General features: G+C 45.3%; 1 protein-coding gene across 1 annotated transcript; it reads right to left on the bottom strand.

Annotated features, from left to right (window-relative positions):
- Nucleotides 1-28,898: 28,898 nt before the first annotated feature.
- Nucleotides 28,899-101,780, bottom strand: Ptprj (protein tyrosine phosphatase receptor type J). Its single transcript, XM_032902549.1, is given in 29 exon segments — nucleotides 28,899-29,233; nucleotides 35,355-35,474; nucleotides 38,329-38,464; nucleotides 39,094-39,254; nucleotides 42,845-42,964; nucleotides 44,454-44,588; nucleotides 44,680-44,753; nucleotides 47,524-47,564; nucleotides 47,566-47,609; nucleotides 48,859-48,946; nucleotides 49,061-49,069; nucleotides 49,904-49,945; nucleotides 51,907-51,994; nucleotides 52,973-53,097; nucleotides 53,208-53,418; nucleotides 55,069-55,200; nucleotides 57,732-58,022; nucleotides 59,099-59,374; nucleotides 60,148-60,405; nucleotides 63,054-63,311; nucleotides 64,469-64,732; nucleotides 68,089-68,301; nucleotides 69,254-69,481; nucleotides 71,619-71,867; nucleotides 75,561-75,579; nucleotides 79,641-79,674; nucleotides 79,676-79,793; nucleotides 86,173-86,239; nucleotides 101,718-101,780. Coding segments are annotated over 29 exon segments (4,116 nt in total). The 3' UTR covers nucleotides 28,899-28,981.
- Nucleotides 101,781-144,179: the final 42,399 nt, after the last annotated feature.

Below are 144,179 nucleotides of genomic sequence, written 5' to 3' on the forward strand. Positions count from 1 at the left end.
GAAGAATCTCAAGACAATGGCATAGACTCGATTTTCAATGAGATCATAGAGGAAAACTTCCCCAAACTAAGGAAAGATACATGCATTCAGATATAAGAAATGCACAGAACACTACATAAACAAGACCAGAAAAGAAAATTACCAAGGTGTATTATAGTTAAAACACTAGGTATACATAATAAAATATATTGAATGCTGCAATAAAAAAATAAACCCAAGTCACATATAAATAAAAACCCATCAGAGTGAAAGCTGAATTCCTAATGTAAACTTTGAATGTCTGAAGAGCCTCAAGCAGTCCATTCCAACTCCTAGAAGACTGACAGCAAGGAAAGAAAAAAAAAAACTTCCTGACTGGAGAGATATCTCAGTGGTTAAGGGTGCTGGCTGTTCTTCCAGAAGTCTTGAGTTTACTTCCTAGCACCCACATGGCAGCTCACAACAGTCATAACTGTAATCTCATGGAGTCTGATGCCCTCTTCTGCTACTCAGATTTATTTTCAATATATTTGCAAGAAAACAAAAAATACCACAAGAAGCATTATTTGGGACTTAAGAGATAAATGAGCACAACAGAAAGACTGTGGAAAGTTTAAAAAACTAGGTGTATATAATAAAGTGTATTGAACGCTGCAAGAAAAAAACTCAAGTCTCATATAAATAAAAACTCATCAGACCGAAAGCTGAAATATAAAACCAGCAGTCCAAATCTGTACCCAGATCTGAACTGAACCAGTCAAAGAGCTCCCTGAACCCAAATCCCAAGGAGGGGAGAATTAGACACTCAGAAGTGTGGACACTCCTGAGAAACCAGAAGAGACTACTCTCTACCCACATTCCTAACTCAAGAGGAAAACACCAAGTGCCATCTTGCACCCTACACACAGGGACCTAGGAGCAGTAGAGGAAGAACTCTTACAGTTGCTGCTCTTGCTGAGAGCTGAAAGCCAGCTGCCAGAAGTGACTACATGCCTGAAAGAAGAACACTTTGTTCCCTTAACTAACTGAAAGAAAACAGGAAAATGGGTCTACAGGAGGGCTAACATATAGGCCCACAGGAGGGTCAAGCCACCATCAGAAATGGAAGACAAGCTAACACCAGAGGCAATCTGATGGCAAGAGGCAAGCACAGGAAACCAAGCAACAGAAACCAAGACTAATTGGCAAAATCAGAGCCCAGTTCTCCCGCCAAAGCAAACACTGGATATCCAAACACACCAGAAAAACAAGACCTAGATTTGATATCACATTTCATCATGACGATGGAGGACTTTAAGAAGGTCATAAATAACTCCCTTAAGGAAAAACAGGACAACGGAAGTAAACAACTAGAAGCCCTTAAAGAGGAAACACAAGATCCCTTAAAGAAATACTGGATTGGGGTTGGGGATTTAGCTCAGTGTTAGAGCGCTTGCCTGGGAAGCGCAAGGCCCTGGGTTCGGTCCCCAGCTCTGAAAAAAAAAAAAAAAGAAATACTGGATAAAACAACCAAACAGGAGAAAGAAATGAACAAAACCAGCCAGGAGTCAAAAATGGAAATAGAAACAATAAAGAAAGCACAAAGGGAGACAACCCTGGAGATAGAAAACCTAGGGAAGAGATCAGAAGTCATAGATGTGAGCATCACCAACAGAATAGAAGAGATGGAAGAGAGAATCTCAGGAGCAGAAGATACCATAGAAAACATTGACACAACTATCAAAGATAATGGATAATGGAAAAAGCTACTAGCCTAAAACATCCAGGAAATCTAGGGCACAATGAGAAGATCAAACCACTCCCCACTTAAAGGGCCAGTAAATATCTTCAACAAAATTATGGAAGAAAACTTCTCTAACCTAAAGAAAGAGATGCTCATAAACATACAAGAAGCCTACAGAACTCCAAATAGATTGAATCAGAAAAGAAACTCTTCCTGTCACAAAATAGTCAAAACACCAAATGCACAAAGCAAAGAAAGAATATTAAAAGCAGTAAGGAAAAAGGTCAAGTGACATATAAAGGCAGACCTATCAGAATTACAGCAGACTTCTCACCAGAGACTATGAAAGTCTGGTGATGTCATACAAACCGTAAGAGAACACAAATGCCAGCCCAGGCTACTATATCCAGCAAAACTATCAATTAACATTAAGGGCAAAACCAAGGTATTTCAAGACAAAACCAAATTTATACAATATATTTCTACAAATCCAGCCGTAAAAGGATAATAAATGGAAAAGCCCAACACAAGGAGGGAAACTACACCCTAGAAAAAGCAAGAAATCTCCTTGCAACAAAACCAAAAGAAGAGAAGCACACAAACATAATCCCACCTCTAAATACAAAAATAACAGGAAGAAATAATCACTATTCCTTAATATCTCTCAACATCAATGGACTCAAATCCCCAATAAAAAGACACAGATGAACAGACCCAGTATTTTGCTGCCTGCAGGAAACACACCTCAGAGGAAAAAGACAGACCCTACCTCAGAGTAAAAGGCTGGAAAACCACTTTTCAATCAAATGATCCAAAGAAGCAAGCTGGAGTAGCCATTCTAATATGGAAAAAAAATCAACTTTCAACCAAAAGTCATCAAAAAAAGATAAGAAAAGAACCTTCATATTCATCAAAGGAAAAATCCACCCAGATGAACGCTCAATACTAAATATCTATGCTTCAAATACAAGGGCACCTACATTCATAAAAGAAACCTTACTAAAGCTCAAAGCACACATTGCACCTCACACTATAATAGTAGGAGATTTCAACACCCCACTCTCATCAATGGACAGATCATGGAAACAAAATTAAACAGAGACACAGAAAGAATAATAGAAGTTATTAACCAAATGGACTTAATGGATATTTATAGATTATTCCATCCTAAAACACAAGGATATACCTTCTTCTCACCAACTCATGGTACCTTCTCCAAAATTGACCATAAAAACAGGCCTCAATGGATACAGAAAAATAGAAATAATCCCATTCATCCTATCAAATCACCACAGACTAAGGCTGGTCTTCACTAACAACAATAAGGGAAGAACGCCTACATATACATGGAAGTTGAACAGTGCTCTCAATGATAACTCGGTCAAGGAAAAAATAAAGAAAGAAATTAAAGACTTCTTAGAATATAATGAAAATGAAGGTACAACATACCCAAACTTATGGGACACAGTGAAGGCTGTGCTAAGAGGAAAACTCATAGCTCTCAGTACCTACAGAAAAAAACTGGAGAGAGCATATATCAGCAGCTTGACAGCACACCTAAAAGCTCGAGAACAAAAAGAAGCAAATACACCCAAGAGAGGTAGAAGGCTTCATAGCAGGAATTTGGGCTAAAATGAACCAAGTAGATACAAAAAAGGACTACACAAAGAATCAACAGAACCAAAAGCTGGTTTTTTGAGAAAATCAACAAGATAGATAAACCCTTAGCCAGACTAACCAGAGGGCACAGAGAGTGTGTCCAAATTAACAAAATCAGAAATGAAAAGGGAGACATAACAACAGAATCTGAGAAAATTAAAAAGTCATCAGATCCTATTATAAAAGCCTATATTCAAAAAAACTTGAAAATCTGGAGGAATATTTCTAGATAAATACCAGGTACCAAAGTTGAATCAGAAACAGATAAACCATCTAAACAACCCCATAACTCCTAAAGAAATAGAAGCAGTCATTAAAAGGCTCCAAACCAAAAAGATCCCAGGACCAGATGGGTTCAGTGCAGAATTCTATCAGACCTTCATAGAAAACCTCATACCAATACTATCCAAACTATTCCACAAAATTGACACAGATGGAGCACTACCAAATTCCTTCTATGAAGCCACAATTACTCTTATACCTAAACCACACAAAGACTCAACAAAGAAAGAGACCTTCAGACCAATTTCCCTTATGCATATCAATGTGAAAATACTCAATAAAATTCTAGCAAACCGAATCTAAGAACACATCAAAACAATCATCCATCATGATCAAGTAGGCTTCATCCCAGGGATGCAGGGATGGTTCAATATACAGAAACCCATCAATGTAATTCACTATATAAACAACTCAGAGATAAAAACCACATGATCAATTCATTAGATGGTGAGAAAGCATTTGACAAAATTCAACATCCCCTCATGATAAAAGTCGTGGAAGGAACAGGAATTCAAGGCCCATATCTAAACATAATAAAAACCATATACAGCAAACCAGTAGCCAACATCAAACTAAATGGAGAGAAACTTGAAGCAATCCCACTAAAATCAGGGACTAGGCAAGGCTGCCCACTCTTTCCCTACTTATTCAATATAGTACTTGAAGTTCTAGAAAGAGCAATCAGACAGCAAAAGGAGGTCAAAGGAATACAAACTGGAAGGGAAGAAGTCAAAATATCACTATTTACAGATGATATGATAGTATACTTAAGTGACCCCAAAAGTTTCACCAGAGAACTACTTAACCTGATAAACAACTTCAGTGAAGTGCCGGGGTATAATATTAACTCAAGTAAATAGTAGCCTTCCTCTACTCAAATGATAAGCAGGATGAGAAAAAAAATTAGGGCAATGACACCCTTCACAGTAGTCCCAAATAATATAAAATACCTCAGTGTGATGTTAACCAAGCAAGTAAAAGATCTATATGATAAGAACTTCAAGTCTCTGAGGAAAGAAATTGAGGAAGATCTCAGACGATGGAAAGATCTCCCATGCTCATGGATTGGCAGAATTAATATAGTAAAAATGGCCATTTTACCAAAAGAAATCTACAGATTCAATGCAATCTTCATCAAAATTCCAATTCAATTCTTCATAGAGTTAGAAAGAACAATTTGCAAATTCATTCACTATAACAAAAAACCCAGGATAGTGAAAACTATCCTCAGCAATAAAAGAACTTCTGGGGGAATCACCATCCCTGACCTCAAGCAGTATTACAGATCAGTAGTGATTAAAAACTGTAAGGTATTGGTACAGAGACAGGAAGATAGACGAGTGGAATAGAATTGAAGACCCAGAAATGAACCTACACACCTATGGTCACTTGATTTTTGACAAAGGAGCCAAAACCATCCAATGAAAAACAGATAGCATTTTCAACAAATGGTGCTACTTCAACTGGATGTCAGCACGTAGAAGAATGCATATCGATCCATTCTTACTGCCCTGTACAAAGCTTAAGTCCAAGTGGATCAAGGACATCCACATCAAACCAGATACACTCGAACTAATAGAAGAAAAAAGTGGGAAAGAGTTTTGAACACATGGGCATTGGGGAAATTTTCCTGAACAGAACACCAATGGCTTATGCTCTAAGATGAAGAATCAACAAATGGGACCTCATAAAACTACAAAGCTTCTGTAAGGCAAAGGACACTGTCATTAGGACAAAATGGCAACCAACAGATTGGGAAAAGATCTTACCAATCCTACATCTGATAGAGGGCTAATACACAAAATATACAAAGAACTCAAGAAGTTAGACTCCAGAGAGCCAAATAACACTATTAGAAAAATGGGGTACAGAGCTAAACAAAGAATTCATAGCTGAGGAATATCGAATGGCTGAGAAGCACCTAAATAAATGTTCAACATCCTTAGTCATCAGGGAAATACAAATCAAAACAACCCTGAGATTTCACCTCACACCAGTCAGAATAGCTAAGATCAAAAACTCAGGCAACAGCAGATGCTGGCAAGGGTGTGGAGAAAGAGGAACACTCCTCCATTGTTGGTGGGATTACAAACCGGTAATCAGTCTAGAAATCAGTCTGGAGGTTCCTCAGAAAATTGGACATAATACTACCTGAGGACCCAGCTACATCTCTCCTGGGTATATACCCAAAAGATGTTCCAACATACAATAAAGACTCCTGTTCCACTATGTTCATAGAAGCCTTATTTATAATTACCAGAAGCTGGAAAGAGTCCAGATGCCCTTCAACAGAGGAATGGATACAGAAAATGTGATACATCTACACAATGGACTCCTACTCAGCTATCAAAAACAATGACTTCATGAAATTCTTAGGCAAATGGATGGAACTAGAAAAAAAATCATCCTGAGTGAGGCAACCCAATCACAGAAAAATACACATGGTATGCACTCATTAGTAAGTGGATATTAGCCCAAATGCTCAAATTACCCAAGATGCAATGCACAGACCACATGAAACTCAAGGAGGATGACCAAAATGGGAATGCTTCACTCCATCTTTAAAAGGGGAACAAAAATATCCATAGTAGGGCATAGGGAGGCAAAGTTTAGAGCAGACACTGAAGGAACAGCCATTCAGAGCCTGCCCCACATGTGGCCCATATATATACAGCCACCAAAACTAGATAAGATGGGTGAATCTAAGAAGTGCATGCTGACAGGAACCAGATATAGATCTCTCCTGAGAGACACAACCAGAGCAGGTCAAATACAGAGGAGAATGCTAGCAGCAAACCACTGAACTGAGAACAGGACCCCCCATTGGAGAAATAAGAGAAAGGATTGAAAGAGCTGAAGGGGCTTGCAACCCCATAAGAACAACAATGCCAACCAACCAGAGCTTCCAGGGACTAAACCACTACCCAAAGACTATACATGGACTGACCCATTGCTCCAGCTGCATTTGTAGCAGAGAATAGCCTCGTTTGGGCACCAATGGGAGGAGAAGCCCTTGGTCCTACCAAGATTGGACCCCCAGTGTAGGGGATTGTTGGGGGGGGCATAAGAGGGGGTGTATGGGGAGGGAACACCGTTATAGAAGGGGAGGGAGAGGGGTTATGGGGCTGATGGACAGGAAACCAGGAAAGGGAATAACATTTGAAATGTAAATAAGAAATACTTAACTTAATAAAAATGGAAAAAAGAAATATAAAGCCATAATTATTAAAACACAAAATGCCACTGAAACAAAAAGGAACTCCAAAAATTGTTGGGGTTCAGGAGTCAACTACAAACCACACAAACACCTATCTCAGTCAGACAGGAATGGTTTATTGAATGCACATCCTAATAATGATCAATCAGGGCAGTAGCTCAGAATTCAGGGGCTGGGCCACAACATCAAGCATCTCCCTCTGCCTAATTATAAAGGTTAAAACTGCAAAAATCAGGAGCTCAAAGCCATCTTAAACATAGCAGTTCACATTCTTGGCCTTTAATTTGATGGGTCCTACATAAAGCTTGTAGAATTTCTTAAGGTTAATAAACACAGAACATACACAATATAACAAGATATGGGATCACTATAATCATGTTCTGAGCCAAGTTATTTTTCTCTGTCAATGACTGGCAGGCATATTACAGCAACAACATGCAATAGCTGGCAGGCATGGAACAAAATGGCTACAGCTATGTTGGGGTGGGGGGGTATGGGGGAGCAGACCTCAACAAAAATCATAACACGGTAACTGCAATTACATATTTTAACAACAGCATTAAGTATCAATGGCCTCAATTCTCTAATTTGTGAAAGACAGAGGTGACTTAATGGACCAAGAAACAAAGTCTGTCTTTTCTACAAAAAAAAAAAAAAAAAAACTTAGAGTTGATAATAAGCACTGCCTCATACTAAAGGGATGAACAAAACTAATCCAATCTAATGAGACCAGGAAGCAAATAAGCATTGATATCTTAATATCTGACAAAATAGAACCCAAAGTAAAACTAATCAGAAGAGATAATGAGGGACGCTTCATCTTAATCAAGGAGACAGTTAACCAAAAAAGCATCACTACCTCGAGCATATATGCACCAAACTCTGGGGCACCTGATTATATTTTTTAAAAAAAAGTTTAATGACTTTAAAGACACAGATTACTGTGTATATAATATCAATCTATTAATAGTAGGTGATTTAAATACACCACTTTCTCTAATAGGTCATTCAGACAAAACAAACAACAAAACAAATGGAGAAGCATCAGAATTAGTAGATATCATACAGTAAGGAAACTTAACAGATAGCTACTGAATTTTCTGTCCAAACATCAGAGGATGCAGATTCTATTCAGCAGCTCATGAGAGGTTTTTCTGAAATAGACCACGTTCTGGGACACAAAACCAATCTCTACAGAGTCAAAAAGATGTAACTCACTCTTTGTATCCTATCTGACTGACCACAATGCAATTAAATTTAAAACTGACACCAAAAATAAAATAAAACAAAAAATTATATAAATTCATAGAGCTTAAACAACTCATTTCTGGATGATGAATGAAGTAAGGAAATCAAGAAAGAAGGTTTTGTTTCTGTTTTTGTTTTTTTTTTCTATTTTATTATGATGAATGACAGTTTTGATGTGTTCTTGGATTCAGTTTGCAAGAATTTTATTGAGTATTAATGCAAAAACACTCAGATTGGCCTGAACTTCTCTGTTGTTGGTAGAGTCCTTGTATAGTTTAGGTATCAGAGTTATTGTGGCTTTATGAACTGAATTAGATAGTGTTCCTTCTGTTTCTATTTTATGGGATAGTTTGAGGAATATTGGTATCAGGTCTTCTTTGAAGGTCTGGTAGAATTCTGAACTAAATCCATCTGGCCCTGGGCTTTTTTTGGTTGGGAGGTTTTTAACGACTTCTTCTATTTCATTAGGGTATATGAGCCGGTTTAGAAAGTTTGCCTGCTCTTGATTTAACTTTGGTATGTGGTGTCTGTCTAGAAAACCATCCATTTCATCTAGATTTCCCAGTTTTGTTAAATATAGGCTTTTGTAGTAGGATCTGATGATTTTGTGCATTTCCTCCGTTTCTGTTGCTTTGTCTCCCTTTTCATTTCTGAGTTTGTTAATCTGGATACTGCCTCTATGCCCTTTAGTTAGTTTGGCTAGGGGTTTATCTACCTTGTTTATTTTCTCAAAGAGCCAGCTTTTGGTTTTGCTGATTTTTTTTTGTATTGTTCTCTTTGTTTCTATTTGCTTGATTTCAGCCCTGAGTTTCACTATTTCCTGCTGTCTACTCCTCATGGGTGAGTTTGCTTCTTTTTGTTCTGGAGCTCTCCAGTGTGCTGTTAAGTTGCTGGTGTAAGATCTCTCCAGTTTCTATACCGGTGCAGTTAGTGCTATGACTTTCCCCTTTAGCACTGCTTTCATTGTGTCCCTTACGTTTGGGTATGACATGTCAACATTTTCATTAAATTCCAGGAAGTCTTTAATTTCTCTCTTTATTTCTTTCTTAACCAAGTTATCACTGAGTAGAGAGTTGTTCACTTTCCACAGAATGTCAACAAGCTGAAGGGCCCAAGTAAGGACACTTCAGTCCCACTTGGGAGGGAGAAGAAAGCAATCACAAGGGGGGAGGGAGAGAGGGACAGGGGAGGGAAAGGGGATTGGGGTGGGGTGAAAGGGGAACATGATCTGGTATTGGGTGGCAGGAAAGGACTGAAGCCCTCAGGGCCAGCAGAGAGAATGGAAACAGGAGACCCCAGGAGGAAGGAGGTTGGGAAGGTGCCCTAGAATGTACCAGAGACCTGGGAAGTGAGAGACCCTCAGGACTCAAAGGGGGCATCCTAGATGAATGCCTTACAGTGGGGAGAGAGAATTTATTGAACCCACCTCCAGCACAAAGACAGGGCATCAAGTGAGGAATGGGGTTGCTATCCCACAGTCAAAGCTCTGACCCATAATTCTTCCTATCTGAAAGAAATTCAGGGATGGAAATGGAAAGGGACCTGAGGAAAAGAAGGTCCAGCGACAGGCCCTAAGTGGGTTCCAGCTCAAGGGAGGCCCCAAGACCTGACCCCATTACTGAGGCTATGGGGCATTCACAAAAAGGGACCTATCATGACTGGCCTTCAAAAGACCCCACAAGCAGTTGAAAGACTCAGATGCAGATATGTGCACCCAACCAATGAACAGAAGCTGCTGATCTCTCTGGGAAAAGCTGGAGGAAGCTGAGGAGGGCAACTTTGTAGGAGGACCAGCAGTCTCAATTAACCTGGACCCCCAAGATCTCTCAGAAACTGGATCACCAACCAGGCAGCATACATCAGCTGAGATAAGGTCCCCAACACATATACAGCAGAGGACTTCAGGGTCTGGGTTCAGTCAGAGAAAATGCACCTAATCCTCAAGAGACTGGAGGCCCCAGGAAGTTTAGAGGTCTGGTGGGGTGGGTGGGGTGGGGACATTCTCGTGGAGATGGAGGTTGGGGTTGGGTGCAGGGATTGGGGGGAGTAGGAAGGAGGTATGGGATGTGGAACAGTTGGAGGGTGGACTGGGAGGAGAATAAAATCTGGAGTGTAAAAATAAATAATAAAAAAGAAAAAGAAAAAAATTTAAAAAGAAAGAAAAATGAAATGAAAATGCCTTCACACACATTAAAAAAAAAAGTTATATATGAGAAACCCAAAGCCAATATGGAGAAATGCTTGAAGAATTCCACTGAAGCCAGGAAGGAAACAGGAATGTTCACTACTCCACTCCTTTGCAGTATTGTATTTACAGTACTAGCTGGAGCAATAAGACACGAAAAGGACAATTAAAGGGATATAAATTGGGAAAAAAATAAGTCAAACTATCCCTATTTGAAGGCAACATGATTCTAAAGATCCATGATCCAAAAATTCTCCAGAATACTTCTAGAAACAAAAACAAATTCAGCAATGTGACAGAATAAAGAACCATCTTGCATAAATCAATAACTTTTCTATGCCTCATCAACAAACATACCGAGAAGGAGATAATGAATACACTCCCATACACAACACCCTAACGAAAATAAAATGTATAGGAATAAACATAACCAAGGAAGTAAAGGACCTAGAATGAAAACTTCGAACCTCTGAAGAAAGAGCTAGAGAAAAAGACACTAGAAAATGCAAAGATATCCCATACTTATGGATTGGTACAATTAACACTGTGAAAGTGACCATTCTTCCAAATGCTATTTACAGATTCAATATAATCCCAATCAAAATCTACCATATACAATGCAGCCATAGGCATCACAGGGACTTTTGAGGGAGGGTAATGATAGATAGAGGCACAAGACTTGGCTTTCACTTCAAGAATGGACAAGTTTTATTTTTCTCTCTGCTGTTTATACATCGTTTAACTGACTACTAGAGAACTCACTGCAAGCAGAGTTTGGTCAAACAGTATCTTTCACCCTTTTATCTGAGTTCTTCCCTTTGCCTTTTTCACCTTGTTTAGTGCCCCAGACTGCATTCTTCCTAGGCCTTTTCTCCTGTCTGCAGTTTTCCTGAAGCCATGAGACCTCAGGATTTATGCTTGAGAAAGGAACTACAGACCATCTATCTGAACACACACACACACACACACACACACACACACACACACACACACCAGGGGGAGAAAATGTATCTCATTTTTCACAGAAATAGAAAAAAATTGTCCTAAAATTCCAATGGAACCACAAAAGACCCAGGGCAGCCCCAACAGCAATGAACTAAAAGAAGAATGCTGAAGGGACGTAGTTCCAGATCTTAATGTATATTACAGAGCCATAGAAAGAAGAATATTATGGAACTGGCACAAAAACAGACAAGTAGACCAATGAAACAAAGTCAAAGGTGGTAACATGAGTACATACACCTCAGCAACTCTTTTTTTTTTTTTTTTTTTTTTTTCATTTCAAATGTCATTCCCTTTCCCAGTTTCCCATACATAAACCCATTATCCCATTCCCTCTCCCCACTTTTGCATGGAGATGTTCCCCCACCCAACCACCCATTCCCTCCCACCAACCTACCCTAACATACCCCTTCGATGGGGGGGGGTCCAGTCTTGACAGGATGAAGGGCTTCTCATCCCATTGGTAACCAACAAGGCCATTCTATGCTACATATGCAGCTGGAGACACGGGTCTGTCCGTGTGTACTCTTCAGGTAGTGGTTTAGTCCCTGTGAGCTCTGGTTGGTATGGTTGTTCTTATGGGGTTGCAAACCCCTTCAGCTCCTTCAATCATTTCTCTAGTTCTGCCAACAAAGACCCTGTTCTCAGTTCAGTAGTTTGCTGCTAGCATTTGCCTCTGTATTTGTCATGCTCTGGCTGAGACTAGCAGGAGACAGTTATATCAGGCTCCTGTCAGCATGGACTTCTTGGCTTCATCAATATTGTCTAGTTTTGGTGGCTGTATATATATGGGCTGGATCCCCAAGTGGGGCAAGATATGAATGGCCCTTCCTTCAGTCCCTACTCCAAACTTTGTCTCTATATCCCCTTCCTATGAATATTTTTTGTTCCCCCTTTTAAGAAGGACAAAAGCATCCACAATTTGATCGTACTTCATGAGCTTCATATGGTCTCTGGATTGTATCTTGGGTACATCAAGATTTTGGGTTAATATCCACTTATCAGTGAGTGCATACCATGTGTAGTTTTGTGATTGGGTTACCTCACTGAGGATAACATTTTCTAGTTCCATCCATTTGCCTATAAATTTGATGAAGTCATTATTTTTGATAGCTAAGTAGTACTCAATTGTGTACATGTACCACATTTTCTTTATCCATTCCTCTGCTGAAGGACATCTGAGTTCTTTCCAGCTCTGGCTAATATAAATAAGACTGCTATGAATATTGTGGAAAAAGTCTCCTTGTTATACATTGGAGCATCTTTTGGGTATATGCCCAGGAGAGATATAGCTGGGTCCTCAGTTAATACCACGACCAATTTTCTGAGTAGCATTCAGACTGATTTCCAGAGTGGCTGTAATCCCACCAACAATAAAGGAGTGCCCCTCTTTCTCCACATCCTCACTAGTATCTGCTGTCGCCTGAGTATTTTTATCTTAGCCATTCTGACTGGTGTGAGGTGGAATCTCAGGGTTGTTTTGATTTGCATTTCCCTGATGAATAAGGATATTGAATATTTCTTTAGGTACTTCTCAGCCATTTGATATTCCTCAGCTGAGAATTTGTTGTTTAGCTCTGTACTCCATTTTTTTTCATCTTTATTAACTTGGGTATTTCTTATTTACATTTCGAGTGTTATTCCCTTTCCCAGTTTCCTGGCCGACATTCACCCTTACCCCTCCCACTCCCCTTCTATATGGGTGTTCCCCTCCCCATCCTCCCCCATTACCACCTTCCCCAACAATCACATTCACTGGGGTTCAGTCTTGGCAGGACCAAGGGCTTCCCCTTCCACTGGTGCTCTTACTAGGCTATTCATTGCTACCTATGAGGTTGGAGCTCATACAGGGTCAGTCCATGTATAGTCTTTGGGTAGTGGCTTAGTCCCTGGAAGCTCTGGTGGTTGGCATTTTTGTTCATATGGGGTCTCAAGCCCCTTCAAGCTCTTTCAATCCTTTCTAAGATTCCTTCAGTGGGGGTCCCGTTCTCAGAACAGCAAATTCATGATGGCATTCGCCTATGTATTTGTTGTATTCTGGCTATGTCTCTCAGGAGAGATCTACATCCGGTTCCTGTCAGCCTGCACTTCTTTGCTTCATCCATCTTACCTAGTTTGGTGGCTGTATATGCATGGGCCATATGTGAGGCAGGCTCTGAATGGGTGTTCCTTCTGCCTCTGTTCTAAACTTTGCCTCCATATTCCCTGCCAAGGGTATTCTTGTTCCCCTTTTAAAGAAGGAGTGAAGCATTCAGATTTTGGTCATCCTTCTTGAGTTTCATGTGTTCTGTACATCTAGGGTAATTCAAGCATTTGGGTTAATAGCCATTTATCAATGAATGCCTACAATGTGTGTTTTTCTGTGATTGGGTTACCTCACTCAGGATGATATTTTCCAGTTCCATCCACTTGCCTATGAATTTCATAAAGTTATTGTTTTTGATAGCTGAGTAATATTCCATTGTGTAGATGTACCACATTTTCTGTATCCATTCCTCTGTTGAAGGGCATCTGGGTTCTTTCCAGCTTCTGGCTATTATAAATAAGGCTACGATGAACATAGTGGAGCACGTGTTTTTTTATATGTTGGGGCATCTTTTGGGTATATGCCCAAGAGAGGTATAGCTGGATCCTCAGGCAGTTCAATGTCCAATTTTCTGAGGAACCTCCAGACTGATTTCCAGAATGGTTGTACCAGTCTGCAACCCCACCAACAATGGAGGAGTGTTCCTCTTTCTCCACATCCTCACCAGCATTTGCTGTCACCTGAGTTTTTGATCTTAGCCATTCTCACTGGTGTAAGGTGAAATCTCAGGGTTGTTTTGACTTGCATTTCCCTTATGACTAAAGATGTTGAACATTTCTTTAGGTGTTTCTCAGCTATTTGGCATTCCTCAGCTGTGAATTCTTTGTTCAGCTCTGAATCCCATTTTTTATTATTTGATTCTCTGAAGTCTAACTTCTTGAGTCCTTTGTATATATTGGATATTAGCCTTCTAACAGATTTTGGATTGGTAAAGATCTTTTCTCAATCTGTTGGTTGCCATTTTATCCTAATGACAGTGTCCTTTGACTTACAAAAGTTTTGTAATTTTATGAGGTCCCATTTGTTGATTCTTGATCTTAGAGCATAAGTCATTGGTGTTCTTTACAGGAAATTTTCCCCAGTGCCCATGTGTTTGAGACTCTTCCCCATTTTTCCTCTATTAGTTTGAGTGTATCTGGTTTTATGTGGATGTCCTTGATCCACTTGACTTGAATTTTGTAGAGGGTGATAAGAATGGATCAATTCACATTCTTCTACATGCTGACATCCAGTTGAACCAGCACCTTTTGTTGAAAATGCTATCTTTTTTTCCACTGGACAGTTTTAGCTCCTTTGTTGAAGATCAAATGACCATAGGTGTGTGGGTTCATTTCTGGGTCTTCAATTCTATTTCATTGATCTACCTGCCTGTCTCTGTACCAATATCATACAGTTTTTATGACTATTGCTCTGTAATACTGCTTGAGGTCAGGGATGGTGATTCCCCCAGAAGCTCTTTCATTGTTGAGGATAGTTTTCAATATCCTAGGGGTTTTTTTGTTATTCTAAATGAATTTGCAAATTGTTCTTTCTAACTCTATGAAGAATTGAGTTGCAATTTTGATGGAGATTGCATTGAATCTGTAGATTGCTTTTGGCAAAATGACCATTTTTACTGTATTAATCCTGCTAATCCATGAGCATGGCAGGTCTTTCCATCTTCTGAGATCTTCAATTTCTTTCTTCAGAGACTTGAAGTTCTTGTCATACAAATCTTTCACTTGCTTTGTTAGAGTCACACCAAGGTATTTTATGTTATTTGGGACTATTGTGAAGGGTATCCTTTCCCTAATTTCTTTCTCAGCCTGTTTATCCTTTGAGTAGAGTAAGGCTACTGATTTGTTTTAGTTAATTTTACATCCAGCCTCTTGGCTGAAGTTGTTTATCAGACTTAGTAGTTCTCTGGTGGAACTTTTGGGATCACTTAAGTATACTGTCATATTATCTGTAAATTGTGATATTTTGACTTCTTCCTTTCCAATTTGTATCCCTTTGACCTCCTTTTATGGTCTGATTGTTCTGGCTAGGACTTTGAGTACTATATTGAGTAAGTAGGAAGAGAGTGGGCAGCCTTGTCTAGTCCCTGAATTTAGTGGGATTGCTTCAAGTTTCTCTCCATTTAGTTTGATATTGGCTACTGGTTTGCTGTATATTGTTTTTACTATGTTTAGGTATGGGTCTTGAATTCCTGATCTTCCCAAGACTTTTAACATGGAGGGGTATTGAATTTGATCAAATGCTCTCACAGCATCTAATGAAATGATCATGTGGTTTTTTTCTTTGAGTTTGTTCATATAGTTGATTATGTTGATGCATTTCTATATATTGAACCATCCCTGCATCCCTGGGATGAAGCCTATTTGATCATGATGGATGATCGTTTTGATGTGTTCTTGGATTCAGTTTGCTAGAATTTACTTTTGCATCGATATGCATAAGGGAAATTGGTCTGAAGTTCTCTTTCTTTTTTGGGTCTTTGTGTGGTTTAGGTATAAGCATAATTGTGACTTCATAGAAGGAATTGGGTAGTGTTCCTTCTGGGTTTTTTTTGTTTGTTTGTTTTTTGTTTTTGTGGAATAGTTTGGAGAGTAATGGTATGAGGCCTTCTATGAAGGTCTGATAAAATTCTCCACTAAACCCATCTGGTCCTGGAATTTTTTTGGTTGGGAGACTTTTAATAAATGTTTTCTTTCTTTAGGAGTTATGGGGTTATTTAGATGGTTTATGTGTTCCTGATTTAACTTTGGTACCTGGTATCTGTCTAGAAAATTGTCCATTTCCTCCAAATTTTCCAGTTCTGTTGAATATAGGATTTTTGTAGTACGATCTGATGATTTTTTTTTAATTTTCTCAGTTTTTGTTGTTATTTCTCCCTTTTCATTTCTGATTTTGTTAATTTGGATACTTTCTCTGGGCCCTCTGGTTAGTATGGCTAAGGGTTTATCGATCTTGTTGATTTTCTCAAAGAACCAGCTCCTGGTTTTGTTGATTCTTTGTGTAGTTCTTTTTGTTTCTACTTGGTTGATTTCAGTCCAGTTTGATTATTTCCTAATGTCTACTTTTCTTGGGTATATTTGCTTCTTTTTGTTCTAGAGCTTTTAGGTGTGCATGTTCCCTCCAGTTTCTTTTTGGAGGCACTCAGAGCTCTAAGTTTTCCTCTTTGTACTGCTTTTATTGTGTCCCATAAGTCTGTGTATGTTCTGCCTTCATTTTCTCTAAATTCTATAACGTCTTTAATTTCTTTCTTTATTTCTTCCTTGACCAAGTTATCATTGAGTAGAGTGTTGTTCAACTTCCACATATGTGGGCTTTCTGTCATTTTTTTAATTTTATTGAAGACCAGCCTTAGTCCATAGTGATCTGATAGGATGCATGGGATTATTTCAATCTTCTTATTTCTGTTACAGCCTGTTTTGTGACCAATTATACGGTTGATTTTGGAGACAGTACCAGGAGGTGCTGCAAAGAAGGTATATTCTTCTCTTTTAGGATGAAATGTACTATAAATATCTGTTAAATCCATTTGGTTCATAAGTTCTCTTAGTTTCACTGTGTCTCTGTTTAGTTTCTGTTTCCATGATCTGCCCATTGATGAGAGTGAGGTGTTGAAGTCTCCCCCTATTATTGCGTGAGGTGCAATGTGTGCTTTGAGCTTTAGTAAGGTTTCTTTTATGAATATAGGTGCCCTTGTATTTGGAGCATAGATATTCAGGATTGAGAGTTCATCTTGGTGGATTTTTCCTTTGATGCATATGAAGTGTCCTTCCTTATCTTTTTTGTAATTTTTGGTCGAAAGTCGATTTTACTCAATATTAGAATGGCTACTCCAGCTTCTTTCTTGGGACCATTTGCTTGGAAAAAGTGCTTTCCAGCCTTTTACTCTGAGGAAGTGTTTGTCCTTGTCACTGAGGTTTGTTTCCTGCATGCAGCAAAATGCTTTCCGCACCCCGTCTGTTAGTCTATGTCTTTTTATTGGGGACTTGAGTCCATTGATGTTAAGAGATATTAAGGAATAGTGATTGTTGCTTCCTGTTATTTTTGTTGTTAGAGATGGAATTGTGTTTGTGTAGCTCTCTTCTTTTGGGTTTGTTGCAAGATTACTTTCTTATTCTTTCTAAGGTGTAGTTTCCCTCCTGTGTTGGAGTTTTCCATCTATTATCTTTTGTAGGGCTGGATTTGTGGGAAGATATCGTATAAATTTGTTTATGTCATGGAATATCTTGCTTTCTCCATCTATGTTAATGAAGAGTTTTGATGGATATAGTAACCTGGGCTGGCATTTGTGTTCTCTTAGGGTCTGTATGACATCCGTTCAGGATCTTCTGGCTTTCATAGACTCTGGTGAGAAGTCTGATGTGATTCTGATTGGTCTGCCTTTATATGTTACTTGACCTTTTTCCTTTACTGCTTTTAATATTCTTTCTTTGTTTTATGCATTTGATGTTTTGACTATTATGTGACAGGAGGAATTTCTTTTCTGGTCCAATCTATTTGGAGTTTTGTAGGCTTCTTGTATGTTTATGGGCATCTCTTTCTTTAGGTTAGGGAAGTTTTCTTCTATGATTTTGTTGAAGATATTTACTGGCCCTTTAAGTTGGGAGTCTTCACTCTCTTCTATACCTATTATTCTTAGGTTTGACCTTCTCATTGTGTCCTGAATTTCCTGAATGTTTTGGGCTCAGAGCTCTTTCCATTTTTCATTATCTTTGACAGTTGTGTCAATGTTTTCTATGGTATCTTCTGCTCCTGAGATTCTCTCTTCTATCTCTTGTATTCTGTTCGTGATGCTTGCATCTATGACTCCTGATCTCTTTCCTAGATTTTCTATCTCCAGTGTTGTCTCCCTTTCTGGTTTCTTTATTGTTTTTATTTCCATTTTTAGATTCTGGGTGGTTTTGTTCAATTCTTTCACCTGTTTGGTTGTGTTTTCCTGTAATTCTTTAAGGGATTTTTGTGTTTCCTCCTTAAGGGCTTCTGCTTGTTTATCTGTATTGTCCTGTATTTCTTTAAGGAAGTTATTTATGTCCTTCTTAAAGTCCTCTATCATTGTTATGAGATGTGATTTTAAATACAAATCTTGCTTTTCCAATGTGTTGGCATATCCAGTATTTGCTTTTGTGGGAGAACTGGGCTATGATGATGCCAAGTAATCTTGGTTTCTGTTGCTTAGGTTCCTGTGCTTTCCTCTCAACATCTGGTTGTGTCTGATGTTAACTGGTCTTTCTGTCTCTAACAGTGGCTTGACCCTCCTTTAAGCCTGTGTGTAAGCACTCCTAGAGACTGGCTTTCTCCCAGCAGGATCTGGGTACAGAGAACTGTGGAGATGGGTCAGCTCCAGGCACAGGCAGAAACTGGAAGTGTTCTGTCCCAGACTGCTTCTGGGTCCGTGTGTCCTGAGCGCTCCAGGCTGATTCCTCAGAGCAGAAGTGGTGGTCTTACCTCTCCTCTGAGGTATGTCAGTGCTCCTGGAGACTGCCTTTCAACTCTTAGCACAGGCAGAGACCAGAAGGATCCTCTCCCTGACTGTTCCTAGGTTCCTATGTCCAGATGGCTCTCGGCAGGTTCCTCTTGGGTCAGGAATGTGAGCTGCAGTGGTGATCGCCCCGGAGCTCTCAGGATTGTCCTCACTTCTGAGAGTCCAGCTCTCTTCCCCATATGATTTGGGTACAGAGAGATGTGGGACCAGATCATCTCTGAGCACAGGTGGAAACTGGAAGGCCACACTTCAGCAACTTAATATCTGACAAATATGCCAAAAGCATAAACTACAGAAAAGGCAACATCTTACATAAATCGTGTTGGGGAAACTGATCACCTACATGCAAAAGAATTGAATTAATTCTGTATCTATCACCTTGCGCAAAAAACCAACTTCAAATGGATCAAAACCTAAACGTGAAAAGTAACACCCTAAAACTGCTAGAGAAAAAAAAAACAACATATTACTCTCCATGAAATATATATAAGAAAGGACTTTCTGAATAGACTGCACTTGCACAAGAATTAAGATCACATACATTTATGTAAGTGTGATGGTTTGAATGAGAATGGCCCTCATTGGCCCTTAGATTTGAATACTTGGTCACTGGCAAGGGCACTATTTGAAAGGATTAGGGGGACTTTGTTGGAGAAAGTATGGCGCTGGCAGTGGGGTTTGAGATTTCACAAAACCCATTCCAAGCCCAGAGTCTCTCTCTTCCTACCGCTTATGGATCAGGGTGCAGAACCCACAGCTACTTCTCTAGCACCTGTATGTCTGCTTGTATGATGGCATGCTCCATGCCACAATGCTAATGGACTAAGCCTCTGAAACTGTAAGCAAGCCCCAGTTAAATGCTTTCCTTTATAAAAGTTGTTTTGGTCAGGGTAACTCTTTATAGCAATAGAACACTAAGACAACATGTAACAACAAAATTGTTTAAAGGACACAAATTTAAAGACAAGGGGAATTTTATGGGGCAGACAGGCTTGGAAGGAAGAAAGGGAAGGAAGAAAGAATGTACTTCTATTACAATCTCAAAAATAAAAGAAAAATGTTTTAAAATGTTTAAAGTCTATATTCCATATATGAAAAAAAAACACAGTATTTATTTCTAAATCTAGCTTGTTTTTCTTAACAAGGTGATCTCAAGTTCCATTCATTTTTCTGCAAATGAGCCAAGATTGTTCTTCCTTGTGGTTGAATAAAACTCCATTGTGGGGGCTGGAAAGGTGGCTCTGCAGTTAAGACCACTCACTGACTGTTCTTGCAGAGGACTAGAGTTTGATTCCCAACATCCACATAGTGGCTTACAACTGTCTGTAACTCCAGTTCCGGGGATTTAGTGCTCTCTCTTGGCCACAATGTGTACTGCATGCAGACAAACTGATATATGTAATATAAAAATAAGCGGGCTGGAGAGATGGCTCAGCCGTTAAAGGCTAGGCTCACAACCAAAAATAAAAATAAGCAAAAGTAGAGGAACTATACAATCAGTGTATATCACTGAGAGAGAGCAGAACTGAAATGTATGTGGTGTGAGGTGGGTACATGTATCACATTTGCTGCAACCATCTATCTGTGATGAACATCTAAGCTGGCTCTATACCCTGGCTATTATGAGTCACACAGCAATGAACACAAGCATGCAATGTCCCTTTGGCATGTGACTTCGATTCCTTCAGGCACACACCCAGATGTTGTACAGCTGAATAATCTGGGAGTTCTGTTTTCAGTTTTTGGAGGAAACTCCATTAACATTCATACTGGCCAAATCAATTTATACCCTCTATCATGAAAGTATATAAGTGTATACATGTACATACTTAATGACAGGCACAAATAAAATATTCACAATTGTTAGAAATAATACATATTGTCTTGTCAGCCCTACACAAAGAACTACAGGCAACTAAAGAATGCTGAGAGTGGGAGAAATAGTCTTCTCCTGGGAAGAGCACACCAACTGGTTATCCAATTCCAAATGGTCAGCTCTGAAAACATACTTATAAATAACATTATATAGACTAAGAAGGCTATATTTAGGAGGTATGTATATACATAAATGTATGTAACAACAATTCACAAAAAAAAGAGGACAGGATTTTGAGGGAAATCAAACAGGTATATGGGAGGCTTAGAAGGGAGGAAAAAGAAATGGGAAATAATGTGACTATGTCATACTTTCAAAAATAAAAAGTAATAGGATTATTATTAAGTAAAACAAAGGTTATTTGAAAGTACACCCATATAAATAATGAATGTGTCTTTGCATATTGACATTGGGGAAAGTCCCAAAATGCATTGTTATGAAGATAAAAGCAAGTTGCAGAATTATGCATGTGATATTACTCTAGATGGAAAAAGTACTTGCTGTTCCCACCAGCCCTCCACAACCCAGACATCAGCCTCTGAACTCAGTAGAAAATGTGCCCTGCCAATGCAGTGGTTTCCAGGGAGAGGAGGGACCAATTAGTCCTCTGTTCTCTGAGGTCAGTCATCCATCTTCTGTTTCTGGTCCTGTGCCCAGGCTTTGTGAGGAAGTAGCAGGCTTCAGCAATTAATTAGACCCAAAGGAGCTGAGGTAAAGAGTCAAGAAAAGTTTTCAAAGAAGCAAATTAATGCCTTGGAGGCTCTTCCGAGCTGAAAACTTCTACTTCCTTGAGAGTCCCCGGAGCTTCAGATCTGTAACTAAGGGCACAATTAGAGAACAAAAGCACAGGCTCACAAAATGTGTAAGTCACTTCCATACATACCAGCCTGAGCTAGAATAGCAGGCATATCACAAATAAATAAATAAATAAATAAATAAATAAATAAATAAATAAATAAAAACAAACTGTAAGCTCAAAGCACTAATGAGACAGAATGTGTTGTTCCAACCTCCATCTGTAGCCATAGTGTAAACCATATGATAGTCTATCAATGCCCCCAGTAGGTCCATAACAATACATTTAGAAGATCTGGGTCACTATGCCAGCATAGGAAAACAAGCTATTTGCCTCCTCTCTACTTATCCAAGCAGGTCAAAATGGAAGGGTCAGTACTATCATTTATGGAGTCTCTGTCATGTATAAGCACTGAACTAACTTAGCCAATGGCCTGGCCAATGCAAAAGATAATGCCAACACCCACAGTTCTCTTCTTCCTGGGCATGCAGCTTAATGTTGTATGGACTGTGGATGAGAGTGATGAAATTCCTAACAGAAAACTTACTAGTCATTGTTGTCGCTCATTGCTGTATAGGTCCCATTTGATCTGGGGAACATGGCTCTACAACTGCAGAAATGCTACTGCAGGTCCAGACCACCATTTCTTCAAAATTGGTCTTCACACTTGAGCTCCAAGGTCATCGTTCTCCTGTTCACCTTAACACGTTCAGCTATGGATCCCCCAAAAACACAATGATCCAGAGTGGCTGGATCCATATTCTACACATAGCAAACCCCCCCCCATATATCTCACTCCAGGACAGGCCCCAGTGTATTTGTTGGGGGGGGGTCTTTTTTTTTTTGAAAAGAAAGAACATAAAGTTAGGTAGGTAGAGAGGCAGGAGGTCTAGTAGGAATGAAGGGAGGGGAAAGAACACAATCAAAATATACCGTGTGAATTTTTTTTTCTAATTAAAAACAATAGGAGTTGTAAACTTCTGGGATGTCGATATCTTTCCTTTTCAGCTTAGGAAGACCAGGCATTCTGTGGTTTTGTACATTACAGACTTTTGTACAGGGAAGTATTAGTAGTAAGTCCAATATGACAGTGAAATTACTGTAGCCAAGAAGTGATATTTGGAGCAGAACACATGCACAGAGAGTAAAATCATTTCAAGACATGGCACTGTTGATCACCCACACTGAATTTTTCAAAGGTAGCAAATGTATTTCCCATTCCATGCTGGCAACAACTGACCACATTTTTCTAAGGTGCATGCCATTCTTGGTTAATTTGGAAGCATTCACTTAGGATTCCTTTGATGAGTCATCTTTGTAGAGCTTTCTGCTTAGACACACAAAAGCTGTTCCAGAGAAAAAACAATGCCTTATTAAAGATGAACTTCCAAAGTATTCCAGTTTCTCTCCAGTGTTGTAGTAATTATTTAATCTCAATCAGGGGGTTCTGCCCTGCCTTTGAACATTTAGTTCCCAGAAAAAAGAACTTCTTATATTTAGGAGAAGTCTTTAAAGCACTAGATCTGGGCAGATATCTACCCTCTAAGCTATTAGTGTCTAGTTCCCTATCAATAACCCCAAGCTATAACCTGCCATGTTCCATCTGGCTGCTCTTAACTCCAATTGGCCAACCCTCATGGCCATGCTTCCATGATCCATCTACCCAGTGTGGTTTTGTATTTCATCCCACCGCTGGGATAAGGGAACAGCGCTGGGCAGACAAACTCTAGACTGTACTTACCCTACACCTGCTGTCGAGTGATGGGCTCTTGGGTAGCACTGATACACTGCTCAGGGGATAGGAGAATGCAGCCTTGGGTGTGGGAGGCCAGATGTGGAAACCTCACAGAGGAATAAGAATGGAGGGTCAGGGGTCCAAAGGCCTGCAACAGGAGCCTCGGTTGGAGGCTCCCAAACTCCTGGACATCCAGACGCTGCTGGGTCATAGGGAGTTGGGAATGGAGTTAGGTCCACAGGCCTGTGAGGAGGCTGGGGTAGGGGATTATCAAACTCCTAAACATCTGAACACCACTGAAAGTCCTGGAGGAGCCAAGAATGGAGGAGGCCGGTTCGGTCTGAAGACAAGCCCTGGGCCTTCTGTGGGAGACTTAGACTGCACAGCTCTATAGACAAGGCGTCCTCCATGCTCCCTACAACAGTACTTGGTGAAAGAGACAGTCCTTGGTTCCAAACTGCTTATTGATTGTTCATCGTGGAAAATGGGTTCATACCACCTCCTCAGAGTGGACCAGAGATTAAATACCTTTTGCAGGAAGGAATGTCTGAGAAAGGGAAGCTTCTTGGCTAACTCTTAGGGCCTCTAGCTAGATACTTCATTAGCATAGAGAACTCTGTACTGATCTACGTGACCATAGGTCATGTTCCTATATAGGGAGTGTGGTCATGTGACAGGGGCCTGGTCTGAAGTAGGTGAAGCTCCTACCATCTTTTCAGAGGTTCTGGGGCTTCCAACCTGCTCAGTCTTACCAAGTTTCCTAGCACGGTCCACTATCTCAGACCCCATGGTTTCTTCATCTCTTCCCACCTTCTTCTCCCCACCTCCATGGTTTCTTGCCTCAGATCCCAAGCCCAGGAACCAAAACTCCACCTATCTCTCTTCTGCCCAGCTACAGACAGTAGGCATCTTTATTCACTGATCAGGAATAACTTGGGGGCAAGGTTACATAACATCATTTGGGCCTATGTGAGAATCTTCTCATCCATGGGTCAACCAGGGCCAGTATTTAGCATTACAATACACAGCAACAGACAAAACCTCTCCAGCTTCTTCTCAGACTAGTTTTCTTGTCTAACTAAATGTCACTCAATTATTTGTTAGGACATTTTAAAAGAACCTTTGATCCATTGGATAGAAGGTTCATCTATGAATAAAACAGCAATACCACTCTACCTTCCTTGAAAATTTTCCTAAGGATAAAAGGAATAAAGGTAAAAGTTATAAGGACAAAGTTTAGAACAGAGGCAGAAGGAACAGCCATTCAGAGCCTGCCCCACATGTGGCCCATACATATACAGCCACCCAATTAGACAAGATGGATGAAGCAAAGAAGTGCAGACCGACAGGAGCTGGATGTAGATCGCTCCTGAGAGACACAGCCAGAATTTGGCAAATACATAAAAGAATGCCAGCAGCAAACCACTGAACTGAGAACGGGACCCCCCGTTGAAGGAATAAGAAAAGGACTGAAAGAGCTGAAGGGCTCGAGACCCCATATGAACAACAATGCCAAGCAACCAGAGCTTCCAGGGACTAAGCCACTACCTAAAGACTATACATGGACTGACCCTGGACTCTGACCTCATAGGTAGCAATGAATATCCTAGTAAGATCACCAGTGGAAGGGGAAGCCCTGGGTCCTGCTAAGACTGAACCCCCAGTGAACTAGACTGTTGGGGGGAGGCGGCAATGGGGGGAGGGTGGGGAGGGGAACACCCAGATAGAAGGGGAAGGGGAAGTGTTAGGGGGATGTTGGCCTGGAAACCAGGAAAGGGAATAACAATCGAAATGTAAATAAGAAATACCCAATTTAATAAAGATGGGAAAAAAGTTGTAAGGAATTGAACTGCTTGTGTTATAGCTACACACTGTTCATGCTGTTTTAATGACAAGCAACAGCTTTGTTGTAAGTCCTGAATGGCTTCTCTAGTTACATGATACATCTAATTGAGTTGGATTTATAGTAAAAAGGCAGGTTTATTGGGGCAACTCTCAGCAGGTTCACTGACCTCACAGAAGAGGATTAGTGAAGTGGGAAAGCTGGGCTGGGGTAGTGGGGGGGGGGGAGTGATGGTGAGGTACTGGTTATAGCCTTATTTGGTAGGTTTAGGGCCCTGTAGGTTAGGTCCAGTGGTCACCTCAGACAAGGAGCTAGCTTTGCCCAATGTTTTGTGTGGGCTTTTGCAAGCACAGGTTCCTGGTCAGAAGAGAAGGACAGGACCTCTTGGCCCAGGCCATCTTCCTTTTGTCCCCAAACCTCTGGCCTAACAGGTCCAAATTAGGAAATGGAAACCGGGATTTCATTCCGAATCACACTATTTGGCAGCTAATCTGGTTAACTTGATAATGTGACAGATTTTAACTTTATGCCTCTATACACAGTTAGTAAGAAGTTAATGGTAATAATTCCAATAATTTCAGATGACAAAGGTTCCTCTGGGCATCACCGCACATGCCTCTATCTGGCTGGTCACTAGTAAGCAGTGCCAGCTGGAGTGAGAAACTCACGTCTGTGGTTCTTAATCAGGAAGCCGCAGCCTACGTTATATACCGTGCCATGAGCATCATAACGCAACAGAAACCGTAAGAGAGCACTCCTGGTTTGTCACCGCAGACACATTTACTCATTCTACCCAAGACACGATTAATCTGAACCATGGATTGCCACCCACGTGAAATATTTTTGGGTTTTCAGGTCAAAACACTAGTTAAATGTTTCCATTTTGTTGCTAAAACTAATTCATAATTTGTCAAATCTAAAAACTGCTGTTTGTACCTTCATAAAGGCCTGACAGTATGAACACGAAGTTCCGGTTTCCTCAAAAATTCTTCAAACCCACTGTGTTTGCGACAGAGTGTGGATTCCTCAAACAAGCAATTTATATTTCCTGGGTTTTTTATTGCGTGTGTGTGTGTGTGTGTGTGTGTGTGTGTGTGTGTGTGTGTGTGTGTGTGCAGTCACCTGCATACCACAGGGTATTTAGCATGTCTGTCTCTAGATCTGTCTCTAGATTTAGATTCTGGTTACATGAGCATATGTTTTTAAAATCTCTTTAACCTACCAATCTGTAATGGTGCATTTTTCTATATTTATCTTGCTTCAGTAGAAATTTTATTCAAAATGTATAATAATCTTCAGAAGAGGTGTGACTATTCAGTTTTTCAAGGAAAAACTGAGTAGGTGACAAGGAGAGAAGGTGGAGACAGACAGAGAATGGAGGCATTAAAAGCTTTTGAATTTATTTAAATCAAATTTTTAACCACAGTGCAGTCTCCCCACCCTGGCTGGTGTTGTTTACATTATGTATCCCTTGCTTTATGAAGTGTTGTCAGTTTAACACTGGGAGATGGGCTCTGGGCGCGTTCATAGATTGTGTCAATTGAAGCAAGAAGACTCATCCAATGTGGGTGGTGCCATTCCCTACGATGAAGGAATGCAGGCTGAGCACCAGCATGCAAAACAGTAATTCATTGCTCTTTGCTTTTGACTATGGATATAGGAGTCCAGCTCCCTCAAGTTCCTACCTCTTATTACCCTGACAAAATGGACTGTACCCTAGAATTGTGAGCAAAGAAATAAAGAAACCTTCCTCCCTTGGGTTTTGTCCAGGTATTCTATCGGAACAACTGTGTAACAAATGACTCCAAACACAGCTGTGTGAGACAGCAACAGCCTTTCAGACACATCAGGAGAACCTGGGTCAGTGGTCCTCTGTGAAGGTCTTAGATGAGGCCATGGTCAAGCTGGATTCCCCTGCTTCTGGCACCCAAACTCAACAAAGAGTTAAAGAAACTACTTGTGAAAGGCTAGTCGCAGAATACCCTTGGGAGGGAATAGGGAGGCAAAGTTCAGAACAGAGGCAGAAGGAACACCCATTCAGAGCCTGCCCCACATGTGGCCCATACTTATACAGCCACCAAACTAGATAAGATGGATGAAGTAAAGAAGTGCAGGCCAACAAGAACTGGATGTAGATCTCTCCTGAGAGACACAGCCAGAACACAGCAAATACATAGGTGAATGCCATCATTAAACCACTGAACTGAGAATTGGACCCCCGTTGAAGGAATCAGAGAAAGAACTGGAAGAGCTTGAAGGGGCTTGAGACCCCATATGAACAACAATGTCAAGCAACCAGAGCTTCCAGGGACTAAGCCACTACCTAAAGACTATACATGGACTGACCCTGGACTCTGACCTCATAGGTAGCAATGAATATCCTAGTAAGAGCACCAGTGGAAGGGGAAGCCCTTGGTCCTGCTAAGACTGAACCCCCCAGTGAATGTGATTGTTGAGGGGAGAGCGGTAATGCGGGGAAGATGAGGAGGGGAACACCTATATAGAAGGGGAGGGGGAGGGGTTAGGGGAATGTTGGCCCAGAAACGGGGAAAGGGAATAACAATTGAAATGTAAATAAGAAATACCCAAGTTAATAAAGATGAAAAAAAAAGGCTAGTCGCTATGTGGCTGAGGAAAGAGACTCAAGTTCACCACCACATGGGCCTTTCCTAGGTTTGCTCAGGACACAAACAACAAATTGAGGTTGGAGGAATAGCCTGCAGGTTTTTTCTTTGGCTGGTTGGTTTTGTTTAACATAATGTTTTTCATTGATGCTCTGGGAATTTCACACCATGCGCCCCATCAAACTCACTCTGCAGTCCTTGCATGTCTACCCTCCCACCCTTGTGACCTCCCTCCAAAAATAAAAATAAGAATGAAAATTTAAAGTGAATTAGAAAAATAACAAAAAAGACCAATATGTGTTATCCATACACTCGCTGGAGCACGGTCAAACTCTCTTTGGCCTGCCCCCTAAACAGAACTGAGTCCTCCCCCTCGAGCACCCTGCTACAGACATCAGTTCTGGACAGCTACACTTCACCATTCCCATCACACTTGTTAAGAGTTCTCTTCGATGGCTTCCCGTCTCGGATGTTCCCCCGGGCGGGGGGGGGAGGGGTCGCGGTCGGGGGGGCGGGGCGGCGTCGGAGTGCATAGGAGGTAAGGGTTGTCACAGAAACCTTCCATGTCCCTCTCTCTCAACTGTGCATCTGCAGTCATCAACAGCACAGCAAATGGAACCTCCTTACTCTTCACAGTCAGCAGGAACACAGATCAAGGCCTCCACACCGTTTCTGGTGACAGGGCCCCCAGCTGCAGTAGAATCACAGACCCAGGCAAGGCTCTTAGAGGCATCCTATACCATGGACATCCACATGAGCTTTGATGGAAACACAGATCCCAGACATCAACGCAGACCCCAGCTACCGCAGGACCATATACCTAGGCTCTCTAGGCTTCAGATCCCAGACTTGAGACACCATCACCATTCAGTAGGTCACAAATAATTTTGTCACAGTGTGAGAAGGGACTCGGGGTGTGGGTGAATATTAAAGAAGTAAAATCAGTGTTGTAAGATTGTTTATTTATTTTCTCTTTTGTTTTGTTGTTGTTGTTGTTGTTGTTGCCGTGAACATATTATGTAATAAGCGGGCTTGTTGACTTGTGGGTTTCTCAGGTGTGAACAAGTTTCCTTTACTGGGTCCTCTCTCGCCTTACACAGCCCTATTGCTGCTTCATCCCAGTGCTCTGGCTCCATCTAGTGGCAACATCTAAAACTGCGGTCCTCAACTGGACAATTTATATGTAAAAGTCAGGAAATTTTCCTGGTCAACAGCTACCATGAAAGTCTAGACTTGTTTTCCAAGAGGCCTCAGAGATCTAAATTCAGTCCTAAAAAGATATGTGAGTTGAAGGGGATATGACAGCTGTCATAACTTCTGCTAGAGAAACCTAAACATCTGTCCTCCCTACTTTCATGTCCCCAGATGTCAACAAGGCCCTGGATCCTAGCACACCAGCACAGCCAGAACCAGAAACTATTTCCTTCAGTTTTCCAGCTTTGAACCCAGAATCCAAAACCATTCAGATGTGGATGAAGCAACATAGCCACACTCGAGGAACTCTGTAAAGCAAGACTAACACATTTTTTAAAATATGTTACAGTTTTCTTCTATAAATGCTGTTAACTGGATTTCTTTTTAAAAGGTGGTCTCAGGCAACCCGAACTTGCTATGTAACTCTACCATCCAGACAGAATCACCTCCCAAAAGCCCCCACTCCTAATACTTTCAATGTATGAACATGGGGACACACATACACATCATGACACTTGCTAAGGCTCCGATATTTATTCCTAAACCCTTGCTAAATCAGACCAAGACAGTCTCCCTCTGTAACTGTCCACTCAGTGACTGACACAAACATACCACCATCCACTGTGAAACTCTGATGGTTTCCACTGCTCACAGACCAACACCCCATCTCCTTGCCATGGCTAAGCCTTGCTTCCTCACCAACTAATCTACAGGAAGCTTGGTCTCCCAACTACTCCTCAAACTGCCAAATTGCCTCCTGCCTCCCACTCAGCATACACCACATCTTCTCTTCAACCCTTTCTCACCCATTGATACATCGATGCAAGGCTGACTTGTTCTACCCACAGCGTGTCAGTACATACATGCTAATTCCCTCTAATATCCTGTCTCTCCCTAAGGTCCTCCAGTTCCATGCAGACAGATGTCTGGTTTGTCCACATATGTACAACTGACTGCCAGCATAACAGACATAAAACCGAGATTGAGTAGCTGTCACTGTGTCCTATCTCAGTGTACTAACATATCAAATTTTTAATGATACTCATATGTGTCAAAGGCTTGTCATCTTCTATCTTCTTACTGAATATTGTGGCGAAATGTCTCCCATAGCTCCTGTGTTTGAACACTTGGTCCCCAGGAAATGGCGCATGTAGTTAAGTTGTAACCTTTGGGAGGAAGTGCGAAGGATGGCCTATAAACTGACCCTATTTCCTGCTCGTGTTTCCTTCCAGACAACAAGTGAGATAACCAGCGGCCTCTCCCACTGCCGAAACCCCTCGAACTCCTCCTCTGCTCGAGTTGCTTCTGGTCAGGTACTTTTACCATGACACTGAGAAAAGTAACTAATACTCCAAAACTACCCTCAGGTGACTACCAGGGACAGAGGCAGGAGAGTAGATGTAATGACCTGATGTATCAGGGGCCAAACCCACAGGGGAGGGCTCCCAATCAGGAGCCTGAGCCTAAACTTGATGGGCTTTAGCAAGATGTCAACCCATGCCTTTCTGAGCAGACCCAAGTCTTGTAACAGGCATGTACTCCGCTCTCTCTTCAAACTTCAGCTCTCTGCCACCTAATGCTGAGTGCAAGGGAAAGGTTAGAAGCGTCCTAACTGCTCCACGTCTGGACTGGTATCCCTCTCGTACCGTGCACGTCCAGTACATCCAAAGGAACATACTTTCTGCCATGACACAGAGAACAAACCTGTTGGGAGTAACTATATTATCAGCTGTCCCCAGTTTGTGCTTTCTTGCCTAATCAGAAAAGTGACAAACGAAAGTAGCCCTTGAGTCAGTCAACTAGGATATACTAGAAGAAATTACATGGAAATTTTATTTCCCACAACTCAAAACAATGTGCTGGGAATAATACGCATGTTCAGAAAGCAGAGGCAAGAGGACTAGAAGCCTGGGTTACATGAAGCACTAGCTCAACCCCCAAAACCATTCCGTATCAAGGGACACAAAGGACGAAATTAAAGTATTACCGCAGTAGTTCTCAATCTGTGAGTCACAACCCCCTTGGAGGGATCAAATAACCTTTTCACGGGGTTCGCCTAAGAAAACACAGATTCATAACAGTAGGAAAATTAAAGTTATGAAGTAGCAGCATAAATAATTTTATAGTTGGGGGATGGTCACCACAGCATGAGGAACTGTATTAAGGGATGATCGCAGCGTTAGGAAGGTTGAGAACCACCGATCTATCAAATTGTCACAGTATCCCAACAATTTTGAGATTCTCTAGAAATCTCGACAAAAGACCCTCTAAACAATTCTGGGAACTTCCTAAGGTGAGCATACCTCCCTACCAAACTGAGAACCACACCATTAGCCCTAAACACTCATGCAAGCCATGTCTTGAAGTATAAGCCTCTCGTACCTCAGAATGTGACTCTACTTGGTGAAGGGATCTCAGTAGTAATTAAGGTACAATGAGATGCTATGCATAAGGCCGTAATCAGTATCGCTAGGATCCTCAAACCTACATAAAGGAAAGGCCATATGTAGACAGGAAGAAGGCCGTTCTAGGAGGGAGTCCCTACCACCTCTTGATCTCAGATCTCCAGCTTCCAGACTATTAAAATATAATTCTTTTAGCTTAAACCACCTAGTCTATGGTATCTGAAACAGTAACCATAAAAAAGAGATAAGGAAAATTCCATGATCTTGTTAGGGATTCTCTGGTTGAATAGAGCAAGCCAGTGAAGTACACCGTAAATGGTACAGACGAAAAGTAAGGGAGGAGGGAAAGAAGGAAGAATCAAAGACACAGTGTGTTGACATATTTTATATTTGGTATTTGTAAGTCTTTAAAAAAAGTTTTTCAGGCCATTTTTTCCTTTAAAAAAAAAAAGCAACCTACATCAATACTCTGTACAAGTATAACAGACATTAGAAATGTGCATCATTCCAAAATAGTTACAAGAAAAGTACAGTTTAGAGTCCACATCAACTTCTATTCTGTGCCCCAGGGAGAAAAAGCTACAGGTGTTGAATACACAGTTGCTACACAGCAATCTGGAAAATGCAGAATTCCAACTTTGTTTTGAGGTGAATCAGCTTCAGTCTCCAGGCTTGTTTAGCTCAACAAGCCGCAATCAAGCATTGCAAAAAAACAAACAAACAAACAAACAAACAAAAAACCCAGGCTTCTCCATCCCAGAAAACAAGTATGAATGAACCAACTGCATAGTTGACCCTTCCCCACTCCTCCCCACCCCCACCCCCCAGAGCCTCCAACTTCACAAAGCACAAAGCCAGCAGGTCCATTGTGCCAAAGTCTGGCTGGAGATGGCAAAATGGCCTCAGAGAACAGACACCCAGTGGTGCCAATTGTTGCTAGATTCAGCTCTGGTGGAAAAACCTTTCTCCTTAGAAGACATCAGTCAATGGCCTAAGTCCTTCAAAGCAGTTGGCCACCAGTCTGCAGCCCTTTCACTGACCACGCCCCACGCTGGCTGCTTTTCTCGGTGCTGCCATCGGATCTGAGCCGGGAGTTCCATCATTCCGATTTCACCAGACTCCTCCAACTTCCTTCACAGTTCCACTGAGGGCTTGGGGCAAACAGTGAGAAGGACCTTCCCCCTCTCTCTGCCCAACCTTACCCTCTGTTGTCAATTTTCCCTTTCCAATGGCTTTGCTATGCAAACTCCACCACGCAGTCCTCCTCCGGATGTAGAATGGCATGGTGAGCTTCTTGTGACCTGCCCATTTGGAACTCCAGACCTGTCACTAGCCTTCCTCTTGGGACTGGGAATGGCTTGCTGGGGCTGATGCCTAATGACTTTCCAGACCCATACAGGTAGGAGTGGAGAAGGTTTCTGTGTTTTGCAATTGTATATGATGTGTTCATGATTCTGTTGCTTTGATTTTTTTTTTTTTTTTTTTGAGGGCCTCTAATCTTCTACAGGGCTGTTTTAGGGGCGGGTCCTTTCCTCGCACTTTCCATGGCAGCAGAGGCAGGGCATAGGCGCTGCGTGGGATTGGAACCCTCACCACCCACTACAACCGTTCCTGACAGACTGAGGAGGTGTATAGGCAGTGCACAAAACTACTGCCAGAACAGACCCCTCTGTATAGCGCCCCAAAGTCAGCACATCCTAGTGAGCAGACCAGACAGGGCATTTGGAAATAATGAGCCCATGTTCAGCTTCACCCCATACCTGGAGACAGCATGGCTTCCCTGATTCACAACTGCAGCGTCAAGTTCCCCAGTGAAGTTGAGTCCAGGGGGCCAACCTACCCTGGCCAGCCCATTCTCTAAAGGGCTGGACACTAAGTGAACATCAAAATGCAAAGGATTTAGCAAAAAGTGCAGTTTCCATGTGAGAAGTAAAATTCTCCCCCAGAGCATGACAGCGCCATGACCTCTTCTTTCAATCCTTTCAGTACCGCAAAGGGATAGGGGTTGCGCCCCAGCGCCGAGCCACGGCAGCAACAGTGCTACAGCAGCGCTGGGTCACAGCAAGAACCGCGCGCTACAGCGCTGAACCACAGTGAGGGCTTTCAGTACATCATGGTTCAGCCTCTCTAACCCTACAAACACTCATGATCAGGTCCAGTCAGCCATCAAAGTGCCGGTGACGCGAGGAACAGAGTGCAGAACATCAGAGGACAGGTTACCCCAGGGCTCACAGTGGCCAGGTCCTCGGAGAAGACCCCTGCCCTCATCTTCAACACAATACCCATGGTCCCAAACATACAGCAGGATGTGTTACTGTGGAAAACAGCCACAGGACTCCAGGGACCTGGTGATTCCTTCATAAGACCTTATGTATACTTCACTGCCTACTCGAAAATAAACTTGAAACTTCTTCAAATATAACCTGAGCCACAAGATAAAAATAAGAGATAAAATCTTGTCATGTTAATGCCTTGAGAGGTTTGCAGATTATGTACCAATAAAATAAAACCACATCAATTCTGAAACTCTTGGTGAATACACACCTGAAGCCAAAAACAAAACAAAAAAAAATCTACATTTTTCTTTAAAAATTCAAAGTAATTACAGCAGCAGTGTAGTGAAAGAGGTTTTAAAAATAATAATTACATCTTTGATACAAATCAAACTTTGTACACCTCAATTCATAGGAATGACTGGTGTGTAAGAGTTTAGTATTTATATATACAGTAGATACTGATGTGTGTCACTGCAGAGAGACTAAAGCCAGTGGACTTTGGGGGGAAAGGGGTTAATCTTAGTTCACACTGAAATGTTCACAGATCACCACGCTATAAAACACACAACACACACACACACACACACACACACACACACACACACACACACACACACACACACACAAACACATATAAATGACAACCTGAGTAAAACATCACTAAGAACCCAGAGCATCGTGAACCACTACGTCACATATTGCACCTTTAAAAAAATCCTTCTTACCAAAGACAGAAATGAGAGAACATAGGAGACGGGATGAAAAGGGGTGCACACACCATGGTATGTTGATTCCTCTGTTCCTCCCCACTCCCACCCACAGAGAGTCTCATGGTGATATTTTAAACTTCTATTCTCACCCAACCAATGGGATGAAAATCTCACCAACAGAAGTTCTTTGGCGAAAACTGGGAGGGGAGAAAAAAAGAAAGAAAGGAAGGAAAAGGAACGTGGAGCACAAATGTGTGTCAAGGGCGGGCCGCAGAGAAAGCCTCCTCTAATGGGATGGGACAGGAATGTTACTGAGGAGGCGAACCTCTGATACTAAGCTACTGTTTAAATATTCTGTATATTCCAATTCTGAGATTCAATATAAAAATAGAGATATCTACTGAGTTTTGCCCGTGGAAGCATAATTCAGAAAAGGCACATGTTCAAAGAGAAACCCACGCAGAAGAGGCACCGGGTGCCCCTCCCAGCCATGCTTTTCCATCGGCTAGATTCCAAGATGCAGTAGGTAAAAATAGACCTCTGATACTTAAAATATATCCAACCCAACAGAATCCTGGCTTTAGCATGTGAATCATATAAAAGTCTTAAAAAAAAAAAAACAGAAAGAGAGAGGCAGGGGAGGGAGAGAGAGAAGGGGGAGGAATAGAAAGAGAGGAGAACAAACCTGCTTGGAAAACAAAAACATAGCTCACTTTTCCTGGTTTTCCACAATTCTCAAGGAAAGAAAAACAGAAAGCGAGCCCATCCCATTGGTAATCAGGAATGCAGCTGATTTACACACCGCCTGCCCACAGCCCCTGAGAGCCCCAACTGCCTATCTGCCATGTTTTACATGCACAGCCCATGCCCTCCAAGTAGTTCTAACAGAACAGAACAAAGAATTGAGAAATGAGACACATAAAACATGTCCCCGTCAGGGCGTTCTCCTTCACTGTGGGCGTGACGGTCCGGTTAGCTTCAGGAGGGTTTGCTTTGGAACTAGGCGATGTAACCGTTCGTCTTTCCAAACATGCTCACTGGCTCGAGGTTTTCATAGATTGTCATTGCGGTTGTGTTCTGATAGATGAGGTCAACTTTTGAGTCTTTCTGGGCTCTGATAATATCCAACACACACTGATTGAGGAAAACATACTGGTCCTGGTGACAAAAGAAAGTGAGAGAGAAGAATAAGCACCAGCCCCAGGAATGAGAACACGAGACGATGTTTAGACAAATAACCACCATGTCACCCCCCAAACCCCACCAGTCCAGCAGCAACCGCGTCCAAATTAAGACACGGTGATCTAAGAACATCCTAGTGAAATCCAAAACCACGTAACACAGCCTTCATTATCTGTGATGCTTATCCGGAGGGGGCGCCCTCATTTTTCCTGATCTAGGAAACCTTGGAGAGAGTGAGACGGAGTCGCAGAGGAAATAGAGCATAGATACGGTGGGTCAGTGTGGAGTGAGAGGAAGCCAGAAAGATTCTCTAAAGATGAAAAGGGTTAAAAGATATCAGGTGAACCTGAGTGGGGACCACGCTTTAGGGAAGCTTGATAACTAATCCTTGTTGTCCCCTGGATGAAACTGAGAATCACCTAGGAGACGCTCCTCTGGGTGAGTTAGGAGGTCATTTCAGGAGAAGGTCAGCTGATGAGGGACTGCCGTCCCTCCTGAACGAGGGGCTGAGGTTTGCGGCAAGTGAGAGGGAAGGGGGTTGAGCACCAACAGTCACCTTTCTATTGCCTTACTGCAGACAAAATGTGGCCAGTGTCATCCTGCTGCCACAGTTAGAGACACTGGTACATCGTGTCGGGCTGTACCCCAAACTATGAGGCAAAATAAACTTCCGAACAGCAATTGCTTTTTTCAAAAAAGTAACTAATACAAGAGCATCAGAATCTGCAGGTCGCTGTGTAAATAGAGGAAGCACGTGCTGATGCAGAAAGAGACTAGGTGCCATAAAAGAAAACCTAATGAACAAGCATCCAATCTTTTCAAACTAGTCCACACACGTACGCGTGCGCAAACTCAAAGGGTTCTATAGCGCCACCTGCTGGGCCAGTTCCATCTCTTGCTGCTCTGACCAAACAGGACAAGAAGGAACTTAAGGGAAGAGGGGCTTCTTTTGGCTCACAGCAAAACAGACGCGGCCCACCACGGCTGAAACGGGACGGTGGCAGGAGCCTCGGGCAGCTGGTCACACTGCATCTACAGTCAGGAAGCAGAGGACAGACAGGAAGTGGAACCCGGGTATGAAACCTTAAGGCCCACCCATAGGGATCCACTTCTTCCAGCAAGGCTCTGCTCCCTGAAGGTCCACAACCTTTCAAAGAAGCGCCACTGCCTGGTGACCAAATGTTCAAACATGTTAGCCCGGGGAGGTGGGGAATCCAAACCACTACACGTACTAAAGGTAACTAAGGCCTTCCTCTAGGTCCTAGAGTCTAAGAAGTTGGGTTAGGGAAAAAATACATTCTGTGAAGTCCTATAGTAGTAATTTTTAATATATTATTTTTGAAATATGAAAAAGTGATCGGGAAAGGTGGATCTGAGGTTAAAGCATTGGCCACAGAGAAGGACTAAACTGAAGACAGAGTGACCTCAGATAAAGCCAGCTAGCTAGACTAGCCATGCTTTAAAGTTCTGTGTTTGTGAGAACCAGCATCACTGAATAAAGTCGAAAAACAATCCTCTCTCTCTGTCTGTCTATCTCTCTGCCTCTCTGTCTCCCTGTCTCTCTCTCTCTGTCTCTGTCTCTGTCTCTGTCTCTCTGTCTCTGTCTCTGTCTCTGTCTCTGTCTCTCTGTCTCTGTCTCTCTCTCTCTCTCTCTGTACGCACACACACACACACACACACACACACACACGCATGCGTGCATGCACACAGAGATGAGAGAAGAATCCACAGACAGATAATGAGACTTCTGTTCTTCTCGTTCTATAAAACTGTAGCAGAAAAATGAAAATCTAACAGGGACGCAAATCTTCATTCTTTCTCCAACAATCACGCATCTCACCCAAAAGCACACAGTGTGCCTAGCCCTCTAACATACCCTGCTAGACGCAGACACAGCATGGTCCTAAGTTTCTAACTTGGTACCGAGTAACAGCCTGAGACAAGTGAATATTCTGCTCTCATCTTGGCCTGGAATATCCACCCCTGGAAGCCACTTCCTGACGCACTCTGATAAGAATAAGCCTCAGATTCAAAGTTCACAGGGGACACGTCAGGAAGGGCAAATCCAACGGCTTTCCACACACTGCAGTAGATCCTGAGCACACATTTTCTGCCCAGTCATCCTGGTGTAGCTCTGATAACCAGTTCTTTAGCATCTGCAAGGCTGGGCGCACATAAGTTGTATTTCCGCCTCAGCGGCAATGTGCTATTTCCTACCATGAAAGCAAGTTTGATAAGTCTGTTCTGTTAGCTTAAACAGGGTCAGATCTTCTTAGAAACGAAGACTAGATTACCTATAAATTTTTAATAAACAATCAATTTATTAAACTTAAAACCTAATTTTATAAATTTAAAATCCAGAAACCAAACCAAGAGTCTTAAAAAGATTAGTCCGAGGGCTGGAGAGACAGCTCAGCCGTTTGGATCACTGCAGAGGTCTTTCAGAGGACCTGGGTGTGCTCCCCACTACCTCCGGTGCCTCACAACTACCTGTAACTCCATTACCAGGGGATTCAACGTCCTCTTCTGGCCTCTGTGGGCACCAAGTGCATGTAAAACAAAGACAGACATGCTGGCAAGACACCATATGCACGAAGTAAAGATAAATAATCTCTGCTTTAAAGAGTCTTCTAAAAAACAAACGCAGTAAGACGAAGACTCCTGACACCATCTGCATGTGTGACCGGTTCTGTTGCATCAGGTAATTTAATGACAACTGAGGTTCACAGCCAAGAGCATGAAAGATGTAGAAGGGTCCGGCACGCGCTGCCGCGTGACCCTTTACCGACAGATGGGAAGGGCGAAGCGTCCAACACAGATGTGGCCTCACCTCTGTCTGTACCATCAGAGGCCTGTGCATCCGAAGATCATAGACAATGCCGTACACATCCACGGTGTTCTCGTTCTCTATCTGATAGATCAGGCGATCAATAGCAATGAAAGTGCCCGTCCTTCCAACCCCAGCACTGGAAGACAGAGAAATGAGCACATCACCATCAGTTCCCTCTCCACGGACCTCCCAGTGCCCCACTGGTACCCACATCTTCATTATCAATCTCTGAGGCAAATGCATTCCTCCTCAACTGCAGCTTCAAGTGAGTCAGGGCAACGTCCCAGGCAAACATCTTGCTAACCTTCTCACACCCTGTGCTACTCAAAGGGTCCTGTAGCCTAGGACATGAAGTTGCATCTTTTTATGAACCCTCTGCTCTAATTAACTCTTCTGTCTTTAATGCTAAATTCTCCCTGTTCTGTTGTAGGCGTGGGCACACCCTTTCCTAAATGCGCAGATGGCAAATACCCTCTGCGGAGGCCATCAGGCCACTGCAGTGGGAAAGCAATGCAAATGAGTAAGCCGGTGGGCGTGGCTGGCTTCCAGTGGGGTTTCATATATAAAAACAAGCAGACCCTATCTGGGCTGTATAGCTTGCCACCCCCTTTCCACAGTCTCATGGCTCAGGGACTAAGGCCATAGTCCCCCCTTGAATTTCCAACTGCCTATTCCATTTCCCCTTGGGCATTGCTTTGGTGGGGGTTGTGTTCATAAATATCATTTTAAGTTGTTGCACCTGCACACGCTGCCAACCGTGCATACCTGCAATGCACCAGGATTGGTGACTCAGGGGGGATCTGCTTCATGTAATCCCGGACCAGGTACCGAAAGTTGATGAGCAGGTCGGTGGTGTCAGGAACACCATGGTCAGGCCAGGAGGTGAAATGGAACTGCCGCAGAGGATGACTCTCACTACTCTGCATCTAGAGGACAACAAAATGGGTTAAAGATCCAGAGAGTCGGGACAACTAACAATATCACAGCAGTGGGTGAAATCAAGCAGGCCTGAGAACCACACTGCACAAAAAGGAAAACAGGCAGCCAGGCAGGAGTCGCTCCCCAGAAATTACAGTCACTGAATATTTGATTCCCAACACCACATCCCCATAATGTTCCCAGGGAAGAAGGGCTTCATCTCCCCGACTAAAGATGGGCGCAGAGACTCAGAGGAAATGGGAATGAACACCCAATATCCACCCTATGTGGAGATAACACACCCAATTTTGAGTTTGGATCACTTCTGTTCTCACCTACCAGCCAGTAACAGCCCCGCACCCACACCCCTACTCCTCTTGGGACCCTCATGAGCCCCATTCTAAAACCCACCTGAAAATGGCACTTCCCTTAAAGCCAAATCATTTCCCTAAGGATGGTCAGGAGGTCTATACCTGTTGGACAAGAACCCCCTGCTAAGTCCCAGGCTCTCAAGAATGCATATGGAACTACCCAACCACACACACACACACACACACACACACACACACACACACACACACACACACACACACGCACACACACATACCACACACCACACACACACCACACACACACACCACACACAACACACACACTACACACAGCACACACACATGCACACACACACACTACACACAACACACACACACTACACAAAGCACACACACATGCACATACACGCACACGATGCACACACGATGCACACATATTCACATACAAACTCGCTCTGCTACTTTAACATCTGGCAGGCAGGAGACAGTAGACACTGTTATGACAAACTGGTCAATTACACAGTTTGTATTCTACCTTAGACCACGCATGTGCCTATAATTACCAAAACACTGTCCCCTGGAGCTAGTCCTGTCCCTTCCTACCCTTGATTTAATTACACTCATTGGTCTGTACCTGCCATCTCCATCACTGGGACAATGGTCATCTCCATCACCGAAGCTAATGTTTATCTTTATTCATTATAAAAGCAATAGATTTACACTACTCAAAGTTTGAGAAGCAGAAAAGAGGATACTAAGAAGCTGCATTGCCGATAACTAATGTCATAAATGAGGGCTTCCTGAGAAGTCAGCTGTGAGGAGTAGGGAAGAGAGGAGGAGATACAAAGGAACTGTGGAAAGTAGAACTTTTCAGAAGCAGGAGCAAGGAGGGGGGTGGGCAGGACAGAGGGCAAGGATGGGGGGAGAGGTATCAGGAGACAGGAAGCAGGGAGTTGATGGGGCAAGGGGCAGGGAGGCAGGGAGCATAGGGGCAGGGAGCAGGGAGGCAGGGAGCATAGGGGCAGGGAGCAGGGAGGCAGGGGAAGAGGGGCAGGGGGTAGGGGGGCAGGGGGCAGAAGGGCAAAGGACAGAGGGCAAGGAACAGGGGCCAGGGGGCAAGGAGGCAAGAATGGTTCTGGGGGTGGGGAATCCAAAGCAATGGAGCTCTATCTGTAATGTTCCCGTTCTATAAAAGGGAAGTGTATGCGTGTATCTCACAGAGTTATAAAGCACTATTTTAGAAAATGCCATGTGGAAGCCTATATATAAGCCTAAAATAAGAAAAGGCTTTGGTGGGAATAATGAAGTCTAGAATCTGTAGCGCTTCATTAATACAAACACAGTGAGAGCACAAGAGCGTTTTCTTTATTTCACCAGCTCTGTGCCCAAAAGGTGAGCTCCAAGCAGAAGCAAGTGGGGATAGTAGGCATGCCAGTCAAGTTAAATGGGCAAAAGCCAGCAGAAGGGGTTGGGGATTTAGCTCAGTGGTAGAGCTCTTGCCTAGGAAGGCGCAAGGCCCTGGGTTCGGGTCCCCAGCCCGAAAAAAGAAAAAAAAAAAAAAAAAGCCAGCAGAAGTAAGCCTGACAGATTTCAGATGTTCCTCACTGACCGGGACCTTACTTATGTAAGTGGTCCTGTCAGTGTGTGGTAAACATCCCCAGAGTCTTTGAGACACGATAAGAATTAGTGTTTCATATACTAAGTCTCACCTATAGCTTCCTCTTACAAACAGTCCCTGTTACAATGTAACACCACAAAGTCTATATATAAGCTTTTCTATCACTCACAGTTACATAAATGCTGAGCAATGCATGGCAACACAGACCTGTAATTCCAGCACTGAGGCAGAGGCAGGGGTTCATGACCTTTAGACCAGCCTGGACTACCTAGTAAGCCACTCTCTCAAAATGTCATCTCCTAGTATGTATTGTTGACACCACCTTTTCACACCTTCTCAGGATCCAATCGAATTGATCCCAGGAGAACCTGTACATACTCAGGATCCCAAAGTAAAACAAGCATGTGTGTATCCTGCCCACACATGCCTGTGCACAGTCATATAAGCATATGACAGTACACCCCACAGAGCCCGTGTGCAGAGTAGGCCATACCATCCAGGTTTGGATAAGTACAGTCCATGATGTTCACACACATTCCTCAGAACACAGTCAAAAACAGGTGGTTACACTTTAGATCATTTCTAAACTATTTATATTACCTAGTGCCTTTTAATAGTTGTTATACTGTAAGGCCTAGGGAATGATGAACCTAAATGTACACGTTAAATACAAATACAATTTTTATTCTGAATAGGTTCGCTCCCGGTTGGTTGAATCCACGGCTGAACAATGTAAAGGGCTGGCTCCATGTGTGGTATCTAAAAGCTGGCTGGGGACGAAGTAGGCATATAGTCAGAGTTTAGTTATCCGTTCTCCAAAAGCTACCTACACATGGTTAAACCTCCACAAACAACCCTGACAGTACGATCTAAATGTACTGTGAGCATGTATGAAAATATCAAGAACATGTAATAATAATAAAGTAGAAGGCACTGGACATATTCCCAAGAGAAATGGAAACAAATACAGAGCTTCTCATCTCTTAAAGGGGCTGTTCCTTCTAAATAAACAAGCTTGTGAAAATCAACAGGGCTGGACTGAGCTCTGTGACCCGTGAGCCCACTCCTGAACTCCATGCCATGTCTTCAGGTCAGAGACTCAAACTTGAGCTCACCAGATCAAAAGGGATGAACATTTTTAGGCCCTCAACACGAGCTAGAAAACGTTAAGCCCATTTGCACACTCAGTTGATATTGATGTTGACACAGGACACTTTCTCTACTTCCAAACACTCTTTAGCAAAGGAAAATAAACTTGGCTTCCTAGGATGTCTTGTGATTCAACTGGGTTTGGTTTTGTAACTTTGGGGGAAAGGGAGGACGGCACATGTGCCCTAGAATTCAAATCCTGGAATCAATACAAACTGTTCCTAGCAGTAAGCACCTACCCCATGCGTTTCCTCACCCAGAGGCCTCCAGGAAAGAAAAGTGACACTGACACAGCCATGTTCCTAAGACTCATTCATTCAGAAAGGCACAAAGTCCCCTCAAAGAAAGTAAAGCTAGAGGCTCCTCGGAGAACAGGTAGAGATGGGCACTTCAATTGTGAAAAAAATAAAAGAAGCAAAATTGCTTTTCTCATGCATCAAATAACTAGTTACTCTCAATATTAATATCCAATAATTTTCTTGAGTCAATCTTGACTTACATTTTTCACCACGAAATCTCTGATGGTCCATTCTGGAAGAACAACTTCTGATGTCATTGCCACAGTTATGTCCCCGTAGTCCTGAGCCTGCTTGGAAGGCCAGTACTCTTCACATTTGGTCTAGAACACAAGGTTTGGTTGTATGAAAAGACAGGGATCACACACCCACCATCGCCAAAACCTCACAAGGAAAAACAAGTCGTGAAACTGTCATGGGGGACTGCCCAGTCCCTTAGCGGGGTCTGTTTGATCCAAACACAGAGATACACACATGTACTAACATCTCAAAATAATAGTAAGTGAGTCTTTAAGAGAAATGATTCAGGTCTGTGAGGTAGTTCAGCAGTTCACTTGCTGTGCAAGCCTACAGCCCTGAGTCCAGTACTCACAGCCCGTTTCCAGAAGCATCACATGGACCGTGTGTTTGACCATGGGTTTCCTGTGGCATATACACCATATACACTCTCATACACAATATAGTAAAAACCGATTTTAAGGAATGATGTCCAACAGGTTCCAGTTACCACCTGTCACGGCAGCACTCGTGGAGAACACATACTGTCCACCAGCAGCCACACCATCAAGCTGTCGAAACCCTTCTCCATCAACAAGGAAGACCAAGACAGAAGCATCCCACAGACAACTCTGGGGGACAAGGCGGTGGGAATCACTGACTTAGGGACTAGCTCTTATGCTTCAAGAACGTTATGCCCAAGAAAGGAATCCACACTTGGAGAGGGGGAGGAGAGGGGACGAGAGAGGGAGGGAGAGGGAATGAATACCTTATTCTAGGCATGGGAGCCCATGCCAATAATCTCAGCATTTAGGAAGCTGAAGCAGGAGAATTGCTGCAAGTTTAAGCCCAACCTAGACTAAGAATGAAGCCCTGTCTCAAAAAGCAAGCAAACAAAACAAAACGACAAAATATAAACACTAATAGCTGGAGCATTGCACAACACGACAAGACATGACACAACACATTTAGCACAGACTCAGCCAAGGCCTGACGTCCAATCCCCAACACCAAATAATAGCAGTAATTAATAACTCTCCATAAATAATGTCAATTCTCATTCTTCAGGGGCACAGTTTTTAAACTGATCCTGTGTTTTTCAACCCATCTCTATTTAAGGAAATATGAGATTTTTATTCCCAGAACAGATCCTCTTATCTGTGACAGAAATGGCAGGACGGTTCCAGGCCGCACAGGAAGAGAGGGCGCTGCTGAGACCCACATGGAGAGAAGTCTGAAAATGAATTTAATGCTAAAAAACTAAGTTTGGAAATCAGAGACTTAGGAAGCGGTTGCTTAGAGACCGCATAGATAGGCTTTACAGACACAGGGTGAGGACAGCGGATCCGTGTGGTCTCTGGTACCTCACCCTAGGCCTGCAGTGTCCACTGTACTAACCCTGAGCCTACAGAGAAACATAATAAAAAAATTTTTTCAAGATTTTTTTTAAATCTGTCTAAAAGCTAAAAATACAGAACATTTTCTGAGGATCAAAGTATTAATGTTGGGGAAGAATGCTTTTTAAAAGGCAGATGGATTTCATGATAACCTCTACCACAATAAATATTAATTTGTGATCTTTCGAAAGACACTTACCCTTCCCTGCTCCACACATTTGGTCAGCATAACAATGGCATATACGTTTTTCTCCCAAACCATACGCCAAAAATCTTTCAAAGTGTTGGGTAAAGGTCCTTGTGTGGCAATGAAATCTTTCTTGGAATGGTAGCCCTAGAAACAGAAAGCTCAGTCATCATCAAAGGTGCAGACAGACATGCTCCTACCCAGAGGAACCCCGGGTCATGAGAGCAGACACACTTACAGGCATATAGTTGGCGTTGATGTAGTCGTCGGTCGAATGGGTCTGGACTGAAAGTTTGACTCGAGAAATATCATCTGTGGCATTAAAAGAAAGAAAGATCTCATTCTATGCCATGCTTCAGGAAAGTTGTAAGCAGGGAAAGTTTAGAAGTACAAACCCACAGCTTGTGGCTGCCATGCTGTTTCACATCTTACATTCATGATCTCATGTGATCCCCATGGACAGGCTGTGATGGTGTCACAGAGAAGATGTGTGGCAGCCTTTGGAGAACTAGGAATGGAACCCAGGCAGCCTGACAGCCAGGCCTGCAATCTTACCCCCTCAAACTAAAGAAGCCCTCACTCCAGCAGCCTCGGGTGTCTGCTCTGAGCAAAACAGGTGCTAAGCAACCATATTCACCTCAAAACCATACCGCAAGCTTTCAAGATAAGGAAACCAGGAGTTTCAGAGACAAAGGAACATTTTCAAGGCCTGGGGGAACAGCAGATAGAATTTGAACTCAGAGCCTATTCTACTATGGCAAAGAAGACATCCAAGGTAACCTTCCCCCACAGCCTTAAAAAGTTGTTATAGGGTTGGTAAGATGGCAAGGTGCTTGCAGCCAAACCTGATGGCCTAAGTTTGACCCAAGACCCATATGATGGAGGGAAAAACTGTTCTCTGACCTTGGGCACATATGCCATGGCACAGCCATACCCATACATATAGACAATCAATAAATTAAAGATGGATGGATGGATGGATAGACAGATCACTGTTTGATAGGTGGGTGGATGGATGGATGGATGGATGGATGGATGGATGGATGGATGGGCGGGCGGATGGATGGATGGATGGATGCATGGGTGGATGGGTGGGTGGATGGATGAATGGATGGATGCATGGATGCATGGATGCATGGGTAGATGGGTAGATGGGTGGGTGGATGGATGGATGGGTGCATGGGTGGATGGATGGATGGATGGATGGATGGATGGATGGATGGATGGATGGATGGATGGATGACAAACAGCCAGATAAAGTTGGAGCCGCAGAGATAGCTCTGTCAGTAAAGTGCTTGCCATACAAGTCATGAGGACCCTAGTACCCACAGTACACCACTATAATCCCTGCACTGGAGAGGAGAAACAGGAGATTCCTTGAGGTTCAATAGCCAGCTAATCTACTCAAATCATCAAGATCCAGGTCTCAAAAATGAATGAGTCAGGGGGTGGGGAAAATTAGAGGGATATGAGGGAGAGAAAAGTGGGATCAAAATATATTGTATAAAGAATTATTTTCAATTAAAAAAAATAAGGCATAGCAATTGAGGAGGACATCCAGTGTCGAACTAAGCTGAATACACAAAACTACTATGAATGGAGAGATCTAAAATATGAACTCCTCATGTTTTCTAAACATCATTCTCATTTCGAGAGCATACACACAAGCGTGCTCAACTCCAGAAGTGAAAATAACTGAGGGAATTCCAAATGTCAAGGTTAAGTCATGGGTAGTGGCACTGAGGACAGCTCCTGGTCCCCATCTGAATCCACTGTCTAACCTCCCTGGGACAGAGCAGCACAGCAATAGTAATAATAAACCCAGTCGTGGTGTGGGTCTCAAGTGAAAGTCTTGTCAATAGAAACAACACCCAAACATCAAGTTCCCAGCCCTCGCTCAAAATCAGAAGCTCTCTAAGAGGACAAACGTCTGAGAGTCTCAGAAGGTCAGAGCTATCCCAGCTATCCCAGCATGGTTTCAAAATCACTTCTCTCTGATCAAGGACAAGACCCACTGACAAGTATAAGGGAAGAAACAGAAAAAGAACCCATGACCTAAAATATACTGAGTTTAAATACAAATAAATAGAAAAGCATGTCTTCAAATTTAAAAAAAAGAAAAAAGATAGTTATTAAACGGTTTGGTGTAAAAGTAACCCCGCATCCTCATGACAAGCAGGGCATGGCTAAGATCCACTGACACTGCTCTCTGTGCCCTAATTCCTGAGCCAGCAGGCCTCCATAGCAGACAATTCACATTACTGGCCGTCCTCTATACTTCAGTTTGCTATCCCCTTGTTGGGTAAGTGCTACCCTTGTTTCATTGCTTTTGCTGTGGCAAACACCCTGACTAAAGGCAGCACAGAGAGGGATATTATGTGGCCTACAATTCCAGATCACGCCATCGTGAGGAAGGCAGGGGCTTAAAGCATCACCCAAAAAGGGCAAACGCATGGGCCTTTGCTTGCCGCTCTCTCAGCAGGCGTTCTCTCTTAGACCATTCAGAACCCTCTGCCTACAGAATGGTATTAATTATTAGGTCTTCTCCTAGTAATTAAAAATCAAAATAATGCCCCAAAGATATCTCATGGGCCAACCTGATGTAGACCATTCCTAAGGCTCCCTTCCCAAGTGATTCTCGACTGAACAACGTACAAACTCTAGCAACTCCCCTAGGCAGGACAGGACGTCAGTGTGGCTGTTATTCAGCTGTGGAACACACCCAGCAAGGAGAGAGTGTGACAAGGGACCTGCTTCTCCTGCTGCCCCTTTCATCTAGAACAACACAAACTAGGGTGAGAACAGAAGCCTGAACAGGTCGTCTAACACACACGCTGCCCCGCTTTCCTCACATACAGGAAGAATGTTCCACCGCCTGCTCTACAAGCTGGGGATGCAAGGATTTAATGTAAATGCACCATCCCTTCATAGAGCACTTGGCTCAGGCGCCGTTAATGGCCGTGAGAATATCTGGTGCTTTATGAGGGTGGAGATGCCGGATGGGTGTCACTGATTCCCATCTCTCTGCCTCACAATGTGATAGCCAGGGACAAGGGAAGACGAAAGGAATAAAACCACTCACAGGGCAGGACGTTGTTGTGGTTCTTCCCCTGTTTTCAGCTATTTCGCTGTATATTTAGGTAAACTTATTCCAATCAGCTTCAGATCCTGAAAAAAACAAGTGAGTTGTATACTTAATCGGAACATGGGGTGCAGTCAAACAGAGGAGGGGTGCAGAGGCAGGACGTGTTGACTACTGCTAACTAGAAAGAGGCGCTGAGCACCTAACCTCCAATACCTTCGAGCCGGCTCCCACAGATATGGCCATAGGAGATGCAGTCAAGTCAAGTCACACTGGAATAGGGTGGGCCCTTAAACCTAATATAGGTGATGTCACTATAATATGGGTGCAGAGACACAGACAGACCAGAGGAAACACCTCGTGTGGGTGACAGTGCAGACGGAAATCATGCTTCCCCCAAACCACAGGACAACTGTGCTCCCCAGAAGCTGGGGGACACATGGAAGGACCTCCCCTAGAGGCTACGGGGGAGCAGGTCCTGCTGACACTGATCTGGAACCCCTTGCCTCTGTGACAGTGAGACAATAAGACCATTGTCTTCAGCCACCCACTTCATGGCACTGAAGCTAGGGCAGCACTTGAGACAGAGCAGAGGAGACTATGAAAGGGAAAGGACGATTCTTGCCTTCTAGGGGCTGGAAACCTAATAGAGGAGAGGTGTGGTCAGGAGTCCCGAGCCTGGCAAGGCAGGTGAGGTGCACAGGCCACAGATGGAACCAGGCAGTGTAAGGACAAACAAAACATAGTCAGAGACCGGGTCCCCCCATGGGATCTGAGGGATCCGGGGGAGGGGGGTGTCTGAATGAGGATGGATTGTGATGGAGCTGTGGGCAGGACTGCAGGAGTGCTGAAGTAGACAGCAGCAACGGGCACATCGTGTGGGGGACAAGCATGCAGGCACTTTCTACGGTACGACTGTTCCCTGGGCTGGTTTGGAGGACAGAAGGTAGCAGAGTCTAGAAGGCAAGAGACTGACAAAGAAACGACTGACCCAGGGCTCCAGGAATCCCCCCAAGTCAGCTCTGACCCCACAGCTGTCCAGTCTCAGACCACTGAAGGTCCCATCTGGCTTCTATGGTGCTCACATAGCTTATCCGGGCCAATTAATAATCCCCTAGCTTTAACCAACCACTTCTGTCTCTCTCTGGATAATCTTCAGGTCTCCACAAGATTAAACACAACCTCCACCAGGAGTAAAGGTGCCTGCGAGCTTCCTGGCCAGCAGCAGTGTGCCCCAGAGGGTCAGACACAATCTTCTCTCCCCTCTAGGCTGCCTCTCACCCAAAGCTTCACCCTAAGACAGACTGGCGAAAAGCACAGATTATAACCACACACCTCATATTCCTCTGCAAACCCACAGTTGGAGTCAGCTTGCTGTTTCTTAAAGTAGGCCTCAAAATTCTCCACTCGGATTAACTTGGATCTAGGAAAACAAAACAATTATTGGGGGGGTTTTGTTTGTTTGTTTGTTTTCATTCAGTCAAGTTCATACTCAAAACAGGAAAAAAGGGAAGCTTTAATAAATGAAGCTACTCACTTTTTAGGTCTTCATCATAGAAAAGAAAAAGAAAGAAAAAAGACCAATTAGAATGCTGTGCTCATTTTGGAGCATCAACTCAAAAGAACAAAGCCAGCCATAGTGAGGGGTATAGGCTAGAGATTACTGTAATGTTTTAAAAACACTGAACTGTGAATCAGGAAATCCGACCTGTTCTATAACTGACCATATTTGTGACTTGATAACCTACTCATTTTTGAAAACTGACAATTATCTACTGGGGGGGGCAGGGTGCTGTGGTCAGAGCACTTACTGCTCAAGCTCGAGGACTTGAGTTCCAATCCTCAGTCCCACACATAAAACCTGGTGTGGCCACGTGCACCTGTAATTCCAGGGCTCAGGCAGGGTAGAGGCAGGAGAATGACTGAGGCTTGCTGGCTACCAGCACTGCTCTGAATTTAGCAGGAACACTGTCTCAAGTGAACAGAACAAGCATAGATAAAGAGTAAGGCTACCCAACATCCTCTCTGGCCTCTGAACACACATGGGGATGCATATGTGTGTGCAATGTACACCACACACACACACACACACACACACACACACACACACACACATGCACACACACACACAACACACACATACACACACCTATTTATTAGTAACTGAAGAACATGAAGTGGGTAATAAAAATAAAGGGAGCTTCAGGTGAACTTAGTAAAACAAAGACTCCTTGCAGAAAACAAGAACTTCCCTATGACTGTGGCCAATCTGTCACTCAGGGGAAATGACAGCTATTTCTATCAAAGACTGCTATAGATAGTCACTGAACAAGACTGGGGACTGAGAACCTCAAAATAAGTTTGTAACTCGGAGACTTACTTAATTTGAGAAAAGGACACTTCATTATTCTTGGCATCTTTCCTATTTTGAAAGGAGAAAAAAAAAAGGCCCATTAGATGAAGAACTTCATCCTGCTCTGCTGCCCTTCTCATGTCCAGACACCTCTCCTCACAGCCTGTGGTTCAGGCAGGACACTACAGCCTGTGCCCTAGTACCCAGCCCAGTACATAGCCGGCTCACCAGTGCCCAGCCCAACAGAAAGCCTGCTCACCAGTACTTAGTCTAACAGGCCAACAAAAATCTATAAACTTACTCTTTTACTATTGAGAATCATGAAAAGAATCAAAATCTATTCAAGCAACTTTTTAGAATTTCCGTGTGTGTGTGTGCATGCATGCGTGCGTATCCCCTTACTGTAAAAACGAGACTCCTTATTCCATGTTCTGCTTTTGAGGAAGCCATCGTGCAAATTAATGTGAGGAAGTGCAGCCAAGTCCCAAAAGGGCATCAGATCCAAGACGGATACTGTGAGCACCTGCATTGTTCTGTTGGCTTGGCTCCCCTAGAGCTGAAACACACCGCGGTTTGGGCAGCATGTCCCAAAATGGAAAGAAAGCGTGCCCACTGACCCGGTCACTATCCAGCTTGTAATCATGAGCACGCCCACGTAACGGTTGTCAATAGTAATTAAAATATCCAGTGAGATAGCTAAGTGAATACCAGGCAGCTACTTAAAACGATGCTGCAATGAAGACCTCCATCAGGTCCTACGTGAACAAAGCAGGACAGCCATTAATGTGTCTACAGGGATGCCACGGGGTGTGAGCTTAATCCCATGAAAATGTTAGTGCAGACTGGCCGTGGTTAGGAGCTTCCTGTCTTCTTTGCTCTTCTTGTGGGTATGCTGTGTTTTTCCACCATGGGTTTGAGTTGGGTCTGGTGCTGTGTTTGTTGTTGGTTTGAGACAGGTCCAGCTATGTAGCTCTGACTAACTCTGCTTCCTTCCGGGGCCTGGCTTGCTGTGCTGCTGTCCTGTCCTATGGACTTAACTGCTCTCATTCCAGCTTTGTGCTCTAGGTTCTGATTCATTCTTTAGCAAAGTATAAAAGATTTAATTGACATGAAGAGAAAGTATCTGATTTACTTGGGGGAAAGGTTAAAAACAACTACTGTCTTCTTATTCAAACAGGTTTCGGTGGCACATGCGTATACTTCCAGCACTTGGTAGGCAGAGGCAGATGGATCAGAAATTCAGGGGCATACTTGGCTACATTTGAGAGAGCCAGGGGTCCATCCCATATCCAGTCACCAAACCCAGACAATATTGTGGATGCTAAGAGATGCACGCTCACAGGAATTTGATATAGCTGTCTCCAATTAAAATAAAAAAGCAAAACAAAATAGAGGGAGGATATCAAGAAAGCCCGATCCCGGGTGTAAACTTCTAGCTAAGGAGCACCTGGCAGTAGGCGAATTCCAACTGGAATTTGTGGGCTTCCCAAGTCGGGCAAGAGGAATGCAGTAAGTACAAAGACCAAGTTCAAGTTCCTCTTCTGGCTTCTGCATCCCTAAAAGAGCTTTTAAGGCCTGCCTGTTAGAGCCTCAGAAAGAGGATGAGTCTGTACGCAGAGAGCACTGTCCTCACTGGTTAGGTACACCACAGGGTGGTTATACAAAGAGAACAATGAGTAACAACATGGAGGGAGACATTTGCCAGTGTCCTCAGGTACTCATTCCCACACCACAGAGGAGAATGGAACCTGAGTTCAAACTTGCCCAATCTAAAATCACATGAAACTCTTAACACATTCATAGAATCCTGGTTTGAAAGTAGCATCCTGCATACCACTGTAGATCCGATGCAGTCGGACTGCATCCAAATCATCCAACTGGCGTCAGAGCGTAAATAAGACTGGCCAGGTGACGAGACCATAAAGAACCCAGGAGCTCTTTCAACTACTCCCTCTGATCTTACCAATGGTTGCAATAATAACAAAAGTTCCCCTAATCAGTAGCACCTGAAGATTAATAAGCAATATCACCTTTTCTTTCTCCAGAAGATGAAGCCTCCCACAGCCACAATGGCCAGGGCACCAAAGATACATCCGAACACCGCTCCGCAGATGACACCTGGGGAAGATCCCAACAGAAGCATTTCAAAGGGTGTTCATGAAGGGCCACGTGCTACTCCCACAGTCAGCCTGCCCATGCAGGATTCAGGGAGAGAAGGAGTGTGGTGTGTACAGGGAACACGTAAATATCTCTGGGTGTAAAATTAGAACAGCTTTCAGGGGCCAGTTTCTTCTCCCTTAGTCCATTAGCGGAATGGTCCTAAGAACAGCACAGTCCTGACCTAGGTCTCTGTCCAACTGAAAATGTGGGGACCTGAGCTAGCTACATCAGTGGTTTGTCCTGTCACCTATGAGCAGAAGTACCTACAACACCACACCCACAAAGCATGGAACCTCCCCCCCTTTTTTATGGGCTATTTAAGGGCATGAGTGGGAACGCCCTGAATTTCACTTCTGGGTAATCTGTTCTACTCAATGGCTCTGAAAAACAGACTAACAGACCAGTCAGCTACCTGTCTCTATCCTGAAGGAGAAAGGGAATCCTCACCTTGGGTCCTGAGATACCCATATGTCTAGCTCTGTGGTATTTGGGTAGGAGGAACACTTTGCACAGAGTCTACAGCTAGAGTTTCAGGCCTGCATTTCAGCTACTGTGTAACACTGGGCACACCCCATCTCTCAGCCTTAGACACCTCCTTATCTCTAAGCAGAGCTTGGACAAGGCAATTTCTGTGGCTCCTTCTAATGTGAGCATTCAAGGACATTTAACTAAGTCACACAAGCCCACAAATGACTCTTAGAAAGCAACGGACTAAGAAATCTGCAAAATGTGACCAGTTATAGAGGAGAAGTGGGGAGCTATTCTTTCAAGCACCCCAGAGTCAGGAGCTAGGCTGACTCCAAAGACCAAAAGACAAGTCAATTTCGGAGAAATAAAAACCTCCACCCTCCTCGCCACCTGAGAGGAAGGCATGGACCGCAGGCTTCTGCAGACACAAGGCACAAAACCCATGTCAGGGCTTTTGTTTCCCTCTACCTGGATCTTGAGGCAAGGACACGGCCTCTGAATATGGACTGAAAGATACATAGCTCTCATCCCCATTAATAAGGCCATCGTTCTGAAGGTTGTAGGTAATATTGGTAAAGCCAGCAACACAAGCCCTGTGGGGAGACAAAGGAGAAAACAAGCTGACTGCAGTGTGTCTACCACCATAGTACACAACCTTAAATTCATGAGGCTCAGAAGGCAACTGCGAGGACCCGGATATTACCGGTAGGAGCCCAGAGGCTCTAGCCTCCCGTTGTAGTAGCCGAGGGTAGTGGATTGGTTCCCCACATCAATCTCATAGTTCAATACTTCAGACAAGCCCTGAGACTGTCCCTTCTCGTCTATCCTTATGAGGTATGTCACGTAAGTATCGGAGGCTCCCTTTTTGAAATCTTCATATGTGTACTTCAAAACATCTGCGGAGGGTTGGCCAGCTAGGAAAGGAGCACAGAAGGTAATGAGTGACAGCAGAAAGACGTTTCATAAAATCAAAACGGCACAGGTGCTGAGTAGACAGCAGCCATTGTCTCTCAAGCAGCTCTAGGAGCACGCGAGTCCTCAGTACTTGGCCTTCGAACCTCATCTCTCCATCAGGAGTCACTCACAGAGGTTTCTGGTCTCTGTTCTCAAGCAAGAAGAAAGAAAGGCACAGAAAGCTGCCCAAAGCCCCTGCTTACTCACACTGTGAGGGTTCCCTGGCCTCCTGGCCCAAGACCTGAGTGTTTCTTGTGTCCAGCTGCGGCTGACTGGTCTGGACACCACGTAACGGGATCTCGTTCATTCAGTGCAGGTCTCAATTTGAAATTTGTTGAAAACAAACTCCATGACAAAGGGCTTTGAAACAGGCTCAAAGGTTTTAGAAAGTCGGAGGGAGCACCACAATTTTGTCTATTTGTGTTCATAGGGAATATGCCCGACTATGTGTCTATATATGTATGGAAGCCAAAGGAAAATCTCAGGCATCATTCCCATTCTCAGGCACCTTGTACCGTTTGTTTGTTTGTTTGTTTGTTTGTTTGTTTGCTGAGTCAGGGTCTCTTTCTCTCTCTAGCCTGAAACTTCGCCAAGCCAGCTGTGCTGACTAACCCGGGAGCCCAGAGCTCCTCCTGTCTCTGCCTCCCTGGCACCAGGATTACAAGGGCACATCACAGTGCACAGTTCTTTCTTTAATGTAAGTCCAAGGGATTACATTCAGGGCTCGTGCAAGGCAAATACTTTACCAACCAGACTAACCCCCTTGCCCTGGTTTGTGTAAACCAAGTATTACGCTGCTATCAGAGCTGCCCTCAACACATTCTCTTCTTACCCTCAATGCATTCTCCTCTTACTGCCGCAGAGTTGCCATTCCAAGCTCCCTCTTCTTTCACCCAGAAAATGACCCTCACAGAGCCCCACAAGTAATCTTTTTGTGCTTGCTTTCAAGAGCGTGCCATCCTAAACTGACTCGTTATGACCTATGGTCCAGATCTAGCCTCAGCTCTGTGTAATCAACTGTGGGACGGCAACCCTTGTCTCCCCTGGATCTTCTATGATGTTTCCACAAAGGTGCTAGATAGTTGGGACAGAGACTTCCCGGCCAGGAAAGCTTATGGTACTTGTTACCTGATCCTTGAGAGCATCAGGCAAAAAACTGCCCTTCCTGGTGGTGCCGTAGCACAGGCTGCACTAGACTTATGGCACCGATGTGCCTCACACACAATGGTGGTTTGATTGAGAATGGCCCCATAGGGTCATATATTTGAATACTTGGTCCCCAGTTGGTGGAGCTGTTCAGGAATGGTCAGCTGTGGCCTTGTTGGATGAGGTGTGTGTCACTGAGGGTCGGACTTTGATGTTTCAAGTGTGAGTGCCAGTGTGTGCCCTGACCCTTCTGATTCCCGGTTGTGGATCAAGATGTGAGATCTCAAATGTTCCTGCCCCTGAGCCTTTGCTCCACCACCGTGGATGCTAACCCTTTGAAACCATAAACCTGTTAAACGCTTTCTTTTATGAGTTGCTTTGGTCGTGGTGTTTTACCACAGCAGTAAGAAAAGTAACCAAGATAGTTACATCACACAGGTTAACCCATACTGGATCCTCCTTACCTTCCCCTGTGGTGAGAAGGACAGCATAGGCTTTGATAGGTCCATGGCTGGCTTCAAAACCGCTGAACTTCACCTTTACTGAATTGTGACTGACCGATGTAATATTAGGGGATCCATCTGGAGGAGGTGGGTCTAAAACAAAACGAAACAAAACAATCACCCAAAGAAGAAAAACCACCAGGCGAAGGATGTGCTCCAGCGCCCTCTACAGGTTCCCCTGCCCGGGAAGATCTGTCCATGCCCGGGAAGACCTGCCCCTGTACAGGAAGCTGCATGCACAGCTCATCCAAAACATATCGCGAGGTAAGAGGCAGGAAGGGAGTAAGCACTATGCAGAGACCTGGATCCTGAAGAAGCCCGGGTGGTAGTGACTTCACAGATACCCCCACATTCACCATCTGCTTTCCAGCTCTTAGCTAGTCAGGAAGGATCTCCCACTTCCCACCCTGAGACTGGCAGCCGCAAACTGTGGGAGCTTACGCACTGGAATACCTGAAACCCAGCCTTCCCCATTCCTCCTCTGGGATGTCAAACTTAGGCCCCTTCACATCCCTTACCTCCGTGCTTACCACAAAGCAAGCAACAAAGCCTGGCAAAGATTTTCACCCCAACTCTCCTTTCCTCCAGTTCTTCCTGACCCAGAGAAAAATGTAACTTTGAATTTAACATGTGTTAAATTTACAAACATCCTCTGCAAAAGGAAGCCCCCGATTAAAAAGTGAGAAACGTTCACTGAGCTAAATAATGCTTGTGTATGGTCAGACCTGTTCAGCTTATCCCCACCACCACCACCACCCGTTTTTGTTTGTTTTCATGTAGCCCAGGCTACCTTGAACTCTCTACCATAGCCAAGGTGACCTTGAACTTTTGATCTTCCCACCTCTACCTTCCATGTGTTGGGATTACAGGTATATGCTACCACACGCAGTTTATAGAATGCTGGAGACTGAACTCAAACTTTCATGCACGCTAGGCAGCGAGTGCTTACCAACTGAGCTACAGCCCCAACCCAGAGACACCTAGTTCTGAAGAGGTCCTATGCTCAGCCCAGGGAGCACAGACTCAGCCCCAGTCTCTGCTCTGTAGCCGCTTCTACTCATGAAAAGAGGAGCTACAAGGGGGCAAAGGGAATGTTCACTGTTCCCACTAATGTCCTATAAAACCAAAGTGGTGTGCCACAGGGTAGGGTACCACTGTGTACCGTACAATTTAAAGAGTCCCACGCATACTGTTTTCCCTAAGATTTTATAGTACACAACCCAAGCAGTGATATGTGTGGTCTCTAATGCAGAATATGCAGCACAAGAGCCCTGGAAGGTAAGTACTGATTCCCTTTGCAAAGCTGAGACTCCTAGCAAGGTTAATTAGCTTTTCTGACACCGTGTGACTGGCACATGGGAGAAACCAAATTCAAACCTGAGTCCCCCTTATCTATTGTGAGCCTCTGTCTATAAGATACCGCAACCATATCCCAAGCCAGATCCCTGCAGTAAAAGAAACTCTCTTAGGATAACCACTGATTCTCTAAAGATCGTCAGCAGAATTCTTATGCCCTGAAGAATATTTATCTTAAAGTCAAAAAAACACAAAGTCAAAATAACACCCCCACCCCACTGGCTGATCTAAAACAGAAGTTTGCAAAGACGGGGGGGCAGGGGGGACAATGGACAGCCAGTTCTTCCCAAGCAGGGGTTGGGGAGAAAGGGGAGAGAGAAAAACGAATGAATTTGAAAGATTGACAGGAAATTGGGAGTTGGGGGATCTCTGCATAGTAGTGATCGTGTCTTCCACTAAAGCAACTCAGGCTCCTGTCAATAGATTCCAGGGAGGTGAATCCTAACTAAATACACAATGTGTTGTTGCTTTTAAGTCTTCTTCCATAAGGATGGTGGTCATATTGATGTGACTATATCTGAAAGAAAAAAGGGAAGGGCTGGAGAGATGGCTCAATGGTTAAGAGCACTGACTGCTCTCCCAGAGGTCCTGAGTTCAAATCCCAGCAACCACATGGTGGCTCACAACCATCTGTAATGAGATCTGATGCCCTCTTCTGGTGTGTCTGAAGACAGCTACAGTGTACTCACACATATAAAATAAATAAATAAATAAATCTTTAAAAAAAAAAGATAATAGCAACGATTGATTTAAAAAAAAAAAGAAAAGAAAAAGGGAGTCCTTATCTTGAAGTAATTTATGTGGAATATTGACAATTACAAATGATCAAATCATGTTTCAGAATCTTCCTTCCAATAATGGGAAGAACAAAGAGGACATAAACGTGCTCAGAGTGGAGTGGCCAAGTCCTGACCAACGTGCAAGAGGACATGAGCTCAGCCTGCTGTCCAGACGTCGGATAGAGCTGAACATTTCTACAAAATGCCTTTCTAGATGCAATAAGGGAAGAAGGGGGAAAAGAAAAGAAAAGAGGGGGAGGGGAGGGGGGGAGGGGAGGGGTAAAAAGAAGGAAGCAAGTTATTCTCTCAGAACTGCTCAGGATGTAAAACATGCATCTCTCTTGCTCTGCAGTTTTAAGCTGGATTGCTTCAGAAGGGGGTAAGCAGTCTGCTGATTTAAAAAAAAAAAAAAACAACAACAACAACTTTAAGAGAAAGTAAACACCGTAAAAGGATTCTTAGGCTGCAGCTCCCCGCCACAAGGCCCACCTGTGATGCCAGTGGTGCAGGTGCTCTGGGTGGGCAGTGCCATCTTTCCACATGACAAGGTGGCAATGCTGATGTTGTACGAGGTAGAAAAATTCAAATAGGTGACTTCTGTCCTGCACTCTGTGTCATTGTCCAAAGTGCAGTTCTCCAAGTGTGTCATATTGTCCCAAGCATCACTCCTGACCCCCAGTTCGAAGCCTGAGTTCATGCCAGGGGGGCAGGCCCACTTCAGAACCAGCGCTGGCTCCTTAGGGACCACTTCACAGTGTAAGGAGTCCACTTGTGCAGGTTCTGCAAAGCAAAGAACAGGGCGAGGTGAGGCTCGTGGGAAGCAGAGGGCCTGACCCAGCACATGAGGAGAGCATGGATGTGGACCTGACCCAGCACATGAGGAGAGCATGGATGTGGACCTGACCCAGCACGTGAGGAGAGCATGGATGTGGAGGAAGATGCTCAGCCTCACTGAACTAATCGATATCAGACCACATGACCTTGGGTCAATCACTTCATTGCTCTGGGTCTCAGCACAGGACTGTCAGAGGATTAAATGCTACATGGGTGGCAGTCGCCAAGCAAGATTCCGGGAAGAGGGACTAGAGTATTTGCTGCTCTTCTAGAGAACTCAAGCTCAGTTCCCAGCTCCTGCCCCAGCCAGCCAGCCAGCCAGCTGTATACGTGACCTTGTTTAAGGTCGCAATGACAACAGAGGTCCCAACAACACCAATGAAACAGCACAGTAAGCAAGTAGACTGGCAGGATGCAGTCTAACCAAGCAATGTTAACCACAACATGGGAAAGCTCGGAAGAGCCCAAGCATTGAGCTCTAATGCCTCCTGCCTGTCACTGTCAAGCTCCCACAGACCCACTCCCATCACCCTGGCCTCCTATAAATTCTCCAATGCCGTGTTCTCTCCAGCCTCTGCCCCAGCTGCTCCTCTGCCCATTACGCAGGGTCAAACCCTGTGACGTTCATGTGGTTGCCTCTTCACTCCCTCAGACCGAAGCTCAGTCTCCTTTCTATGGGGCATCGCACGTGACACCCCTGATAAGAATACCATTCCCCCCTTCCCTAGTTTTCTTTTCTGTCCTCGTAGCCATAATCACCACCTATCTACTTGCTTACTTTCATTTCTTACCTGTATTGTTCAGCAAGCTAAAAGTTCTAGAAAGGCAGGGACCTCTCTAACAAAGCCCGTGCTCAGTAAGAACATGGTCAGTGAAGCCAGGGCAATGGAGTCAACACATCCTTAATGAGCTGCCAGGTTGTGTTGGAGCTCTCGGTGTCCACCTACAGCCTGGGGAAGGTTCCCGCATGTGAGCGCCACAAAGGGAAGAGCAGGGACCACTAAGAACACAGGACTACTCACCCATACAGAACGGCTTCCGACCAGGTACCTCATTCCCAACCTCTGTATTCCTAATCTTTGTAAAGATCTTCACTTCGTAAGAGACGCCGGGGATTAGCCCAGGGATGGTGACATAAGGGACGTCTCTGACCCTGCTGGTCACATTGCTGCCATCTCCAGCCTTCAAGATAAGAATGGAGTAGGAGTAGGAAGCAGAGGCTGCGTCCAGGTTCTTCCACTGGATGGCTGCCACGGTGGTGTTGGTGTTTACTTCAATGTAGGACACATTGCTGGGCCCTTGGTTTAAAATTAAGCAAACGAACAAAAATGAACCACTTTGAATTACAGGCCTATTTTATCTCTATATCCAAAAGCGCCCTGATTTTTTTTTCAAGAAAGAATTAATACAATTAATATGTACTGCTTCAAAGGATGATTTCCCTAAAAGATATTCCGAAAATTAAGTCTGAAAAGAATTTAAAATGTCCAGGCTTCTTTGACTATTTAAATTTATCATATATATCCTAACATAATATCCCATACAGAGAGAGCACTTTTTATATTTTGTCATAAATATTCCAATATATTATCTCATACCCAGAGACAGTGTACTATCGTTCCCAACCTCCCTTTGGAGTCTGACGGAATTAGGGAGGTAAAGCATGTGACAAGCTAAGACTTCCACCGTCCATCCATCTGAAGGCTTCGGAAGCATCTACGTCACTGTCACAGAAGAGAGCCTCATCTGAGGGGATCTTCAGTGCCAGCGGGAGAGCCACTTTCTAGTTTGTGTTTCTGCAGAGTGAGTAGCAGGCTCTACCACATCTCCATTCTCCTACGGTGTTTCTTTCTGCTTAGGAAGAACAGCCATGCTCGCACAGCTCCAGCACTAGTGCCTACCCATACAGAAGAGCCTTTGCTGAGGCCGCTGTTTTCTAGGTAAGCAGCTCTCACATCAACCTGAAACCCAGAGGCATAATCCACCCTCTCCCTAACAGTTACTGTACTTCCTCCACGGGAGAAACAGGAAGCACCCCCTCTGCCTGCCTCATCCCCCCCACGAGACTCACGTGTGTACTGGGTAATAGAGCTGGAGCTGCCCTCCATCTGGTCCACTTCTGGAAAGATCGTAACATTGTATAAGGTGCCTGGGGTAAGGCCCCCTACTGTGATCCATTTCTGAGAACTGTTGGTCTTGATGGAGCCATTCTTAGACTCTAGAACTAAACGGTAAGTGTATCCAGAAGCACTGTCTGTATTCTGCCACTCCAGCTGCATTTCAGTGGTGCTAACGTTGACCACTCGGATGTCAGTCACAGCACTGCAGTCTAGTCAGAGAAAAGAAAGAAAAGTATCTAATCATGATTCCAGTTTTACTTCAAAGTGTTTGTCAAAAGAACGACTCTTTGTTATCCAACTTTCCAATGAGGCCAGACATCACACACTAGAGATCAGGTCTAGCCTGAGCTACAGAGTAAAAAATAAAAAGTGTCCTGGTGCCTATGAAGATGAGAAGAACCCCTGAACTGGAGTCAAGGATGATTGTGAGCAGGCAAGAGGGAGGAAAGCTAACCCAGGTCCTCTGTGAGATCATTCAGTGCCGTTAACTACTGTCCATTTTGCCAGCCCTACACTCCATTTCTTACTCTGACCTGGGATTCTGATGCATTCTGTGGCAATTCATGAGGCTCTGTACTGAGAAAGGGTACACTTTTTATACCTATACTGTATCTCAGTAAAGAGTGGGTTTCAAGTTGAGTCTGATGCACACCTATCATCCCAGCAACAATTATGAAGCTGAGGCAGGAGGATTTCAAGTTCAAGGCCACCTTGAGCTCCTCAGCATGACCCTGTCTAAATAAATATTAGCTTGTTTTTCATCATTCAGCATTTTTCATCATGCATGCACTCCATATGTACTGCCTGGCGTACTGAAGAGAAAAGCAAGAAGGAAAATGAAGAGAGAGCTGTATAAGCCATGATACAGTTACATGGTACCTTCCTCTAATAGGAGGAAGATCAGGCTAACTATGGGGAAGGTTATTACATACGCAGAGCCAAACGTTCAAGTATAAAAGAGTTGTGTAATTATGACAATGATGTGACCAAAAGGTGTTGCTGTGGGCACAGGCAGGAAAAGAATTCAGTCAGATGAGAGCAGCTAAGAAGTACCTATGTCCCCTTCCCCTTTAGCGTGGTGAATACTCACAACACACTATTTCTCATTAACCATCTGTCAATGTGCATTGTGCCAGTACTAAATATACCCGTAGTATTGTATGAACATTACCATTTCCACATCCAAAATGTTTTCATCGTTTTTCAACATAAAAGCTGTGCCTATTTAGCACTGCCTTTTTTTTTTTTATTTTTTTTTTTTTTTTTTTTTTTTTTGGGCCTGGGGCCCGACCCCGGGGCCTTGCCCTTGCTAGGCAAGCGCTCTCCCACTGAGCTAAATCCCCAACCCCAACACTGCCTTTCTTTTCCCTCCCCCCACACCCAGACTCCTCCCTGTCTCTGTGCTGCTTTCTATTCTAGGCACTTTGTATAAATTAAAGCACAAGTACTTGTCTCTGGGACTGTGGTAACACACACCTTTAACCCCAGCATGTGGGAGGCAGAGGCAGGAGGATCATGGTAAATCTGAAACAAGCTGTTCTATATAACACCTTCCAGGTCAGCTAGGGCTATCTAGTAAGACCTTGCTGTTAAAAATAATAATAAAATAAATTAAATGTTCTTTCTGTATGAGTGACTTTGTAAAATACTCTGTGTGTGACTTATTTCACTTTGCATATCTACTAGATACATTTATAACATACATGAAGGCTTCACTCAATATGGCAGATTAATACTCTATTGTGTAGACTACAGATAAAGCCATATTTTGTTTATGTGTGTGCCAATGGATACTGGGTGGTTTCTACCTTTGGGCTGCTGTGAATGAACACTGGTATACAAATAGCTATTTGAGACCCTGCTCTCAATTCTTTCTGACAGATACCCAAAGTGGAAAATTAGATCTGAAGGTATTTGTTTCCCTTTTATCAAGACGGCCTCTAACGCTGTTTGACTATGTCCCAAGCAGTGGTGAGAGTTGTTCGTTAATGGACAGAAACTGTAAGTTTCCGGGGCCTTACTCCAACCCTTCTTGCCACCCATTCCAAAGAAACTACTCATAAGAAACTAGACACAAATATAAGGCTGATTTTAAATTATATCATAAAATAAACATTGCCAGGCATGTTAGCACACATCTTTGATCTAACACTTTGGGAAGCAAAAGCAGGCTGACTTCTCTGTGAAAAGCCAACAGGGTCTACAAAGGCCAGTCAGGGCTATACAGTGAAGCCTTGTTTCAAAAGCAAATAAGAAAACAAATAGATAAAAAATAAAATGACTCATGCTGACAGGGTAAAATATTCATAATAAGCAGGTGAGGAAAAGCGGATTATAAACCCACACACGAACAAAGACACCCATATTTGTAAAGGGTAAATATATATGTTTCTATACATCTTAAAATAGTATCAGGGAGCTGGCTATAGTAGCATGTGACTCTGATCTCAGCATCTCTGAGGCAGAGTTCAAGGCCAACCTCAGTCACATAGTAAGTTAGAGAGTGACAAGAGACCTTATCTAACTAAAAAGGGGCTGGAGATCTGTGAGGTGGCTCAGTGAGTAAAAGAACTCGCCCCACAAGCCTGAGGACCTAAGTTCAATTTCCAGAGCCCAGGATGGGAGGAAAGAACCAATCCCCAAGTTATCCTCTGACCTCTCTACAGCGATGTGCTAATTAATGACTTTACATTTGGTTTTTTTTTTCTTGACTCTATTTTTGTATTGATGATATGCACCACAGGCATGAAATATTTTTAAGATTCTTTTTCATGAAAAGAAAAACAATATTCGTAAAACAAGACATCTATAAATTACACTGGCTTCCTGTAAGAAACTTCAGCATCCAGATGCTTACCAGTTCTACCAACAACTGTCTGGGATGGCCCTTCAGTCCCATTTGGTCCTCGTGGGAATATTTCAAATTGGTAACTGGTCCCAGGCTTTAAATTTTCAACGATATAGCTCAGGTCTCCCGTCGAAGCATTCCAACGTTTCTCACTTCCCTCCTGCGTGATGAAAATCTCGAATGACTCCGAGTCATTGCTTCTCCAAGCCAAACCGATTTCCCTCAGGCTGACATTTGTCACTCGGAAGTCAGAAACAGGACGGGGGGCTGCAGAAGACAGTGAGTAAGGTTAGGGAAGAACCTCCATCCCTGGGCAGGGTACAGTGTTGGCCCTGTCCACAACTGGAGCAGCTCAGTCAGGGGCATCTAGAGTTTGAGACCGGCCTGAGATGCACAGTGAAAGTTCGTCTCAAAAACAAAAGTATGTAAAGTCCGTCTCTGCGGGACAGTATGGCTGACCCTCATAAGCACTGGCCAACATTCTCCAGAGCACCAACTGCAGTATAAGCCTAAAGCTGGTGCTTCTGGCTAAGGAAGGTCACTTGGCCACAAAAGTGCAGACACCATGCCAGTTACCCACAGGCAGTGAGAGGGGGTAAGGATTCCCAGGCTCTGGGGTAGAGTGCTGGCCATGGCTGGTTGCTTTATCTTGAATACGTTACTCAGCCTTCCAAAGGTCTGATCTCATCTCCGTCATTTACCTGCTTCTCAGCCTTCCCATATCACCTCAGACATGGTCTCCACTTCTATAAAGGCAGACGAACACCAACCATATCTCAAGGATACCCTAGCATTCAATGACACAGTGCCAAAGCAGCACATCCCAAGCCACTGAGCCTGTGCCTGGGGTCAACCAACGAAGGCTCTCGCTACCTCTCACACCCTGAGGGGTGAATGAGCCCCTGTGGAACCACGTGCAGTGCTAGGCATTCCTTCAGGACAGAACGCACTCCCCTGCCTTGTATCTATTCCCGGCATATAGCAGACCACAAGAAAGGGGAGCCACAGTGTACAGGTTAGCTTTTATGGTTACCTTGGTAACAACCTAAAGTCACCTGGGGAAAGGAAACCTCAGCTCTGTAACTGCCAGACTGGACCGGCCTATGGCCATGTCTGTGAGAAAAAGCCTTGAATGATGATTGAAGTGGGCATGCCCAGACCACTGCAGGCATACTGTATCTGGGCAGGAGGTCCTGGGCTACTTAAGGAAACCAGCTGTGCAGGAGGCAGAAATCTAGCCAATAAGCCACGTTCCTCCCTGGCTTCTGCTTCAGCTCCTACCCTGACTACCCTAAGTGATAAGACTGCTTGCCACCCGGAAGTGCGAGCTGACATAAACAGTTTCTTTCACCAATTTTCTTTGGTCAGAGGCTGCCACAACAGCAGAAAAGCAAAGCAGACCACACAGCGAGGAGAGAACTTACAAGTGTACACTTGGAGGAAGCCTGGTATACCCGCGGTCTGACCCAGGAAAGGAAGCACTGTGATGTTGTACAAGGTACTGGAGCTGAGTCCACGGATGACGGCCTGAGTCTCATTGACAGTTTCGTTGATGGGGTTGGAACCCCCAACCACGTATATTTTGTAGGTAAATGAAGCATGGGACTCATTATTGTTGCTTTTCCAGGTCAGGGTCATGTTCGAGTCACTGATGTTCACAGCTCTGATGTCAGAAACTTGGATGGGCTCTTCAAAGACACAAGAGGAGTGAAAAATAATCAGAGTGGTCAAGTCAGAATGAGAAGAGAGGAGTGTGTCATCAGGACCTGTCATCAGTCAGTCACCCTCACCATCAGGTCTCCATGACCAGAAATGTGTGAAGGTCTCATCAAAGTCAGACATCAGCAAAGACAGCCGAGCCACTGCACCTCACAGAGCTGCACCTCACAGATGCTCTGTGCTGTTTGTGAGTAGACCTCGGACCGCCCTAGAGGCTTGGGGGAAAGCCAGAAAAGCCTTCAAGTACAGATCCACCCAAGAACAAACACACCCATACATCATGAAAATGTCTCACAGCTGAACGGAGAGCACACTGGATTCTAAGCCGGCCAGGCTTTACCAGTCAGGGAGACCTGAGGAAAGCTACCAAGCCACTTTCTTATGAGACCTTACAGAAGACTATGTGAGAGGTCCTTCAGTTATCTACTCCACTAGCCCATCCTGTCTTTCTTCTGCCTACCCTGTGTCCCAGGAGGCTGCACTCTGCATGTGACATCACTGGGGGGGCCTTCCACATGGCCTGTGAGGACTCTGCACTAATGAGTGGGGTGAGGAGGAAGATGGGGGCTGCCTAATGGGAATAATTAGTCTTGCATCCTGTGTCTTCTGTCTTCACTGGGCTCCAGGAACACTATCCCCTCCCCTAACACTTACTGCAGCTCTGGAGGTGCCTCTCCAACAGCCACTTACTTGGGTTTGAAATATACTCTGATAGTTTCCTCAACCCTGGCCCACCTGATCAGTCCCTGAAAAAATACCAGATGGGCTGTGTGTGTGTGTGTGTGTGTGTGTGTATGAATGGATGGATGGATTTTAAATATATTTATTTATATATCTATGCTTCAGGGTAGAATATAAGATATAGGGGATATATATATATATATATATATATATATATATAGAGAGAGAGAGAGAGAGAGAGAGAGAGAGAGAGAGAGAGAGAGATCCTAACTGCTGGGCTGACGGTATTCAAACGGATTTAGGGAGTTAATTAACCATGAGGGTGAGCAGACCATCATGATGGGATCAGCGTCATTATTAAGAGGCCCAAAAGCAACTCATCTGCACTGTGATATAAAGAATGGGGCCCACAACCAGATACCAACCATCTCTAGCACCTGGCTTCACACTCCTAACTCCTAGAACTGTGAAAAGTAAATGTCTGTCATTGTTAGCTGTCCAGTCTGTGGTAATTTATCACATCAGCCAAAACCAATTGTCGCATAGGTACAAAACCCAAACACCATATAACGAGCGCACAGCTTCTACACTTACCAAATCCTGGGACAGTTCAATAGAACCCAGGATATGTGTGATCCAAGCCAAGAGTCTACAATGCTTTAGTTCTTCTCAAAGAACTTTAAAGAGCAGGTGTCTAGAACCCAAACACATGACTCCTCTTAGCAAATCAGGCAAATGCCCCCTCCTCCGGATGGATTCAGCTCAGGAGTGGTGGAAAGAGGCGCAAGGACTAGATACAGACCCCATCCACCTTCTTACGCAAGCGTCTCGTGTGTAGGACAGCCTACCACTAATCACAGCACCTCCAGGAAGCCAGTCTCTTCACCCAGCCCTCCTAGTCCTGAGTCCTAGCCACTGCCACCAGATCACTGAGGACCTTGAGGTCAAGCAGCCACTCCAGAGCAACCTCTCTCCTTCCCACTGACATGTTACCATTTCTAGAAGAGGGAAGACGAGACAAGTCACTCCTCCTTCAGCATGGATACCAGGGTAAGCTGTCATTCGTTCCTTACAGGCATGGCTTACAACCAATGGCTTCCCCACGTGTTTTTTTTTTTTTTTTTTCTAACCCTGTACAAATCACACAGCCTCACAGTCATTGCTGGCAGACATTCCAAAGTGTTCCTCTTCTCCCTCCCCTCCCCATTGGCTAAAAGAGAAAATTCTCAAGAGACGCATGTAATATCTCTAGAAATTACACTAAACCTTCCAGAACTACCAGGATCTCCGAGCTGTCCCCTAAGTCCCCTCCTTCCCCTGCATCGACGCGTCTGAGGCTCTAGTCTCTGTCTGCCAACACCCGGGCCTCTGTGGCCCGACTAGCTGCATCCTGGCTGGGCTTCTTGCTGCTCTGTCGTCTGCTGCTGCTCACAGGCCACTCTTCTGAGCACGTTCCTACCCAGTCGCCCCTCAGGGTAGGGGGTTTGCAGTCCTCTACTATCTTCTGTAAACACTTGGATAAAAGAGCTTTGCATACAGAGTCATGAATCCGTCAAAACCACTCCCACTACTGCCTTTCCCTCAGCCTTCACACCCTAAGTCTGTCATCTGCCTTTCTGACCAAGGCATTTCCTCAACTGAAGTGTCCTCCCTGATCCCCTTCCACACCGTCTCCATGAATCCAAGACATATCATCCTCTAGAGTGACTTCAGATCCTCCCTTGGGACTGAATGTTAGAATCACGCTTCACCTCACAATGTCCATAGAGTACGCAGCAGAATGGACAGCAGTCATGCACCACCCATGCAGTAGCCCTGTCCCCTTTCCAAGAAGCACTCAACATTCTTGGGGGTAAGAGCTGCTAGTCATCCACATGAAAGTCAAGGGACGCCAGTTCCTTTACCCAGCACAGCCATTCAGCAAGCGGACACACAACATCTACCTGGGGACTTTGACTTCCAGGACACAAATTGATCTAGGGTGGCCTAGCACCTCCTGGATACCAGCTTGTTTTCTGCCCTTGTTCCTCTGGTCTTGACCCTCACTCCCTCCGGTCTGTTGACCTAGGATGGTGTTTCAAAATATTTTCTAAGACACACCAAGCCAGTGCACACCGAGCCTCTAAGAACACGAAGCTCTAGTGCCTGAGCTTGAAGGGACCAAGGAAGACGCTTCTACACACGTTTATCCCAATCCCCCATCCAAGAGCAGGAACCGTATCGCATCATGAGCACTGATCACAAAAGTTTCCAGACACTGAACTCACAGAGTGAGGGTGCCTGTGAACCACAGCTAATGACAGCAATGTGAATGTCAGCAAGGGTCTTGACAAAAAGGTCGACATACACCTCAAGGGCCAGTCAAAACCAGAAACACGCTGGCAGACAGCAAAGACAGATGTGAGGTGGCACCCAGCATCCACACCCTCCCTCGCCCAGTGCTTTGCTGAGCATCTTAAAAGATAAACTGTGGTCACAGAGGTACAGAGAAACCCAGTGCCACGGCTCCACCCCAAACCTCTCTCAGGAAGATCCTTTTAATAATGGAACTAGCTGCTAAGCAAGAAATAATCCAGATATGGAATCACAAAAGATAAAACTTTATAAAACTCAGGCTGAGTCCATTTCATAAAAATCAACCTACTTGTTTTAAACACTTTGTTCCCAGGCTGTCCTTCTGTGCCATCTGCTGCTTGAGAATAAATGGTGACTTTGTACTGAGTATCAGGCTTTAGCTCAGTGAGCAAGACCTCTGTGAGGGAGGGATCCCGGGCAGAGGGTGGGTCTGCAGAGGCAAGAGAATTCTTATGTAGTTGGGATATGTTGGCCACTGGGCTTCCCTCGGTGCCATTGGCATCTGCTTCAAACACAGGAGGCAAAGACATTAACCACAAGAACACATCCCCCACCTTTCACCACCCTATCCCATAGGATGACACATCCAACAGGGCCCACAGTTGGTACTCCATAAATATCTGTTCTCTGCCGCCTCCTGAGAAAGATCTGGTTCCCTGAAAAGAACCAGATACTTCACTTTGTATTACTCCATAACACCACAGATATTTTATAGTTTTCTTTGAGCTCTGATATGCTGAACCATTCTCCTTTCTTTGGGAAGTATCTTCTGCCATCCCACCATGGCAGTCTCCCTCAGACTGCTCTGAGATAGGAAGAGCTCATGTCCACTTCGCCTTGAACTATGTGGGAGGGGTGCTCCCTGAGAGGCAACCAGACACAGAGACCAAATCAGGAGAAAGAGTTGAGAGTGGCCTATCTCTTGAAGGCCTCACTACCTGTCATGGGCCATAAATTACCTTTCAGTCTTAGCACTCAGCATCTGGTTTCTGATTCTAATACCCAATCTGTATCTTGGTTGCCTTGGTGTAAAATGGAGATTTAGTCTCTCCTCTTCCTCATTTCACAGTTACCAGAGGAATCCACTGCTACAAAATCTACAATTGACTTCTCTAAAGAAAGCACAAAAGACATCTGCTGGGTTTGCCTACTAAGGATCCCTCTCCTCAATGGGGGAACTGATTTGGTCACCCACTGTTTAACACCTGTCACTGTTCAGCCGATGTGAAAGGTGAAAAGGCCTATCGACCTTCCAGTCCTCCAAATCCAAAAGTCTGAAGCCCAAGTACCACACTGAGCCCTGTGTTGACTTGTAAACCAGGAGCCCTCCTCCTCACTAAGGTATGAGACCACACAACCCTGTGGCAGGGCAGTCTACCAGTTCTCAAACCCTACACAAACATACACCAGTAAATGATAAAAATCAAAACCTGATACACAATTGCATAACTCACCCGGGACGCCGTCTGTGACCCGTAAGTCATGCTGGGTCTCATTCGATCCTTGGACAGCCAAGCTCTTATGGGTCCCCGGCTTCAGATCTGAAATACCACCTGATGAATTTGTGGTCAGCTCTACAATCTGCATCCGGTAAGAAGCGGTGCCGTTTGCATCGCTCCAGGCGAGAAGAGCCTGTGTCACACCGATGTAGGCGACGTGGAGATCCGACACTGGCCAGGGCTCTGTTTCAAAAACACACAGTGGGAATCAGTGGGGACGCCTCTGAAGCCATCTTCCCTAGGTCACTGCCTAAGTGACCCACTAAATACGTGCCTTTCATATCAGAGCCTAAACCTCCCCATGACATCACAGAGCCAGGGAACAAACACCATTCGAAAACTCGAGAAGAGAAACCTTGAAACCCGAACTGCTCACATTCTGCATCACTGTTCAAGATGCTCAAATTCCCAACAGGACTTTGAAGTTCTTCTTAAAATACCCTCTACACAGTGGCATTTAACTGTGTTAATTTTAGACACTGAAAATAAAGGATCAAACAAATGACTATTTCTAAATCTGGAAGCTTCCGTTCAACTAATGCAAACAATATTTTATGCCCAGGCCCTTCCATCACCTTATTTGCCTGATGGCGACATAATTTAAACCAATTCAGCTAAAAGGACATACACTCCCTTCTGTTTTTGCCGCCTTTTTACTGCTTGTTTAGTTGGTTTCACTATGTAGCCCAGGCTGGGCTCAGACTTGCAACAGACTCCCCACCACTGCTTCGTGAGTACTAGGGTTAGAAACACATCCTGCAGCACCCAGCATCTCTCCCTTTGCTTTGTGCTCTGAGAACAGGGAGAGCAGGGGACGCAGGATGACAGAGCATCAGCTGCTGGTTGGTGCCGGAGGAGACCAGAATACAGACAAGCACGCAAAGGCAAAGTGGGCGGTGCTGCGAACAGAGAAGAGCCCTGCCTGCGGCCTGCAGAGGGCCGGCTGCGAAGATGCTGGATAAGTGACTCTAAGGCAGCCCCCAGCTCTGACACAACTGGTCATTGATTTGACTTCTCACGTCAGACTTCTCACGTCAGACATTTTGGACACAAATCAGGTCACTGTTGGTTGGTTTTGTACTTAACCTGGGATTACAGGGAGGCCTCCATGCCCACCCAGGATTTACCAAGCTGGTGCTGAGGATCCAAAGTCTGGTTCTCACACTTGCACGGTAAGCCCTTTATATACTGAACCATCTCTCCAGCCCCAGGGGTGTGTGTGTGTGTGTGTGTGTGTGTGTGTGTGTGTGTGTGTGTGTGTGTGTGTGTGTGTATGTTTGTCTGTGTGTGTGTCTGTGTGTCTGTGTGTATGTCTGTGTGTGTGTCTGTGTGTCTGTGTGTGTGTGTCTCTGTCTGTGTGTGTGCATCTGTGCCTCTGTGTCTGTGTGTCTGTGTGTGTGTGTCTTTCTGTGTGTGTGTCTGTGTGTGTGTCTGTGCCTGTGTGTCTGTGTGTGTGTCTGTGTGTCTGTGTGTCTGTGTCTTGTCTGTGTGTGTCTGTGTGTGTGTCTGTGCCTGTGTGTCTGTGTGTCTGTGTGTGTATCTGTGTCTGTGTGTGTGTCTGTGTTTGTGTCTGTGTCTGTGTGTCTGTGTGTGTTTGTGTCTGTGTGTCTGTGTGTCTGTGTGTGTCTGTGTGTCTGTGTGTCTGTGTCTATGTGTCTGTGTGTGTGTCTGTGTGTCTGTGTGTGTCTGTGTGTCTGTGTATCTGTGTCTATGTGTCTGTGTGTGTGTCTGTGTGTGTGTCTGTGTGTCTGTGTGTGTGTGTATGTGTGTGTGTCTGTGTGTCTGTGTGTATGTGTGTCTGTCTGTCTGTGTGTGTGTCTGTGTGTGTCTGTGTGTGTCTGTGTGCCTGTGTGTCTCTGTATCTGTCTGTGTGTGTCTGTGTGTCTGTCTGTGTGTATGGGGTGCTGCTGACAACACAGAGCTGAAGTAGGGTCAAACTCTATACTGATGAGCTACATCTTCCGCTCTCTTTGTCTTTATTACTAAAGACAATAACATCAATAAACCACACAATTTAATGGATCCTGGTGACTGTATGGATATCACGGACCTTCTAGCGGCTAGACTCTGGCTCTCCAGGTTCCAGTCCCATCACTCTTGATGTCCAGGACTATGGGATCTTAGAAGAAACTTAACTTTCCCATGCCACAGGTTTCCCCTTCAGCCCTCGGGCTTCATGGGGACAAGATAATGTTGTTCATACATAGTGTCTGATGTGATCTTTTCCACAGAGTCCTGTCCTGTGACCTCCAAACCTCCCTCCTCACCTCCCCAGGCCACTGCTGCTGTAGCCACCAGCCCTGTTTACCTTGTCCCTTACCTGTTGTGATATTTTTGTATGTGGGCTTTCCTGAGGTCTCATTGGCTGTTCCCAAGGTGATGGAGAATGTGTAGGAAGTAGCTGGGCTTAAGCCTGTGATGTTAAATGATGTCTGGTTTTTAACAGCATACGACAGCGTGTTTCCCACATTTATCGTATATTCTGAAGCGGCTGAATCATTGTGTTTCCACGTTAATACCACAATGGTAGGGCTGGCGACAGCTTCAACATCAAATACAGGACTGGGCACTACTTAAATGAAGAGAGAGGAGAGAGAAAGGGGGGATTAATCATATGTGACAAATTAATAAATGTAAGAATAAAGTCCATCTTGTTGGCTCTCAATTTTATTTCTTTTCGTTTGCCTCTTTGACTCCCCTGAATATATACACACTGCGCATGAGTACGTGTTCCTGAAACTGAAGACAAAGTAAACAGATGGAGGCCATGTTGGCCATGAGTTTAAACCTTGACATAAACTGACACAAAGAGATCTAAAATGCAAAATGAGTCTTGGAAAACCGCCCATAAAAATCTATTCTACCCACTGAGTGAGTGACTTGGTTTGAGCCCCTTAAAACTCGATCTTAACTCTAATGTACCAACTGTACATTAACCATCAGTAAGCCATCGTGATACTATAGACAAGGTCAATATATTAAGACAACTCAATCCTACTCACCCTGGTCATAAAATTTTATTCAAAATCATTTCAACTCTCTGAATATCCCTGTACAAGGCCAAATATGTTAGACTCCAAACCAATGGAAGCCATGTGGTTATTCACAGTCATACTAGAAGTGAAGTGGACTTGGTTAAGCCCAAGATCGAGGAGCAATGACCAGGAACAGTAAATACAAGGTAAGTCCTTATTCTCAAGGTGCTGAAGAAGCCACTGCTGCAGTCTTCTCAGCATGGCCTGGACGCTGTGCCTCACCTGGAGGAGGTGCAAATTCACCCAGTCCATAGAAAGGGTTGGAAGAGGAGCAAAGAAAAATTAAACACTTTGGGAATAATCTGCTGCACCCCTTCAGGCATTGAGTTTCTTCTAAAAATTGACAGGTTCACATATCACTGGGTGCCACCATTTACAATCAGTGACAATGGCCGTGAGGAGAAAGTGGTAACAGCTACATCAGAGGAGGTAGCGAGATGAGCAGCACCCGGGAAGGTAGTTAGCAATGTCCCAGCCTTGGTACCAGATGCTAAGTGTGTACATACCGCTCACTCTTCCCATCTGCAGGAGGATGGCTATGGCACCAATCTCAGTAGCAAAGTCTATGCTAAGACCCTAACTTGGTTGTTGTTTTTTTTTTTTAAATTCATACAGAGAACCTGAGCAACATGGGGAAACAGACTCCTGCATTTCAATAGTCATGGGAGGAGGTACATTTTTACTAAATGTTTCCTCTTCATTTACTGAAATAATACTGTAGATTTTGTCCCTTCTATTAATGCAACATTATCACATACGCCTGTGTCCTGTCCGTATGCTGACTCATCCTTAAATCCCTGGGATGGATCTCACCTGATCACACTGAAGAGTCTTCAGTGTGCTGTTGAATTGGGTTTCTGGTCTTTCAAGGAGGAACTGACAAAGTCATTTACTCATACAAACCTCCTCTTAGAACAGCTCTTTGCCACATCCTGTGTGTTTTGAAATATGGTCTTTCCGTTTTTTCTCAAATGTTTGAATTCCTTTTCTTTCTTCTTGCATTACTGGTTATGTGAGCGCATGCTGCTAGTTTCCAAATGTGTGTAGTTCCCAGGGTTTGTAATAACTGATTTCTAAGTTTTACTTTACTGTGAAAGATACTTACATCTAGAGCTACCTGAATACTCCTGAGATGTATTGTGTAGCCTAAAATAGGTCTATCCCAGACAGTGCTCCATCCCCAGTGGAGAAGAATGTGTATTTGCAACTACAGGAGAAAATACTTGGACATGTCTCATAGGTCTCTTTGGTACATACTGCGATTGGAACTCAGTCCTTCTTTCTTACATCAGCGCTATGTGCAGTTGAAGCTAGGGTTCACAACTCAGGACCCTTCTGAATTTCTCACCCTGCAATTTCTCACCCTGCCACCTGTCACAGGAGGGTAACTAAGCCTTAATCTAGAAATCAATTCTGGGGGGCTACATCTAAATCCTGCTCCCTATATGCTATAGGCTAAATTGCGTCATCCCCCAAATCCATACATTAAAGTAGTAAATGTGTGTGTACTTGCAAAACAGCATGTCAAGGAGTTAAGTTCAAATGAGGTCATGAGAGTGGGGGTCTCTCTCCTTAAAAGTGCCATCCTTGTAAGAAGAGCAGATTAGTCCATAGGCACAGGGGCTGGAGGGGGCCCCATGAGGACACAAGAGAAGACAGCTACCTGTGTGCTCAGAGAAGGTAACTGTGGGGAGAGAGAATGTGTATAATGGCCATGAAGGAACCCCAGCGGACTAACGCAGGGCCCTTCCTGTGGCTCCAGAAGTCCTGAGCTCCCAGGAAACGCCTTCTAGAATAGGTCTGGAGTTTTGTTCCTGCCACTGAGCATTCAAAACACTCCGCCCTCTGAGCCAGAGTGCACAGAGATGAAATTCTGCAGAGCTCCAGCCCCCTCCCAGCTGATCTCCCAGGCTGACTCACAGGAGAGACAGTGCCTGTGTGGGCCCCCCATTGTTTGTGATAGTTCTGCGTAATTACTGCTATTAACAAAGATTTGCCTCATTAGAAGGGTTCAGTAAGTTCTGCCCTCTTTGTAAAACACTGTGAGACCAAGTCGATCATTTTATCTCAGTGATCCCTAGGCTTTGGGTTGTTTTGGGGGTTTGGTTTGGTTTGGTTTGGTTTGGCTTGGCTTTGCAGGAAAAGAAAAAAAAGTTCCTGAATTTTAGGGACACACACTAGCATTTTTTCCCAAAAATATACATTTTTTAAAGTACTAACTACTATAACTACTATAGAAACAGTAAGGTCTTGGTCCCAGAATGGTGCTTTTAGCTGGATGTGTTTGGCTATGTAAACCATTGTTACGATAATATTAGGCAGGCATCTGTGTTTATCTTGTCTTCCTACAGACCAGGGAAAGCAGCACCCAGCTACAACTGGGACTCAGGCCTCCACACAGCACTGGGGGGCCAAGAGGAAAGGAACTCTGTACTGATTCACTGTTCTAAGGATGCCAGACCTCATATGTATCGGGCAAATGCCCAGCCATGAGCTATAGACCCATCCCCAGGATAACACTCAAAATCAAAAGACACAGGAGGCTGCCTCTGCTTTCGAAGAATTTGTATAATTCCACAACACCATATTGTAAGGGTAGCAAGACAGCAACACAAGAAAGGGCTTGCAAAATAATACCACATGAAATAGAAATATACAGTATTACAGTTTCAACACATGTATCTCACCCATGGGTGTAGGCTGGCAAAAGAAAATCACAGGAAGTTCAATGTATTTATGAACTGGTGGCTTAACTATGTCCCTCAGGCTGCCCCCAAACTACCACCCAGGAGTTGGAAATACATCACCAACACTCAGTTGAGAAAACAAAAGATGTTTATAGTTGTAGTTAAACAACTTTACATTCTCTCTTCATTCAATTTCTAAGGGGGAAAAAACGGAAAGTATGAGGTTTGGGGGGTTTTGGTTTGTTGTATTTCTGTATACATTGATGTCCTGCCTGCAGGCCTGAGCAAGGATGCCAGATCCTCTGGAACTCGAGCTATAGACAGCTGTGAGCTGTCATTGGGAATCAAACTCGGCTCCTCTGGAAGAGCAGCCAGTGCTCTTGACCACAAGCCCCCTAAGTGCGCTTTTGATACATTTTTTTCCCTGTGATTTTTTTTTCCCCCAGTGATATTTTTTCCCAGTTTATGCCACTAGTGTAGCTCTGTGTCCACTAGGGGGCAGTAACAAACTACAAGAATGGAAAGGAGCAAGATACTCACCCGCACCTGTGCACACAACCTGTAACGGAAAAGAAAAGGGAAGTCAGCAGATTCATTCGGCCGTGAAAATGCAAATCAGAAACAAAGCAGTTGAGGACTTAATATTGGGGGTGGGTGTTGAGTGCATGGAAGGTTGATGGCCATGGATAGGGCGTCTTCGGTCTTTAAATACAGGGAAAGCGCAAGTCAACTAAGAAAGATTAACTGGGCTGCTGACTACTTAAACCCAGTGTTTTTCACAGTGCTCCCTCCTGCCCCTGTGAGGTGAACTGACAGAAGGATGCAGAAGGAAATGCAGACCTGTACAAGCTTTTCCCTGTAGCCATGCCCAGGGCCAGCCTACTGTTAAAGCCATGGCTGAAATGCAGTCAAAGGGTTTGGGACCTCTCACTATACAATACTCCCTTTTTCAGTCTATCAGTAGAGGGCATCAGTTTTTAATTATCTGGTATGCAGCTTTGGAAAGAAGCAAAACTTGAGGCCTTACAGATTTAGTTAAACCATTTTAGTCTTCCGTTAGGGGGAGAGGGAGTCCCTTCAGCAGTATTCACGATCATCCAGACCATACGTTATTTCCCCAAAGCCTAATGTAATTCAAGCCTGCATGTCCCATTGTTTCTTAAATACATGCTTTGGGTGATTGGAATTTCCAAAGCACAGTGATTGAGAAAAAGAAAATAATCAAAAGGAGGAGAAATGCCCCACAATTGCCCACCACAGTTAGAATAAAAATCCACCCTTAACTACCCAGCAGGCTCCTCTAATCTTGGTGACACTCATATTCTTGGAGCCAATTTCCCCTTGGGACCCTAACACATTTATTCCCTCTCACAAAATCACAGGGTCCCAAAACTTACTTATTTCCTAGGGCCTGACCCAAAATGCCACCGCTTACGAAGTCTCTTCAGTAACCACCCAGGAGAGTGAGACCACCCTAACTCTGTCACCACTGTCTCCTCCACAGGAGCAGAAGCACAGTGCATACAGTAGGCACTCAATGAGTGCCACAAAAACGAACTCGTTAGCTGAGGAGGAGGAACAGAGTCCCCAAGGTCCCCCAAAACTTTCCACTGCCTCATCTCTCAGAATTAACCTTTCTCAGCTCATCTGAGGAGTGCCAGCTGCTACTGCCCCAAAGGCCAGACAATATGTCAACCAACACAGTTTATGATGGATCCAAGGGAGGGAGGAAAACAGCGGAGTCCATGGCCAGCACAAAGGAGCACGTGTACTGTGCCCAGTACATAAAAGCCAAGTTCAAAACCTCCGCTCTTTAGGATGCTGGCTTCTGGCACCTGCCCGTGGTCTATCTCCCCTTGGTATCAATACACTAATACCCCTCCTGGAACCCGTTCATCTAAGGACCACCAGAAACCATCAGAGACCTGCATCCTGCCCTCTGATGGTTTGCCATTGGAGGGTCATGAGTCTGAAAGAAACTCCAGTCAGAGAGCACTGTCGCAAATATTCCAGCAGGAAGCACCTACAAGGGCCAAGCACGCCTCTGAAGAGCCTCCCTCGCTATCCAGAAAAAGAGGACAGCAAGCAGCCATGCCCTCAGAGACAGGTAAACAGGACTGCCCGCAAAAGCAGGCAAGGGAGCCCGCAAAGGCAGAGCGAGCACGGTGCCTCAAGATCTTTGTCATGTGTCCCCTTAAGTCACCTTAAGGGGCAAGGACCATCTGTTGGAGAAAAAGGAAATCACAGCTCTGAGTTGCTGTGCTCAGCAAGTGGAAGTCAATTCAGTCAGAGCGCTGACCGCCAGGCTCTGCTCAAAGTGCTCTCAGACACAAACTGAGTCTTACAAACAGTTCATCAGTAAGGAGGTGAAGAGCGGGGCCTGGATTTGAACCATGATACTCAGACTACAGAGTCCCTGTGTTGAACCACCAGCTCTGCCACCTTCTAAGTGGAGAAAATGCTAGGGATTAGTGAAGATTTAAAAATTAATTATAAAAGATATTATATGCTTTAAATATAAAAGATATTACATGCTGATGTTACTTCCCTATCAATTATTTAAAAAAAAAAAAAAGTTCCCTGTGTTCTGAGACAGGCCTGGCCAGATTTCTCCTCTGAACCCTCCCAGATGCCCCTGTGCCACAAACAAGGCGACCCAGGTGAGTCTCTTTGGAGCTCATGGTAAAGCAATGGCCACTTCAAAAGCACACGGTTATCTATCAACTTTTTGCCAACCTCCCTCTCTACCTTTCCCCTCTCACCCTCACCTCCTCGGACCTGACTTCCAAATGTCAGCTTGGAATGTTTGCTTGGAAGCCACAGGCACTAAGACCCAGCCAAGCAAAGGGGTATCAAGGGCTACTACAGTGCTGCCGTGGTGGATTTCATGGGCTCTGCCTGTGATGCCTGTGGCTTCGGCATCACCTATCTTTGAAGAACACCTATCTGTTGAGATAGCTCCAGGAAGTGGATGAGCCGACCTTGAACCTTGAACTAAGTCGACCAGTAATCCGGACTCCTTGTCAGAGGAGAGCTGACCATGCAACTACCTGCTTTTGCACCGCCCATTAACTAGAACAAGTTACGCTGGTTCACAGAACAAAGTAAGGTTCACTGACTTTCACTTAACCTGCAACTGCACGCAGGAATCCTGAGAGGCCAATGGCTCCTCTTCTGGGATCGGCTCAGGTTAACGGATGGCACAGTCAGGACCCCAGCCTCTTTGACAAACCAGATAAAAAAACACCCGAAAATAGCACCTGTGAGATACCTGGACAGGTGGGCACTTCATGCATACTTTAAAAAAATGCCACCAACAGAAGGTCCATCCTTCCAAACAGAAGGAAAAGCCTGTGGGAAGCCTGATGCGAGATGATAGGAGATGGGTTCCCAGGCACAAAAAAAAGGTACACCAAGGTTACCTGCAGGAAGGGAGTCTGGGAACCACCGATCCTGCTGCTCCTGGAGGAGGAGCGGAGACTTTCCTCCCTCTGGTACCCCCACATCAGTCTCCACACACAGGGAAAGCAGTAAGCATTCCTCAGGTCCTACAGCGAGTCCTCCCCACGCCCGTGCCCAGATGGCTGTGGTGGCAACAAAAATATCCATCCACAGAGAAGGACCGGGCGCTCGGGTTACACAGCCCAAGGGTCTGAGCATGCCCAAGGGGAGAAAGCCTGGAGAGAGATGCTGCCGACTGGAGGCAGGACCAACATTTTCCCCACTTCCCTCTGGACAGAAATTAAAGTAGACGATGAAGTACCAGAGACAAGGTGGAAGCATGCCCCTCCCCCAGCCTTCCCCTGGTAACCTGGTAGAGCTGTTATACAGAGGACTAGGGAGTTCGACCTAGGGCTTAGGGCTCAAGGGGCACCAGACGTCACAGCCCTGCACCAGGGAGCTGTTGACGGTGTCGCAGAAGTACTCTTCCCACAGCCAAAAGGGAAAATGTACCCACTGACTACATCAGGTCTATACAACAGAAAATCACCAGATCAAAAAGAGGAACGGGGGCACTGACTCCTGATACATGGATGAATCTCAAAAAAGGTGGTATTACAGGAAAGAGGCCAGATGCATGACCCGACATAGTTCATTTATATAAAATATCCAGAACAGAGACTCCACAGAAGCGGAGCACAGGCCAGGAGCCATGGGGGCTGGAAAGGGAAGAGGCCTGGTTACACATGAACCCAATCTGTGGGTTTCTTTACTGGTGATTCTAAATGAGGAAAACTGAGAGATGCAGTCGCACAATAGGGTGGATGCGCTAAATGCCGCTGAAACGCACTTCCAAACAGTTCCTCTCACTAGTGAATAGAGTCTCCCCACCGTGCTCAAGGGAGGAGGGAAAGGAAGCTTCGTGGAGGAAAAGAAGGGGAAGAAGAATAAGAGAAGGAACTCTGAATTCTTCCTGCTCTGCAACCAGGCTAGCAGACCTCACTGGGAACATGGATCTAAACCTTTCAAATTCTCCCCAAATCTACATGACAACACCACACACCAAAATAGACCCTTTCGCTCCTCCTCTCCCCCCACTTCTCTGGTGTAAGTTCCCCATCATCCCAGTCTCCCAAGCTATAAGCTTTGGAACCCCTAAATGCACCTCTACACACACACCCTTCTTCCTGGATCACTAGTGGTTCTGATCCCCACTTCCATGCTGTGCTCTGTCCTTACAATCTGAGGTCTGTAGTGCCGGGGCAGCTGCACCTTAGGCCTGCAAAGGCTTGTGGCCTTCAAAACCTCCCGAGACAGCATCCATATGCAAAACTAAGAGAGCCAGGACAGGCGGCTATCTGCTGCCATTTGTTTCTGTTCTGTCATACTATGGCTATGGCTCTATACAGAACCCTCTATTTGGAATACAAAACAGAACAACGCCTAAAGCAGGGCCTTCTGTGAGAGTGGATGGGGCCGTGGCAAAGCAACAGCAGTGTGCAAGAACCCTGGAGGTCCACAGCTAGAAAGAAAGCTGAGGTGACTGCCTCTCCCATCTCCACTGTCAGTAGGAAAACAGAAGTCGAGGGCACCCCCAGCATAGTTCACAGTTCATAGTTCATAGTTCATGTGCCTCCTCCTGGGGTGCACATAGGTGGACAGGGGTCAGTTGGGGCACGGAGAAAATAACCCAGGCTCATCTTTTGGGTGAGAGCCCAGCCCAGCAGAGTCGAGAAGTTTGGGTTCAAGCTGTGTGTGGTAGCAGCATATGCCTTTAATCCAAACACTTGTGAGGCTGAGGGAGGTAGATCTCTGTGAGTTCAAGGCCAGCCTGGTCTACAGAGTGAGTTCTGGGATGGCCTGAGCTACAAAGTGAGATCCCTGTCTTAAAAGATAAAATGATAAATAAGAGAATAATAAAGGGCAGGTCCCACCCCCTGTCCTCTGTCTCCGGGACTGAGAGTCTCCCAACACCACTCATTTCCTCAACTAGAAAATAATGAAAGGGCATCTACGACACATGTCCCATGTGTGTTCTCTCAAGATCCAAGCACAGCAAGGGTCCTTGACTCCTGCCAAACCCCAAAGCCACCCTTTCAATTCACCTGATGACCTCTAAGCATTCAGTCCATCACTCAACTCTCTACCTCAACCCTTGCATGGGGCAGGTCACCAAAGGCCGAGGGGGCGCTTAAGGTGGACCAGACCCACTAAGAGCTCATAAGCCTAAAAAAACTTCAAAGAAAATGGCAGAGCAAGTGAGCAGGGTAGGGGAGCCTAGACAAGCAGGTAGACCTCGCCTAAGGACTCTAGAAAATGGTGACTAAGGAAGAGGTCAGGTGATTGATGTAACACTCTGTAACATGTAAAACTGTGGCAAACAACCCCACACAGAGACACCTGGCACTGTACCTGCGGTAACATTAATCGACTCTCCTCCCAGCCCATCACTGTGCTGTGTGTGTTACATTTACTATCTCACTGAAACCTTCTGAGACCACAGGGAGCAGACACTATAGTTATCCCCATCTTACAGGTGCTGATAGCACAGCTGGTTCCCTGGTCCTGTCCCGACGTCGCTCAGCTTACATTTGAAGATTTGCATCCCTTCTGCCTGACCCTAGAACCCCTGGCCGTAACTCCAGGAAGCATTATGCAGCCTCATCTACAGGCAGATCTCAACAGATACCGGGAAAGCCAAGGTTACAAAGGCCTGGCCTTGCCAGACTGGCGTGGCCTAAGGGACATGTTCTATCAGCTCACTGGGACTGACTGAAGCAGCTTTAGCAAAAGAAAGTGAAATCACGGAGCAGCCTGGATTTTAGCAAGTGAGGAGAAAGCAGGTTTTCATTCTACACATCGGGTGTTCGAGGGTGAGTGAAAGGGACTCAAGTACACAACCGGGAAACAATAGACTCTTTATCCTTCTAAAGCCAAGCCCACATACCAGATGACAACAGTTACATTTACTCACTGACGCAATTAACCAAAATGTGAACTGCTTCAAGCAACGTTTAAAATCAAATAGTATTTTATAGGATCTAGAGCAAACTAGTCGGATTCCGAAAGGCCACCTTCCTTCCTCGCTCTAGCTCGTCTCTTTGTGAATATTATCCAAACACTCCTTGAAATACAGGCCACAGAAAGGCAAATCCTTGACTTCTGAGAAAAAGCACACTGGTAGGACCTCCCACCAAACACATGCGGCAAGCGCCATGGCTGAACGGCCCCGGAGTCAGGGATTACCTGGTGAACTGGTCTCAGTACCTGGCATTAAATTCCACCATGGAGCCCAAAGGCAGGGCCTGAGCAGGAGAGCAGATAACATGGCAAACAATCGGTCATAGTAAGATGAGAACAGGCACCGGTACTCTACCTCTCAGGCAAATAAAGGACTCGTAATTTGATCCTGCCATCCTTAAGGGTCAGCATCACCCATAACTCTACACACTGAAGATTCAAGGTGAAGCTTCAGTGGAGGAAATGGGCACCACCCTTACTGAAAAGCCCAACCGCCTCAACGCTGGAGGAGGCCGGAGGCACAATGACCTCTTCCACAAGGTACAGAGGAACATGTAGTCAGAGGCCCTACCTGAGAGAAGTCATGTGAACTCTGAGATGCAGGGCTGGGGGAAGCCTTAGAAATCTCGGGCCAGGAGCTTCTGTCAGTATCTTCACCAGAGCTGTTACTGCCAACCCCCCACACACCCCAGAGGAACCTTATGAATAACACATGAGAACACAATTCCACATCTCATATCAGTACAATCACGTACGTGTCTGTGCACACCAGACGACAGCAACTAAACTTCAAGTGACCTTTCAGTTTTTAAAGTAATCTGAGTTCGAACAGGTCTACGCTGTATTCATGGTCCACATGCCAATACCCAGGAGGCGGATGCAGGAGGATGGCAAGTTCTGGGACAGCCAAAGGGAATATTCTCCTTGTCTTCTGAGACAGGACAGTTTTAATTTTAAGATTTAGTGCAATAGATACTTGAGCAAATGTTTTCATTTCAATTCCAAACACTCTCAATTTTAGAGACAGTGGGCTTAGGAATTTTTTTAAACAAAACTCAACAATTAATGGAAACTTTAAATGGACTGCAGAGAAGACAAGCTGGAAACTGGTACTTTGCCTGACCGAGAACTTTATGAAGGCAGAGAGTAGGCCCCACACATATACCATTGAGACTGATCACAGATCCCCAGACATCTTGGAAGGGCTTGGCGTTGCCTCTGCCTAGAGGTTGAGGAGCTCAGACCTTCCTCTTCATCACACGATAAATCTGGGGTTGCTTAATTGAGGCCTCGTTGTTGAACTTAGCAGTATCTTTTGTTTGACTGACAGTGTTTTGTTCCTTTGTTTTTAAGACAAGTCATGCACAGTTTGTAGCCCAGGATGACCCCGAACTTGTCATGCCCCTCCCTTAGCTCTGAAGAGCTGGGGTTATTATATACAAGGGCCAGTATGCCCAGCTTCCTGCAGTGTTTCTTAAAACTTCACATTTCTTAAAAATCTTAAGGGCAAGGGGAATTGGCTTTTTGTTGTTTTTTTTTTTTTTAATTTCGATATTCGATATCTTTTAAAAAAAAAAAAAACTTTCTATCTGGCCACATTCGAGCCATTAGTCGGATCTCGGTGACCCTCTCTGTGGGGTAAGTGCTAAGCAGCACCAGCACTGGCAGTGCTGTCACCCCAGTGCTGAGGATAAGCAGCACAGTTGCCAAGCAACCCAGTGCCCACACAGCTGGTTTCCTCTACCAAACATGAGCATATGACGGACTGAGAGACAGTATGACTTTTCAAGGTTCAGATCATTTATTTATGTTTTCAAGTGCCTGAAGACATCTGAGTGTGTGGCCCTTGACAGCCATGTGCTCTGCAACCCAATGCAAAGGTTATGATCACCAATGAACTGTTTACTTCCTGAGTTCTTCTCTGAGGAAGAGCTTTCGGGCCAATGACTTGTCAATGATGTCCACACTGAGAATATAGACTGCACCATTCTCTCTACCCCTCAGCATTTCCTTTATTCCCTAACCTGTTCTCCACCTGTGCGACCAACTCCACTCACAAACACCCCACCACTAACGAAGGAACGAAATGTTGACCTATTGGTCTTCGGTTGATGACTTGACTCGGGACCCTCAAACTGGACCACTGAATCCACACCCTGAGCCCAATCAGTTCTCCCTTGTGCTGCCCAGCTGCTCAAAGTCTGGATAAAAGAAGCTAAGATATAGCATTCACTAGGGCCCCAGGTGCTTAGAGACTGTATGTGCTGCAGTCTATAGCTTCCTGGGTCCATCTCTAATATCCCTCCCCCTTTCTCACAACTGAACAAAGAATATTCAGGACCCAGCTCAAACTAATGCCTCTGGCTGTCCACAAAGTCTCTCACAGTCCACTCTATCCAACAGCCTCCAGGGCTGACCCTATCACAGAAGCCACAGTTGGCATGGGTGTCGGTGTCAGCAAGCTCGTTTGCTTTTTTAAAGAACTCCTGTCACGTCACTGTGTGCGCAAGGATCCCAGACGTTACCACACACCCGCACCCTCCCGTGGATTCCCCTGAACTGCACAACCGAGGAAGGGTAGGAAATCAATGGGACTTTGGCATCCAGTCCACATTTGAATATTGGCACCACAACGTTAGTCAGCAGAGGCCCACAGCCAGTGACACAGCTTCTTGAGTTTTCTCCTCTAACCTGTGGCCTGAGTGTGCTGGGCCTTCACCGCAGTTTGGTTTGAGCTACACAGTCGGGGAAAAAAAGACATTATTTGTAGACTGTTTCAATTAAACTTATCCCCATCTAGCAATGATATTTATTTATTAGGCTCTGCACAGTTACGGGGGGTAGGGGATTTCCCCGAATCTAAATCGATAATGTTAGTCTGGCCACTACCTGAATTGTCCTTCCCAAATATGTGCTGTTGACTCTGACATGTGCTGCTGGCCCAACATGACTCACGGAGGAGACCTCTTGCTCACTCCAGCTTCTCCTCCTTCACTTTCTTCACCCCCTTCTCCCTCTCTCCTTTTCCCCGTGCTCACTACCTGTGACTTCCAGCCTGATATCTCAAACTCCACCTTTCCCTTCTTCCCCATAACTGGCTGCCTCCAGTTTTATTTAATGAATAGTTTTAATTTGGGGAGCAAGGTTTACCCAACAGAGGCTGATATACACGAGGATCATCTTGGAGCAACTAGATCTTGGGGTGAATACAAGACCAGACCAACCCCCTACAGTTTATTCAGCAGGCTCGCAAATGTTAAGCACCTCATGGCAACACAGCAGGAATCTACGAATGATAGCAAGCACTGTGAGTCCTGAAGAGGGCATCGCCCAGGCACTGTGCAGAAATTAAGAGGACACACTCTCAAGTTAACCATTAGCAATGAGGGCATCAGGTCTGGCTGAGAACCTGGGATCTTGGGTCCCTTCTTAACCATGTGGCAAAATAATCTCAGAAATGCAGGTGATGGAAAAGGTTACTTCCTGATTTCCCTGTCTCTACAGCCTTCCACTTCAGTGAAAGCCTGCATCTCCCACACATTTAGACATTTAGACATCACTGTCCTCCAGTGAGCATGAAACAACTGCCTAAGAACAACCATCACCCAACACGAGGTCTCGAGAGAAAAGCACAGTCATCTGCTAAGAGACTGAGCTCTTGAGAAGAAGGCACGTTAGCAAGTCCCATCACACGGGCACTGCCATACCTGGTACAGAGAAGACACGTAAGACACCAAACAACAGAATGAGACCCCGAATCTTCAAGTGCAGTACACAGGAGGTGACTGATTACTTTTAACATCTCATTAAGCCTACTGAATGCCCTGAATCAGACGCCCGGTCAACTTCTATGAAAGGCCAGGCATTAAATATCTTAGGTTCTGCAGGGCACATGAGTCTGTCAGTGTAGAGTGAAGCCTGCCACCAGTCCACTAATACCCATGACTGTGTTCTAATAAAGCTTTATTCATTCATAAGTACATGAGTTTCCTATAATTTTTACATTATGAAATAGCTTTCCTTGCTTTTCCTCTCTACCCCTTAAAAATGCAAAAGCTATTCTTAGCCCATGGGTCATGCAAAAGCAAGCAGTGGCTATAGTCAGCTTAGTCCTGCTCTAAATCACATGTTTGCCCTGGACAGAGCCACAAGAACAGACTTGCAGCCACACAGAGTATGGGCCCTGTGGGCAGGTTCGAGTTTCACATCCTGGTTCTGACGATTGTACACTGAACCAAGTCTCAAGCTTCTCATCTGCAAACAGGGTTTTATGTTCAAACTTAGCCTCCTCAAACACTCAAGAGAATTCAATGGAATGCTATCGGGCACAAGGCATGTTCCAGAAAGAATGACTGTTTAATTCAGCTCAAGTTTAAAAAGCACTCGGAATCTCTCTCAAGGCTGGTCTGGGTTTCCAATTGTCTGATGGGATATTAGAAACAACACCTTTCTTAATGAATGCTGGGTATTTGGGAGATAAAATAACTTGAAATGTGAGCGGAGTAATTCTACTGGTAATCAGCATGGGAGCAGTCAGAGGTGTCCACAGAGCTGCCGCTGTGACCGGCCCCATACTGCTGAACGACGCACAGCCTGAACCCCGCTGTTGGCACTCAGCATAAGGCAGTACATATACTCCTAGCTCACGAACAAACCGTTACACATGTCCATCTCCCAGCGCCTTACTCACCGTCTCTGCTGAGACACTCACTCAGGGCCAGCGCTCTGGGGCCTGAGGCAAAGCCAGTCTGGCCTTTCTTAGGGTAAAGATAAACCAGGTCTGTGTCAACTTGAGGGCTTTGAAGGCAACCATTGGAGACATGTGTGATCAGTCATACTGGAATCAAGCCTCAGAGATCATCTATCCCTGCCTCTGTTTAGGGTGGCGGAAAGAGGCTCACAGGGCCTAACAAACCTGAGTCCAAATCACATCTGTTCAGTGATCCACCAGCCCCTCTTCACAGAAATAACTCGCAGTTTCCCTAGTCCCAAACTGCTTAAGAGCCAGTGAGAGAGACAAAGGACCACATGATCACTGTGCTTTCTCTTCCCTGGCCTTAGGCAAAATCCTGTGTTTTCCGTTCTACCACTGTCTCTAGTTTGCCCTCTGAACCTTTCAGCAGAAATACTTTTCCTCTTAACAACAGATGTAACCAACATCTCTTTAAAGCAAAGAAGACATAAAATGAAGAGCTCACATGTCATGTGCCCCCTCCCGCTAGTCACATACCACAAATTCCTCTGTAACCCAGCTGCCAGCCCCAACTCTGGCTCCAGCCGGCCCTACTACCTAGAAAGTGAGAGCTTCTCACGCTTCTCCCTCAACCCTGACTCACTATTCTATGTGAGAACCATCATTGACCCATACAGAATTCCTCTCCCCTCTAGAGCGTAGGGTTTCCCTCCTGGAAATGCCAGGACCTGGCACTTAAGTCTTACTACTAGGAGCTCTCACTGCCCGTCTGACTGGAAGCTGCTTGGTGAAGATGCAGTGAAGCACCTACCACAGAACTTGCACTGGCTGGCGGGTGGGTGAACCGGCAGTAAGGAGGAAAGTGGGGTAAAAAGATGCAAGTGGAGAAAGGCACAATATTGGATGGGATCTGGGCAGCAGTAAAGAACTGAAGAGAGCAATTGAACCAAGAAAAAGAATGAGATAGGTGATAGTTAGATGATAGATAGATAGATAGATAGATAGATAGATAGATAGATAGACAGACAGACAGACAGACAGACAGACAGACAGAAGGATGGGTGGGAGGGTGGGTGGTTGACTGGCTGGCTGGCTGGCTGGCTGGGTTGAGGGATGGATGGATAGATGAATGGATGGATAGATAGATGATGGAGGGATGGATGGATGGATAGATAGATATTGGGTGGAGGTGGTAACAAAGAACAGGAAGTGGGGAGGGAGACTGGGGAGAGGGTGAGACAAGAGTACTTGCCATTGTGTGAAATGTTTTTTTTTTCCCCTACCAAAGGCAGCCATGTAAACCTTTCATGTAAATCTTTTAAACTAACCTACCTGGTAATAAAAATTTGCTTACACAAAGTACCCTCTCAGTTACTTCTCCCTCCCCTCTTTCCTATCATCTGATGGCCTGAAGCAGCCAACCAACTACCTTTTCCTTCATTTCTTCTCAGAATTATTTTAAAGCTAGCCAATCAAGAAACACGTTGAGGTTAGGTCCAGCCAATGGGAAAAAGACACAGTCGCCACCCGTGTTAGAATAAAGAGCAAGTGCATTCCTGTCCCAGGGTGAGCTCTAGACTGGTTTGGGTTGTGGTCTAACCTTTGCACAAAAAGAAACTGCAGTGCCAAGCTACTTTGGGAGGGGTGGTGCTTGCTTGCTTGCATGTTCTTTTGTGTGACACTGAAGCCATCTTTTTTCTTAACACCATGAAAATATGAGAAAGCCTGAGTTCAGATCCTCAGAACCCATGAAAAGCTGGTCCCTGCAAAGCATCCACAACCCCAGCTGCTCCAGTACTGAGGAGCACACAGGTACACCTGGTCTCACTGGCCAGACTCTGACAATTAACAAAACCACCTGTGGCACATGGTTTATAAAGAAAAAGCACAAAAAAAAAAAAAAAAAAAAAAACAAAGGGACAGACCCACCCGCCTTCACCCAGCCTGCACCTTGAACTTCATCAGGCCTCTGGGACATTCGCCTACCCTGCAAAGTGGGAGATCCCTGCAGCACCACGGATGCCGAGAAAGAGTGATGCATCAGGGAAAGCCCCTGGGACCCGAAACAGCTCCAACCCAGACTCCCCCACGAAGATCCCAACAACCCAACAGGCTGAGCTGGAAGCTGCAAAGATAGAGGGAAACTCAAACTGAAGCAACTCTTTCATGGTTTTAAAACCAAGGGAGGACCTGTTTCTCTGGAACACAGGCTATGTTTGCCCAATGGGTTCCAGCTGTGTCGTTCAATCAAGACAGCCTTGGTTTTGTTTTAGTTTTTAAGACGATCTATTTTCATTGTTTGTGTATGTGTGCTTGCCTACATGTATATAAGTGCACTATGTGTCTGACTAGCACCGAAAGAAGGCGTCAGATCCCTAGAACTGGAGTTATGGGCAACTTTGTGAGCCACCATGCTTCTGCTGGGAACTGAATCCAAGTCCCCCTCAAACGCTGCAAGTGCGCTAACTGCTGAGCCATCCCTCCAGCCCTAACCAGGTCTGTTTGGATGGAGAAAGGTCAAAGGGTACGTTCCCCTTAATTATCCATCATGTTGAGCATTCATCCAGTTCTTCCTTCGAAAGATCCAGCAAACCACCATATTTTAAGATATAATCCCACAGACCTGCACAGGAATTGAAACCAAGAGTGATATTTCCTTCCTGACTAAGAATTTGAAACGTTTTTCAAATCAAGGTCAAAAAGCCCAGTCCTCCGCTACTCAGCACATAGTAGATCCTCTCCCTGCCTGTAACTGGCACCATCTGTCCACACAGCACATTACTGGTCACACTCGTGGATCTCCTGGCTTGCTTTGTGTGCTCTCAAGAAACAAACCAAAAACAAAACAAAAACAAAACAAAACACTTTTAACAAGGCACGACGAACGTATACCCAAATGTATACCTAGTTCATAAACTTCACTGAACGGTGCCAAACTGAATGAGTCAGTATTTTACAGATAGATATAGATATAGATATAGATATAGATATAGATATAGACATATAGACATAGATATAGACATAGACATAGGTATAGATAGATATAGATGATATAGATAGACATAGACATAGACAAGACATATAGACATATAGACATATAGACATAGACATACAGATAACAGATATGGAAGTCCTGGCTGGGTGGTGTCTCTTTACCAGCTTTGTAAACAAGGTTCCTGAAGGTTCAGTCTGTGCATATTCATGGAGAAATGCTCTGGCCTGACTATCTAGATCTGCCAAAGCAGACACTTCAGAAATGTTAACAGGCCCCACGCACAAGGTGTACCTTTCTTCAGAAGCAGCAATGTTTAGCCTTGAACAGAAGGCATCCCAGCAAGGGCTCTCATACATTCATAATCTCCTTCACACACACACACACACACACACACACACACACACTCACACACACACACACACACACTCATACACACACACACACACACATACACACACACACACTCACACACACTCTCTTTCTCTCTCTCTCTCTCTCTCTCTCTCTCTCTCTCTCTGGCATTTTATCCAACTGAAGATAATTATTAACTATTAGCAATAATTACCACATTGTACAAATAAATTGCATTACAGAAAGAGTTGCCCTCTTCCAGAGTTGGCATTAACAAAGGAGAAAGCTAAAATTCCCAAAGTCTCCTAAGTCCAGTCCATCTTTCTTCGCCATCTAATAAAACACTTTTTATTTCCTTTCATGGGTTTAAACTTCACTAAAAGGCAAATTGTCTGAGGGCATGCTGCTGAGACAACAGGACTCTGTGTGTGCTCAAATAATCCCCTGTTCCAGTGGACTGTTTTCTATCTTTCTGAATAGACACTGCAGAGAATCAAGAATCAGAAACGGTCCTGTGATCTCCCTAATTGCTTCCACAGACAAGTCCAAAATGGGTAAGATTTTTAAAAGACACAACTGATTCCACCCTAAATGTTCCTCCAGAGCTCCCAGCTCCTTCTCTCCTACAATGGCCTGCCTTCCCCTCCCTTCCAGCCCTCACACCCCAGGGCTGGGCTGGGATTCAAATGGCAGACAGGGCTGCCCTCCAGACAAGACCGTCTCTGCCCAATGAAGGCCAGAACTTGGAAGGGGAAGGCCAGGAAGTTGAAGACAACATGTTCTTGGGCATCCATCCTCACACTACCCTGAAGCTGACCCAAAGTCCAATCCAAAACCTAGCATTCAGGAGCAGCTGGATGACGAAGGACTTCCACACAGCAAACAAACTCCTTACAGGCCACGTGTGGTTTTCCAATACACCTAAGCCTGCCGTAAATGCAGGAAAGAAAACGCCTACCCAGTCCCAGATCTCAATACAGCCAAGATCTAATTAAGTCTTGCAGGATTATACCAGAATTTCACCACTTTTTTTTTTTTACATTAAATCTGCGAACAAATAGCATGGCCCCATTAATCAAAAGATTGGGCTGACGAGTCCAAGTGAAAGCTAATATCTCATCGGGAATAGAATGAGGTCTAAAGTCCCCATAGGTGTGACATCAGACAGAGAGCCACTGTCTCTGGTAATTTCCCCACTCGGGGAGCCAATGCCACAGATATCTCCCTATACCTAAGCCTTCTATTGCTTGTTGTCTTTCAAAAGAAAAAAAAATTAAGCCCCACCAAGATTTCTTAATAACACTCAGAAATCTACGGAGAAATTTCCTACTCCTATATGTTTTAACTAACTAAATATTAGAGAATTTTGTAAACTTGGTTCCTGCTGTTCAAAGAAGAAAATCTCCCTGCTCGCAGTGTGGCTTCTGACATCCTGCCAAGCTTCAGACTCTGAAATATGAATGGGATTAAAAAGGATTAAGACAGAGTAAATGCTTTTAGCAGCTCTTCCACTGCGTGTATCTATCTTACTAAGGAGCCAATGGCCCACCAGGGAGTAGGAAGGGAGCTGAGCTCATGCAACACCTGCTCAACAGAGGTCAGCAGTGAACGCTGGGCTTTCTCTAACCACAGTGTCAAAGGCTTGCACCACTCACCCTGACACATAATGAAAAGACGCTCCACCACAGACTGTCAGGGCTGCGGGAGCCATCAGCACCCAGTGGCTTCCCAGTCCACTTTAGTATGGCAAGACACCCTTGATAAAGTATATATTGGAGGGTGGGGGGATAAGACCAGAGGCAATGGATACCAAGATTAGTAAAGCTTAATTTGAGAACTCCATGTTGATTTTGTGTTGAACAACCATTGGGTGGTATTTCTCAGGCAGCATCCGCCTTGGGGTTTTGGGATTTTTGGTTAATTTGGTCGGTTAGTTTTACTTTGGTTTTGGTTTTGGTTCAAGACAACATCTCATTATGTAAGTCCTGGTAGGCCTAGAAATGACTACAGAGAACAGGCTGGCCTCAGACTCACAGAGATCCATCTGCCTCTGCCCCATAACTGCTGAGACTAAAAAGCATGCACTACCACACCCAGCCTGCCTTTTTCTGACACTGGGATGCAGCCAATAGGCTAACCTACCTACTCCCTGAGGCCTGCAAACTTACTGAACTCTGCCTCCCTGACACTGGGATTACAAGTGTCTGCCACCACACTGGCTTTTAGGCGAGTACTGGGTGTCCTAACTCAGGCTTGCTAAGCAAACCCTTTTCCAACTGAGCTGTTCCAACTGCTCCAGTCCCTAATACTCCACATCTGTGGTATTTTGCTACAAAATACCCTCTGTCTATAAAACACTAAAAGTGAAAGAACAATACATTCCACCTGTTTCTGCATTTCATTTGGTTGTACAAGATCAGGAAAATTCTGCTTCACGTGGATGTGCAACTATAAATGACAACCGTTTGACAATTCATCTCTATTAAATGCAGAGGTTATATTCCTGGAGATGTCATAAAGATAAGTGAAACTGGCAGAGTAAAGGAACACATGGAAGGCTGCCAACATCAAAAGTTTTACATAATAAAAAAATATATAAGGAATCAAATTAAAGATTTAATAGTGTTCCTGAAACACATCACAAAATGTTTCCTTGGAAAAGTTCGTGCACACTCTAATCTCACACACTCTACATGCAGACTTTAAGGGTGAATATTTCCTCATCCTTTGGAATATATAACATCACCTCAATACCCAAACAAGTACAAAACAAAAAAAGGAAAGTTACAGACCCATCAGTTACATTATCACAGATGCGAACCTTTCAGAATAATGTTAGTAAGGAAAAATTTAGCAATGCCCCAAATCAACAGACTCACAACCAATGTAATTTACCTCATGGATACACTGATTTGAAACAAGAAAAAAAAAAAAAAATATATATATATATATATATATATACACACCATGAATCACAGCATCAGATAACTGAGAAAAGCCTGAAGATCATCTGGACGATACCACAGCACATTCCTGTGAGGAGATTCCTAAGCTCAGACCAGGACAGAACCTCCTTAATTCAATAATGGCAACCTGTTCATACTGCAGCAGTGTTCACAACAGCCAAGACACAGGAAGCAACCAATAAAGAATAGATAGAAGGAGAAAGAGATGAAGATTCAGTCTTGGTGGTATAAGTTAGACGAAAGAAGACTGGCAGAAAGACAAAGATTTACAATCCCACTTCGGATCACTTGATATTTAAAGAGAAGGATACGCTCTGAGAACAATGCTGTCGGGCACTTCACTGATGTACAAACATCACAAAGCGTCCTTTACGCCAACGTAGATGATGTGGGTCACAACGCAGCCTCTCAATACAAGAAACAGCAAGCACAAGATTCACAGGAGGTCACATAGCCACTGTAAGACTAATCCAGTAAACTTAGTCTTACAGGGCCACAGTTGTACAGCAGTCACTGTGCAGTGAGTGTCTGGCTGCATACGGAATCTAAAAACCAACGCTGAGGAGATGCCTCAGGGACAACTCTTGGGTCAAGTGAGAAACCGTGCCTCAGTATACCAGAAAATCAGTGAAGATAGAAATTCAACTTCTGCCCTCCATCCACACACATGAATATGTGCCACACCCTTATGAGCGTGTATACACACACATGCACACCACACACGGACTCAGGGAACACACATAATATAAAGGAAGCAAATCAAAATCATAGGGTGAAAAGGTATTTCCAGAGGTTGCAGTGTAAGGCATGGGGTCAGGTAGGCTAACACATTCAAGCTTGCAGTTAGGCAGGATGAATGAGTTTACAGTGCTAAGGTACAGCGCTGGATTTGCAGCTAATATCATTGTTTGAAATTTTACTGAGGGTTTTAGATGTCCTTGCCCTCTATCCCTACACACACACACACACACACACACACACACACACACACACACACACACACAATGGATTCTGTGTGTACCAGACTTGTAATGTGCACCTGTATTTTACCCAGTAAGCCAAAAAACAGTGGAGGGGAAAACCACACATTATTCAGAAAGTTTGCTAAAGTACAAAATTCTCTTACCAACTAATGGTTCTCACCGATGGAGATGAATAAGCTGCTACCATACCAACTGGATATCGAAAAGCTGATACTGGATGTTGAAAGCATACCACAGAAAACTATGTGAGACTCACTTTAATAAACAAAGCTAATCAACGTGCTGCCTAGAGATGTGCAGAGACGCTTAAAATAACGTAATATGCAGACGGGAGAAACACCAGCAGTGATGATCTGAAATCACTGGGGCTCCTACTTTGTTACTGCATTGCTAACACTTTTTCTAATTATCAAATATTACACGACATACATCTGTAAAGCACCGACACAATCCCCTCTTTTCATCATCACGGAGCTAGCGTTTGACAGAAGCTAACATTCATCGGGAAGGGAGCAGTTAGCAAGCATGATCCACTTCCACAGAAAGATGCCTAGGGAAGCCAGGTGACTTTCCCAGGGCAGCACGGAAAGGAAGGAGGCAAGGGTCGAAACATAACTCTGCTCCCTCTTCGTCAGTGCTCTCTCTATAGGGCTCAATACCTCACTTTAAACCAGCCTGTAGGTATTTGCTTAGTGTTGACCTTGTTTCCCCGGGTACGTCATGAGTTAAAGACTATCTTACTGAGCCTCTGCTCCCTTGAGAGAGACTGGCCCACAGTATGTACCGGTGATGGATATTACTGACCACCAACTTGACAGGATCCAGAACGACCCAGGAGACAAACATGTGGGCATGTCCGTGAGGGACTCCCTAGACTGGGCTACTTCACTGAGACCCACTGTGAATGGGGGCTGATCCATTCCTTGGGCTGGGGTAGCATCTTCCATCTCCTCTCTCTGTCTGGGGACACAATGTTCCCAGCTGCATCTGCCACCATGCTTGTGAGGGACTGTAGACCCTTAAACTGTGAGACCAAAGACCCCTCCTTCATTCCATTGCCTTTGAGAGGTATTTTATCACAGCTATAAGAAATATGGCACCCAATAAATACCTGTGGGCTAGGGCCAGATGCAGAAAGGCAGGGCGCAGTAACGAGCTCTGTCATTTAATGCAGATTGTTATCAGCTGCTCCAGGCACATCCACTGACAGTCTAGAAGCAGTTGCTTTCTCTAGATAGATACTAATCTTAGGTTTTTGAAAAATGGTTTTCAGTTGACAAGGTAGTAACAGAAAAGTGAGTTTCCACCAGTCATGAACACTACCTCTTATCATTTGCCACTAATAAACTCATAAGTGGTTGGGCTTATCAAAGCCAAGGTTCTCTTCAAATGGTCAGTGCTTGGATTATCAAATACCTTCTTAACTAGGAGGGTAAAGGGACTATTTATAAGAGGCCCACAGGCTTATGTGCAGAGTGGAACCTGGACACTAAAGGACTGTAAAGAGACACGGCCAAGGGTATCAAAGAAGCTGGGTAGAGGTGGTTGGCTGGCCGATGGCTAAATATAAGGCTGGAGGGCTGGAGTGGTACAGTTCACTGGGTGGCTGGGATCATAGCCTACCTCCTCCACAACGGGTCTAAAAGCCTTCAAAGGAAGGCTGCTCCTGAATGCCTGCAAATCCACATTCTAGTCCTGATCTACATGGCTTTGTTTGGGCCACTGTTCTCTTGTCCTTCCTGCCTATGACTTTCACAAAACTGTTTACACACTCTAACTGCTCTGCACCTCAAACGACCTTCAACTGTGATGATGTAGTCTGCAAAAGTACACATAAGGGCAGTTGTTTGGAACGGCCCTTTCTCAGTTTGACAAATAACATGCTTGCTTCAGCAGCATATATACCATAACGTTTGACAATTAACCTGCTAACAATAATAGCAAGAAGCCTCTGAACAGTATCCTGGGGGACCCAGGAACAACAATGTACGTTCTCAAAGACCACAACCTGCAGGCTTCACCGGGAAGCCTTAATGCTGCCCACAGAACAGCTCTTCAGGCTTCAGGGCATTGCTCAGCAATAGTGCCCACGTTGTTGAAGAAAACAAGCTTGGAGCTCAGAAGACCTCTCTTCCACAGGTTCACTTAGCCCTCCCTGTCTGACTCCAAACCTGAGAAAGTAAGTGACCTTGGGGAATTTTTCAATCACCTGAAGAAACAAAAGGTCACAGCCAGGGCCAAGAGAGTTGTGACTAACAATTCTGTTTTCCTCCTTGATGGGGCTGGTCCAGACCTGTCTTTAAGAAGAGGGCCATGGTGAGAAGACTTTTCCCAACACCCAGATGATCTATCCTGCCTTGATGTATGGAAAGAGTTTTATTGTATGCATACATTTACACAGTTAACTCCTCCAGGGACTAGCAAAACATGCGAATTTACATCTAATGACTGTGACATTCTAGGAGAATAGAAATATAGAAGTTCTTCTACAGGGCAGGAGATTTTCACCAACCTCATGAGAAATCACAGTAGCCTTTCTGAGACAGGGTTTGCTTCTGGCTCCATTTCATAAATGGGGACAAACATGGAAAACATGACAGAGGCCATGATCCTGCCTGCAGCTCTGAGGGGCAACATTCCTGATACGGCCTTCCTCCTTAAGGCATGACCCTCCCCTAAGGCCCCCACTCAAAGCCAGGAGGGCTTTGCTCACTGATGAATAAAGAAACACCCCACACCCTCACACCACACCCCAGGCACATAAGTCAGTGCCCTCACTTGAGCTCTCTTGGAACTCAGTGTGACAGAATCACAGGTTGGGGAGGCCCTACCACCACTAGATATTTGTCTGCTGGGATGGGACAAACCCTGCAGGTCTCCTAAATTGCTGGAAATCACAAGAGCAAGATAAGGACTTGACCTGAATGACTCAAAGATGAAGATCATTGGAAAGCAGGACCAGGTGACAGACAGACAGCTCCAGGAGGAAACCCCAAGACAAGGGAAGTGGTATTCCTTCACACGGGCTCTCATTAAAGGTAAGACTGTTCCAGTGTGTTCACTTCTGCTCTGAGACATGCAGGCCACCCTGGAGCACAGACACATCTTTGAAGAGGCCCACTGACAGGACTCAGCTCTGGCCAAGAGATAAGGCAGAAGTGAAAAGCAACTAGCCAGAGCCTGCCATGTGCCCAGAGCCTTGGGAAAGGCCAGGGTGAGCCAAGAGTCTGGGAAAGAGAAACCTCCCTAACTCCTCCCTGAAGAGACCACCTCTTACTACACATGCATAAGTGCTGAGAGCAGTAAAGGAACACACCAGAAGAGAAAGGAAACATGGAGGTGGGCCCAAAGCAGACAAATGCTGTGTCTGGAGGGGCGGGGCTTGCTCCCGAGCCAATGGAAATCCACAGAGCTCAACGGAAGCTAAACTGTGCCCTTCATGGGATGAGATGGCTGCTGTGTTGAAAAATGTGTTTCCCCACATTTCTCTTAAGCGGTAACAGACAACCCGTGTCAAAGCAGCACTGTTCTGAAAGAGCCTCACGTGGGCTGTCGATTAACCTCACCGCGTTTCTGAGGGATGCTACAGCTATCCAGAGTGTAGCTGGGGAAAGGCACTACACTCACTGGCTGTCTGAAGACCCTGGGACAGAGCAGTCTGCCTTTGAGCTCACTCTCTCACATTTGCCATAAAAACCCCCCTCGGGCCTTGTGAACAGCAATGTGGAAAGCACAATGTAACACTCTGTATCACGACACCCTTACAACAGATGCATCATCTCCATTTAAAAGTTCACTAGCTAAATTTTTAACACATTTTAACTGAGTTGGAGTCAGTGTGATAGCCAGCTGGTAAAGGGGTCTGCTGCCAAGCCAGAAGACCTGAGTTCAGTCCCCACGAACAAGTGTCTGTCCTCAGACAATCATGTTGTAGCATGCACATGTCCATGTGCCCTCCCTCACACAGGAATATACTACAAATAAAACCTTTCCTGGGGGGAATTCCTACTCTAGATAAGGTTGCAATGAGAGACCAAAGTATATTCCACCAAAGTCCAACTTGGAGAACCCATAAGTTTCCTGGGCTTAGATTAAACCTAAAACTGTGATACCACTGAAGTTCTCAGGCAGAGAAGGTTAAGGCTTCCTCGTCCTGCAGAGCTGGCTCGAAGCCGCACTTAGGTAACTTTCCACATTCTGATACTCCTTCAGTCTAGGCCAGCATCTCTCAACCTGCAGGTCCCAACCCCTTCGAGGGCTGGCTTTCCCTTTCACAGGGGTCGAGTATCAGATATCCTCCGCATCAGATATTTACAATTTCATAACAGTAGCCAAATAACATTTATGGAGGAGCAATGAAAATAATTTTATGTTTGGGGGTCCCCACAACATGAGGAACTGTAATTAAAGGCTCACAGAATTAGAAAGGTTGAAAACCACTGGTCTAGACCGTGAACAATTAGAACAGAATCCCACACAGCTGGCAGGAAGGTGCAGGAGGGAGTGTCTGGGATATCAGGCAAGGGGCTGCTGGGCCTTCTGCATCCCTGCCTCCTAGGAAGGAAAGCCAATGGCCCAACCTAGAGAAATGCTCACGAGACGTAACAGCTTCTTCTAATGAAGACAGTAACAGTTCGGTTCAAAGGGCATTCTATAACAGTGATAAAGCCTGCAATTCCAGAATTTGAAAGGCTGAAGCAAATAAAATTATCATGAGCTTGAGGTGAGCCTGGGCTACAAGAGAAAATCCTGAAAAAATAAAAACTGAAAAAAATGTTTCTAAGCTATTACCAATGGAATCTGCATGTGTTTACAGGGGTTGCTGACCCAAGGTATAGCTTCCTTTTATAATTAAAAAAAATGAGATTTTATTTAACTCCAAGTGACTCACATTTTGGATATAAATAAATGGCCTACATGAAATGTTCAAGTGTCCCTCAAGACAAAAGGCACAGCAGGTTTCATGGTGCACACCTTTGATCCCCATGCTCAGAAGGCAGAGGTAGGTGGCTCTCTGTGAGTCAGAGGACAACCTGGCCTTCACCGAGAGTTAGAGGGAAGCCTGGGCTACGTAGAAGGATCCTATCTCGAAAATAAAAGATTGCAGATAGCCCTCCCTGCCACACAACCTCCTGACCAAGGATGGGGTAAGACTAAAATTAAGAGAGAAGAATGTGTTACCTGAATAAATGAAAGATGATAAATTCATCACAAATTACTAAAGCAAAGTACATCAGCTGACTTGGCTGGAGACAACACAGCGTCGACTTTCCTCAGGATGGAAACTGCATTTGCTAATACTCCCAGAAGCCAAGCACAAGAGGCCTTAGCAAAGAACCCATATGCTATTTCTCCCCTTCACCCTGAGCAGAGGAAAGAAACATGCTGGTGTACACACAGGCCCATACTGAGTACCTAGCCCAGCTATCCTGGAAAACACTAGACACATACCTTAATGGTGAGAGCATACAGAGAAGGGACCCCGAGACCTGATTACGGCTGGGCATTCTAGTAGTGATGACCGCTAGGTCACAAAGACAAAGGTGGGCATTTTCATATCACCATGCCTGGATCTTAAGATAAATCTATGGCTTGGAGCCAGATGATTTGGGGCCACGTGCCAAGTCACCATGCATCGGATGAACAGATGGAGTCTCCAGGAGAGCTTGGTACTGCACAATGCAGGTCAAGACCACAGCATATCCCACAAAATCATTTATGTTAGTTCCACAAAGCTTCATGAGGGAGATGGGATGTTCCTTGGTCCCAAAACCTCACAGTTTGTCATGGTAACGCCTGCACCACACTGTCCAAATTCTATTAAAGACTCAACTCCCAAGTGAGGAAGAAAAAGCTATAACTGGATATTATCACTGCCAATCATCTTGGATATGAAAAGAAAAACAGGCCATCTTAAGAAAGGGCAGAGTCTGACTCTGGTCAAGGCCTTTGTTGTTAATGTTTACTTTTATTGGGGGCTGGGGTAGCAGGCAGCAAGCAAGCAGACAGGCAAACAGACAGAGAGGCAGGCAGGCAGACAGACAGGCAGACAGGGAGGCAGACTGACAGACAAACAGACAGGCAGACAGGAAGGCAGAATGACAAACAGGCAAACAGACAGAGAGGCAGGCAGGCAGACAGACGGGCGGACAGACAGGCGGACAGACAGGGAGGCAAGCAGCAGACAGATAGGAAGGCAGACTGACAGACAGAGAGGCAGGTAGGCAGGCAGACAGGTGTGCAGAGGCCAGAGGGAGGTATTGGATCCCCTGGTGCTACATATACAGATAGATGGTTATTAGGTACCCAATGTAGAGGCACTGAAATGAACTCAGGTCCTCTTAACACTAAGCTCTCTCTCCAGTCCCAGGCAAAGTTTTTCTTATCCTACCCTTCTAAGACCTGTGCCTGGGAATACAGATTGGAAAAGGAGGTAGAAGGGCTTCAGGTCTCTAAAACTGCTGGACAGTGAAAGAGCAAGCCCATCAGTTGAGAGCTGAGAGACCACACGAGTAACAGCTGAGGTCATTTAGAACACTCAGTAGTAGATGCAGAAACTTTGCTAAAAATACACTCTTCTGGGTGAAGTCGCTCACTGGCCTATCAAAAGGATTATGTACTGATGAAAGGGAGGAGGAGGAGGGAAAGGAGAGCCTCCTTTATTCTTGAGCTCAAGTTTCTTCTGATCCAAATCATCTCATTAAACCACAGGATGAACCTCTCAGATAAGTGCAGCAGCCTCATCCAATAGTAACTGAAGAAGAATTTAAACACAGGTACGGCTGACTCATAGCAGTGCTCACAGTCATTCTATCTGGATTGTGAGCCCTCACTTGCCTTGAATATGAGGGTGATCTTGGACAGGCTGGATGCCTTCTGTAAGTCTCGGGTTCTTTAACTAAAGAATATGTATAATACGCCTAATTCCTAAGGACCCACGGAGCTCAGACTCTTTATGGTTTTATATTAGGGTTCTGAACTTCCCAGACAAAGGCTGTTTCAGACATTACAAATACCAAAATGACAAAGGCTGACACAGGAGTCACAAAGAAAAACTACCTATTAACTAACTATCTTATATAGTAAATGTAAATACTTGCTCCCTACAAGTAGAGGCCACATTTTAATAGGCTTTATTAATTCTTTGACCATTTTTATACAATGTATTTTGATTCCCCACTTCTCCTAATTCTTCCCAGAGCCACCCCTTCCCAACTTTATGTCCTCTAGGGGTTTCAGTAACCCCCAGGGTCCAACATGTTGCCTAAATGCTCAGGGGTATAGGACCACCCACTGGAAGGTGGTCGTCTACTAGGGGAGGCCACATTCTGATGTGATGGTCCTTTAATCTGTAATATGTACCTTCCTAAGGATTACAGACAATGTGTGTCTGTGTCCCTCTCCACCAAAGGGTCTTGCTAGGTAGCCCTGGCTGGCCTTGAACACACAGAAAACCCACCTGCCTCTACCTCACGAGTACCGGAACTTTTCACAAGCTCAAACCTAATCTATCCATCAGTCTCCAAGCAGTGTTTGGGAACTTCTGTCACAGGCATTTCTAACCATGACGTGGCAGTTTGAAGAGCAGCCCCCATACACTCGTATATTTGAGATCTTAGTCACCGGAGTGGCATTATTTGAAAGTATAAAAATGATTATGAGGCATGGCCTTGCTGGTGTATGTTTGGCCTTATTGGAGGAAGTCTATCACTGGGGGTGAAGGTTGATGTTTCCAAAGCCCAATTTCTCTTTCTCTCTCTCTCTCTCTCTCTCTCTCTCTCCAGGCAACCAGATATAGCTCTCAGCTACTTCCCCAGTGCCATGCATGCTCCCTACCATGATGATAATGGACTAAGTCTCTGAAACTGTAAGCAAGCCCCTTAAATGCTTTCTTTCATAAGAGTTGCCTTGATCATGATGTCTCCTCACAGCAGTAGAACAGTGACTGCATTACAACACACTGCAATGCTCACAACACAATGTGCTACTGTGCCCGGGTATACAGGAAGAGCACAATGCATTCTCCTTGCAGAATGAACTTATATAATGAGTTGTCCGAATCATCTATCAGGACTGTTTTATTAATCAAATAATGATGATGATGATGATGATGATGTGGTGGTGGTGGTGGTGGTAATAATAATAATAATAATAATAATAATAATAATAATGGTGCTCAGGAATTGGCTTATTTAATTCTCCCAACCCAACTCCTCCCCATATCCTATCAAAGATTTGCAAAATTACCAGGAACACGGTAATACTGACATGTCTCCAGGTTAGAAATAAAGCGGTTCCCGTGTACGCCATGGCGCGGTCTTTTTAAAGCTCCACTGCTTTGCAAAGAGCAGCAGGAAGTTATAAGGGAGCAACTAAAATAAACATACAGTGCTGTCTTGCAGACCAACCAGTCAGTCAGGAGAGGCAGGCAGCCCAAAGCCAAGGACCTAAGACGCTCCATACACCCGAGGGAAAGAACCTCTGTAAGGTCATTCCTGCCACTCCAGGCTGCAGCGGAAGAAAACCAAGCACCAGTGGAGACGCCTGGGTCCAGAACGAAGAAACCTTCACCAGTCGCTGCCTCAGGTCTCACAGACAGAACCTCAGCTTACCCATCAGACAAACACTAAGGTCCCCAACTCATCTCCACGGTCACCTTGCCCTGAAACCTGCTCTGTCTTGGTCCTCCCAGATCTCTCCCAGAGGGGCAAGCAGAGCTAACAGGTGGAGAAAGTTCCAAAATCCAATGTGATGTTAGAAATGGTGGAAAGCAAGACACTGTTCCAACCCAGGCTGCTGGGCTGGAGACAGCACTTGCCCAAACCTACCGGGCTAGAAAGGCAGAGAGAGCGTCCCTCTCCCAACATAGGGATGCTAAACTCCACCACGCACATAGGAAAGAATCCTGCGCCACCTACATTGCCACTGCAGTCCTTCCATAATCTGGCTTGTCCCCACCAGTGCTCCTTAAACACTTTATCCTAGGAACCCCATGGTGATTAGAAAAATGGTTAGGCCTTCAAAAAGCTTTTGTTTATAATAAACTTATCACATTAGCATAAATAATCATCTTATGAGAAATTACATTTTCCAATACAAAAAAATTAGCATAATGACAATATTAGATTTTTGCAATTCTCTTTCATAGCTTGTTAATACTCAAGGAATAGCCAGATTCTCATATCTGCCTCTTCATTCACTGTTTCAACCATGTTGGTAATGTACAAGGCAACCCTGGGCTCATGTGTGTACTCTGGTAAAGGGAGGACCTCTATAGCTTTTTGGTAAATACAGGTATTTTTGTTGTTGCCACACTGTAATTTAACAAGTAAACCATTGGCTGTGTTATGGAAACCAAGATTGTATCTATGAGCTTCTCCATATGAAAATCCACCCTTCTCTGCATCTCTTGTACTTTGAGTTTAGTGACCGATAAATTTACAACTGTGTCTATTTATGGTGTATCTGCTGCACTTTAAAACAGCTTTTGACCCTACAGGACTTTGTCATCAAGCATTGGTTGCTTTGAAAATACCCATTCACCAAGACTCGTGTCGGACAGAATGAGAAGAAACAAGGAACAGATTACTATCATTCTGAAAATACTGAGGATCTTGCAGGCTCCCAAAAGGGTCTCAGGAACACGCAAGTTTCCCAGCACCACCCTTACAGAACCACGAATCCACCTGAAGGACTGTTGAGTGTAAGTGTTTATTCGTTCATCCCAAGACACCACTATATGTGGAATGCTAGGAACCCAGCAACTAAAGCAAAGAGGGTTCTCAAACAGAGGCCAACTACACTCAAACAAGTAAGTAGACATCCTCTTCAACATCAGGTGCTAAGTGGAAAAAACCAACCACTGTCATCAGACATTTGCACACAAGAGGTGTGGTTTCCTGGGAACACAATTCAGTCAACCTGAGCCTTGCTAATTCAAAAGTTTCACAATAAAATATAGATTTTTTTTCCTTTTTATTACCAAAACACTGTGGATGTGGGAGTAGAGAAAGGTGAGCTGCCCCTAAAAGGGCTGTAGCTCACTATGGAGGCTACACCCCCTTCCAGTTCTGTAAGAGAGGTAAACCTTAGAACTCTCCTTACTCAGAGGCCCATCAGTCCCCAGAGCCAAGCACTCCCTCTCCATCCTCCCAGCTCTCACTTCTGTAACGCACGCACTGCACAGCAGGCTCATACGCACGAGCTGGTAGGCACAATACAAGGGTAGCTACTGTTTACCTACTTTACAGATGAGGAAACTAAACCCCAATGAACGCAAGAATCTCAGTCACTGAGAGGCTAAGGCTGGAGGATCATGAGTTCAAGACCAGCCTCAGCTCTAGAGTGAGATTCTAAAAGAACAAAAGAAACTCATAGTTTACTCTAGCACACAGACTTTTATCATCGTCTTGACCTTTAGTATTTCTCCATGTAAAGAGACGGAAAGGCAAGAAAAAAAGACCAATAAAAGGGGGCATCGTCCATAGCTCTTGTTAAGTATATCTGGCTTGGGTGCAATCCTAGCACTACAGACAGGAGGAGGAAGTAGAACAGGAAGACAGAAGGAAAAGGAGGAAACAGATGACATGTTGAAAGGCCCCTGCTCCTTATACAGCACGGCAAACCCACAGAAGAGCAAAGAAAGACATGGGGCTGGCATTCGCCAGTCACTGCTGTTGGGAGCTCTAAGCTCTACGATTACTTATGGAGACCCTAGTGTGGCCCGGACAGGTCTAAGGAGTAAGAAAAAACAAAAAACAATCAAGTTCTCAGCTTCCTGCGCTGCTGTTCTCACCAGCTCCCACGTGTGCCCAGAAAGAGTTAACTCTGAGAGTTCGTCAACAGCCTCTGGCCAACACACAGCCCTGGACGTAATCTGCACACTGGCCTGCAGGAATCCCCTCTGGGAGAACTAAGCTTATCACCCTGCCCCTGTGAAACACCCATTTGACAGACAGAAAAGTGAGCCTGGGGCACAGAAAAGCCACACCTCCCAGATCTCCGAATGAGTCAGTGACAGAGACACCAGCAGTCGTGTCTTTCCTCTGAAGCTCTGACAGCAGCCCAGCCCCATCCTCTCATCCCAGAAGCCTCCTGAACAGCAGCCGTGCATTTGTGGTCACCAACCAACACACCAGCCGGTAGGGAAAGTTACTATTTAGAGAGGAAACTGCATATATAGCAAAGCCTGAGCAGCCACCCCAAGCACATCCAGTCCTGAAACCTTGGCCAACCCCAAGCCCCACATGGCACTTCCGCTCCTCCCCATTCACTGTGCCAACTCGGTTCCCACCAAGGTTTACAAAGAAGTGGAAGCTCCCTCCTGCCTGACTGGCCGGCGCATCCCACTGACTCAGAGAGTTCTGGGCATCTCCGAGAAGACACTGTTCATTTCCCCTGGGCTGAGAACTGGCCCACATCCGGACCTGACGCCAGCAGGAGGGGGCACTTGGCCACTGAGCATGAGCAGATGAATGGAGAGCTATTTTTAAGGTTCTGTTCCTGTCTTTATTCCAGAAGGCTTGGCACCTGTGCCAAAGTTGCTGTGCGTATGGTTTACAGACCACCCGCATCCAGAAACACACCTGGGCGGAGACACTCAGATGCTGGGGTCCCAAACGGTCAGAAGAATGAATTTTTAACAAGCTCCTCGGGTGATTTTTTTTTTTTTTTTTAGAACAGTTGGAGAATCAGTAACAATCTGGGTCTGTATTCATCCACACATCCATTCATCCAGCATTTGCTGTGAGTCTTCCACACAATGAAGCAGACACTCACAAATGAAGGTCACTTGCTCATCAGCTTCAGAGAAAACAACACACTGGGAAGTGCTAGAAATCGCCAGGACTCAACAACAGGAGAGACGAAGTGGCCCACAGGCCTGGGACAGCTTTACCAAAGAGAGGAGCTTGGTGCTGAGACCAAGAACAATCACTCCTTACCTTGGCTGATTCTAGCACTGCCTTTGGCTTAGCCAAAGTCAAGTCCAATCTGTCCTCATCTAACCTAGGGACCTCCTAATTTCTCACAGGCACTGATGCATGTTTGATGGACACATAGCAAACAAGAATTGTGGGTCCAATGGTAGAGTGCTTGCCTAGCACAGGTAAAGCCCTGTGGGATTAGATTCCCAGAAACAGAGAGAGAGAGAGAGAGAGAGAGAGAGAGAGAGAGAGAGAGAGAGAGAGAGAGAGAGAATGAGAATGAATTTATCTTTCAGTATAATTTTTAAGTAAATAAATAGTAATAAAAGCCTGAAACTTATTCCAAACAGGAACTGGCATTGGTAAGTGTGTCCAGCCCATGCCTCTAGTTCCTCCCCTGCACAAGAGGCTGCCTCTTTAAAATCTCTTCTACACTGAGGCTCTGGTTTTCTAAGGCTTGTAAGAGGTACAATCTGGAACTGACGGGACACTTTCCTCTGACCCATGGCATTGGAGATGCTTGATCAGGACACCCGCACTCAGTGACAGCCATGCCTTGTCCTAATTGGACCTCCCAATATACCCTTGCTTCACCTTTGTATCTTTTCGCAAAGAATTCAGAGATACTGATCCCCAGAGGCAGGCGTGAGACAGGAGGGAAGCTGACCTCCCAGCCTTCTCCTCACCCAGGGCTCACAGTAAGTCCTCCTAAAGGCAGGCAGCGAAGAAGTATCAACACCAGCCAGAAATAGAGAGCTCCAACTTCTTAGGTCATAACAAACACACCCTTGAGAAGCTGCAGCTGGGTGGAAGACAGCCTCCTCAGAGTCTCTCCAGATATTTCGTCCTTCCAGCCTTTTCTATAGAACACAGCTGCCCACTCCCCTCAGCCTCACCCAGCCAGAAGTAGGCCTCTGAACTTCTCCATCTGCCCATTTATAATTTGCTGCACCAGCAAATAGTCCTGCATCTTGCCATGAGATTAGCTTTGGACCCTGAACCAGCTGGGTAATGGGGTTTCCTCTGAGATTAAGCTCACGTATCCCACTCTAGCAATGTTCCCAACAGAACACCAATGTCAAGACAAGGAGTCCCATCAGAAAACAAAACTCCCATTGTGTAAAATGTCCTTTGGTTCTGTCTGTCTGTCCATACTCTCATTCACCCTGAATGTCAAAGTGAACAACTGTTTCTGCAGAGAGCCATACAGTCAATAATCTAACCTTTGCAGGCCACAGACAAATCAAATGAGTAACCATGGCTGTGTTCCAATAAAACTTTATGAACACCAATGTTTGAATTTCATATAACTTCACATGTCACAATATACATTCTTTGGATTTTGTTTCAATATTTAAAAATCCAAAAGCTACTCTTGGTTCAGGGCTTCACAGGAAAAGGTAGAAAGAACTGCTGACAGGGCTTAGGAGGTAAAGATGCTGCTGCCAAACCTAACCACTTGACCTCAATACCTAGGACCCACATGGTAGAAGAAGAAAACGACCCCTACAAGCTGTCATCCGACTTCCAAATGCTTACTGCAACATGTGCACAGAGAAACACATATACAGACATAAACACTCTCTGTCTCCTTCTCCCTCTCCCTCTCCCTGTCTCCCTCTCCCTCTCCCTCTCCCTCTCCCTGTCTCCCTCTCCCTCTCCCTGTCCCTGTCTCCCCCTCCCCCCCTCAATGCAATTCTTTTAAGAAAAGAAATAAATCCAATCCGGTTTTCTGCTATGTAATCCCACTTAACTATCTTGAAAAATGCTGAGTTTAAATTAAGACCGCCAACTCCATCCCAAATGCTGTGACTATAATACAGAAGGGCAAGCAATCTTCCTAAAGAAAAAAAAAAGTTCTTTTCTTCAAATCATAAAGTTGCTTTCTTTAAAATGTTTTTTAATTTTTTTTTCTGGAATCGCGCTGGTTATATTTGACTTTTATAAAGAGGCAGATGTTTCTGTAACCCTCCCCTCCTTCCTTCAGAAGAACTTTAAAAATAGATCTCCAAAAAAACTCTTAAATGCAACCGCCACAGGCTCGTCCATTGATGCCAACTCCTATAGTCTTCAGTGGCCAGGATTTCTGCGCCAAGAGGGCTTTGAAGTCAACTCTTTGAAGTGAGCCTGCTGCTCTGTCGATGCTAAAAGAAGTTAAGATGGAGGTTAAAAGATGAGGGAAAAGACAGAAACACAACCATGAAAAGGGGGAAGAGCACCCATTTACCCTTTACCACGATTGTGTCCTGTTATTCACTATCAGCAAACCTTTATTTACATTCAAAGCACTATGCTAGGGCCTTCGGGAGAAATGAAGGGCAAACTGTAACAGGGACCAGCAAAAGTGAGCTCCCACTGGGGTGACAGAAGAAGTCAGAAGCTGAGCAGGAACCTGCTACAGACAAACGACGGATAGGTGTGCCATCAATACTGCCTCTCTCATCTGCTGCAAGTTAGGGGGCTACTGTCTCCTTTCACGGGGCTCTGAGAACATGACCCACATACCCACATCATTCCTTGGATAAGTTGGCGGCAGAATTTAAACCACATCAAGTCTCCATTCTCTTTCCTCAGGGTAGATTCAGTAAGAGAAGAGTATACCTGGGTTGGGGCAGGGGACAAACCTTGAGAGGTTTCATGGACAAGAGGGCCTTCAAAATGCAGACTAGATGACCAGATTTAGTAGCTACAGCTGGGAAAGGGGGGCTTTCCACACAAAAACACAAACGTCTGGTCTCATAGAGAAAACTCTAAGGCAGCTAGCGCAACTTGGCCGTGTTTAGGGCGTGAAGGCAGAAAAGAGGGGCAAGGCATGAGACACAGAATGCCAAGGTTGAACATGACACAAAACAGCACCCACCAGGGGCTTCAGGGCAAAGGCACAGGCCTTTAATCCCGGCACATAGGAGGCAGGGGCAAATGGATCTCAGTGAGTTTGAGACCTGCCTGATCTACACAGTGAGCTCCAGGACTACACAGAAAAACTCCCATTTTGGGGGTAGGTTGGGGAGGCATATACTGGAGGATTAACAAAGGGTAAAAGGCACCGGTGGCTATACACTGAGCTCCAGGCCAGCCAGACTATGTTGTAGTTACTGTTTCAAAAAACAGAAGAGAAGCCAGGCGTGGCAGCATATACCTTACATCTTGGCACTCTAGAGGCAGAGGCAAGCAGATCTCAGTGAGCTCAAGGACTGCCAGGTCTCTATAGTTCTAGGAGAATCAGGTCTACAAAGTGAGACCCTATCTTAATTAAAAAAAAAAAAAAAAGGATGAGAAGGGAGTTGTTAAAATATCACTGCTTGTTTGTACTGACCAACAAAATGCTGGAAATTTACGTTCTCAACTATCCACGGCATCCTTCTGAAGCTGACGCCCAACCTGAAAAGCATGCATTGGTCCCCTCTCTGCACCGCCATGACCTTCCCTAGCATGCGACACTTGACCTGCTCTGACTATTCGCCCTCATTCGATGAAACCCCTTATTCTCTCCAATAGTCCAGCAAGTACAGAAATAACTCCAAAAATTACCTTACACACATAGACGCAGTACATGTTAGAGAACATCAGATGTGAGAGTCAACAGGCATCAAACGGGAGAACACGGCCTCCGAGCTAAGGTTCGGTCTCCATGACAGGCACAATGACACTGAAGCCCATAATTTCACCCAAACCACATGACGCAGTGCCTGAATCTTCTTCAGCTTCCCCAGACCCCTCCTGGTTACAAGGAAAGGGAAGTTGAATTAATTTTAGACTACGATGCACGGAGCTTGCCTATATGGTCAGGATCACAGAATGGGAATGGATAGATTTGATACCACCAAAATGATGCCAGTTTACATTTTGCATTGCCTGGAATCTAAAGTGTATATTAATTTAGGTCATATGCTGGGTAATTAGAAATGTGGGCATGAAATCTCTTTATTTTTATCAAGTTAAAGGGTCTAAATATACCCATGAACAAATTAGTCCAATGTTCCAATGAGCTAATAGCGAAGACAGCTGAAATCATTATTTCTGGAAAAGAAAAAAAAACTTAGAACACAGAACAATAAAGATATTCAAGGTCACAAAAGACCTTAAATACTTTTATAAAGTTTTTTTTAATTTTTAGAAATTTTTAATCTAAATTTTTAAGACATAATTTAATGTCTTAAGTATACTTTTGCCACATGAAATATATAAAAACTCCTGGAAGCAGCTTAACTATTCTACCCAGGTATAATACATGCCTCCAATCCCCGCACCAGAGAGATGGGAACAGGTAGATCATGAGTTCGAAACCAGCCTACAAATAAGGCACAGAACAGAACGTAAATAAAGACAGTCTTGCAAAACCAAAATATAAACAGTAGCATGAAGACGTTTGCAGCATGAAGCTGGATGTGGTGGGAAGTACTAAGGCCAGCACTTCAGCCCATGAAGGCTTGGAGCGCAGCACCAGGCTGAGCTAATCATAAATAAACGAGTCAGCAGAAAATACAAGAAAAAACTTTCAGACCTGTTGTGCTGGCTGGTTTGTGTATCAACTTAACACAAGCTAGAGTTATCACAGAGAAAGGAGCCTCCCTTGAGGAAATGCCTCCATGAGATCCAGCTGTGAGGCATTTTCTCAATTAGTGATCAAGGGTGGGAAGGGCCAATGTGGGTGGTGCCATCTCTGGGCTGGTAGTCTTGGGTTCTATAGGAAAGCAAACTGAGCAAGCCAGGGGAAGCAAGCCAGTAAGCAGTACCCCTCCATGGCCTCTGCATCAGCTCCTGCTTTCAGGTTCCTGTCCTATGTGAGTTCCAGTCCTGACTTCCTTTGGTGATGAACAGCAATGTGGAAGTGTAAGCTGAATAAACCCTTTCCTCCCTGACTTGCTTCTTGGTCATGATGTTTGTGCTGGGATACAAACCCTGACTAAGACACATGTACAATTACATGGGTATTATACATATATATATATATATATGATTTTATACATAAATATGCATGAGTCTGTGTTTGTGACATGTACACATGCATAAGGAAGACTGAGGTCAATGTTGGGTATCTTCTTTTATTGATCTCCACTTAATGTGTGTGTGTGTGTGTGTGTGTGTGTGTGTGTGTGTGTGTGTGTGTGTGTGTGTGTATGAGAAAATATTCCTATGTGTAGGTGTGTGCATCAACAAGTGTACATATAGAGACCAGGGGTCAACATCTGTATTTCCTCTGTTACTTTCCACACTATTTTTTAGAACAGGGTTTCTCACTGAACCTAGAGCTAAACTGGATGGCCATCCAGCCCCATGGATCCTCCTGTCCCTACCTCCAAGTGCTGAGACCACACACACACACACACACACACACACACACACACACACACCACCTGGGTGGCTGCCTCCCTCCCCAACCCACATTCATACTGGGAATCAGAACTCAGGTCCTCATACAAGCACTGTGCTCACTGCGCCATCTCTCCAGTCTCCGGACATAATAATTTATTTTTTAAAATGATTTTATCCATCATGCAAGAGAGGGAAAAAAACCAAGAGAAAATAAGCTAAAAAAAATAACAGGATGTTGAAATTGAACATCTCTTTCTTTTCCAATTTGGAAGGAAATTTTCATACGAAAGGAGAATTGGGAAAGGATCTTTTCACTGTAAGGCTAAGTCTGCACATTTTCAGGTTACAGATTCACTCATAATTAAGAAGCCATGGTTACCAGGTATGGTGATAAACATCTTTAATGTCAGCACCTGGGAGGCAGAGGCAGCTAGATCTCTTCGAGATAAAGGACAGCCTGTTCCACATAAGGAAATTCCAGGCCACGGAGGCTGCATGCACAGTGAGACCCAGCAAAGGAGGAGGACGAGAACACAGCTCCCGCCACCTCCATGACCAGAGCACACGACCCATCCACACGAAGGCAAACAGTAAATCCTTTACTTTTTGCACTTTATATGCATGTGGTCTCTCTCCATGTTACAGATAAGAAAACCAAGATATGTGGCTCATGAGAAAAATACAGGGTTAGGGTAAGGGGTGGGTGGGTGGGAGGGCTGCCCTGTAAGACTTGCTGAAGAAGGTAACTATCACAGAAGCACCATTTCCAAAGGTGACGGGGGAGTGTGACCTGAGGCAGGATCCCCACGTGAAGCTGGCATAGCTGGGAGGTATGGTGGCTTGATCTTGCTTGTCGGCTTGATGGGATGTAGAATACCATGAAACAAATCTCCAACCCAAGTATTTATTAAAATAGATACTCGTCAACTTCCTGTCTCAAGTCATCTTGAGTCTCGGTAGTGACATAGGCAACACTGTGCCCAGTGCTTGCCAGGCAATCCTGAGAACCTGACTTCAGGTCCCCAGCACCCATAATACACTCTGTAATCCCGGTACTGAGGAGGCTGAGAACAAAGGCCACTGGAGCTGGCTGCCACCGGCCTAGCCAATTAGTGAGCTCGTGTCTCAAAATAACAACAACGATGATGGTGGTGATGTGGAGAATCAATTGAGGAAGACACTCAATACCAGCCTCTGCCCTTTACACACATCCAACACACACACACATACATGCACACGCACGCACGCACGCATACATGTGCCAATATATGCACATACACTACACATAAGAGAGTAGTGAATAAATTTTAAAAATCAGGGGCTTTTGAATGAAAGTCTGTATTTAAACTCTCAATGGTGCCTGTGTCCAGCAAATCTGTATAGAGGTGTCTCATCTCTGAGTTATGCCTTCTGTGTCAGTTAACTATCCCTGTGACAAAGCACCTGACCAGAAGCACTTTGATGGTTATTTGGGGTACGGCTGCAGGGAATATAAATCTGTGTGACACAGGATACTGAAAGAAACACTAATACTAAGTAATATACCAAGGATCCAGTTGTTTGATATTCCTTACAACAAACCAACCAATCGACAGTCATTGTTATTGTGAACTATTAATGAAGTCTGTCCTGAACTCTGTGGACAGCTCTCTGAAATGCAAGGCAGATGAGAAAGGCTGTCTATCCCTTCCTTTATTGTGCATTCAGTGCAGTGTGGTTCTAGTGAACCAGTAATTATGCAATCCCAGGGAAATCAGATTCCTCTACCTCTCAGAAAACAGGTAACTCATACTTCTACAGCAACCATGTGACATTCAGACCAGCTAAAGGCCCTATCCTGTAACATTAAATTACCAGATTTCCCTCTACTTTTGAAAGCATCGAAGCCACATTTAACCAGACAATGTAAGGAAGTTCTAGCTTTCCCAACAATAGGATATATGATACTTGCTGCCATTGATAAATTGCCAGAGGATAAATAATACAACATATATGTCAATAATCCCATGTAAGGCATTTTCCACACAGAATAATGCATGGGACAAAAACTCTTACCAGTGGAATTTTCTGATTTAAAAATCTTATCATCAGCCATAGCAAAATCAAAACACTCATGGTGGGAGTCCACCATATAAACATATTGCTGAAGCGAATTAAAGTATACCTGCCAAGGGAAGAACTGTGAAAGGGAACAAAAGCAAAGCACAGGGACGGTTCCACCCATGCTCTGAAGAGTGCCTAAGTTCAACGCCCAAATCCACTGCTCAATCAGTGAGCTGTGGTCGCTTAGTACTGTTCCTTACCATACTATGGGGATCCACTGTTAAAAGAATATGGATTTTCTATTCCATGTTAACTTTAAATATTTATCAGATGTCCATCAAATATATGGCACTTTTCCACCCCTTAAGGGTTCTGACTTAGGAGAAGAGGAACTAGCTGAGAGGTGTGTGCTCCCAGTGTGGTAGACAAATACTGTTTGTATAGTCTGAGATGATTCAACAAATTATCCCTTCACCTGTGGTTTTAGCTGACCCTCATTCTGCCACTTCACTTATTTGAGAATCTATAAAAAATTGAGATGCAATCGTCTACACCAGTTACAATTCCGCCATCTGTGTCTCTGAATACCAACTCGGCATCATTAATGCTGACCTTGCTCCACAGCCAAAGTAAGTATCCTGCCGTCTAGTTGTGCCAGTCCATCATCATCAGGCAACGATCATTCCAATCACCTGGCACGTGAACTACCCATCAGCACACGTGTTATCACGGCCAAGCAGAATTGTCAAGCGGTGAAGGCAGAGGCGCATCTTAGCCCCAACAGTCGCCTCCTTTGCACCAGCCAGACTGATCCCAGAATTGAGCTCAAAGCTCACTCTCTCTCCAGAGCTGACCTAAGAGTCTCTCTCCATGGGGCAGAACTGGACTGTGAAGGAGCCTACAACAAGAACAGCAGCTGTCGAAAAACACCAGACTTAGCAGGGCAGAGTCCATGTCTTGTTTAATTTTCAGGAAAGACACAGGAGGGTGACATTTTTCTTGTTCTTCATTTCACACAAGAGCCAAATGAAGACTCGGGGGAAGGGGTCTTAACCAGCATTTCTTGAGACATTCTGGATTCCACGCAAGGCTCTGAGATGCTCTGCCTGGGAAGCTCTAATGGAGATGCAAGTCAAATGGGTTCTCGTCACTTCTGAAGCCCACGCTCCAGCTGAACAAGGTCTATTCATGTCTTTTTAGTTTTAATATTTCCTTTAAAATTATTCATATGTATATGTGAGTATCCGAAGAGTACACAGAAGGTGTCAGATTCCCCAGAGCTGGAGCCATCTAACAGCCAAACTCCATCATTAATCTTAACCCATGAGCCATTCATCCAACCTCTCACCTGTGGCTCACACGACCTCAGAACCTGAGCAGTGGTTACCCTGTAGTACAAACAAAAATTTTAAGGGGGAATGGGGAGGGGTGGGTTGTGGAACAGTCAGAGGGTGGACCCGGAAGGGCATAAAATGTGGAGTGTTAAAATCAATAAAATGGGTTGGGGATTTAGCCCAGTGGTAGAGCGCTTGCCTAGGAAGCGCAAGGCCTTGGGTTCGGTCCCCAGCTCCGGAAAAAAAAAAAAAAAAATAAGAACAAAAAAAAAATCAAATAAAATTAAAAATATAAAAAGAAAATTTTTAAGAGGAAAAAAGGTTCATGATAGCGAATTAGGCCCATTTGTTCAACTAATAGTGAACTGACCAGACTAACTACAGTCAGCGTGGGTACCTCGGCTGCCTCTCCTCTGAACAAGTAGTAAGTGATGAACGGCCGTGTGCATCATGGCGTCCCGTCTTCTTCCACTGGGTATCCTGGGTTTAATGCTATCAGCCTGATCTTTTGAGGATACCCAGTCAGCTTATTGGCAGACTGCCCACACTGAGCTGGAACAAGGTTTGGCCCAGGGAGTGGCACTATTTGGAGGTGTGGCCTTGTTGGAGTAGGTGTGTCACTGTGAGTGGGCTTGGAGACCCTCCTTTTAGCTGCCTGGAAGCCAGTCTTCTGCTCGCAGCTTTCAGATGAAGATGTAGACCTCTCAGCTCCTCCTGCACCATGCCTGCCTGGACGCTGCCATGCTCCTGCCTTGATGATAATGGACTGAACCTCTGACCCTGTATGCCAGCTCCAATTAAATGTTGTCTTCATAAGAATTACCTTGGTCATGGTGTCTGTACACAGTAGTAAAACCCTATCTAAGACACCGCGTCGGTAGAGCTTCAGACCTTACACAATCTTGGAAACTCAGTCTGTGTAGAGGCCCCTGGCTCACAGGGGTTGCTGGGGGCTTGCGTCTTTTCAGTTCTTCCTGCTCTACCTGCACCCCTAGGTGCTTGTCCTCATGTGCAGCCTTCTCCCATTCCTCCTACCTCTGCTTATCTAGATGGGAACGCAAAAGAATATGCTTTTTGGAGTGAATAAAAAGACTCTTCCCTTAGAACAGCATCAATGCATGCCTCGGGGGTTGGAGACGGGGTCTGTTCTTGCTGCTTCTTTGGGTTTCTTTTCCTTGTGACTTCCCTGTGCTCTGGCTTGGATGTGGCCAGTCAAATCTAGAACTAAAAGGACCCTCCTCTTAGAAGAGGCCTTCTCTTTCGGGCTCCATGTAAATTCACATACTTTAGTCTCCATGTAAATTTGCATACTTTAGACCGACTGGCTATAAGCCGAAACTTCCTCTCCTGGCTGTGGAGAGTGAAAGTGAGTCTGGCAGCCTACAGTGATCCTGAAAGCCGGGCTTCTCAGAGCACAAGCTGCAGGCTTGCATTGAGGAAGTCATTAGTGCCACCATTGGCAAATGCTCGGCTTCTCTTTCCTTCCCCCCATTGTCTGCAGAACAGTATCTCCTGCAGGCCAGGCAGGAAGCTTCCAGGCTGGAGGCTCTGTAATTGCTCTGCGGGTGGAGAAAGTGTCATCAAAGGAAGGGTCTCCTCTCCAAGAGTCTTCCTAATCCGGTCACCTAAGGTCTCTTTGAGAGTCCCTCCACGTCCCTCTTTTCTATATCCTCACACAGGTTTTGGATGGTCCAAAGTGAAACCAAAGATCTGCATTCTTCTGTCTTTCCGTGAAGCCAATTCCCCTTTTCACTGTGGCCCTGGCAGGTGCCCACAAAAGCCATTCCATTGTGATGCATTCAGCCATTTCATTGTGGCCCTGCGAGGCACCCGCAACTGCTCAGAACACCATCTGTCAACGACAGGACTGGAGAATTCCCATGAAATCAGCCCTGCATCCAGAAACAGAAACTCTGAGCTCAGATCCAGACCCATCCCTTGCACCCATTTTCCTCCCACAGACTTAATGCCTGAGGCCCTGCCCCACCACTTCCAAGGCAATGTAGTTTTGTATGGACACAAGATTTAAGAGAAGGCAGGACCTTCCTTGTTAGCAGTGGGGCCCATCTCAGAGAGTTAGTGGAGCAGGCATTCCCAAATTCTGCTTTTCCTGCAAATCATATTGGGGTGTGTGTGTGTGTGTGTGTGTGTGTGTGTGTGTGTGTGTGTGTGTGTGTGTGTGTGTGTGTGTATACACCACAGGCACACCTGATGCCCTCAGGTCAAAAGAGAGCATCAGATCCCTGATGACAAATACTTTTTTTCAATGCCTCCTGATGCAAACATCATGTGGGTAGGACCCTAGATATGAGGAGGACAAGGAATCAGACCTGGGAAGAATCCATGTTGAGGGCTCAAGGGTCCAATGTGAAAAAAAATGAGTTTCTTCCATGTTTCTTAACAGCTGGGCCAACTCTCCAGTTCAAGAAATGGCTTTTAAGACACCTTCCAAACTGAAACCTAGCAGCAAACACCTACTTAGGAGCTAGTCTTTGACAGAGCAAAACCCAGCAAATATACATGTATGTATGTATGTATCATCTATCTATCTATCTATCTATCTATCTATCTATCTACCTATCTATCAACTAATGATCAAAACCGGAGCCAAAGTGTGAACTCCTCTTTAAATCATGCACAGAAGCTGAGACATTTCTCCAACAAATACCAGATTCTCGCTTCATAGGAAAACAGAAGCCTCTGGGTAAAATAAACAGAAGGGGGAAAGTTCCCATCACATAAACCAGGGGAACCTCCTTCCTGCAGATCAAGCTCTGACCTTTACGTGAACTCAAAATAACCGGCTGATGATTTCGCAAATCGAGAGGAATGGCAAGCATTTTGAATGATGCTAAAACATCTTCATTTGTCCACTGGCTTTCTGTTGGGAAGCCAAATGTATCTGTCATACCAAAAGCAGCTAAAAACACACACTGTCCTTCCATCAGAACCAGGAGGGAGGTGACTAGCAAAAGCCACCCTCCGGGATGCTGCCACTGAACACGTGAAAACAGAATGTTCAGTGGGAAGTAAGCAAAGGATGCCAAGTTCCCTTAATTCAACAAATACGGGCTAAACACCTACTATGCGCCAGTCACGGTTTCAGAGTGGTGCACAGGACAGTCAGGATCGTCCCTATACTCTGTGTGGAACTAACTTTCTGAGTTGGACTTTTTAAAAAGCCATCAGTTCTCTTCACTGCAGATCCTCATTTGTTCCCGTAAGTATGTGCCTTCCTGGTTCCTGTTTCTGTAGATCTGGAAGCTGGGAATACAGGCCGATTCCAGTGGCCCTACAACCAGCCAGCTGTAGACAAGCCTGTGCCCCAGGCTCCAGGTCAGGCACTCCTATTGGCAGCAGCAGGGAGCGTGTGACGTGGGTAAATGTGTAAGAAAGCACCTCAAGAACAACGATGCCAGCGGGTCAAATCAGTCCATCACTCCTGCTTATACCCTGCGTTTAGTCTGGTAGCCTGCATTTCTGTGCCAGAACAGGGTCACATGCACTGCTGCTATGAATGAAAATCAGGAAGGAGGTTTGAGGCAGGTAGGAGACAGAGTTCAGGGACACTGGTGTTCCAGTAATGTCCACCACGGAGACAGAGGTGAGTCAAGAGGGCCCGTGGTGCCGCCCTGGGCAGCAAGTAGCCCAGGCCACCGAGCTCCCCACAGAAGCCATAAGCACCCAGGCCTAAAAGAGCCGCTATCCATCCATTATCCTGAGAGTGGGAATGAGGGAGAGAGGCGGGGAGCAGTCTTCTTTTATTGATGGGCTGTGGTACTCTGCCTCTGTTTTTTTTTTTTTTTTTTAATGAATTTTTTTTTCCTAAAAGAAATTGTTGAGGTGTTAGTCCTACTAAAACACCCATCAGCCTAGGATTGTCTTCCGGACTTACTAAAATTAACGGGAGCCACTAAAAGAAACTGGCATTACCTCACTGGCTTCCGACTTCTCCCATTCTGCATCTTTCCAAGTCTGTGGGTGGGTAGAGCAAACGCTGGCTCTCCAAACGTCCTGGCCTACTTTGCTGTTTGTGTGGCAACACAAGCTTGGATTATTTTAATTTAAAAAAAATGGTTTCTGATCCTGTACAGTGTGACGATGCAGTGCCTCTGTCTTTGCACAATGCTGGTTCACTAGACAAGAAAGAAGGTTCTGGTGCAGCTCGCCTCCAGGCTTTGAAAGAGGCTTCTCTGCAACGAGCCCGAAAATCCAGCTGCATTTGGATGATCCGCTACTGACGTCTCAGCAACCACAGAGCCCACTTCCAGGACTGGCCTCCACAGGCACCAACACAGCCATGCAGGTAAACACGCACACAAGTACGACAAAAATAACCGTTTTTAAAAATTTACTTCACAGGGGCTGGAGACATGGCTCAGCAGTTAAACACAGTAACTGCTTTCAGCAGGGACCCAGGTGCAGTTCCCAGCCCCATATCAGTGGCTCACAACTGCATTCGACTACAGCTGCCAGAACCCAATGCCCTCCTCTGGCTTCCACGGGAACATAAATTCAGAGATAAATACACATTCGCTTAAATAAAAATGAATATTTTAATCTACTTTTCAGACCTGGGGATCTTCCTTTCTGACAGCTTAATTACACTATAGAGATAACTCAAAAAGCAAGATATGGTGTTGGGGGTGTGACTAGGTTGGTAGAGGACTTCCTCGAATGCATGAAGCCCTGGGTCCAATCCCCAGCATCATACAAACTGAGAACAGTGGTGAATACCTCTATTTCCAACAGTTAGGTGGAAACAGGAGGGTCAGAAGTTCAAGGTCATCCTGAGCTAAACAGTGGGGCAAGCCTGGGCTACATGAGACCCCGTTCTTGTTTGTTTGTTTGTTTGTTTGTTTGTTTAAAAGCACACTGTTTAGGAGTCAAAATCTTATCTACCAAGGGAGCCTTAAAACTTCTTCTACAGAGCAGGTTTTTAGGACCCCCTGTCCCCAAAGCACCCCATTAACTATGATCAAAGCTCCTTGAAAGCCCCAGTCAAACTACATTCTTAAGAATAGGGCTTGAGCCAATGGGACAGAGGCATGGGGTGAAGAGTTCACAGGAGCAGACTCTAAGGGCAGGCACGGCAGGCATGCTACCCTGTGGTAACACAACCTAACCTAATGAATTGTCCTTTCTCTGCCTGGTCCCTAGAAGGAAAGTAATAACTGCGGCTACCTATTGATCAGGAAGAGCCATGCCAGCAGACGCCTCCTTATCACTCAGAATAATAGGCTTGCTCGCTCAGTACACAGAGCAAACCCCCCAAAATCGACCATAGGCTCCTGACCTCCTGTGTACCAGGGCTGGACACAGGTTTCACAGGGCAGGCTTCAAGGAGGACTCCAAAGCTTTTCAAATGAACAACTGGAAGAACAGAACAGCCAGGAACTGATGAGGGCCCAGGAAGCTGGGCCCAATGGAATGAACTGTGTTTCTATTCTCAAGGAAGAGAATGGGGCCTTCCTTTGTACAATTAGCATGTTCTGGTTTCTGGATACGATGACCTTCCCACAAAAATCCCACCTCCTACAGGCTCCATTTTCCCAGGGAGCAAGAGTGTGTTATCTCCTCTGTGAATATCTACTTGTGACTGTCCATACCACTACCAACCCCAGCACTCATGCAAGGAGGCCCCTGGGTACCCATAACTGGTGGGTGCCCATACTGAACCTCAGATTCACATCTAAGCCACATCCTCCACCTGAGCTGCCAGCAGTAATAAAGATAGTTTTGGTCTCTCCCTTTTCTACCCCATGCCTCTCGAGTGGTTGAGAAATGGGGGTGCTGTTTAAACTCCAACAATAAGCCCCTCAAAAACACTGACAATACCATCTACCTTGTCTTTTATAAAACCTTCGGAACCTCGTACCCACCTCCCTAGTCAATCAACAAATGGGGCCTAAGCACCTACAATTAAATGCCACTAGGCCACAACTCCTGGGGGTGCTGGAGGATCTGCATCAGGAATTTATTTGATGGTTAAATACTTCATGGTTGGTCACAACGGTGGTCACACATCTCATGAGAAGATGGCATGCAACTGGGCCAGCCAGATATCCTGTTTCTGAAGGCCCTGCTCTGTTTCCGTTCACTAGCTAGGCAACAGTGGACGAGTTAGTTAACCTCTCTGTGCCTGCACTGTATTATCGATAAAGAAGATGTTGTGACATCATTTACCTCCTTGGGTTGTTATGAGGATTAAATGTGCTAATTGATACTCAGTCCTTGGAAGAACAGCTGACACACTGAAAGCACTCAATAACTCATCATCATACTGTCACCATCACTACCCTACCCAACTGCCTCTCTAATCATTAGGATAAAAGCTACCATTACCAAAGTGCTTTGTAGCAAGGACTGTACGCTGAGTACTTTACAGACAATCATGCACTAAAACCTTGTAACTAAGAGTTTTGTTCCGCTTTTTTGAATCCAGGAACATGAAACTCAGAGAGCAAGGCTAAATACTTTGGCAAGAGCTCACACAACTAGCAAATAAATGTCAAAGTCAGGATTTGAACTTGCCTCTTATACATTTTTGGCAGAAATAAAGTAATTACATACAATAAAGTGAACATGTGTGCTTCTGCCTGCTATTCGAATGTTAAAATTACAGAATTGAGGGCACCTCCCCAGCACACAAAGCTCCCTTTGAGCCACTTCAGCCCCGAAGTACAAAGCAGGGGGGTGGGGGGGACATAGAGCTCCCCAGTCCTGGTTAACCTTATTCTCTGTGTGCAGTACCAATCACTCCAGACCACATCCTATTCCCACCACAACCTGAAAACCCACTTCCTCCACAGAACACATCCCAGGAAGCAAAAGTCAACATTAGGCCCTGCCGTCTCCAAGAACACCTTGTATATTGACCTGCGTGTGCCAGCGAGTAACCGAGCTGGAAAAACAGACTCGCGAAGCCTGGAAAGGAATCAGAGTGCCCTGGCACATCTTCAACACTGCTGGTTAGCCCCAGCACTAGCAGGACTGAGCCAAGCAGAGTTCTGAAAAACCCCCAGGCCAAGGCCAGGGACCAGAGATAAGAGAGTCACAGTAGTGTTTCCTAGACCTGACGCGGAGGCCTGCATGTGGCACGACACCCTCAGATACCACCATCCCCTACTTTCCCTACCCCATCTGCATGTGGAACGGCAGACAGACACTTGTGCACCAGCCCGCCTGGCAAGCTAGTTTCCTTGAAGTCGAGCGCCCGTGGGCTCTTCTCAAGACTTTGAATAATGTGTAGTGCTCTTCTTCACATGTCAGTCACAAGACCTGCCCCTAAGCCTCCCCAGACCACAATTTATCAGGGCAATCACATTAGCATGGGTGGAAGGGAAAAGAACAGAAGGCAAGAACGCAAGCAAGAGGGTAGGATGTGTTTACCTAGGAGGCCCGGCAGAAGATTTGGGGCTTTGAAGACATGATAAAACTACTGTTCCCCACTCACAGACAATCGCGCAGACAAAAACATAGTCTTTATTACTCCATACATGCACCTTGGTGTGTGGTGTGGGTACTTCGATGGTGAGTGCCTCCATGCGCCAGCTCCATAGTGAGGTACAAATAGACAGTACATAGATCTGTTCCCTCATTTCATCCCCCCAAGCACCTTGCGAGACACCAGAGGTGATCTGACTTTACCAGTGAAGAAATTCACATTCAGGTTTCTTAACTAGTTCTGGTGTGAAACAGGACCCATGGTAATATAGAGTCAGAAGCAGTCTGAGTCAGAGCTCCCACTCAACATTTTTCCGTGAAAAGGCATCAACAAGGGTAACATCAGGAGACGCAGCGTATGCAGCAAGACCACAAAGATGGTAGACATTCAGGGCTCAAATGATACCAAAGTCAGAAGATGATGAGCTCCAAGACACTGGGCAGGTCTCCCAACATCTGCAAATCTCAGTCTTCACCTGAGATGAGAGTCCATTTAAAACCAGGCAATACAGACAGTGTGATTTGTACAGAGGTCAGTTCTCAAAATGCAACTTGTCAATGCAACTAAAGTTCACAGAACAAGATAGAAAGCCTGCTACCTGCATGTTCACCAAAGTACCACCACCATCATCCTCATCCGTTTCATCTTCTGGACGCTCACTCTGTGCACTCCCAATGTCCTGCCAACATTCATCATGGTCTGGGCCATGTGACTACACAGAAGACAAGGAAATGATGCTCAGATGAGAGTGTCTTCCTCGAAGCCTCAGGGGAAGGATGTATACCTGAGGAATCTTGACTCCAGAATGCAAGCTCAAGATGCCAGAGAAGAAACATTTCCTAACCTCTAACTTCGAGAAGTTTACTTGCCTTGTCCCCCATGATAAAATTAGGAAGAGATCGCACTGCCAGGCACACTTGCTCCCACTTCCTCCTGGCTGCCTCCTAAAAGCACAGTTTCTTCAGGGTTACTGCTTCCCGTAGGGTGTCTCCATCCCTGAGGTTCACACACTGGGACTGCAGGAGCTGCAGCTGAGGAGACAATTCTAACCAATGTCTTAGCCACATCACTGGCCTCAGTCCACACAAGGCCAACAGCACCCTCAGAAGATCTCCTGGCACTAAATGCCCAACGGGGTGTAGAAATCACCAATTAAGAACTACACGGAAACCCAAGGACAGAGCAGAGCATACACAACCTTACTGAGCACTGTGAACAGGAGCTGGGCCTTAAATTCCAGTCCTACTATGCGGCCCATGAGCCACGTCTTCCTCTGTAAGGTGGGAACAATCACTCGTGGCCTTCACAGGGCTTCTGTGAAAAGCTAAGACTAGTAACACCAAGCCCCAAGCTCAGGGGCTGCCTCACAGAAATACTAGGACCATCAAGAGTCAGGTCATCAGCTGAGTCCCACCTCACAATGCCCTGAAAGTCATGAGGGAAAAAAGGAGTCTATTTTTCCAGTTTTGCAGGTTAACACAGGTCATCAGGGAAAAAAATCATCTTCCATTCTTCCTTATGCATAGGACTGGAAATAATATAATCAAATAACTCCTCTAAGTCAAAAAGATCTCAAGTAGCTTGACTGGAAGTCAAATGTAAGAATTCTCCAGTTCTGCTTGGATCCTGACACCCCCTCACAGATCCCTGACACCCAAACACACTGCATGCTTGTGTGCACACATGCCCACACACATGCATACGCACAGCAGCACGGCATGCCTAACCTTTTATGAAAATGACATTGACATGCCCAAAATCATGAGATGCAGAGTAATAAGATATAGGTCAATTAAAATTCTTACAAAATTGATGACAAAAAAATCATTTACATCACATGGTCATTTCAGGAGTACCATAAAGTCATGTCTGTAATGTGCTCTGGGGATAAAACCCTAAGAAATGCAGCAAGACCGTGGATGGTGTTCATCTGTACATTGTATATTAGGGCATTTTCATCTCTCCATTAACAACATCTTCCTCCATTTTCTAAGTTCTTTATCTTTAGCAACCACCGTGGAGGCAAGGAAGCCTTGTGGGACGGTGAAGGCTGAACCCCGGTTCACTTCCACCTAACGTGACCTGTGCCAGGTATTTAACTTTTCCCACCTAATAGCCCAGCAGTAGCAAGAGCCCTGGACAGCAGCTACTCCTATTAGGCCCTGGGAATAATAAAAACAGGCACCACAGAATCAAAGGCATCATCAGTTAATTGGCCATTTCCCTGAGGCAGCTGTGGTACACCGACGAGAAGACAGAAATGTTCACCAGGTACCCTGGCAAGATCTGTTAGACTTACCGAGATTCAGGGAAGAGCTACACTGAAGGAAGCAGGGGGGCATCCTCTAAAAAGGCTGCTTGCTACAGAAGGGAACACACCGCACCCTAATTCAGACCTAACCCAGACAGCCCTGCTTTACTAAACAGAGCAAATGAACTTATCATCAAAAGTAAGTAAATAAGTTCTCTGCTTTTACTGCTGTATATAAATTACATCCTTGTAGCACAAGCCGTGACATTGTATCGCAGCCTCCGCCACTTAACTAACTTTCCAAATAAATGCTCAAAGGCTCAAAAACAGCCCGGTACATACATAGCAGGCACTGAGGCGTTCTGAAATGGATGTGTGGACCAACATGGGCCCTAAAGGGACTCAGGAGAAAGGAATGGCCGTCACATGCCACCATGTGTCCAAAACCGCAGGAAGTGCACTGCTGCAAGTGAGCTCTAAAGTAAACTGGGGCATCTGCGAGATACCAGCGTGACTGAAGGGTGGCTGCATCTGCCATCCCCACAGATGTTGCCAAGTGTGGTGACTGAGCGCGCAGGCTCGACGAAGAATGTGAAGTTTCCTCTACTTAGTCCTGCCTTACGCCTAACACTGCTCTTAGCAATAAACTTAGCTCAGCGCACTGGCGCACACCTGAAATGTCAGCCCTTGGTAAAGGGAGGCAGATGAGCCAAATCAGGACAGTGACGAAGTGAGCCTGAAGCCACTCCGGGCTACATGAAACCCTGCTTCAAAAACAAACGTGCGGACCGGGAAGACAGGTGTCTATAAAGTGCTCGAGGCCTGAGTCCTCACAGCACCAGGACTGAAGGGGCAGAGACAGGGGGACCCAGGGCTTGCTAGCCAGCTAACCCAGCAGATTTGTGACTCCTGAGTGCATTGAGAAGCACCGTCCAGACAAAGAGACTGGAAGGTAATACAGGAAGACACGTAGCATCGACCTGCCTGCCTCGCACGCATATACACGGATACCACTACACAAAACAATACAGATAAACTTCACCAAGAAAGCAACCGTAGTTGATAAAACACAGCAGGCTTTATCAGCTCTGTGTACAAAAACCAACATACTTCTGTGACTACCACAGAACCAGGCATTCGCAAGCCATCTGCCCGCAGAGGTTATAGAACCAGAAAAGCAGGCTCGCCGGGCACTGGCTCCAGACAGCACAGAAATGTTTTCAACTCGATGTACATTTCCTGAGTGTCAGAGGACTCAAAGAAAGGCATTCCAGCTTCCAGTTGGCTCTGCAACAAAAAGCACTTTTATTCACAAAGCTTCAGTAAATCTAAAGCTATGATTTTTTTTTCTCTGCAAAACCCCAGAAAGGAAATATTTGAAGGGAGCTTCACAGATGAGGCCTCCAAAGGAGGCTCTGCTGCGATTTAATTTTCATTCTGAAAGGCCATCCTCACATAGGTCCATGTCAGGCTGCTGTTCCCCACAGAGCCCTATAGTTAAAATAACAGGGCCTTCCAGGTGTCTTAGGCCAGCCTCCGTGTCAAATGCATCGGCCTGTCTCCATTCACTGTGTAACCACTGTGGAGTGTGACACAGTTGCCGTGACTCAGTGCTCAACGGAATGCGATGTTAACCCACTGGGGACATCCGGCAATGTCTGCAAACGCTCTGGTCACTACAATTGGGCAGGGTAGGAAAGAGGTGCTTCTGATGCTGTCGGCATCCTGCCATGCACAAAACAGCTCCCAAAACAAAGCATTACCTAGTGCCAAACATCACCAGTGTAGGCCTGAGTCCTGCCAAAAGGGAAAACGAAACTTTTGACTCTGGGCTTCAGTGAAAGTTTACCCTAAGCAAGGAATGTTCTTTGGGAGAAAGTGGAGCCTCTCCAACTACCCAGGCAATGATTGACTTCATTGAGTTTTCTGAATGTTTTGTTTTGTTGTGGTTTTTTTTTGTTGTTGTTGTTGTTTATTTGGTTGGTTTGGTTTGAGAGGGAGGTTGTGGGGGGACAACCAATTGTCATGTGAGTATGCCAATATGTGTGCTCGCATGTGTGCGTGTGCAGCACAAGGCATCAGGCACTCCCTGTCATCCACTGCCTTTCTACCTTGGGGCAGTGCCTCTTAACTGAATGGGGATCTTGCATTTTAGCTGCGCTGGCTGGCCAGGGAGCTCTCACGATCAACCTGTCTCTGCCCCCAAGGCTGGGGTTAGGGGCTCATACAGCTCTGTCCAGGCTTTTCTATAGGTCCTGGGAATCCAAGCTCGGGTCCTGATGCTTGGAGAGCAAGTTCTATTACCAACTGAGCCACGTCTCCTGCCCCAAGGCACGTAGTTTTTGTTGGTTTTATTTTATAGTTGAAGAAACACTGAAGGGAGAAGGGGGACCAGGCATTCAAAGCGGGTCTGCATACTCACATGAATCACCACACAAACACACGACACACATTACCCTCAACCCCAAAAAGAAGTTCCTCCAATGAGAAGGCTCAGCTGGTAAAGGCAAGTGCCCAGGGAAAGAGAAGTAGGTGAGACCCTAAACCCCTTCAACACATCTGCTGGGTTACATGGACAATGATGTTCACAGCATCCCCCAAGAAAGCCACCAATGACCAGAACCCCATCAAACTGGCAACGCCAGCCCAGAAAGCTCAGGACCCCACAAAAGCCCCACGAGAAGTGCATTCTGCATGCACAGTGGAAAATCTGTTTCCGCAGAACTAGCAGCGCGTCCGCCTGGCTGAGTCACCCTCCCAGGTCGCCCGCAAGCTCACGTGCAGTGGAGGAATTTCCGCACTTCCATTTTCTACAAATTCGATCAGGATTCAAAAGTAATACAAGGATGGAAACATACGTGAGAAGTTTACTTTTAAAATCATCTTGTTTCTTTATATGTGTTTATGTTGGAGGCAGGTGCCGTGCTTAAGATCAAACCCAAAACCAAGCGCTCTACCTCTGAGCTATGCCACCAGCACCTACAATCTCACTACCCAGCCCAGATAAACTTTTACCCCAACCCCAATTGAAATGTGCATGAAGAGAAACAAATCACGTTTCAGCAGACAGGATCCTCTGCGGCCTCAGACCACAAATAACACAGACTCTTCTGAGTCTTGATTACAAGCTCAAACATGCGCTTCCCTTGTCTCGTTAACAAAGTCAAACGTTGTGTTCGTGGTGCTGGGAATTAAGCCTAGTGCAACACAGGCTAGGCAAATACTCTACTACCGAGGACTACCACCCGCCACAGTCCCATCTACCCATTTATTTACTTCTTTTGTGTGTGTGCGCGCGTGCGTGTATGTGTATGTATGTGTGTGTGTGCATGTGTGTATGTGTGTGCGTGTGTGTGTGCCTGTGTGTATGTGTATGTGTGTGTGCATGTGTATGTGTGTGGGTGTTTGCGCATGTGTGTGCATGTGTGTGTGCGTGTGCATGTGTGTGTACATGTGTATAAGTGTGTGTGTGCATGTGTGTGCATGTGTGTGTGCGTGTTTGCGCGTGTGTGTGCATGTATGTGTGTGTGCTTGTGTATGCATGTGCGTGTGTGAATGTCCTTCAGGGTTGTGTGTGTGTACCAGAGTTCTGCATTGGTATCTTCTTCAGTCACTCCCTACCTTTTTAAAATATTTTCTTGATGTGTATGTATGACTAAGGGTATACATGAGCACCATATGCACACAGTGCCTATGGAGGCCGGAAGAGGGTGTCAGAACCTCTAGGATTGGAGAGGCAGGTGGTCGTCAGCTGCCCATGTATGCTGGGAACTGATCTGAGCCCTCTGGGAGCAGCAGGTGCTCTGGATCGCCAAGCCATTTCTCCAGCCTATCCCCACGTAATGTCTGAGGCAGGGTCTCTCACTGAACCTGGCCCTCACAATAGGCCAGACTGCTCGACCATCAAGCTGCAGGAGGCTGCCTGTCTCCTCTGTCTCAGTGCTGGGTCACAGACACACCAGATGTGGCTTTTTAGGTAGGTGCTGAGGATCCTGACTCAGGTCTTTACACTTCAAAGCAACACAATTAGTGAATTGAACAACCCACCATCTCAGAGCCCTCTGGCCCCTCCTTTGCTTTCTATTTTGAGAGTCTTGATAAATCACTCACAGTCTTGATAAATCACTCACGCTAGTCTTGAACTTGCTCTGTCTTCTACACTTCTGCCTCAGCATCCTGAGCAGCTGGGGTTGCAGGCTTCCCCACCAGGCCAGGTACAACTTTAAACTGTTTTCAAAGTCTGCTTTCAAGCTCACGGAGGAAGCCTTCAGATTTCTGAGACCAGAGAGCCTGTCACTCTTCTCCACCAAGTTCAACACGAAGCCAGAAGGAGCTCAGCACACAGTAGACCCCCATCGTTCCCCGTGGAATGAATAAATAATGAAAGTGACCCTTGAACAAGGAGCTCTGCTGTCCATTTCCTCAGACGTAAGACAGAGTCGTTACTCATCTCTCTTAGCATGAGGGTTAGATGGGCCATGCCAGCCCTGGGCCTCCACACAGTGCCGCCCGGGCAGAGCTCAAGTGAGACCAGGACGAAAGCAAAGAGGCTGTACTTGGAATGCACGTCATCTGCATGCTGCTCTCCTCCACTCACAAGAACAAATGTAGAGCCCTGCTCATGCCATGCAGCTATTCCCATCACCCCTGCAGAAGGCAGCAGAACAGGGCTGCGGTCTGCAGAAAGGAGCTGACGAGAAAAACAGGGCCACGGCGAGAGTCTAAAAAGTGGGTTCTACCTAACTCAGATGCTCCAGCAAGTCTCCTCTGTCCCCTCAGACTGGAGGATGGAAAGAAGGGAAAGGAAACAAACTCAATCCTCATAAGAAAGATCCCTAAGAGCTGCAACCATTTTGAGGAGGCAGCTCTGGGTTTTTACTTGGACAAGGAGATGACAGTAAAGAGAAGCTTGCCCCCGGGCTCTATATAGCAAGAACTAAAGAGATGTACATCTCAGAAGATGCACTGCTCGCTACCCAGTCCAGGTCATAGCATGATTCATGTGGGCAGAGAAGGTACTTCTTCAGTGAAGAAGCAGTTCAAAGCCAACCCTGTCAGGACCCCAGCTCCCAAAGCTTCTCTGGGATCTCTTTTCACTGGCTGACAAAACAGACTCTGAGGACTCCCAGACCAATACCAGTCAATCTGTAACAGGTATAAGGTCAAAATCCAGGCTAACCCTCCAAGACACAAGAATGTTCCCTAACACAAAATCCCCAAGTCCCACCATTTGTGCAGAGAAAGAACCTGATAGACATGCGAAGGGGGCACCTGGAGAGCAGATGTGACCCTGGGAAGCAGTGATACAGGCAAAGTCCCAGCAAGCATGTGAGATCAACCCCCCCCCCAAAAAAAAGATTCTGATAACCTATTGTGGCCAGAAGCTGTCAGGGACCACACACAAGGCTTCATCAACCATGAAGACCTCTATTCCACCACTGCCCACTGCTGCATTCCACTGCCACTCCTACTCCCTCATACTTTGGTCTCTAAGGTCCTGATGACTTGGCCTGGTATCCTCACCCTGGTTTTGAGGGAGTTGCAGAAGGAGCATCAGCTCCCGATTTTGTACCATCTCTCTTGCCTCGCCTGGGGAATGGAAAAGCAAAGTACGTGAGCTGTCAGCCTATCAACCCGACTGGCTTCTTATGAAATCCCAAATCTAGGTGATAAACAGGAACACATGCAGATGAGTTAGTCCATTCACCATCACTAGCACCCCAATAAGCATTGGAGATGGACCACAACCCTTAACCACTCGGGCTGAGGCTTAACCCAAATACCGGGGTGCCCCTTGGGCCTTCACCACCCAAGAAGACTGACCTTAGAGCAGCTGTGAATCTGCCCGCCTGTACGGTAGCCCTCACTGGGGGACACCCCCCCCCACCTTCCAGGTGGGAACCACTGAGGCGGTCAACCCTACAACCAGCTGAGCAAATAACTAGTTTGAACCCATGGGGGTGGGGATGCGGAGCAACCCTGAAATAAACACAAGTGGAAAGGCCAAAATATACCTTATCATCTCAGGAAAAACTCTGAGTGCTGGGGCAGAACTCCACAGCCCTGTGTAGGTAGGGCTTCACTCAAGCCCAGTCCTCAAGGAAGGAGAAAGACACCAAGTGCTACAAAAATCCTTGGAGCAAACTAACCACCTAGGACTAGAACTTCCAGTGTCAAAACACTGGTGAAGGCCTGTGCCTCTCTTCAAAGAACAGGGGTCCTTTCCAAGACATCAGAGGTTTGCTGCCACCAGCCAGCCAGTCAGCATGGACTTCAGAGCCACTCATAAATGGAAAGGCATTGACGGAGTTGCTCACCGCCCCCAGGCCCCACGTCCTCGTCTTCCACCCCTAGGATGACACAGGATCAGGTACGATGACACTGCTTTATGAGTAGACACCATCAGTCCACTGCAGCTGAGCCCCTCGGGGAATTCCCACCCTTGTCCACACGGATCCGGTGAGCCATCTCATCAGACAGTGCCAGGCTTGAACTACCCCTATTGAGGTGCAGCAAGGGCTGAATAACTCAAGAAAGGGTAAAATAGAACTTGAACCATTTCCTTCCCCATTCTGCTTGTAACGCCCACCGTCCCATACAGGTGGCACTTGTTCTACTCAGTTGAACAATGAAATGTGGTATTTTTCCCCCTAAAGACAAAAGCTGAGGCTCTTCGCTGCACTACTCAACTCTCAAATCCCTCCACCCTCAAGTCAAGAAGCCCTGGTCTCCATAGGCCTCTCCCTGTGTCCTTCCGGCCTGTGGGGTGTGGTCATGTTCTCTTGGAAAAGAACAAGATCTGACTAAATCTGACCTCATTGCTAAATATGGGGCCAAAAGAGAAAGTCCTGCCTAAAAGAAAGATCATCAAAGGCTTTAAAGACCACTGTCTGTGCAGGGACCAGGTTCTAGACCCGGCAGGTCAATACCCACACTGTAGGGGTGTGCTCTTTCTCCTCAGAAAGCACGTCAACTGCATTTATACTCTCAGAAGACCTTCATAACACATCAAAGGTGAGCCTGATTCCATGGCTCAAAATGAATATTCTCACAGTACCTGTGTAAGTCTTACATTTAGGGACGCCTGTTCTCTAAAAACAACACCCAGCCCCTTCGCCTTCACCCTCCAACCTTCCCCACCTCTCTCCTCTCCCCACTTCTCTCTCTTCTTTCCCCTCTTCTTACATCCTCCCTTTTACACACACACACTCTAGGGCTATAGACTGATTTTTACAAATGTCTAAAGTTCCCAGTGCTCTCAACTGCTGTCCCCCACCATGGAATACACCCTATGTCTCCAAGGCATGCCACTGGCTTTACACACTAATTTCTACTAAATTTGTTACAATCACTCTTATCTGAGCATAGTACCACACACCTTTATTCCTGCAGGGGCTGGCAGATTTCTGAGTTCCAGGCCAACCTTGTCTACATAACGAGTTCAAAGCCAGGACTTCACTAAGAAAGAAAAATTACTCTTGTAACTCAAAACAAACTCTCTCAAGCTTGAGATAGGAGGTGGTGTTTTCCACGACACGCAAATCTTCCCCTGGACCATCCCCAAAAATGAGAAAGTCTACTGGTTCAATGTTAGAAAAAAGACACCACGTGCTAGCTCCATGAGCAGCAATCGAGAACACAGAGTGTCCTATTCATGAGAAAAATATAAGAGATGTTTTCTCTGACTTCTCAGAGCCTCGGTCATATCCTATCGGGCAAATAAAACTCATATGACCAAGAAGACACTGAAGAGACCCCTTATAGCATAATCCCTACCATCACACTGCCCCCATACATCAGTCCTGTGTCTCTCACAAAAGGCGAACTCTGTCTAAAAAGGATGTCAACCCCTGACAGCATTTAATAAATCCTGACAGACCCATTCAAGACGATAGGATCTTTACTGAGTTAACAAACATTTCCTAGTTGGTCTTCATGTAAATTCAAACTATCCTCTCCAGAGGGAGTGTGCATGTGTGTGCAAGCGCGTGCATGTGTGTGTGTGCACACGCAACATTTCTTAACCTAAGAAACAGAGAGTTCCCAAGCTTTTCATCTCTGTGATGTAACTAGCAACGCCCCCGTGCACCTAGGCACACCATGACGGTTAATGACAAACTACAGAATGCACACGGGAGTCATTCAACAAGTGGTAGTCACTACACAAACCTGAGAGAAACACTCATTGTTTTCTCTCTAATCCTTCACTGAGCTCCTACTGTGTGCAAGGCACTGTGTAGACACAGAAGTGAAGGAGCCAAGATGCCTGCTTCAAGATGTAAACAGTCTAGCGGACACAAAACACAGCACAGTCAGATGCACTGCGCAGCAGACCAACAGACCCAGGACAGACCTGATCTGCCCAAACTCCCAGGTGGGCCAAGTGGGGGGAAAGGCGTGTAGAGAAAGTAAAATCTGGCAAGAAGTAACATCTATCTATAGCCCAAAAGACCCAGAAAAGAGAAGTGCATGCCTGCATGGAAGAACCTGGAGCCCTCCATGACTGGGGCTAACATAGGAGAAAAGAGTGGCCAACCAGTCCATTACCATCAGGGCAACAGGGGACCAGGGAGGATGTTCAGTGATGGGAGGAGGCCATCAGATCTGTGTTTTGGAAGCCTCTCTTTCCCTCGTTGCTTGGTAGTGACAGAATAGAGGACATTTGTGGAGGCTACAAACAAGCAAAACCACAGGAACTAATGGTTAAATCTGTGCGTAGAGCAAACCATCCAGATTCTGGTTCCAGGGGAAAGATTTTCTTTTCCTTTTCCTCTTCATAATGGTCCAGAAGTTGCCAGACATGTGCATATATGTACACGCGCACAGAACCACCAGGGTCTTGCAATGGAGGTCCTAGTGCTGTGTTGCTTAGCAAAGCCTCTGCCGTGGGAGAATTCTAGTGAGTAAAATGGAGCCGTAGCTTGTCTTCCAAAGAAACAAATCTAAGACTTGTCACTTGGCCCATCGGAGGGGACCCTTCACCATTGCTGTCACACTTGAACCCTTTAGCCTCACACAGCACATTCCTGGGGCTGGGGGTGGGGGGGGGACAAACACTAGGGGAATAACTCAGGTAGGGCGCTTGCTTTTCTGGGCCAAAGGGTCATTAAGCCTGAATAACAAAACCTAATTCCATGGTAGTTGTAAGGATTAAAGAATTTGCAAAAAGCAGTCCGCCTACAGTAAGTGCTCAGAACTCAAGTTATTATCAGTCACTTAATAAATGTCTGCCCTAGGAAACTGAATAGAAGGAAAGTTGCCTACACAGAAACTGACATCTCCACTATCACCACTCAAGCCTCTCCGTTCCCCATCCCTGCCCTGGGCATGAAGAACAGAATTCACTACACACTTCCTATGGGCAAGGCAGCACAGTGGCCTCGACTGCAGAGATGAAGTCAAAATGGCATGACATACCACAAAGGAAAGAGTTCCACATGACAGATACTGCGGCTGCAAAGGCGCCAGAGGCTGAGAAGGCAAACTGTGTGGGGGGTTACGTAAGAAGCAAAGAAAGACGATCTGAAGGGAGCCTTAGGAACAGCAGGGACGGGACCATCCAAGCCATGCGTGAGGACTTCCATTCTGTGCTCTGTCAGTCCACGTGCTGGCTATCTGCCTGTGCTGTGTCATCCACTGGCTTCCACAAACTCAGCCCTCCTATAGGCAGCATCTCTCTGTAGTGATTTCCAAAGCTTTCCCCAGTTCATCTGACCAAAGTGTCCAAAACCTCCTCTGTATTTTCTCCTGGTTCTGAGAGAATACAGTTTAGAAAAAGACCACTGTGGTCATGAGAACTGTGCAACAGAAGTTTATGAACGAGAGTTTGGCTAACATGTTTGAGGCCCTGAGCTCCATCCCTAGAAAAGAGGCATGGTAGGAAATCAGAAGAAAGGAAAAGGAAGGACTACTTTACAAACTATACCCATGGGGAAATGTCATTTGACTGACCATAGCTAGTGGCTGATGGTCCCCAAAAGTAATGCTGAGACCCCTATATGAGTTCCAAACTGTGCAGGTTACACTATAAACACCTGAGACGGCCTTCCAACTAAATATTGCTCTTAGATATGATACTTTCCAAACCATGCAAGAGTCCTTTAACACGAGACACACGGTGTACACTACATTAGACAGCCTGTCCTCATGTGAGGTAAGGAACACTCTCCTCTAGCAAAGCCCTTGAGAACAATCAACCATGGAAACAGAAAAGTAAAAGGCCTTCTTGACCCCGAGAGTAAGATGTGCTCACTCATGAAGAGCAATACGGACCTGTTTTTCCTAGGAAGACTCTGGAACTCCAACATGTAAGGAGCCAGGAGATACAAAACCACTAGAGATGGCACTGGATTTGCAGGCAGGCAGATTTGGGGTTAAATCTTGAATTGCAGGCTGGAGATGGGGCTCTGTGAATGGGTAAAGAATTTGCCACACAAACTTGGGGAGCTGAGTTCAGATTCTCAGAACCCTCACACCCCAGCACTCCTCAGCAACAAGGGTGGTGGAGGCAAGAAAATCTCCAGAAGCTCCCAGACCACCTCCCCTGCACAGCATGGTGAACAGGAGACACTGTCTCAATAAGGTAGAAGGAGAGACCCAGGTTGTCTTCCTACCTCTACAATTGCCAGTATGTTGCAACTTGTAACAAAATGGAGGAAGTCCCACCGGATTTGACTTACATATCCACATAAGGTGAAATGGGTAAGTAGTGACATGAATTAACTCCAAAGCCTCCATTAAAGAAAACAGTTCCCTAGGGGGCTTCATGATGATAATTACATTTAAAGTTTCGGTTGATATTAAAAGGGAGAAAGATATATGGCATAGACCTAATACTACTGAGGTGAAATTTATAAACAAATGATAGGAGAGAAGGGGATATACCACATTTACCACCAGGATTGCCTCAAGAGCAAAACTCTGCAATTAGAACAAAGAAAGGAAGTCAACGGGCGAAACTCGAGAGGAACAGCCGGGCCCTGGACTAGCTCCCTGGAAGCTCGGGCTAGGAATGCTGAGCCAGGCAGAGCAGAGAGAGCTCTTCTATCTGTTCCAGCCACGATGTAGGTCAGTGTGTCACTTCTTCAAAGAGGTGAGTCGGGATCAGAGGAGCCAATAATTCAAAGGCAGGAAAGACAAGAGCTAAATTAAAGAGGCCCCTCTAGAGAACCAAGTACTCCCCTAAGACTCCAATCTTCGTGCTATTTTTTACGCCGCTACTGACTGAGAAGAATGCACCATTAAACAGACCAAGTCTCCAACTGTCCTATAAATTGGTCCTGTGTTTCCCAGCACTAAAAGGGGTAGTAACTCAGGGAGCAAAATGCCAACAGTACAAATTTAGAAGATGGGCTAAAAAATATTCTGATCAAACTCCCCAGTGACAACCCTGAAGAAACAGAGGGGCAAGAGAAATAGGCTTCTCTCTAAAACTTAATTCTATGCTCTAATTCAGAGCAGTATAATTAACCCCGAGTTTCACTGCTAACACTGAAGTTTTTCAGCCTGATGAGAATATCATTTAGTATCCTGCAATCGCCAATAATAGCAATATGACACAATGGTGCCTATTGAGGCTCTAATCAGGGCACATAGTCATTTACATAGAACATTTTCTGTGACTCTCTGTAATACAACGCCACAAAGACTCAATTGAGACACAAGGCTCCCTTTCCCATATCTTAAAAAAAAAAAAAAAAAAAAAAAGGAAAAGAAAGAGAAAAGAGAAAAAAAAAAAAAACCCACAATTTCCTTTACAGGAGTGCACAGATGGTCCCCACCCTTGCTAGGGCTCACGCCACCCTGGCACTTCAGAGGAAACCCCGCCTGCCCTGATGCGAGCCAGAAACTGGACACTGGCCCTTGGTGTGTCCATCTGCCTGACCCCCGTGCAGAAAAAGAACATCCGAAGTGCTACAGGAAGACCTCGGGCACAGAGCAGAGTGAGGGGCTCTAGGGGATTAAGAGCTTTCAAGCCAAGCCTCTGGCTTTGAGGGCTGCTTGGGTGCTCTTATTGGGCCTGAGAAACAGGGCCGCTGTTCCTCTGTGGCTCTACTAGGAGCTGTGGGCCATGAGGTGAGTCCGAAAAGGAAGTATCTAGTGACGGCAAGTTACCAGAGAAGGACTGTGTGTCAGAAGACACACAGGTCAGTTTCGAATCCCATCTCCACCTGCTTAGCTTTGGACTCTGAGCGTTTATTACCTTCTGTGGAAATAAGGCCTCCAATGCCTTGCAGGGATGCAGTAAGGCCTCTAACGCCTTGCAGGGATACAGTAAGGTCTCTAACGCCTTGCAGGGATACAGTAAGGCCTCTAACGCCTTGCAGGGATACAGTAAGGCCTCTAACTCCTTGCAGGGATGCAGTAAGGCCTCCAATGCCTTGCAGAGATACAGTAAGGCCTATTACTCATACATCTAAACTACAGAACACAGCACGCGATGTATAAAGAACAACAGCTATTGTGATGGCCCCTGTCATCATTCTTTTTAGACTCAGTTGGCTTCGAGCTTTTCCCCTTTCCACATAGCCAGGGTGACCTTGAACTTCTGGTCCTCCTGCCTCTGCCTACCAAGTGCTATGATCACAGGTGTGCACCACCAAGGCCTGTGGTGCCTGTGAGCATTACTAAGGATTGACCCCAAACGTTTTGTGCTTGCCAGGTAAACACTCTACCAAATGCTACATCCTCAGGCCCCTGTCATTGCTTCTTTTAGTAAAGACGCTAACAGGCCTTAAAACAAGCTGAAGAGAACCGAGAACCCGGCTCTCCAGTTCAAACCCTCATTCTTCCTCTTGCTAATTGAGAGCTTTATATTTAATCTCCTCCCTGTCTTCTTTTCTGTAAACCGAGAAAAATATCAGTTTCTACCACCTAAAGCCATTGTGAAGATTAAATAAGTTCATATGCATGAAGCATGTGTGTGTGCGTGTGTGTGGTTTGCAAAGGAGTATCCACAATCACATGCCACGTACTATTCTAATACTTATTATATATAAAAAAAAATAGGATGAATTGACAAGAGATCTGGGGGAAAGCAGTGTCTTTTAATGCATCTGTAACAGCAGCCACTAATGCATTAATTAACTCTCAGAGTCATTCTGTCATTTCATCTTTTAGGCTAAAATTTAAGAAAAACAGAACCGAGGTGATGTGAAATCCAGACCTAGATTCTGCAGAAGCCTGAGCAGCACCCCACATTCTCACAGACTTCCCTAAGACCAAAAGGGGAAACAGCTCAGTTAATGGGGAGCACGGAATGAATCATCGCTTGTTCTCTTTCCTTTCCAGCCTCTGCCACCAAGTTCTGCACAGACTGCATCCTCCTCAAGGGTCATCCTAGGTTAGCGTCCACCCCAGAATGGGACAGGCATGAAAGGGGAGAATTCAATTGAGGCCAAGTTCACAGGTTATTTTCTGTCCAAGGAGAAGGTCTGTACTCTGTATCAATGCCCTGGAGTTCAAAGTTGAAGACTTCACAAGTCTCTGCTCCACATTCCCCAGTGTGCTTTGAAGAGAAGCCAGCCAGGGAGGATCTACTACAAACACTGTCATGTAGTCTACAGAGATGTAGGCTGGGTCTCATGCCTGTTCCCTACTGCTGATCCAAACCATCCCTCCACATCCTCCTTCAAAACTGTCAAGTCCTTTGAAAGGTCAACAACGTACACACACACACACACACACACACACACACACACCCAATGGAGCCAGATCCCCAGCATAGACTCATTTGTGATTCCCTTCCATGCTGCTGCTCCCAATCCTATCCTTCCAAAAGATTTCCACAGCAAGGGTTTCCAGCTGTAGCCATGCTAGAAGGACTCAACTACTAATCACCGGTCACTCTGCTCAGATTCAGATCCAAGGCCAGTGATTATAGATCAGTGGCTATTACCCAAGGATATTGGCAGTCTGGACACCATGTGGCCAGTACTACCTCTCTGGTGTGGTAATCACGTCAGAGCTCATTCCACATAGCTAATGGCTCTTGAGTTTATCGGTCCAGCCTCAATGTCCTCCCTGAACTCCAGGCTCCTGCTCCAATTGGCCGCACAAAAGTTCCATGTTACAAACCAATAGGCATTCAGAACTCAAAAATCCAAAGTATCTTCCTCTAACTCACTCTACTTCCCACCAACCTGCCGTTCACTATGCCACTAACAAGTCACTTGTCCGTGACTCAGGCCTTTGGTGCAGATGCAGATGCAGATGCAGATGCTGATGCTGATGCAGATGCAGATGATGATAGTGGTGGTGATGATGATGATAATGATGATGACGATGATGACGACGACTACGACGACGACTCCTCAGAAAAAAACTTCCTTGGTGCCACATAAAACATGCGCCTATGCCATCCTCCTGTGCTCTGTCCCCTTATCCCATTTCACTTTTCTTCACAGCTGTAAAGCCCATCCAACCTTCTACTTTTGTTACCGTTATTTATCTATCTTCTCCACCAAAGGTTAGCCCTATGAGAGGTGGGAGATAGTCTGTTGGAGTTTTTAATGTCCCAAGCACACTGCCGTGCACAGTTCACAGTTAGTGTGAAATAAATTGTATGTGCTGAATGAATCAGTTCATTGATTAATTTTTTGAGGCCAGGATAGACAACACAAGGATCAAAGAAACAATGTGGGATCCTAACAGAAAGGATTAAGTACTTTTTTCTGATTTTCTGATTGATTATAAGCTACTGTAATCAAGACTGTTTAGCACTAACAGACAAATAGACAACGGAACAAAATGGACAGCCCCGAGTTTAGAGCCATTTGACGGTAACAATGATGTGTGTGCATGTCTGTGTGTGTGAGCATGTGTGATGGTCAGAGGAGCATTTCTGGGCATCGCTTCTCCCTTCCATCTTGTTGAGATGAGGGTCTCTCTTCTAACAGGATTAAGTCTAATCGTTGGTCTCCAGCTCAGGCTCCTGGGTACTCAGACTTAGGTTATGCGTCTCAGTTTCTCTCGGCTCCTTTCCCCATCTGTCTTATTTCAGAGTGTTTTAACACCAGTGGTAAACCAAAATCCGGAAGTGATGAATGAGAAGATCACAAAAAAGAAGCCACAGGCCAGATTGGGTTTAGCTCAGTGGTAGAGTACTTGCCTATCACATGTAAGCCTTGGGTCCAAATTCCAGGACAGGGGAGGGAGGGAGGGAGAGGGAGGAAGGGAGAGGGGAGGAAGGAAGGAAGGAAGGAAGGAAGGAAGGAAGGAAGGAAGGAAGGAAGGAAGGAAGGAAGGAAGGAGGAGGGGAGGAAGGGAAGGAAGGAAGGAAGGAAGGAAGGAAGGAAGGAAGGAAGGAAGGAAGGAAGGAAGGAAGGAAGGAAGGAAGGAAGGAAGGAAGGAAGGAAGGAAGGAAGGAAGGAAGGCAGGCAGGCAGGCAGGCAGGCAGGCAGGCAGGCAGGCCGACAAACCAGACTGGGAAGACATTCACTAGGGACTGAATCCTGCTGGCTTTCATAGAGCCCTAACAATGCACTGAACGCCAAGCTAGTTACTGTCTATATCCTCCTTAATTCATCCTCATGACAACCCCATGCCAGGGACCCTGTCTTTAACATGGTGCTTGTTCTAATACCAGTAGGCTAACAGAGGTAATTGTGAGTAAGCCAAATAATACTTAAAATATTAGGGCATGTCTGTGATTCCACTCAAATGCCAAAATATTTACATATTACTCATTCACCATCATAAAATAACTACTCCAAAAGGTACCAGGAAAGCCACAAGAAAGATAAGGTATTGTGTTCCCAGTGTTTGGTTCCCTCTGGGACAAACCTGCCTGTAGAGCTGGTGGCAAGCAGACCTGTTGAGCTGGAGAGATGACTCGGTAGTTAAGAGCCAGTAGTGCTTTTGCAGAGGACCCAAGTTCAATTCTCAATACCCACATTAGACAGCTCACAACCACCTGTAACTCCAGCTCCCTGGAACCTCTCCTCTGGCCCTCACGGGTGCTGCACCCATGTGCACGCACCCACACAGACACATACATACACTTAATTAAAAGTATCCATCGAAGGTCTTCACCGAACCATGCAATCCCAGCCCCATGAGTGGAGATCCCATGCCACAGGGAGCTTTATATACCTGTTAGGCTTTTGACACAGTGACTACCAATAATCTGGACAGTACACCCCACCCAGGCCTTCAACAGCACTGGAGCCACAGAGCAGCCGTATGAGGTGTTCTTATGCCCTGTGTTACTGACAAAGCTGAGAGAGGACTTCACTGGGTCCTAGTGAAGTCCCCTGCTTAACCCAGGTCTTCTGGCACCAGGCTCCTGGCTCACCCGACACTCCATACAATTCCCTCAGGGTTAGTTATCTCTGGCTCCTCTTCTCTAGGCACCCTTCATCCCCATTCACACACAAAGTCAGCACAACAGAGACCTAATAATCCCTATCACTGCACACAATTAGGTGGTTCTGTGGCAGAGGAATGGGAAGGAGTTCGGCGCACCAGTTCCTACTACCCACTGCAAACATGGCACTTTGCAAACTCAGCTCGCTGTCCACATACGCTCTTCCTCTTCTCTGAAAGGTAGTTTGATTTTAATGTCAGACATGGCACTGTAGACTAAGGCTATATTCCCACCCTCCCTCAGTGCTAGCTGTGTGCATGTGACCATGGGCTGCTGAGGGAGAACTGGTTCCGCAGAGAAGCTCTCTCTGACTTCCTGCTAACACTGGGCTCAGACACAACTCGATTTCAGGGACCAGCCCAGATTGAGAGGTGACACAGCCACATGCAGCAAGGTAGAAGGTGATGGTCTTAGTCCTCTGAGGATCCTGAGCTGCTGCTTCCATGATAGCGGTACATGAGAAAGAATTAAAACCTCCCATCACTTAAGTCTGTTGAATTAAGTCTACCAATCGGGCTTGTTGTTAAAAGCAGCTAAGGATAATCCCTCCCAGGGCCAAAGCAAAACTGAACCATGAGCAAACCCTGGCCCTTCTCTTCCTTCCAAACAACTCCAAGAGCAAAACACTGGCTAAAACTCCAACATCCCTGAAAACTGACCTGCTTTACAACTGAATGTCCACACGTCTGTCACTGGTCCCAAGCAACATGCGACCAAGACCCCGTGTCTCTTCCTTGTTAAGAGAAAACTGTGCCCCCTCCCCAAGTCACACTATGAGTCACCCCAGAGGGACCTGCATCACACTGAGGAAGAGGTGGACAGGCATGTAGAGGAGGCACTCGGAAGAGGAAGAGGCAAGGCAGAGCCTCGAGTCAAGAATGGAGCATTCACCTTTACAGCTTGGCTTTCACTCCTTCCCCTTTGAAGCTAAAGTTGGATGCTTATCAAACACGAAACGGTGCATACCCAGTAGCGCCTTCAGTCCCCCAGATCGCCCAGCTCTGACCTCCACGCTTCTACACCAATCACAAAGAGATCGCTAAGAGATCCTGAATAAACAAAGAGAAAGAAGTTCCCCAGCACCATTTGTGTGTGCACAGGGTTGGGAGATTTGTCAAATCACTGTATCCACACTAAAGAAAAAATAACCATCTGAGCGAAGTTTTTGTTAGAAGAGCTGGGAAGGAAAGAGGGGAGGAAAGACTAAGTAACTCCCCCTTTCTCTTCTGCCTCTCTGTATAATCTGATCTTGTACATGTACATGTGCTGATGAGAATCAAACCCAGGTTCTCATACATGATAACTACATGCTAGGCCACAGAGCTACATCCCCAGCCCCTTTAATTTCATATAATATGCCTGCATCGGTTTTATCATTTAACGTTTCCCTTAATATAATAATCACTATGGCTGTGGAAGTAACTAGACCAATACTCAGTGAAGTCATGATACACAATTAACACTGGCTCTGGAGACTGCTGGATCTACAAGGTGTCCTCTTCCTTTCCACGAAAGGCTGGGGCAGCTCCCTCCTGTTAGCACCAGCCTTCTCTGTGGTTACTCCTGACTCTCTGTCTGAGTCCCATCACAGCCATACTGACTGTCTTTGAGTCTACTGGTCAACCAGGAAACCATACCTTTGCCTTGGTCTTCTCACTGCTCTTCGGGGCCAGATGACCATCAGCATCTACTGCACAATCTTCATTGATCAACAGAAACAAGGCCACAGGGCTGCTGAGATGCTCAGGAAATAAAGGTGCTTGCTGACCAGTCTGAAAACCTGAATTTGAGTCCCTGTGTGGTATGAAAGCTTGCTCCTATAAGATGTCCTCTGGCCTCTACACCACAGTGCAAGCAAGCAAGCTTGTTCTATTTTTGTGGGGTTCAATTCCACAACATTAACCACATTAACATTAATTAACATTAACCAGAAATTCTGGCCGAATCAGCATCAGGACCACACATGTTGCCTGGTAGGCTTTCCTTTCATGGGCACAGTCTCGCCGTGGAATGCCACCCTATCTCAACTCTTTCTGACTATATTTCAAGGGGATTCTGAAGTTCACCCACATCTGAGTACTGTCCTGAAATCTTGTTTAAAGGAGCCCTTAAACCGCCCCATGCTAACTCTTGTGCTGGGTGGATGCATACTTTGTGTGCTAGGAAATGGAGTGACATGAGTTTACAAGCCTACAGTGATGACAGCCGAGCCCTTAGTCATGTACTGTCATCGCCCAAAAGGAACCACTTAAGCCAGTTGAGGAAATAACTCCTGAGCTGAGAGTCTCACTAAAAGTTACCTATCTGGAAGAGGTGGATCTAGTGCTGGAATCCGGTTCTCTAGACTCCTAAACCACAGCTCTTATGATGACACACTGCTTCTTCTCACTGTCTTTGGGGGTGTGTAAGCCTAGGCCATCCCTACATGCTCACAACCGCAGAGAGCATACAGACACCATCATGGAGAGTGTACCACAGGAAGAGGCAAACATGTGGGAAGCTGAGGAAAGGGTGGACTGAGGTTTCCTTAGTTCTGTCCCGCCATTCAGCCTCCTTACAGGGTCAAGTACTGAACTAAAATCTTAGCTTTCAAACCCTTAAGAGACACGATGCCACACTATGAGCCATGCAGTGGGAGAGATGGACACTGCTGAATGCTGCCATAGGCTGAAGCAAGGTTAGATCTACTCTACCTACCTGCTCACATTTCTGCTCCAGCCACCGCCCTTGCTCTCAATTCTCAGTAAACCTTCTGCAGTTTCCTCTTGAGTCAGCTATCCATTACCCAACATCAAGCATCTAACTCAAAAAAAGAAAAGAATTTTTTTTCATTGACAGTTACCAAACCCTGAGGGGCCATGGTGATGAGTCAGATGTGAACCTTCCACAATGACCTCATCATCTAGAAGACCTCGGGCCTCTGAAGAGCCATGATGTATGATGCAAGTACCACGCTAGAGACACAGGCAAGTGTCATGGAAGCCGAGAGAAAGTCATGACTGATTACGAATTTACAGAATGAGCAGGGCAGCCCAGTTCTGGGAAAGTGTGCCTTTGTGTTGAGTCCTTTGTAGGCAGAGTTGGGCGGGGAGAGTTTCCATAAACTGGGGGTTGGGGGGTATTCCAGGAAGATGGGACAGCATGAGTAAAATCGGGGAGGGGAGAGACCATGGGCATGACTCGGAACACCCACTGGTCTACGGCAGCTGTAGCCTGCCTGGAGGATCTGGAAGGACTAAGGGAGAAAACACCGGAGTGGGAGGTAAAGGCCACACAGTGAACCCAAAGTATCGCTTATACTATGTCCCTCCTACACAGCACAGAAGTCCCAAGAATGTGAGGCAGGGAAATTCAAACTTGTAGCAGAAATGAGGGGGCAGCATTAGAGACCTGGGGGAGGGATGTGGAACTTAGAAGGCTTTCTTGTAGGCAAAGAACTTGGTGGTCATCATCCCTCCCCGCCCCCGCTCCCCAGTGCCAATTCTGCCTGCTCTGCACATCATGTTCACCTCCCCGGTGACACTGGCATCTGACCATCTAGATGACAGAATAACATCCACCTAATCTGGCCCTATGAGGGAGTGAGGGAGTGTGTGTGTGTGTGTGTGTGTGCACTTACTCACTGGTTCATCCCCAGGTGACTTCTAGCCCTGTTAAGCCCCCAGCCCTTGTTCACAGGCCAGCAGATATATAGTTGAATTGACCATCTATTTTTAAAACAACAGACATCACATGAGAAACATGGATCTTCTGGGACCACACTTTTACAAGACAACAAAGAAACCAACTGGCAAATGTTCCCTTTAGACAGAGTACAAAACCAACCTCCATTCTCCAGATTCTTTTGAATCTTCAAGACTGAGAGCCAATGTCCACTAGTCATTTGGCATCTTTCAAAGGGTATCTACCACACCCCCGAAAGATTTACAAACTCCTGCCACATGTAGCTTTAGAGTCCTGATCCTTCCAGATCTAGGTGTTCGCTCCTCCCTCAGATCCTACTGCCTACCTCTAAGACCAAGCACTCA

Source organism: Rattus rattus, chromosome 5, assembly GCF_011064425.1.
Source record: "Rattus rattus isolate New Zealand chromosome 5, Rrattus_CSIRO_v1, whole genome shotgun sequence".
Classification (NCBI taxonomy): Eukaryota; Metazoa; Chordata; class Mammalia; order Rodentia; family Muridae; genus Rattus; species Rattus rattus.